The sequence below is a fragment of the Vicugna pacos genome, chromosome 11, assembly GCF_048564905.1.
Source record: "Vicugna pacos chromosome 11, VicPac4, whole genome shotgun sequence".
Classification (NCBI taxonomy): Eukaryota; Metazoa; Chordata; class Mammalia; order Artiodactyla; family Camelidae; genus Vicugna; species Vicugna pacos.
In genome coordinates, this window is record NC_132997.1 from 90,308,916 (window position 1) to 90,453,094 (window position 144,179).

At 39.4% G+C, this 144,179-nt stretch overlaps 1 protein-coding gene across 2 annotated transcripts; it reads right to left on the bottom strand.

The window, feature by feature from the left end:
• Positions 1 to 5,659: 5,659 nt before the first annotated feature.
• Positions 5,660 to 45,792, bottom strand: RAB11FIP2 (RAB11 family interacting protein 2). 2 transcript variants are annotated; one of them, XR_012077619.1, is made up of 6 exons: positions 44,933 to 45,792; positions 39,157 to 39,599; positions 37,987 to 38,455; positions 15,671 to 15,716; positions 13,376 to 13,544; positions 9,831 to 9,952 (listed from the first exon to the last, which is right to left on the bottom strand). XR_012077619.1 is itself a non-coding variant. In XM_006200170.3 (5 exons), the coding sequence occupies exons 1-5, from the start codon at positions 45,283 to 45,285 to the stop codon at positions 9,725 to 9,727; spliced, it is 1,539 nt and encodes a 512-aa protein (XP_006200232.1). In that variant the 5' UTR covers positions 45,286 to 45,792; the 3' UTR covers positions 5,660 to 9,724. The 2 variants fall into 2 exon arrangements, 1 of the variants encoding a protein (XP_006200232.1); XM_006200170.3 differs by lacking the exon at positions 13,376 to 13,544 and having other exon boundaries at positions 5,660 to 9,952.
• Positions 45,793 to 144,179: the final 98,387 nt, after the last annotated feature.

A 144,179-nucleotide genomic window follows, 5' to 3' on the forward strand; every position in this document is an offset into this window, starting at 1 on the left:
ATTGAAAAGTTACTGTTATCAAAGGAACGGGAAGTTTTTTTTTTTTTTAAAGAAACAGCATTGTTTTATACATCAATAGATGTATTTTCTACTAAAGGACCTGACAACACTTTTTGATCAAAGCATGCATCAAAGTGAATAAATTGACTAATTAAATGATGGGCCAATCTCTGGGAATCACCAGGCGGGATAGCCCCAAATTATTTTAGGGTGTCGGTAATAATGCTGAAAAGAGTAAGGATCAGACAAAAGGTTGGAAGAATATGCTAATATCCACAAATAGTGAGTTATATGCCATAGCCACTCATAAATTAAGGTGTGGTACACTGCTGTGGTCTTACTAAAGCTTCTGACAGGAGCTGTGCTTTGGGGATTTGAGGGACCCCCGTGAGTGATGTCACACCTGCTATTGTGAGACCAAATAGTAACAGTCACTAGAACAGGAGAAGATTTAATTCCCAGGACATCTGGTTCAGGCATCAAAACCACAAGAGCTGAAAGCAGTTAGAGAAGGCAGCGTGAAGAGTGAGTTTCAGGATTAAGACCTACTTTACCCTTGGCCAGACGGTCCCATGGCCTGATGGGAATTAAATTTTGTTCCAGGTACACACCATTCTGGCACATTCTTAGAGGAGGCAGCATGACAGGTGTCCAGGCTATAGCTCAAGCAGTGTGACCCTTTAGTAACAAGAAGCCTCCCAGGAGGGAGCGAGGCTCCTTAGGGTCAGCCCCTCCTGGCCAGCAGGTGGGAGGGACTGAGAATCCAGGTGTCTACATGCAGCTGAGCGACGTAGGAAACCCTGTTTTTCAATCTTTCACAACAAGGTCCTTGCTCTGGGAGACCCATCCGTGGTGCCGACCTGCCCCCATCCTCCACCGACTCAGAGGAAGAAATAAACAGCTTTAAACCTCCAACAGGATTAAAGTTCCTCCAAGGCCTAGGGTGTCCCTGCACCCTGAGAGCTCAGGGTTTCCAAGGCTACCAAATTAAACCTGCTGCTCCCCCCAGCTCCTTCCTCCAGGGGTGACCTCAAGACACCCAAGCTGTCCTGGTCACAGCCTCCCTCTCTGGTCCACTTCACAGAACATCTGCTTTCCCTGGTTCCCGGGCGACTGCTGCCCTTAATCACAGTAACTTCTCACGCTTAGAAGCACAACTCTAACTAGTACTAATGCCAATATTTTTATTTCAAATCTATTCACTTAAAGTCAAAATGACATCTTAATGCCACTCAGCTGAACAATTTGCCCAGAGTGAGAAGAGAGCTTCATGTTTTAAGAGATTTCCTGCTAGATTACAGACCACATTTTTTTTTTAATTAAAACACAGGGATTGTCTTCACAAACTCTTTCTGAATATTTCATGTGTTTGGTGCTTTATTTGCTGTACGTTTACCACAGTGTGCACAGTATTCAAGTATTCCTAACAGATGGTCTCCAAGTGCTACATACTATATAGCGTTAAGTGAATAGCTTGGTAAACAAATGAGTCAAGGATTAAAATATGTTACAGTTTATAAATCATGAAAGATGTTCAATAACAGTACATTAGTAAAAAAACTTTACATGTAAACATAAAAGCATTAAATACTGCTATTGGATCAGTCAACTGTTTCAAATCAATTGTTTCTTTAAAGAGGTGCTCATCCTATAGTCTCAGATTATAAAAAATTAAATTAATTTGAGGTTGGCAACCAGTTGACCTGAGAGCCTGGCCTACTACTTGCCGCCTTCACCACCCAGTTCCCCAGGCTTTCTCTGCCATGTCCCCCTCATTCATGCCTCCTCCATTACTAGGAAAGGCAATGAAACTCATAAGCCAGCTTTGTTACTCTTTAGGCTAACTTCAGCAAAATTCGGCCGAAAGTGGTTGAAAGTGCAGGTTCCGGCTGAGGACTCACTCAGCTCGGTTTCCACGTGCTCTCTAGTTCCCTTTCTCCAAGAGGCCACTCTAATGTTGGGCACTGAAGTTTCCACCGAGGGTTTGCGTGATGATTAAAAGAAACAAGACAAAAAGCCCACGTCCAACCAATTTTGCCCGTGTTCGGATGTCTCTGAATCCATCTTATGCTGTTAACGTTCTAGTCATTATTCCACCGAGGAATAAAAACCAATACAATTCTCTCCTATTGGAAGTTCTCTCATACCACCCTGATTTTTCTCTTATTCAGCCTAATGCATCATGGCCTTTTCCTAATCGTCTGATGTAAGATCTAACAAGACTTGTTCCATTTCATTCTAGATTTCCCTAGAAATGAGAACTTGACCCAGTTTTGATTAAGATAATTATCGTAAGCTTTTAATGAACTATTTGACAAAATGATCGTAACTAGCAAAGTTACAAAGTGCCTGTGAAATAAAACCTCTCACTTCAAGTCACAAGTTGGCTTCACTCGTTATATTAAAGTTCATTGCCCGATTTCACACATACGTTAAAAAACTTGATTCTACCGCATTCCATATGTGGTTGCAGTCTCTTGTTTCCTTTCTACACTAATACCGTTTACCTCAGTTTTAAAGGCCTCTGTGAAGCTAAGAAAGATGCCCTGGTTAACCAAGCTTGGCCTAGTCACAGCAGAACAAAAAGACACTCTTCTGGTGGTTTCAGATTAAGGCTCGTGTGCAGTTCTGCTTTCTCAATAGCTGTGTGCAATCTTACTGCACAAACAAAACATCACAGCAACGAGTCAACACTACTGCTTAGGAATCTACTCTGTATAATGTATAGTGTGTATCTCACGAATATTTTATCTGTATCAAAGTTTCATCAGATTTGAAGTTTCTTTAAAATACAAAATATTCATTTCATCAAAAACATATAAAGATAGATTCATAAATCAGGACTGGCAAGGAAAGTTGTATTAAGTCAAAAAAAGGATCCATTTAAACTACATTAAGCTGGGGGGAAGAAGGGGCAGACGTACCTCTAGAGTTTCTGACGCAGTAGGTCCTGAGAGTTTGCATTCTAACAAGCCCCCAGGTGATACCGTCATTGCTGCTCTGGGACGACACTTTGAGAACCAGTGACCTAACCCATCTGCCTTTCCTGATCTGGCTGGAGTCCCATGTAGAATTTTAAATGGCTGGTGTACAAGATCAACCTATACAATCAATGACCGTTATATTTCAATTGAAATATGTATTTTATATCCTAAAAAAAATCACATGAAAATACACTGACTTGGTATCACTGGCAATTGTCATACATGGTATGTGATTTGACCTTAACTCAGCACAATACTACGTGCTAAATTGATCTCTGGGATCCTAATCGCTTTTGCAGTTTTTATCAGAAGGCAAGACCATTATAAACAAGATACTGAAAAACCATAATTACCACAAAGGGTGTGTATCAGATCCTAAGCTAACCTTCCAAAAGGCTCTAACCCTAGAGCAGTGGCCCTCGGACTGTAACTCACATTCCCTGCGCTGCTCCCCCTCTTAAAAGCCTCTGCACCATCAGGCTCAGGGGCAGGCAGACCTAGGAAAGGCGTTCTGTCCACTGTAGTAAGAACAGTTAACGTGAGCTCTGCCCTCTTAACACATTTTAAGGGTGCAGTACAGCAGTGTTAACTATAGGCACCATGTTGCGCGGGTGTCTAGAACTTACTCACCTTGCACGACTGAAACTTTATAGTCGCTGAATAGCTCCTCCCTGCCCCCCTCCCCAGGCCCTCCCAAGTCTTGAGCGGTGCTTCCGTCTTACACGTCACACACCCCTGACACGCCCCCAGGCCAACCCACTTTATGATGAAACACAAGATCATTTGTGGGGGAAGGGAACTCCACTCCGCCTTTTTCTGACGATGATGACGCCTGACGGGACATCAGGAATGGTGACTCACTGAGGAAGACTGCACACTGGCGGCCTGCAGGGTTTTCTGTTAAAAAAAAATGAATCAGTTGCTAACATTTGGAATTATTTCACATAAAAATCTGTATCTCCAGGTTCTCTGGAAAAATCAGGTTTAGAACCCTGGTATTGCGGACATTTCCATCTGAGCAGCATGAGCTGGGGCTGAAAAGCCGTTGTCCCCCTTTGGTGGGGGAAATGGGCCCTCCAGATCACCCCTGTTCTTAGTGATCCCTGCTCTTCCACACCTACTCTGTCTTATCGCCCCCCGCACCCACCTGGCTCTGTAACAAACGTTTGAGGTTGCAATCCCTGCACTAAGGTGTGGCACAAACAAGAGAGTTTGCTGGGAACTGAACATAACCAGTCTCTGTCTCATATGCTTTCCTGTCGTTCGCCAGAGCACAAGAGAATGTGACATTATAATAGTGATGATTTTTACTCTGCTCCAATGTATTTTAAAAAATCATTTGCGAACTTTGCTTCTAATATTAGTTAACAAACTGGACCATATCTCACATTTAACCACAACACACTGCTGGAAACCTCTGAGAGAGACATTTGACTTCGTGCTTCCCAGCATACATTCTGTTTTTTTGAGAACGCCTAACACATGATGAAACCTTCAAAGTTTTAAGAATCAAATTTCAGGGGGAGAACAGATTCAAGCACTTCCAGGTTCATGTAGTTATATAAGAATGTTGCTTGTTAAGTATTGACTCTGTACAACCGTAAAACTGAAAGCACGCCATTTTGCGTTATCATGTAAAATTATTTGGCGAAAAATGGAGAATCCAGGTCACAAGCCCATTACTTTGAAAAGCTGAATGAAAACATTTCTGAGATGGCACTGCCTTGAAAAAAAACCTGTGTGGAAAATGGCCATTTCAATAGAATGGTAACTTTCTACTCCCAAATCACCCCAAATATCTCTGTCTCAGCAGACTAAGGAAAAATAAACGCGTGTGCCGTGGGGAAGCAGAAAGGGGAACGATCTAGAGAAGCACCTTGGGAAGTGAAGGGATATGCGCCTCTAAAACGAGTGCAACGAGAGACGAGGCAGGTGCACCGGTCCGTGGAGAAACCCCCCGCTCCGAGTGTGCACCCTCAAGACCACCACGTGAGGACCACATCTCATAACGGAGAATAACACAGCTGCCTCATGCACTGCCGTATCCACACCCGCACCATCACCCCAGCGCTTGGGTCCCTGGTTCCCTCAGACAGCAGGCAGGACGGGCGGGGCTACACTTGGACCGCGGGTTGAGAGTGCGGGAAGGGGTGATTAGTTGAGAGGTCTCTGCCATGAGCCAGACGATAAAAAATGGTGAGAAGTGCTGCGAGATTGCTAACTCGAGTCTAGAGTTCCGCACAGACTTTCTGTTAGTTGTCTTAAATTTCCCCTGAAAGCCTGTCCATCCCTTACCTTACAGGGTTGTTGTCAACAAAGGAAATAATGCATAAGGAGAAAGCACTCAGCAGAGGCCTCTGCCTCTGTATTACTCCTCAGATGGCATTTTCTACCAAACCGCGAGCTCTGTCCCTGCGCGGGGGTGTCTCACACACAAAGGACATTCTGCACCCAGGTGCTGAGCAGCGTCCGCGCCGAGGTACAAGCCACTCTCCGAGTGACTTTTCAAAACTATTTTCATAATGAAGTGAGCCTGTAGGTCTTACAGAATACTTGCTGCAATGCATCAAAAAAGATGCATTCTAAGTACTGTATTTTTAAAAGACAAGGAGGGCGCATGTACAAATGCATAGTCACGCTGTTTTATCTGAGATAAGAAATTATGACAACCAAAATAAGATTAAACACTTTTAATCAACTACAATAAACCAATAATCATATATTATATAAAATTCTGATTCATGCATCAGATTACATAAATTATACAACTGTCACATTATGTAATGCTTACATACCTTTGAGTTTGTACCTACAAAAAATGTATACAAGTTACTAGCGCATTTTACTTAATAAGTGTTAATACTCTTCAGTTATAAATAATGCTTGTCTCTTTCAAATACCTGCTAAATATATACATTTCTAGATCTGCAGCATTTTTTTTTTTGTACCTCAAAATACCAACCACCTGGAAGCTCGAAGATTGCTAGGCCCAATGTACCGTTTGTTACAGACTTCAATTCCATTGTAAGAGTGGATTTTTTGACATGGAAAGTAAATGAAGTAAAATATCAACTCTAGTTAACTGCTTGATGAGCTTCTACACTTCTTATTAAATACATCAGAGAACACTTCATATTCAGATTAATTAGTTAAGGTGCTACCTATTGCATATTAAATACTTCCAATGACTGCATCTGGATTCTTAAAGTCGTAAGTCTGTGAAAAGGGGGGCTTTCAGTGTGTGCTGACAGACTCTTCCATCTACGATCATGAACCAGCAGCACCGCGATCCTTTCCCTTTAAGCTCACAGAGATGGAGGAATGAACATGCTTCCTATTTCGCTTACACACACACGAGTGACATCAACCACGTCTACTGGACACGTGAGCACGCGGACATCAAAAAGTTTCAGCCTGCTTTACAAACCGAAGGTAGGCTGCTTTTCCTAAAAAGCTACAGAGGAAAACAAAAGCTCTAGTGTAACAGTTACTCGAAATACTAAAGACAACAATTTTTTTTTTTCCGGAGATTCTCCTTGCTAAAGAATAAGCATCCTTATGGGATGGTCGGCAGAGGGACATGGGGCTGGAGGAGGTGGTGAGGAAAGCAAGTCTGTCACTCACGAGCTGAGTTTTACTGAGGTTTCCATTCATGAAACCCTTTTAACTACAAGGCAACAGTTTCACAGCCAGAAAATTACAAATAAATCTTCATTTACTGCTAAAAGCAACAGATGCAGTTATGTATAATCTATGGATAATACTACATTCATGGGAGGATGACAAAACCAGGCTGAATGCAGAATACAGCAGCAGAAAGCAATACTGAAATATTTTCCGTGACCAGCACTGTATGTACAATCCTATGATGTACTCCTGGGAAGTCAGTAAATGAACTTGAAGCACAAGTGAAGGAAAGTATGTTCAATACTTTCGAGCTGAATTTTAGAACTGGGAGGGGAACTGGTTGTAAAACAATACTGCTTTTAAAATATTAGCAGAAGTACTTTAAATTATGTAACAGAAATATGTCAGCTTAAGACAGGTGTGAGATTATTATAAACCTCACAATTTAAAAAAATCCTCTTACTGGTGGAAATATTTTTGAGCATGCCTTTTTTAAGCTTAAGAGGAAAAGTAACACATGTCTATAAGTCTACTGTGTTGTACATTATTTAATGAGTACATATGTTTTATTTCCATTTCTAGCTACTAACAAATACCAATGGAATACGTAAAAGTTATATTTTGGAAAAATAAACTAATGCGATCTTTTTGGCTTTTTCTACAATGAGTGATATTAAAACTACTCTATGTGCCCTTCTGCCAAACACAGGTAGCACTAATATGTTTACTTAGGAACTCATTTTTACTTTTTGTCTTCAGTCCATTATACTGACTGATTATGGAAATATATAGTAAGTTTTACTCTAGGTCGTGAGTGAAAGAAAGTTTATCAAGATGGGAACAGAACATTTCAGGCAGTGATAAATGCAGATTTGGTTTTCAGTACAATTCTTATCTCAAAATTAAATACAAAAATATCAATGCAGTTATAACCAAATCATTCACATATGGATGTCTAATCTTTAACAGTTTTTATACAGGGAAAAAAACTCTCTTTAACAATGAATTTCCTCATAAAAAGAACACTAGCACTCGAACCACATTCTTTCATGAGCTCTATTCACATAAAACATAGCCCCAGTACAACACTGCCAGCCTGGCTCATTCTACCAAGAGTAAATTTGGCCAGAGCATATTAAAGTATCTGTAGATAATCTGTCATAATACTGAAAACACATGGATTTTAGTATTTTAAAAAGCATAAGAGCTTCAATTATACCAAAAAGAGAAAAAAAATGCTAAGAATTTTGTTAACATTTAATAAATGCTAACTAAAAATGGCACCACTTTCAAAAGTAATAATTACCAAGACCTCAAATGAGAAAATAAAATTCTATACCACATTATAAGGTTTATTACAAAAATTTGTAAGTAGAGGAAAAGCTATTTTTCCTTCTCCATTTCCTCATTTTAAACATTATCTAATTTTTTGTATTTGGGGAAAATTTTCAGAATTTCAAAGTGTATGCTCTCATAGGAAAACTAAAGAAACTCAGAAAATACAAGTAATAAGAGATTTTAGCTTATGAATATAAGCTTGGCCAAGTATTATCTGATTTAAAATACTAAACTGAACAAAACTATTATATGTGCTGTCTATTTAACTTTCAATGAAGTCTTAGCGATAAATACTAGACAATAAAGCAGTTTGGTAAAGGATTGGGGAACATGTATCTCCACATACAGGTGAATTTTTCATTTTAAATTCAGAAGACAGATTCAGTATTTCATAGTAAGTATTTTAGACTTTAAAGGCTAGAAAGTAAGCAGTAGATTATTAGTAATATTTTTATATCATTGTTTTACACTTTAAATCATAGATGAATTTTGTACACATATATAAAGGTAATTCATGAGTAGGCAACATTTTGGGGTAGCAGGCTTTAAAAAAAGCCAACATACAGTTTTGTGATAAATCAATTCTCCAAAGGTGGACATGGAGAAGTGTAAAATGTTGTGCTTAGTAAAGATCTGTTCTGAAAACTCATCCCTCCTTCAGTAACTTTTATTTTCGTTCGGAACCCAAATGTAACCATCTGTTCGATTATTTACGTGACCTGAAGCCAAGCCTAATTCTTCATTCCTAGAATTTGCTCATTGTTTTGGGTTATCAGGCATCAGACAATCACCTACTTTCTCCCCCTGAATTATCTTCAGATACAGTTTCCTAGTATCTTCTTTGTTAACATTTTAAAGACATTCAGAATCTCAACAAATTACATTTGCTTATCTTCTGCGTATAGCTCAAACAAAACTCAAATGTTAAGATAAAAATTCAAGAAATTCATGCTATTGCAAAGTTAATGACGTTTCCTAAAATATGTCATTCTTAAAAAAAAAAAAAGGACTCTGGATCATTACTTTTGGAGAAAGAAAAAAATCTGTTGTTGGAATAATATACAGTAGCAGCTTGTCCTGAAACCAAGGTTCACATAGTCAAGAGTGATTTGAAGCAGCTTCTCTGTAATAAGCCATTATAGTAGCAATGATGATTTGTTTTTGCATCGATAGACTACACATATATTTTCAAATTAAGAAATTGGTATCCTAATTTTAGAGGCAACTAGTTGTTTTTAAATGTTCCCAAACACATGTATATATGAGGTATATGCATGTATTTTATATACAGAATACATGAACAGACATTCATGTACATATGTATGTATATAAAATATGAACTTCTTTAAGTAGTGTTTATAATGAGCAGTATTCCTATAGCAAAACGTCTACAAATTGACTTCTGAGAAGCCAACCCCAGTATCAATCCTGCTTTATGAGAAATCTGTTCCTGAGGAATAAGTCATGTACTTCTAAAGAAATTTCTAGGCCTATGGCAGATTAGTGGGCCAGCACCTGTACCGAAGTGAATCCTAAGGAACTGCTTATTCATCGAGAATCTGGCCCATTTTCACTTGAAAGGTTTAAATGACTTAGCTCACTTCAAAGGTCACTCTTGAAAGTCCCTGCTAATACTTCTAAGTAAAACACTTTTTCACAATGAAGGAGAGTGTGTAATGGAACCTGATAGTGGAGTCTCTTTCAGTAACAAGCTTTTCTCCCTCTCCTCCTTCCTTTCTTTGCTCCCCAGTGATAAACGCAGCATCATTGGCTTATTAACTATTGGCGAACTTGCCAGCCTTCCTGGACGGCTCGTACGGCACCCTGAGGATGCTGGGCGTCTCCTCCATGACCCGCACGAGGAGGTTGTCGATGTAGTCCTCCAGCTCCCGGATGTGCGTGTCCCTCCTCCTCAGGAGCTCCTTGTGCTTCACCAGCTCCTGGAGGACCTCCTCGTAGGTCAGACTCCGATAGCCTGCAGCGGCGTCGAAGGGGTTGCTGTCCTAGAACAGGATCAAGACTGTCACTTTAACAGACGGAATATCAGGGACAAATTAGCAATTCTTTTGAACTTCAACTTTTTCAATCCCCCGCAACTTTTTCTCTATCCTTGGCTAGAACTAATGTGACAGTTCACAGAATGGCCAGCCAGTTCTCAGGAAAGGACTTTGATGCATATGCACCAAAGCCCCGATTACAACTCTAAATTCTTCTAAAACCGTGTTTACATCATGCACAATGTCCTAGTATAAGAAATTGACTACATAACTTAAGATTGAATTAAGAGATAACACGATCTATAATAAGTATAACTAAAATAGACAAACCCAAAAGATCTGGAAGAATTAACTTGTATGGAATGTAAGACTCTATTGAGAACCATACATTTGGACATTAGTCCTCACAAAATTGCTTCCATTGGACTGTAGTTTAATGTTATGCCTTTGCCTTTTTACTGAAGACGGTTACAAGAAACAGCAATATCAAATCTGCTTTTCCAATCTGTTATCAAACGTTGAAGATACTCAGAATTAAATTCATGAGCATCCTTATAAGAAGCTCCACGAGAGTAACTATGTTTTAAGTCAGAGGCAAATAGACCTTTTTCTCTCCTGAATAACTAGTCTATTTCCTCCTCCTAGTACTAATACCTAAACATTTTATTTCCTTTTTTGCGTTGGTTGTCAGGAAGCTCAGTGCTCAACTATGGTCATGTTAACATTTAAGATTAGTATATCTACATTCTCTCATTTCACTTGTTTTGTTTAACCTTACTCTATTGGTAAAAAATCCTTTTACATAAAAGAAAGAACATAAACCAAAAAAAAGGCATTGACTTAACTAATTTTTATCAAAAAGTATTCTAATATTAAACGAAAAATATTTCTCAGGAATTTAGTCAAATTTAGTCAGCACTATAACATCATCTATTTAAAGTGTATAATATTTAGATTTTTTCACTATGTAAAATATAATGGCAAAATACAAAGTAGCAATCTTTGTGCTTTTTAAACTCAACAACTTAAAATGGTTTTCATCACTTTCTTTTAAAACATTTCCATTTGGCTTTAAAGGAAATAAACTAAAATACTGAGGAAATTGTTCTTGCTCTTAAGGACCAACAGTATCTTTTCTACTCAGTGGAGGATGAAGAGTAAGGACTGGTGAATGTAGAAAGGCCTTTTTTTTTGTTGCAGAAATTAAATCCATCTTCACACATTTTCAGGATCTACATTAATTTGCTATGTGTCTAGGAGCCTTCATCAGTAAAGCCAAAGTGTAACTTTTCACCTCTGCCTCCCCCAGGCACCATGGCTTTCCTAACCAGAAAAACAAGCTAGAGTACAGGTATCAATTTGATGCTTGCATTACCTACACACACTCCTTTCTCTAGGATAAAGGGGGAAAAATTTCAGGACTGAGGGCGTCTCTAATCCGTAAAGACCCTCAGGTTTTATACAGAAGACACAGCTTGCACTAGGTCTGCAGAGATTTCACCCGGCAGAAACGCGTACTGGGCATCTCAAGCAGTGGGCTCCGTTTGCTCAAAGGAGGAAGCAAAGTTCAAGGCACGGTGGGTCAATAAAGGTGATCAACAGAGGAGGGCTAGAAAATAAGGTTCGGGGCAGGACACAGAGAGGCTGAAATGGTGGTTCCAAATACACCATCAAGGATGTCTAATGCTATTAAATTTTTGCTATGGGAAATAGAAAACCCCTTGAAAGGTTTCTAAACAAGGAGAGGCGATTAAAGCTAAGTTCTAGGAAAACGGCAGCAGTGGGTAAGATCATTTGGAGGGACTGCGATTAGTTACAAAGCCATTTAAATAGTAAAGACAAGAGTTAATAAGAGCCTCTGCTAGAGTAACAGAATACAGAGGATGCTAAAAGGAAGTTTCTGTAAGATGTGTTTACAATGCCTTATTTTAGCATCAGAAACTGGGAACAGATACAACTTTGTGAGCTGTATTACCTTTGTCCCCAGACATTTCAGAACATTGCTCTACAACAACCGAAGGACAATTCTGGTGAGGCGTGTGGCTTTACTTTTTATTCTCTTCTCTTTTGGATCAATCAATCTTTTGTAAAAGTACACACACATGTATTTATTAGTTTATTTAATTGGTCATGAGTAGTCTAGAGATATAAAACTTACAATTTCCTAAACACATTCTTATTAATTATTTTACCAAGCAGATTTCTATAGAAAAGATAAGACATACCATTAAGGTAAGTATATTTTAAACATTAATTCAAAATAAGCTAAAGTTTCTTAATTTAACCTAAAGAATTCTGCACAAAATTTGAGACAAAAACCAGCCTAGGTCTTACTTTTCTTCCCTGATAAGTGAGATGTTCTTCAAGCTCCCTTTCAACTCTAACATTTCCCAGTCTACAAAGTGATTTTTCTGAACTGCATTTTACAAAAGTAATAATGTCCCACTAATGTGATTTTTTTCAATAAGACATTTATTGAAAAATAGGAGTTCTTGCAAGAACTTCAGGGATTAATGAAATTAAACTAAATGGGATTCATTACTGATGGATTGTTTTACTTTTTCCCCTTAATTTAACATAATATTATCAGATTGACTCTCTCTAATCTTAATCAAATTACACATATATGAACTGATTTCTCCAAACTAATTAAGTGATAATACACATTTACTTTGTTACATTTAACACCATACCAGTACTACCAGAGAATGTAGTTAAAACAGCTTTTTTAAAAACATTTCTCTAAGTGAGGATGAAAGACATGTCAAAAAATTCTTATTTTGACATAAGTAGTTTAAATTAATGCCATGATATAATTAAAAAATTTAATCTTTCCAAATAATCAATTACTATCCCAGAATAGTGTTCAACACTTTACAGCCATAATCTACTTTTCCCCTCACAACCATCTAATACTTATGGATAAACAGATTTCTTACAAATTCATTTCTGACCTTTCCAATAAATTTTCCATTTGTCCTTTTGTATGAAAATTTTACTCCAAATTTCTGCATCCAGTTTCTAGGCAAGAAAACATCTTAGAAACACATGTACTAATAAACTATCTTCTGGAGAAAGATACAAAATAATTTAAAAGTTTTGCACTTAGTTCCTGATTTTATCCCATATTTGAAATCATGTAAACTTTCTAATTTTAGGCATAAGACTCTTAAATTGAATAATATACTCAATAAATATATCTATCCTTCTGTTTGTTGATTTAATTCCAAATAAAATAAAGATTAATATTAACTAATACATACAATAGGAAATTAAAATATTTTCTGGTTATAAAAATTACTTCACACAAAGAGGGAAACTCTCAGGAAAATATAAAAATTAATTTTTTTTTCTAAAGATAATTTTCATACTATTCTTGGAAAAACTAAAATTGAGAAATCTCCAAACTGGTAGACTCAAATAACCTACCATGGGACTCCTAAGTACTCAATAGTCTTTCCTCCAGCACTCCATATAGATGGCACGTATGTTTTTAAGATGTCTTCTTCTACTGAAATTCAATGTAAATTTTTCTTCTCTCTTCCCCTTTCATAACCAATCCTTTTCCATTCCTCCCCAACCTCTGTTAAAAATCTTCCTATGCAGATATAAGAAAATAAGAGTTGGGTGAGAGAACAAAATTATTACATGAAGTTTTCTAATCGGAATTTTAAATAACAGCTGGGCAAAAGATTTTGAGAATTACTGGGATCTATTTTTACTTTACTCACAGTCTAGCCTAGGAAATGTATATTTTTTTTTACAATATTTAAATTTCAACAAAAGCAAATTATCAAGACTCAAAATAACTGAAGATTTAAAGAAAGGCTGTCCTGGTAACTAAATATTGGTGGGGCACTAACTGACACCCAAGGCAACGAGAGGGGGGAGAGAGAGAAGATGAAGGCTTGGCATTCTCTGATCATCTCATTATTGTTCTAATGAGGAACTTTGCTCTGGGAATATCATCTCAGCTACTTTCACATCTTTTGTCCTACTCCCTTCATCTCCCTTTCAGTTCTTAATTAGGCCTTAAAGAGCTCACACTGCCCTTTCAACTGGCTACTGCTCCTGTTTAAACACTGCGCTTTCACAGACAGGTGTTGGCACTAGCATACAAGACATACAAACTTAATTACAAAATACTACGTCCAGAAGGGGAAAAAAAAAATAACTTGGTGGATGGCTATTACCGGAGAACTTAATGTAAATTACTTCAAACATCTTATAATCTTCAACATAAAACTTGTTCAAATACTTTTCCTCAATAACGATCAGTGTGAGGACGAGCTTTCTCCTCTTAATTGTATCTTGCAGGAAATTAACGGCACCTAGTAATGCTTTAACTGTCATTTAGAATAGTTAGTATTCCGCAGAAAAATAATCACACATCAAGGATTCTTTTATCACCTTTAAATCCTTTAACTAAAACAATTTTCACATTTTATTTCTTTAAAGAATTCTAAAGATGCTTTTACAGCAATAAATTACAAGATTTGGAAAAGTACATTTACAAGCACATAGAAATTGTAATTAAGGTCATTTAATAAACAATAGCTGTGCATTAAATCGATTTTTTGATGTTGCATTTTGTTTGAGATTAAGTAACCGCCTGATAGAATTCATTTTACTATCTGATCAAAGGCTGACTTCATATATTCTGACGTTTCTCGCCAGACTGCCATAATATAAAGACTTGGGTATTTATGAAACATCAAAACGTACAAATCATTTACATAAAACAACAAAAACACAGTACAAAGTCCTCTGCCTTTATAATGTTTCCTACCATTTTCCAGACAAATAACTACATTCAGAATGGTTTATACAGCACCATGGATTCTTCTAGGCATATCACATCATAGAAAATGATGATATGTTACTGCTTTGAAAAATTCTTATTATACATCTGGATCACACACATTAAGGACAGATGGTTCAAACAGCAACCAACAGTCTCTTGAAATAAAGGCTCTGTTTCTGTTATTCAGTGAGAATTTAGTTTTCCCACCAAGACATGCACGCTTATGTTTGTAAAGTAACTTATTCTCTACGTTTAATATCGTATTTTTAATTGACTGAAGATGCACTGAAACTTTGAACAGAGATACAAAACTGGACTTTAAATAGCAATAAAATGAAGTTGAGAAATCTGGATAATCCTTGCAAAACATGTGAGTTAATTCAGCTGTCCATACCAAGGCTAATATATTTAGTTTTGTTCTGACTTGGAATGTAAGGGTCCTAAAGGTTCTTTCAAATACATGATCCTGGGTAACTGGACCTCTTGCCAGGATGCTTTTCTTATTGTTAAATGTTAACACGCAGTTTCATTCTTCCTTCAGTCTTCGTCACAGCAACAACAACATGCTAGTTTTCTCCACAATCTCTTATTTCATAACCATAATATTGACCTTGACATACAGCTTTCATATTCATTTTAAAACAGCCTGCGAACAACATTTGTATATTTCAAATAGGCTTCGATTATAACTAAGTTTGCTTACACCTCCACAGATCATACAGAAGTCATACCCTATGGTATACTGAAGATAAAATCTGAATTTTGCTTTTCTTCTTTCTCCTCAAATGACCATACTAAGCTATAATCCGTAAGTAGCTGAGGGATTCAAGGAGACAGAGGCCTTTTTAGAAATGGGTGCCAGACGGAAAGACAGCTTGTGGCTTGGTTTTTAGTAATTCTCTAACCCCTTTGCAACTTACCGGGATTTTCCTGAGGTCTTCGTTGCTTGTCGGATTCATATGAAAACTGAAAATTAAGACAAACATAAATGTTAAAAGTGTATCATTGTCTACATGGGAGAAAACATGAAACCGGAACATTTTAACCAACATTGCAATAACAATTTCTAAACTCCTACGTTACCTGACTGAGTGAAATTTAATCTAGGATGTAAAAGAAAAACAGTATTTACTCAACATTCTGAAGCACTTATAATTTTAAACTTTGAAGGAAAACCCTTCAGTTATTATTAGAACTGAAGAACTATGCCTCTAAATATGTAGTTTCTAAACATCTTCAAATATAAGCGATTTTACCCAGTGAGATATTTTATAAAGTTAAATTTTGCAATGTTATTCATTTTATACACAAATACTCACTCACCTTTTGCCTTCTGATATAAAGCTATGGAGAATTAAATAAATTTAGGTTGGAAAGACTATAGAATCAAAGAGCTGAAGCAATCTTTCACAACAATTATTTCTATAGGTATTAGAAAAATTATCCTTTAAATGTTACATCCTGTCAAGGAGAATGAATTCAGAGCTGTGTGAATCATTTCTGTCATTAGAGGATTTCTACGTAGCTGACCTGCAAAATTTAAATACCCAAATGGACCAAAGCAAAATGGATTTCTTCCATGTAGGGAGTAGGAAAACATCACAGCTGAATGCTATAATCATCTTCTTCTTTGAAACATGTCCATTAGGAAGGGGACTGCAACCCAAAAGAAGCTAAACTTCAAAGCCATCTGATGAGTAAATATTTCATCGTTGCTCTTCAAGTTTAATTTTTACCCAGCACTTAAGAGTATTAGCCATTAGAACCTCTACAAAGCGTTACTGTCCTAGGAACCTTTTTATTAAAAAGAGAAACAAATTAAGTGTAAAATATATTTTTTCATTATCTTTCCTTTATGGCCACATAACTGGAATCCTTTGAAGAAATTCACTTTCAAAACTTCTGATTGTGTGCACAAAAAGTCTGGACACTGAAAAATACCTATTATAATGAGTACATATCCCAAGCTGCAAATCGACAGGGCATACACACACGTACAATCCACATCAAGAGAATTTCTCACATATCCAAGGTTTCATTTGTTATGACTAAGATTTGCAGTACCAGTTTCCAGAACCGGCTGCTGACCTCTTCCACCTAGAACTCCCGTGGGTAAATCTAGTGTCTCAGCAGAGCTGAGTGACATGGTAGGAAAGACTGTAACGTTTTAAATACAGTGCACCATCTAACAGACTCACATGGCTGACACGCTTTCTCACTCCGTCTCTCACCATCTTTATGGTGTTCCGTGTGGCCCCAGACTAGAGTCACTTACTAGCAAAGCCTCAAGAGCCTGACAAGAGTGGCTTGAAAGAAAACAAAACAAAATCCAAAAGACATCACCTAGGCCGAGAGTGCCATGAGGGCAGATGATGACACATGCGGTTCCCGTCCGCCCCAACTTCCAGTCCAAGGAGGTCGACATCAGGGCCCGGGGGGGGGGGGGGTCTAGTCTCTCCTTGCCCTGCTATCTCGCAGCATGTGGTTCTCTAAGAGATCAAGAAATACGTTCTGCTGCACCTCTCTCCATCCGACTGTGATATTCTCGAAGACAGAATGATGTACACCCAGCTTGACAGCACACCACAGTGGCTACAAGCAGAGAAGTGGTTGAGGGCCGTGGAACCAAGTGGTGTGAACTCAAATCCTGGTTCTGCCCTCTGCTTGCTGTGTGGCCTTGAGCAAGTTACTTGCCTTTTGAGTGTGTCTGGGTTCCCTTGTCTGTAAAATGGGGATGTTAACAGTTTCTACCATGTAAGACTACTGTGAAGATTAAATAGTTTGAACATGTAAAACCTTTAGCACAGTGACTAGCAGAACATGTTCAGTAAATTATTTTATTTAATGACCATTTACATAGCACTTAGACTTTACTAGATACTGCTCTAATCACTTTACCAAAATTAACTCATTTAATCTTTATAAACTTTACGGTAAATATGATCTTCATTTTCAAAAGAAGGAAAGGAGTGACAGCGAGGTTAGGTAGCTCGTGTGAGTCGTACAGTGGGTATGCGCAGGTGGAGGTGTCTGGCTCCAGAATCTGTTCTAATTGTGACACACGGTCCCTTTTTTGCACACAGATCTACTTAGTGAGCATGCGCTGCACTGCTAAAGCTTGAACACAGAGGACACACGGATTAATCAGATGTAAACAACACCTCATTTTGCATAAGCATACAGCAGAGCTGCTGCACCTGTTGGGGGAGAGCACTCCTGAGTTAAACTTCTGGCCCACCGAGAGGAAAGAAACGTTCCACCACAGCAATTAGCTGAGAAAGGTCTAAGCCAAGGCAAAAATAGGGCTTAAAATTACGTGAAGGCAGGTTTGGCAGGTCAGAGACAGAGGACTCTGAAGACACAAGCTGTCTGGGGCTGCCAGACAGCAGTGCCATGTCAGGACATGAAGGGACTGGAACATCGGCGGCAGGGTGGCAGGCGCCCTGGGAGGGTCGTGATGCACGAGATGAGGCTCTTAGCGCTGATCAATAAACCATTTTTGGACAAATGTAAACTTTCATAAATGTTATTTAAATATTTCATACCTATCTCATCACACCCTTGAAAAATAAACAGTATTCTGCCTATATAAATTTCCTTCAATGCCTCAGGAAGATTACTGAACTAAGAAATAGAAATGCTGGGGTTACATTCATTATAATAAGGGTCTTCAAGGAACAGACATTTAGGACAAAGATTTTAACAAAATCACGAAACTAATAATATGTACTTTCTAATAGCTTTAGCCTACGAACTAAAGTGAAACTCAGTGACAACCTGAAAAGTGTCTGAGAATTCTCCAGAACGAGTAAGGTGAAGAGGTCACACTGTAAGGTGGAGGGGCGTGGAGCGCAGCGCCTGGCTCTCCGTCACTGCACCTGACTGTGATGTGAGTGCCCCTTGCTGCCCCCAGCAGCCACGGTGCGCTCTGAGGCGGCGAGGGCTCATGTGTGGGCCATTGTCTGAAATCTAAAGACAGAGCCCCTCCCTTGTGGTCGGCTTTATAGTCACAAACTGACACGTCAAACACATGACCAACTCAGTCATTCACAGCTGCCTTTTTTGATCTGTCCTTAAGGGGGAAAAAAAGAGTTAACTGAACTGGATTGAATTAGTTCGGGGAAAAATAAAATGTCTCTATTTATCGAAGTGTGGCACCAATTTGTGATAGCTTTCTCTCTGGACTGCTGTCCGCGTGTCCGACAAGATACTGAATAATATAGTCTGACTGCTCAACTGAGTTGTCGACAGGTTAAGGAAAATGGTGTTTTTAATCAGGTATGAAAATAAACTTAGACATGCTCACATTGAAAAAGTCCACACAAATGTAAACTTCAGAATTTTTAATAAAATTAATTTTTGAAATCAGAACTGAGTTTGCGGGCAGCAGAGGATTTTAAAGTAACGTTTAAATACTGATAAAAGATATTTTTAAATTCATGTTTTAAAAAATACCTTAACATTCAGCAGTTTTTAGGTTTTATAAAAGTTAATTTTTTACCCTGTGATTTTCCAAATTTTAAAGAATTTTCCCCAGTAAACTCTAAATTTTAAAATAAACAGTACTCATATATATGTATTTTGAGAAATCATTAGTTTCTCTTCAATAACATCACTTATTAATTTACTCTGAAGTTAGGATAAATACTGAGTGAACTGGTGAAACGTGAAACTGTCCTTCGTTTCTGCTATGCCTAGTCTTCCACAGATAGGCCAGAGAAACAAACCAATCTTTATAAAGTGATAAAATCAACCACTGCCAGAAATCACTAAGGCATTTGGCAGTGATCAGAGTTTTCTCTCTGTCCTTCCTTTTCTCTTTTGGAACAAGAATACCTAAGAAAGAGGAGTCTATTAACAGTGAAAAAATGTTAAGTGTTTGTTCAGACAAAAAAACCACAAAACAAAACAAACAAACAAAAAACAAGCCCACAGAAGAACAATGACCTATTAAAACTGGTTAACTAATTAACTGCCCTATCTGTGTAAGATAATGCAAACTGTGTCAATTCCTGGCTCCAGGATTTTAAATCTTTCAACAAGAAGTCACATAACAAGCTCTTTCGAAGGCATTTTTAAAAACAAGTATTATTACTTTTTTCATAATACCTCTTTCCAAGCCCCCATGTTGCTGGAATTATACAACTTGACCCATTTTGCATTTAGTAAGTGAATTCAAGTTATTTGCAAAATCCAGGAGGTGTCCCACCCGTCTCAGAGGGGGACAAAGAGAGGATGGAGTGGGTAGAGGAGTAACGTTCTCGAACACCATTCCTTCTTGTGTAGGGGAAGTAAGTGTAACTTTACAAACTATCCCAGAACTTCTGACATTCATTATTTTCAAAGGAGAATATCCTACTGATCTTGTTTAGCTGAGAGTGGGCTCTGGAGACCTGGAGCTTCACTTGGGTGACAAATGCAGTGGGGGGGAAGGATATAAAGCGAGAACTGTAACATAATATACAACCTATAATGAGTCTGAAGAGAGGAAAAGAAACATCCGCCATTTCCCGTGAAGCTAGGGCAGAGAATAATGACGGCAGGCCTAACAGCACCAGCTGATACTGGACTTGAACCGTGGTACCAGGCTCCCCGGTGAGCTCTTCACCTGTTAACCCCTGCATCCTTGCATACTCCTCCGAGGTGAGTTACAAGAGAGGATCCGGGCGCAGGGAAGAGAAGCAGCCACTGAGGAGCAGTCAAGATTCAAAGAAAAGCAGCCGAACGCCACCATCGGGGGCTCTCCGGCCATAAATGCACTTCGGTCCTACTGTGAGCTCAGAGTCGGCTGGTTTCAAGGAGGCCAACACAATTTCATGAGGATTCTGCCAATCACAATGACTAAGGGAAGTGCAAGAATTAGACAATCTTAAAGAGACAGAACAAAGGCTGAAAAGCAAGAGATTTTGAAACTTTTTTTCTGTTTGTCCCTCCTGCTTCATTCTGCCCCTCCCTGCCCCCCAGGAGGCTGACCTCCGGAGAGTGCATCACCTGGCCCCTGGCTTCCAGTTTCACTCTGCCACTGGGGCCTTCCCTCCCAGATGCTGCTGGTCCCAGTGCTCTATTGTCCCTTCTTTGGTGTCCTAACCCTAGCCACCCCTCTACACATGATCTCTTCATTAAACTGGCTTCAATTACTCATTTTGAGTGTGACACTTGTTTCCTACTGCAGACTTTAACTGATACAAGAATATACAACAAATGCCATGAACGATTCACTTAATAATTTAAAATAGGAGAGAAAGCAAGCAAGAAGGAGGCAAAAGAAAAACTGCAGTTCTGAAATGGTATAACTGAAGTGACTGGGATTTGCAGCATACCACTGCGTATTTATACACCGCCTAACAATTTATAACCCTTTTGCACAAATGGAATTTCTCAAAACATGTTTCCAAAGGAACAGTAATCAGTAAGGTGGACGATGATCACTCACAGTAAGATCTCACACAATCAAAACCCCACGTGATCAATCACGCCGTCTGATTCTCCGGGTCCCTCAGGCCGAGGGGGCCTGCTGTGTGGACCCCACTATCGTCCCAACTGTCTCCCTTGTCCATTTGTATTTACTCCCCTCTCCCCCAGAGCATGCTTTCAGCCCATTACTGCTCGGATGCTCCACCGCTGCTACTTTGCCAATCTCCAGGCCCTGCTAAATCCCTCCCGAGAAATTCCTGTTGTCTTTGTTACTTTAATGACTCACCTTTTAATCTGAAGCACAGCCCCCACCACCAATGCTCACTGCTGCCTTTAGGTAGGTTACCAGCCAACTATGTCTACTGAAGGCAACAGCCTCGTTCTCTTTAAACTCTCAGTTCCACTTGATACCAATCACTGTGTTGTTTTTTCCAGACTCTCCCTTCTGTGATCTGCGGTAGCCTAAATTTTCTCCTGCATTCCTGATTACTCCTTTTCCTTGTCACCTTCCTCATTTCTCCCTAGATGGGAAACATTGGATTATTTCTTAAAGCTCTGTTTTCAAACCTCTTTTCCTACCCTACTTCGCTGATTCCATATTCTCCCACTACTTCGACTGCCACCACTGTATGGACTGATGACTGCTAAATCTTTTATTTTCAACCACAATCACTTTATCCTTTGTAATATCACCTTTACAAATAAATGTCTGTTTAAAGTCTCAGACTGGACACTTTAGCCGCACCTCAAAGTTCTCCCCAAACAATCATCATCTTGACTTTTCTATCAGTTCTGTCTGATTTTCCTCCTTCTGGTGACAGTCCATCTCCTGGTCACCAAAGGGGAAACCTCAGAGACACCCCTGACTCCAGCCTTTAGCCTGTGTGCCTCTCCAGGAACCTGCCAGGTCCTCCCCATCCGCTTCCGGATGGATCTCTCACTGTCTCCTCCCCACTCACCTGCCCTGCTGCCTTTCTGATCACAAGACCACATGCATGACCAGTTTACAATGTTGTGTCTATTCCTGATGTGCAGCAGAGTGATTCAGTATTATAAACTGACTATACTTCAATTAAAATAATTAATTAATTAATTTTAAAAATTAACATGCACAAATGCACCAAGAGTTCAAGTGTATTCACGGAGATGGAAAATTATTTTGAGTTTTGCACCTATACATGTATATATTTGCATATGTATGTGCAAATGTTTTATCAAAGTCAGCAGTTTTGATATCTTCAGTCATATTATCTGTGTAAACTGGTTACAAAATGATTGTCACAACAGCCTCCTCATGGTCTCTGCCACTCCTTTGTCTAATCCAGCCTATGCACCTGGCTGGGTAAGATATTCTAAAGCTCAAGTCTAACCTCATTATTCATCTGTCAAAAAACTTCTGGCCTCCAACTTCCCCCTGAACAATAACAAAACTTCTCAGCCTGGCTTTCAAAGACTATTGGATTTGACGACATTTATCTTTCCAAACTTATCGTTCACCAGGTATAGCCTATTTCACTGTTCTAAATTGCATACTTTGTTTTTATTAAGAAATAGAAAATTCCACCACCTATTTCAAATTGGATTAAAAGAGAGTTAAAATGAAATGTTCTGTATGACAAAGTGCTATTCCAATGTAAGGTATACGAATCTAGATATGGACCCTACATCTTTCATAAAAATTAACTCAAAACGGACTACAGATCCAAATGTAAAGCACAAAACTGTAAAACTCCTAGAAGACAACACAGGAGAAAATCTAGATGATTTTGGATATGGTAATGACTTTTCAGATACAACACCAAAGGCATGATCTATGAAAGAAGGAATTGATAAGCTGGACTTCATTAAAATTAAAAGTTTCTGCTCTATGAGAAACACTGTTAATAGAATGAAAAGACAAACGACAAACTGAGAGAATATATATGCAAAAGACATATCTGATAAAGGACTGCTATCCAAAATATACAAAGAATTCTTAAAACTCAGCAATAGGAAAACAAACAGCCCCATTTAAAAATGGGTCAACGATCCCAACAGATACCTCATCAAAGATATACAGATGTCAGTAAGCATAAAAGGTTGCTCCACATCATGTATCATCAAGGAAAAGAAAATTAAAACAATGAGATACCACTACACACCTATCAGCATGGCCAAATCCACAACACTGACAACACCAAATGCTGATGAAGATGTGGAGAAACAGAAAATTTAACCAAACAATTCAGCAACTGCATTCCAAAGTATCTACCCCAAAGGAAATGAAAATTATGTCTACACAAAAACCTGCCCACAAATGTTCATAGCTTTATCCATAACTGCACACACTTAGAAGCAGCCAAGATGTTCTTCAGTAGGTAAATGGATAAACTGGTACATCCAGACAATGGAATATTATCCAGTGTTAAATAAGGAATGAGCAACCAAGCCATGAAAAGACACAGAGGAACCTCAAATGAGTATTACAATTATGATGTGTCAACATAAAATCAATTGAAACAAATGTACCACTCTAGTGGGGGAGGCTGATAACGGGAGAGGTCATGCATGTGTGTGGGTAAGGTATACATGGGAAATCTACGTACCTTCTGCTCAATTTTGCTGTGCTCTCAAACTGCTCTAAAAATAAATTTTTTTAAGTTTGCATTTTGGGTACCGATCTTAATCCCTGGATTCCCTACCCATTCCTACTACAAACTGCCCGAAGGAAGGAATATCTCAACCTTTTCAGTCCCAGCATCTGATACAGTGCCAGAGCTTAACAAATGTATGCTGAGTAAATTAATAGCCAGTGCTTAATAAAAGTGTCTAAAAAGTGGGCTACTGGTTGACTGAGTAAATCAATAGTGGGTCAATACAGGTTTTGACAACTAGGTATCAAGTCCCCAGAGAGTAGAGGAAGTCACTCTTCTGAATAACAAAGATTACTTCTATCAAGAGCTCACAATCTATTTACCAATGGAGTACTTTCCAGTTCTTTCAAAGATAGAATTACTCTGATACTTACAAATGCCAATATGAATTGAAATAAGCTTCAAATTGGTGACTTCCAATAAAATCAGTCCAACGAGCCAGTTTGTCCAGTTTACCAACCAGGTCTACCAGTTTAGGTATTTGACCACGATACAGACTAACTGGAAGTTTTCTGGTAAATTCTACAAGCATTTATTCCATAGAAGTTCAATGTTAAAGGAGTTTAAGGAAATATTCTTTAATGATCCTCTTTATAAAAGCCCTAAAAAATGAAGTGTCCAGAGAGATTCAACTAGGAAACCACCTTTAGCACACTTCAATTATGTTTTTTATACATGCAAACAGCGCTTAAGAGCCAAGGTGCACCTCAATATTGCTTTTTTCCTTTTTTGGGGGGGGGGTGTCAGTACCAAATCAAATTAATGATATTATAGATTAAAATACTCCATTATCTCTCCTGGGAGTGGGCATGCACGCTAAATACCTGGATGGCAAAACAGAACCTAATACATAAACGTCTATGGGGATTAACAGTAATTCACTTATTATTATTCTCACAGGATATCTTTCATGAGATCTCACAGGCAAAACAATTAAGAAACTGTGGACAATGACACCAAAGATCATGGACAGCAAATTCAGACCTAGCTGCTTTTCTGTCATGAAGTGGTAATGAATATGTAAGACCTGAGGATTGATAGACAGATATCCATGAAACTGAGGCTTGTTTCATCAAGAATATCATGTTCAATCAAGTTTAACTCATACTATTTTCTCCTGGTGAAAAAAAGACATAATTATTTTAAATATAGTCAATCAAACAATCCACAAATTTCCAAACATAAGCTCTATGAATTCCAAAAGTTCTCCATTTCTTTAAGACTAAGGTTCTCAAACTTTGTTCTCTTTAGTACCCCTGATGCATGAGAATAAATCTGAGAGTAAGTATAAAATTTCTTTGACATTCAAATTTAACTTAAAAATTCAGGTAAATTTTTACATTTTACTACATACATACCATAATCATGTTTCTTTTGATACAAAAAGAAATCTTTTCTCCTTGAATCTTTAGGAAACTTGTCACTCTGGCTGGGGGACCCACAATACCCTGGGCCAAAAGTACCCCAAGCTGGCTCTGCACCTGGGACAAAGCCAAGCTCTGGAAAAGAAGCCATGGTGCCCTCTGGCCACCAGGAAGGCCTCCAATGTTCAAGAACGCCCTGCGATGAAATGGAATCTTACTGTCATCTTTCTTTGATTTCACATTGTCCCCTCCCATTCAGGTCCACATCATACAAGCAACCGCAACAGCACTGTTCTCTGGGTTTTCGTAGAACTGTATTCCAATCATATTGTTCATATGCTGAAAAATCTTTATACTCACTCTAGAATTAGGTGCAAATTCTCCATCCTAGCATGCTAAGCTCCTAATAATAAGGTCTCATCTCCATTACTACCCGAACCTTAAGAGTGTAGGGTAGGTTGGGTCCCTGAGAGCCACTTACAACACTAGTTTTTACCTCATTGCCTTTTCTCATTTCAATTTCCATTCATGAAGCCCTTTCCTCTCTTTTCATAGATCCATCCTTTGAGACTTTACCTTTTCCACGATGCTTCGACTGCCTAACTGTACCCATTCAACCTCCTGTCATTTTTGTCTCCATCAGTATCTACTAACTGTACCTCCAATCAGGACAATTACATATTTTGTATGTAACCTGCTTATGATGTCAAAGACACACTGCCTCATGAATCCTTCTTTCACAATAATAACAGAATTCTTACATGAGAAAGAAAAGTAATGTCCATTACTTGTTATTAAATTCTAAAACAAATATATTTTAGAATGTCACTCTAATACATGCAGTTTAGTAATCTAAAGATAGAAGGTACCAGGAGACATTGTAAGACCCCACCCGTCCCTATAAGTAGATGAGATATTAATCCATAAAATAAATTGATGTCAATCCAAAAATATCTCACATTCAAATTTTAGTTATATGTTTTTTTCTAATTGAGAAATATATTTTTTCAAAACCAGAATGACAGAACATTAAAAATACCGTTAATATTATTTCAGGCATACTGAAGAACGTTGAGTTCAGAGACTACCTGAGTAGAATCTTATACTCTTGGTGAAAAACAAAAACAAAAGAGGGCACTTTCACTGACAAAGCAATGAAAAACCCAACTACTACACCTTGGTTAGAAGGGAGGCATTGCTGCCTGTGTGAATTTCCTAAGGCAAGGACAGACCCTTTTCCCAAAGGGGACTCTGAAATGTTCTGAGTTTTCCAGAAACAGCATTTCTCTTTCTTACAATAGTTTCAAACGATTTAATCTGAACTCAGTCACATGAGTTTGGGAAATATTCATCATGCTTGAAGGTAAAGCCAAAGCTTAGATATGGACGCTGCACAGTCCTTATTAGCATTGTGCAACAATTTCTGAACACAGGATTTTATAGCAATACTGATTATGACATCTTTGCTTTGAAAGTAATAGAAGAAATTTTCTACTTAAAAACAGGGAATACTTACACTTAATTTCAATGTGGTTTATATTCTACTTCATCAAAGATTATTTTTGAACATACATCTTGAAAAAAACTTTTATCAAATTTATTGTTTTCTACCAAATGTATGTCCTTCATCAGTCAGCGGAAACATGAGCTCCTAAGTTCTTTAACAATTTTTTAAGTTGAGAATATATTATTACTTGTTAATAAATTCATGTAACATATTTAAAGCAACTGTTTTATATTCTGTAGATGCTTTGTACTAAGATCACAGCCAGAGTTACCGTTTCCAGGTTGACTATGGGCAAGCCTACCCTTAGCACTTTACGTGCGTTACATTATTTGATCTCTTCCACAACACCAAGGTTGTTTTCCCATTTTACAATGAGGCTCAGAAAGGTTAAGTAAGGTCATGCAGCTATTCAGCAGACTCAAATCCAGACCTGAGTCCTAAGCCTGAATTCTTAACACCTATCCTGTACTCCTTCTAGGATATTCTACCATTACTATATTTATATTTTCAAGTAACAATGAAAAACCCTTGGGTAGAAGGAGTTAATCAAATTTATCTTCTGAATCAAATTATGTTTGGTATGATTTCCATTTTTAATTTATTTAGGGGCATATTTCATTTCTTTGAAAGTGAAAAAATCTACACGAAACAAATATATTGTACACCTCAAGTAAACAAAATACGTGATTAACCTGAATACCCCATTCCCACACCAAGCTCCATAACAAAGAGGTTGTTATACTTAACGCAGAGTCGCTGCAGGGCACTCACTAATTGGCTCCTGGGAGCCCTACGCGAGCCAGGCAGGGAATGACAGGCATACACTACAGCTCCACGACTCCAACCAGGAAAGAAACGGTAAAATTACTACGTAGTCAGGAGAGAGCTAATGATATAATCGTGTATAGTCACTATTTAGAAAACACTCTTTCAAAATGCATCTCACAAATTTCTAAATAAGTTTTCTTGCTATTTACTAGAACAATTGTGTATCTAGTCACTCCCCAACTTAAAAAATCATGTTCAATGGTGAAGAACAAAAGTTCAAAGGTCTCTTCCCTGAAGAAGCAGCACCCCAATTTCTAGCACCAAACTCCGCCTTCAACACGGTTCACTCTGCCTGGGTTATAGGTCACTGCTGGGAAGCTACTAGTAATCAATGAATCCTATCTTCAACCTCCAGCCCCAGTAGAGTTTTACCATACGTGTTTGTTAAAACAATTTTTTTAAATTGGCAATTTGAATTAAGTTTTATTCTAGGCCAGCTGATTGATGTAATTCCATTTAAGTGGTATTAGCACCTTTGTCAGAAAGATTTCTAAGCTTAAATATATAAAATACATAGAACATTTTATTTAATATATATTTAAAATATTAATATAATACCATATTTTCATATTTATATTAATTATATTTATATTATAATTATTTTGTCACATAATAATACCATATTATATTTGATCACCAAATCAAAGAGCAACGATCTATCCTTAAAATGTAAGTTCAAGGAGACAAATGTCAAATGTCCAGATCCCAATATTCTCAGAAACTAGTTAAATGCCTAAAAGGAAGATCGTTTAAAAATCAGATTAACTGTTTTAATTTTGATCACCAGCAGCTATTTAAAACACCCTGGCCACAGGTAACACTACCACCATATATTAAATTTATAGAAAAAGTACCTGTATTTCAAAAGTTAAAGCTTTTTTGTTATGAAAAAAGCGAACCACAGGTGGGATCACAGTGGTCCAAAAGGAAATGTTCAAAAGACAGAAACAGGAGGCCTGGAAAAGTCGTGCACAGAAGTAGGGGCAAAGTATAAAAAACAGAATTTATTCTCTTAGTGAGAGACTAACAAAAGGGCTCCAAAGGGAGTAAGATTTGGTAAAGCCGAAAACCACTGGAGAGAAATACATATAGTAACTACAGTGTTGAAGTGAACACATTTTAAATGCATGAAGTCCATAAGCAGTTACAGAAATACATATTCTTGTATTCAAAAAGCCAAAGTATTTTCCAGCTTTCAAAAACACTTAAGAACCTTTACTGATACTAACTTGCTTGCCTTGAATAACTCAAAACACGTAATTTCTATTTTGTAAAAACAAAACTCTAAAATAAATAAAACAGCACCTCATTAAAAACAAAAGCCCAAAACTCAAACCTCTTCATCGAGACTGAAATGCCAAGTCTGACTCAAAGACCACAGATCTGACATTGCTATAATACAGTTTTTATAATACTGTGATTCATCAAATTTAAGAAGCCGATTGAAGGCGTATCATTGGAATAATCTTTGTTTTTTTCTCCTTTACCAATCCCCCATTATCCCTCCTCTCCACATACACACACAACAGCATGATGGTTAAACCCCTCCTATTCTATTCTAGCCCAGAAACATATCTCAGAGATGTTCCCTTCTTTCCCATCCTCACTGCCAAGTGACCTCCGTCAACTCTCAACATAAGTAACTTCCTAACTCGTTCTCTTGCCCCAAGGCCTCCTCCCTCTTCCCACTCCTGTCCCCAGCAGAATCCCCCATGCTACAGGGTATCTGTCTGAGATACTACTTTGAATACATCACAATCCAACTTAAAAATCTTTCAGTTTTCCAATGCCTATACAATGTCCAGTCCTCGGCACAGAATTCAGACCTAATAATTTACATGCCTGTTTTTATGAGCTCTAAGAGCAGGATTTATATCTTAATAACCTCTGCTTTCCCTGTATACAGCAAATATTGCTATATCCAAAAATATTGATATTCATCTAAAAATAATGAAAATATCATTCGATTATCATATCTGAAATTTGGAAAAAATCTTGATGGACTAGAGCAGCCACGCTGAGGAAGCAATGGGATGAATCAGGAGACCTGCAAAGGATTTCTTCATATTCTTAATCTTCGGAGGATAACATGTTTTTAATAAAGGCTTGCTGACTATGGGAGTTTTCTGAACCAAAACTCAATTCATACCCCCAACATTTCAAATTTACACAGGAAATAATTAGACCAAGTATCTGAAATTGGGACAATCTAGTCTCAGACTTGAAGGTACGACAGGAGCATGACTGGCGGGATCTGTGCACATTATGCAAAAATCAAACTGAGGAAGGAAAGTCCTCTCTTTGGTCTAGAACTAGTTTTAAAGTGGACAAGGAAAGTGGACTGCCAATTTGGAATAGGCAATTTTAGCCAACAGGCCACAGGTGAAAAATAAACAGGACAATAAAAGTATAAAACACATCATTTGTCTTTCCAATGTACTATTCTCAAAATATAAATGTTCATTAATTGCAAATAATGAAGATTATTAATCTACATGTAACAAGCTTCCCTGCTTGTTGACTTTACAAAGAAATAATCTTTTCAAATACTATCTTAAAAGTTAAACCAAAAAATTTACATACGGCTTTACAAAAATTAGTGCACTGGCGTCACTAGAATATAATCTTAATACCTTCCTATCAGAAACCTCAAGAGGACTTACATACTACATCTCGTGTTTGATCATATCATAACAACCTGTTCTCCTTAACTACTGGACTCGCTATGTGTTATCCCGTGTCCAGTGCCTAAGAGCTCGTTAATTACCTAAACTATATCTCCATAGGTCTTGTTAATTACCCGTCTCCTGTCTCAGAGGACCTTGTTAATAACTTGTACAGTCTCTCTAAAGAGGTCCTAACAACACATTAAAATTAAAGATGCTTTTCTTTTAGCACCTGTCAAGTGCTGTAAATTGAGAAATTTTCACATCAGTTTATTAGCCTACAGTAGTTTTTGTGGATTTTTTTGGCTTGTTTTCTTCTCTCACAGATTCTCTCTGTATCTCAATCTCTCAGCTCAAAATAATAATAACTTACCAAAGTTTTGTTTTTGGTTTTTTTTGTTAGAGCTTTTTTTGTTTTCAATTTTGAAGTCTATAAATACCAATCTGCATTAGTAAGTTAGCAAAAGGATGGCATGGTTGGTATCGGCAAATTAACCCATTGAGAGATGTACCAATTAATGAGAGCTATTATAATGAGTATTAGGATGACAAAGGGTAAAAAAGTTTCAAGTAGTATCTGGGGAGTTAAGCATAAAAGTTCTAGTTAGTGTTAAGGGAACTAATCAAATCGCGTATTTCATGCTCCCAGTCAACGTTTCATTGGATACATTCTGTAAATCCCTGGGCAGTAATGGATTAATGGCTCCAAAAATCATCTCAAAAGTTTTTGCTTTCTGCCTCATACCTGAGGCTATGAATTTTCAGCCTATAAAAGATTTATAGGCTGCCATGAATAACAGGCAGATTATCTTTAATATTAGACAAATAGGAACAAAAATAAATATTGCTATTGAAATAAACCTTATGTGTGCTAAGGTTTATTAAGCCAAAGACTGAGCTTTAAACTTATACAGGAAAAAAAAGTCCATACGGAGCATTATAAAAATGAAAGTTTTCCAACTATGAATAGGATCTTCTCTTTTAGGATCATTTGTTTACTATAACTTTTTAAAATCAAGATGTACACCTACAGAGAACAGTCTCGTCTTTTTAATGGACATGTTATACGACTTCATAATAATGCTTACATGCTTAAAAGCCTATGGTGATTTTTGATGTGTGAAAATTAGAAACACATTTAAATATACATTCTAGGTAACTAATTTTCTGTAGCTTCTAAGAAACCTATGATACAATCATCGACAGGAACTGATTAAAGTAAGCAGGGAGGGACGAAGGGAAGGGAGAACTAGGTTAACTTGATCCCCAAAGTAAAAGGCATACTACCATGCAAAATTATGAAATACTAGTGATCAACCTGAGGTGCTGATCTCAGACACTATTTATGTAGTGCTGTAAAAAATATGTTTGGCCTAAATTCAGCAGCTAAGCAGCATACAAGTTCTTTCACAGCAAATACTGCAAAGGGAAATACACACATAACATGCTGTAGTAAAATCAATGACCCTAGGACTATTACTATAAAGCATACCATTAAGTAACCACAGCACAACTGAGATCTGCTACATGGTATTCACAACCACAAGGAGGCAGAAGATAAAGAAGGGAAGGCGTGTTCTTTGTGCAAGTCACTCAATAGAAGGGTGTTCCCAAAACAAAATCCTTGGTAAAAAGATCTCCCATAAGTTCTTGCTCTGATGAGCTGCCCCTGTAACATTAAACAATCATCAAACAGAGTATGCTTGTGTGACTGACTGTTTTTTTAAAATTTCAGGATAAGACGTACACAACATAAGGAATTTACTCCTTATATTAAAGAATTCCCTTAACCAGGAGGAGTTCTTCAGTCCTGAACTAGAGGCTCAGAAGAATACACATCACAGAGTTTCTCTTCAATTTATTACAGGTAGCATACAAACACAAGCATATTTTAAAAATATTGCTGTTCATCACTACTGAACAATCCTGAGAAACCATTCATCCCTCAGATGCTGTAAACATTTAACAGTCAGACATTTCTGCCTGGTCTTCAGTGTCTACTCTAATTTAGGTGTTTCTTAGCTTTTCAGCCAAGTCCATACTCTTCTCCACATCCCTGTTTTAGTCAAGCTGATCTCCTTACTGATCCTTCTACCTTAGTTAGGGCCCTATAAACAAAGCTAATGGGACTGAACTGTCTATTCCATTACCAGTTTACGAGCACAACTCCTGATTCCTATTCGTAAGTAAGTACTTAATGAACTTCTATGAAATAAATGATGTGATTTAGATCGACAATTTTTAAGCCTCAGAATCAGTAGGAAGTTTTTTAAAATCTTGGTTTTCATTTCAGGGCATACTCACTAAAGATTCTAATTCAGTCTGAGGTAGGACCCAACAAACTGCAGTTTAAAAAAAAAAAAAAATCCCCAGCTGCCCCTGATGATCGGCACTGAGGCCACGCGGTGACCCAGGCGCTGCAGGCACCCACAAAAAAAGATGCAGCACAACTGTTCAGAAGTTCATGCAGGTTAGTTGGGCCAAAACCTAGATACAATAAACATCACACAGCAATTATGTTCTGTATCGGCAGAATTCCACAGAAGGGAACACTATGTTATCGACCAAGATAGGATTAAAGAGCTTTTAACATCAAGGGTAGCCAGGCTTAGGACACTCAGAGATGAGTTAAGAGTGCATTCCACAACTGGGCCAAGGAATGGAGTTGGCAAGAGTCACAAGGACCTCAGGGTAGAGAGGTGCGCTGAGGAAATTAGCTCACCTAGAACAGAGAGGTGAGGAATAGTAAAGGAAAAGCTGGATAGTTAAGAGAAGTCCACAGCAACCCCTGAAAATTAGGAAGAAGAGTTTGGATTTCGTGCTGCAAATCAGCGGTTCTGACAGTTTTTTGAATTAGGCTTTCTTAAACAGAAGAAGAGCCACTACGTGCCCTAAATGCTAAATAATATTAACGCTAAGTGCTATTATAAATAAATGCAAAAGTCACAGTAACTTGATATTCTGAGAATTAATCATTCAAGACAAAGTTCAAGGGTTATTCTTGGCTATTAGAAGAACTTCCACATGCATTCGGGGTCCCAGGCTGTTCCTATCTTATGGCTCTGCCCTTCTTAAAGATTTCCGTTTAGCTAGTCCATGGTTCAGCAAACTATCTCTGCAAAAGGTCAAATAACAAATATTTTTGGCTTTGTAGGTCACACAGTCTCTGTCATAACTACTCAACTCTGCCATTATAGCACAAAAGCAGCCATAAACAAATGGTTCCAATAAAACCTTATTTACAAAAACAGGCAGCAAGCCAGAATGGGCCACCAGCCTAGCTTGCCAACCTCTGGTCTAGGGTATGGAAGAAGACAGGCAACAGGGAGGACTGTATAGGAGGTTTTCGTGGACTAGACCTGTAACTGGCATACAGCCATCCCTCGGTATCTGTGGGGCACAGGTCCTGGGACCCCAGGAGATTACTAAAATCTCCATGCTCAAGTCCCTTACGTAAAATGGCGTTGTATTTGCATATAATCTAGATACATCTTTCCCATATACTTTAAATCATCTCTCAAATACTTATAACACCCAATACAATGTAAATGCTATGTAAGTAGCTGCCAGCATGCAACAAATTCCAGTTTTACTGTCTGGAATTTTTGCCCCCCGAAATACTTTCAAATCGAGATTGACTGACTCCACAGATGTGGAACCCAGGGATATGGTGGGCTGACCCTCCATCTCTTCCACTAAGTCTTTGATAAGCCAGAACGTGGTCACATGTCTCTACCTAAGTGAATGGTCTAGCTGTGTCTCTGTTAAAAAAAAAAAAAAAAAGAAATCTGGTTCAGTGAACATACCCACCTATTTCCACTCCACAGTGGGAAACTTGCCCAGCATTAGGGAAGAACTGGTTGTGAACACATTATTGAAAAATGGCATAACAAACATTCAGAAATACTTGTTTTTAGAAAGGTAAATACTGCTGATGCAAAAAAGCATTATTTTATAATCTGTGTGGTTAACCGCACAACAAATTCATTGATACCGATGCTGCTAAGTTACCCGTCAATTATAATCAAAAAGCAAGAGGAGGAGCAATTCTAGAACACAACTCAATACCACTAATAAACTGATAAAACATTTTCCTGAAAATTACAAGTGTTCCAACTACACTTTCATGCACACGTGTAGTAGGGGTTTTACAGCGTGCCAAGTGTTAGTATCCAGACTTCTCAGAACAGGCAGCCAGGGCAATACTGTATACTCACCACACTCAATTCAGTTTTCTCGGGTCCACAGCTAAACCCTGTTTCTTAACTGGCTGCACTGAGCTTGAGACATGACTGAGCGCTGGCCAGTGGGACACATGGGGAAGTCACGGGTACCCCTGCCAGGCCTGGCATATGAAGACGTCCCACGTGTGATCCTCCACTCTCCCTGCCACGTGACCTTGGAGGACGTGTAGTAAAAGGCAGCATCACAAGAAGGAAGGTGCCTGGTTCCTGAGTGATTGTGTGGAGCTGAACGAGTACATGGAAAGAAGCACCCACTTCTCCCATCCCCATCTCAGGAAACGAAACTGTGACAACAAAGAGCAATAAACTTTATTGGGACAAGGCCACAAGATCAGAGGTTGTTTATTGCAGCTGATAACCTATCCTAACTACTACAGAGTTCTTAACAAACTCCAGAAATGTGCTAGTTAGGGTATGAATATTAAATTTTAGTAGTCCCTTAAAACTCACTTAGATTTCTAATCATGCTTAGTTGTATCTAAAAACGCACACATCTGCCTTTGCAAGTCTGTTTTTGGTGTATCAGAAAGACTTCACAGCCCACACTGGGCTGGAAGCAGGAGACCAAGGGACTGAGGGAATGAAAGCTGCATTTTAGGAAGCCCATCTGCTATACTCTGCTCAATTATTCAAAAAATGATTTTCTAACATCTGCCACCTACCAAAGCATCATGCTGGAGATTAAGGGTTGAAAGATGAATGAAGTGCAGACCCGGCCCTCAAGATGTCCATGGTGGAGAGAGGGGGAAAAAAGCGGCTGGTCACATTAGTGAACAATATGATGTCCATAGACATAAGACTTAGGTAGGAAACACTGCGGCACAAGGAGCAACTACCTCTTCATACAAGGGTAAGAAAGGCTTCAAAGAAGTGGGGGCATGGAAGAGGAAAGAGACCAAGAATTAGAAACTATACGAAAAACTGTTTCAGAGAGCCCTGCTCTTTATTGAAATAACCCAACAAAAAGCCTAGCTCATTTCCTCTCTCCGTTTTAAGCCAGTCTGTGGGATCTATTCCAAGAACAGAAGCAAGATGCAATATTTTTTGTGATTACTAGGTGATTTCTTCAGGTGGACCTTACTCACAAAGAAATAAAAACCCTAATTTTTAAGTAAGTGTTCCTTAGTACCTAAAATTGCTTGGCATAAGGAAAGTCTCCAGTTTTCCAATAATGATACACATTATTCACCCAGAGGGTAGCAACATGGTTCCCGTGTACCTGTGATCCCGGGGGAGCCAGTTCATTCTAACAATATCCAGGTCTACAGCTACGTATTTTGCTCTTGACTTTGTTCAGCAAACATCACAAACATCAGTCACAAGAGTCCAAGAGATTCTGTAAATAGATCCATTTAGCACTACGGGAAAAAAAATAATCAACAGCATGTGTCCTAGTGATGTGAGTCTATAGCTTCAAAAGTGCGTTTGGTTTAGATGCTAACGTGAGAAATCTCAAATGTCCCATATAACTGAGGACTGATATACACAAACACACTGCAAGGCCAAACTACCTCGACTGTATCTTCCCTGATTCCACTCCAGATAAAGCTGCTTTCCAAACAATGTGAACTGCACTCTTTTCCTAGTTCTACTTACAGTCAATCCTTCTTTTCTGTACTATTAATTAGAGCTACCCCTTGGCTGTAAATGTTTTACATTTGCCACAAAGATGGTTTGTGACACAAAAAGGAGGAGCAACTTCACAGAAATCCATGAACGTTTTTGTCCTCATAGCTGGCATCACATGAATATGAAGAAGAGAAAATCTTAAAAAAATCTATCGCTTTTTACATACTTACAATCATTTTACACAGGTATCATGAAACAGCTCTGATTTTGATGGAAACAACATTGATATTGAGGTAGTCCAAAACAAAGCCTAAATTTGGCAAAAGGCCACACTCACTTCTAAAACACTGATTTTTAGGTTCATGTAAACTGTCCAAGTATAAGGCAATTAAAAATCTGAGGATACTATTTTCCATATGCTGCCGAAATTTAAAAATACAATTTTTCTCCCATTTCCCATTTTCTTGCTTTTCTTTGACTCTTAAATTATGTAAACTACCCAATCTCTAAATTATCTCCAATAGCTGTTTTCGATAATCTTCTTCAAAAAAGTTGTTATGGGCGGGGGGGAGCAAATACATTTCTATTTACCTCTGTAGTGTAAGACTCAACGCAATATGTGAAGCATATTATGTAAAATGCCAAAATGAAATATTTGAGACCAGCGTATTGAACCCATGGACTCTTCAATAAAATATTAATATCATATAATAAAAACATATTTCTTTGGAGTACAGTCTCTAAAGAAAACCAAACAGTATTTTCGAAAGCCACAGTAAATGCCCATTTATAGATAAAAGAAAACAAAAGAGAGACACACTTTCCCTGGAAAACTTTAAATGCATGTTTTAACATATATGAGATGAGAAGGCAGGCGGGGGAGATCAAAGCCTAAAAAGCTGATTGTCAGTTCTGTGTTCTGTTTACGGAGGGACAAAACAAAGCACTGTTTCTGAATTCAACATGACATATAAAACGCAAGCGCGAGCATCATTATGGGTTCCCTATATGGGGCCTGGCTTTGTACTGTGTACTTAATCATTTATCATCCCCTAATCCTATCAAGTAGGTATTATTTTCTTTTTTCCAAAGATGGAGATGCTGACGTTGAGAGAGGTCACAGAGCTACTGAGCCAGGTTTCCCATTTGGGTCTGAACGCCATACGTTTCCACCTAGGGAAAGAATGTTCATGTTACGTGGCAAGCAGTCTACCACACTCTTCCGTGCTAACTGCGTAAGATCCCAATAAACTCATCTTACACTTTGCTTGAGGTTTCCTTATTGAGCTCTTCCACTATTCACTTCTGCAAAATTCATAATTTTATTTAAATGCATACATTTAAGGCATTAGAACAGTACCATCGTATACCTGAGAACTCAGATGTTTAAAATCTACAGTTTATGGTGATAGATTATTTCTGTGACTGTAAGTCATCATTACAGATACTCTTTCACGTGTTTACAGGACCCATAAGGTTCACTGACTTCTAATAAACATCCACAAATAAAAACTACTTCAAATTGTCATTTAATAAGGATAGTTAACACCTATAAGGAAAACTATTAATACTTAACTTAAGCCAGTATTTCTTAAAGAATAGCCCATAGGCTGCTATTGATTCATAACTAAACTCTGAAAAATAATATCTAGAAACACAACATATCACCTTAATTTCTGGCTTGAATTAACACCCACCGTTCATTCACTCTCATCATGTCTCATCAAAAGCCACGCTGTTCTCTCTGAAAGTTTCGGTGAATTTGTGGCGAACATAAGTAGAAATAAACTACGTAGGGATTAAGAATCTTGTATCCTTCTGAGATAAAAAGTTCAATTCCAAAGATGTATGCAACGTTGCCTGGCTCCAAAATTAATTATAAAAATAAGATAAGAGTTTTTTTTCAAGTAAAGTAAAAGGAATTTAAAATATGCAAGTATTTAAAAGGGACATCTGATACTTTCAAGTATAATTTTTCAAAATAGTATAACTTCCCCCATGTTAAGCTTACCTCGAAGATGGCATTACATTTGAAGCCCTGAATTTTGTTGTAAACGGATTGGTTGACTCGTAATCAAAATAGTCCTGGCGATTTTCACTAAATGCATTAGGTGATTTCAAGTCACAAGGGTTATCAGATCCCCCATTGTTAAGTTTATCAGATCTTCTGCTATCTTTTTTTCCAGTCACTCTTTCAAACAGGCTAACTTTCTCCCTTTTCTCTCTTTTATTTTCTTTTCTTACTTCAATTGATTTTGAAAATAAATTCATGCTGCTGTCCCATGATTCACTGCTTTCTTCAAATGGATTTTTCTTCCTTGGCAGTGTTGCAAATTTTTGTGGTAATGAAGCAGTCACATTTGTAAATGGGTCATTTTGTCTTCCGAAAGACGATTCACCTTCATCCACACTGCTGTCGGGCTGGTTCATTTTAGAAGTATCAAAGCTTAATGTTCTTCTGTGAGGAGATTTGAGACTTCCTGCAAACAATTTTGTAGTCAGTACATAATCAGTGACACATTACATCACACTATTTGACACATTCTGGGTGCATACTGCTGCTTTTAGAATGAAAGCAATTAGCTATTTAAAGATATTAACCTTTAAAATAATCAAGGAAAACAACCTAAAAATGCTAAGGTACAGCAGCATGTAGGCTAATAACAATTAGTATATTGCTAGACAATTAGTAATTAGTAGCTCAGAAAGAAACAATAACATAAACAAATTATAATGTCAAAACTAAAGGTTCGGGTTGGCATCATAGTGCTATAAATTCTCACTTTTTTCCATCATTAGCATTAAATTTACTTTCTTACTTCTGAACATTAAATGTTTTTTTTTCTAGGAGTTTTCTGATGAAATGGAATATTCATTTGTGTGTCAGGCTTTTGAGACAGGAGAAATGGCAGTTAAAAAAAAGCCAGGCCATGAAAAAGGACCAGGGCTAATTTTTATTATCTAATACTACAAATACAGCACTGAATGAAGACAAGCTCTGCCTTTAATAATCTTGCCAATTTTGAGTATAGTAGGTACTCAATAAATACTTGGTGACAAAACCTAGAAACTACTACCAAGAAACAGCAATTTTTATTCTCTAACTGCAGAAGTTAAACTTTAAAAATTAAGAGGGTAGTTCAGACCACGTAAGGGCAACTAGAAAGAACATGTCACTTACCACTTTCCGGAACTGCTCCAAAGGAATCTACCTGGCGTCCGAGAAGATGGGTTTGAGTGATGGTGCCCGACTTCAGCTTCTCAGAAGAGATGTGGGCCCCAGTTAAGTCAGACATAGAATGTGCTGAAGAGAGTCGCTGAGGACCCAAAAGGAAAGGCTTTTTTGGTTTAGCTTTCATCTGCATTTCACTACTTGAAAATTCAGCATTGGCATCAGGCATGTGAGAACTTGGAATGATTGCAGAAGATGTATCAGAAAATGTTCCATCATTTTTTCTACCTTTCATCTTATCTTTTAATTTTGCAAAAGGAGATCTTGTTTTGTCCTTCATTGATAAGTCAAACATACTTGCTGTCATATTGTTCCTCATAAATTGAATATTGACCTTTATCTCACCCCTGCTTTTGGCTCTTTTTCCTTGTTTGGATTCTAATCTAAACCACCTTAAAGAGAAGGAAAAACTGGGTTGTAACATGTAATGAAGAGAGGATTACTGAGCTCTGTTGTATACAAATAGCTTTTTAGGTAAAGTTACTCTACATCAAGACAATCTGAGCACTGGAGGAGAAACTGTCAACCAGGGTGCTTCTGGTTTTACTCATCGCTTCATTTAAAAACCCGGTTAAGTCTCTGCCATGTGGCATATACAGAAGCAATCAGTCTTTTCTGTAAAGGTATTTAGACCACTTTTTCTTTCATGATTTGAAAATCACTCATCGTCAAGAATTCTTACCAATAATGGCTATTATGTTTCCACCTGGGGTAAGTGCTACTAACGGTTGAAGAATGTTTTCTTTTTTATCATTAAAAGACATTGAGGTAGAGATCCTAAAATAATTTATCAATACAAACTATTTTTGAGCACTATAAAATAATTTAAAAATAACATTTTAATAAAATAATAAATATTTACCTTCTATCTTAAAATATTTCTTTCATAAAAGCTATTAAAAGAATTTTGTTAATATGGGAGACTACTACAGTTTGCTAATCATGAAATTAAACTACATATGATGTAATTTAGATTCATATAAAAAAAGTCAAAGCCTTTTCCTGAATAAAATATGCAAAATAAGTAAAATGCCAAAAGTGACAAACAGTAATAAATCTTGTAAAGAGTTTTGAAGCAAACAGAAAGCTTAAACGCTTCCTCCTAGAATCTGTGTTTCATTAACTACTGATACTGACAATACCAAATAAAACTTAACTGCAGCCAAATCTTACGCTTTTAGTCACTTCATGAATTACACTGCCCATTTTTAAACAATGTCTAAGAAGTAAAGTTTATTTTGGTTTTGTTTATAGTACTTTTATCCATGAGAACTTCTCCAGTTGTTGGTGTCACAAGTTGTCTGTCTACAGGGCAAACAGCCAAAAATCTGCAAACTCCAGCCTACAGGAGAATTTCTACCATGTTTTCACATTACTTGACAATGAAGCATAGTATCTCTTCCTGCAGACAGGCTGTTATTTAAATACAGCTCTATAGGTGTTACATTTTCTTAGTTACACAGGGTACTCTGATCTCATTTTACAGGATCTAGCAGAAGCGGCTACATTTACTATACATCAGGTGGAAGACTGGTTCACAGGTCCTTCCAGGCAGAAGAAAACTGGCACATAATATCTACACCAGCTACATCTTAGCAAGTATCGGGCAAGAGAAATATTTTGATTAATTTGGAGCAACTCAATCAAGTAATCAAAACAATCAAATCAATCAAAACAAGCAACTTTAAAAAAATATTTTATAATAGAAAGCATTAACCTGAGACCCTAAATGGAGAAAATCCCTTATCTGAGGCAAATGGTGAAATCTGAAGACTCAGGGACTAAGAAGTAAGAAGTGACAACAACACACTCTGTGGAACAGAGAACCCTGAACAACCACAAAACTGAGCGCTCGAAAAGCCTGGACATGAAGCAAGGTTATATATCCACTTATTAACTCACAGTTTTGGAAAACAGAGCATTTTCAGTTGGGAGGTGGGGCGGGGAATCCTTCTGACAGTTGACATGCGAGAAGTGCTCTGTTAACATCTCAAGTTACACAGAAAATAGGTGAGTCCACTTTGGGAAAAAAAGCACCTCTCAAAATTCCCAAACAAAACAGAATCAAACAAAAAAACTCAAGCATGTAGGATTCCCACATGTATAACAAATTGAAGCAAATCTGAGAAAAAAAATCAATAACTGAAAAAATAGAAGGGAGTGAGGATAATCAAAACGCACAGAATTTTAGAAATATAATCAAATACATCATCTAGCCTAACATCCTTATTTCACAGATGAGGAAACTGAGGCACAGAGAATAAGTAACTTCTCAGTGTCAGACTGAAATCAACAAGGAAAATGGCCAAAGTTGATGAATAACAGCTGCATGGAAACAGTAGTTCTTTTGAATTGAATGAACCACATATGTTAATAAGGTTAAACACATACCTGGTTGTCTATTACACAACATTGTATTTAACCAGGAGGCATGAGAGCCAAAGAGGAAGGCAATACAGGTTTTCTCCTAGCGGAGTGTAAGCTCCTTGAAGGCAGTTTGCCTTGGACTAAATAAATGTTGAGTGAATTTTCATTTCTAGAACTATATTATTAAAACTACCAAGCTAATACTGCATGTGTGTGCACTGCACTGTTTGGTTCTTTGCTATGGAAAGCTAAAGATTAGGTAAGCTCTAAAGGATAAAGCAAGCCTGTGTTTGAATACAAACTGTAAATATAGTATTTTCCATCCTCCCCGCCAAGGTGAGGGAAAAATTGCAAAGAACTTTAACAAATACACTAATTCAAAATACAGGCATGACAAATAACTCTAGCTGCTTTGTTCTGAAAGTGATATAATGGGGAAGTCTTAATGAGACCTTCAAGACTCATTCCAGAGATAGCACTTGTTTTCCCAGGCTTCAAAAAGATAAAATGAAGACATAGCATTTGAGGCTTAGTGGATTAATGCTGATTTTTTTTTTTCACCTCTGGAGTGCTGGATTTAAACTGTATATGGCCTCTGTTCAATTTTTCGTGGGCACAGGCCCATGTTCAAAAACCACCACACATGTGGGAACTATTCCCAAGCAATTGGTGCTGTGTGGTCAGAAATAGGACAAGATTGGCAGTAAGGGTGCCAGAGGCCAGGACGCAGGTGCACGGCCGAGGCGCACACCACAGTCCTAAAATCTGCATGTGTTTGAGTCGTACCTAACTCTAGGGACTCTGATTGTTACTACTTTTCATGAGCATTTTAAAAAAAAATCAACATCACCCACTTCAACTGTTGAAAAAAAAAATCAATCGGTATTACATAACAGCATAAAAGATTTTACCATTCTATTATTAAATACTATATAAATTTCCTTAAATCTTGTGCCAGGACCAACCCAGACACCCATTAAAGTGGGAGATACAGAAGTTCTCTTTCCATGCCCTACTCAAAGTGTTCTGGCTAAGGCCCTTTTCCCCTCGCCCTAAAAGAAAAAAAAAGGGGGGGTGGATTTTTAATTTTTTAAGGTACAGAAGTAGGTAATACCATAGTTTTAGCCATCACACTTCTCTGCCTCTCACCACACAACTGGAAGACAAGCTGTAAATACCTGTCTTCAGTGTCAATAGTAAAAAGCGTCACACCCAGCAGTTTCATGGGACTTCTAAATCAGCTGGTAGCCTTCATCACTCATACTGGTTTTCCAAAAAGCACTTGGGAATATGCTGACAAGGTTCAGCAATGTGTAGAATATTAAATATCTTTTTTGCAATACACCGGTGGCTCAAGTCTGTCTCTTACTGTGCCATATGTATAGCTGTGCTGGAAAAGGAAGCTATTAAATATATTAAAAAACTAGAAATATTACCAATAAAGGTATCTCACCAAATATATGGTCCCCATTTATCCACAAAGAGAGAAAACGTTAGGGATTTAATAACATGTGAAAATCACTCTGAATGCAATAACATCACAAGTCCTGTTGGTAACACTGAAAGGCACTCCCTCTATCCCAAAAAGTTCTAGGATCAATTTTACATAGTAGCCAACAGAGAGTTTCTGTAGGGAAACTATGATGTTAGAGTATTGTTTACAGTCATACTTATCGTTATTGTGATGCTGCCAAAAATAGAGAGCAAAATGAGGAGAAATTTTAAAAGCTTATTTCATCCTCAGAATCTCTGGGTTCACAGTTGGGCCTACTTTCACTTAGAAAATTTGTATTTCAGAGAAGACCTGTAGTACATCATTCATTAACGTCAAAAGCACTGTAAATGTAGTCTGAAATTTGAAGATGTGATATACTTAAAAGTTTACATTCAAAACATTTAAATATTATAAAGTGAGGTCACCCTAAATTGGCAATTTGAAATAAATTATTTGGTGAGTATCTATTTTTCAGTTTAAATTTGATCAAGAACTCTTCAGAAGTATCTTAATGCTACTTTGTAAGGTATCGAAGTGTTACTAAAATCACTGATAATGTATTCAACTTTACACTTTTTTTAAACCTTTTTCTTAAAACATTTTCATCTCATCAGTTTAAATATTTACCATTTTTCCTCTAGCATTCCTAGTATTGCTTATCTCTCTACCCTTTTACCCTACAATATATTAAGCCTTAAAGACTCGATTTTAAAAAACATTTTTTCAATAAAAATAAAACTCCAATCAAGAGAAGCTTGCAGGAAGATATATGTAGAAAGAGATGGTTGCTTTAAAGTATAAGAAAGTAAAATGAACTTCAAGAAAGTTATTATAAAAAGTTTTTTAAAGCATAAATAAATTTCAGTTATAACTGAAACTCCAAAGCTATTTTTGAAATCTGAAGTCTTCTTAAAAATTCAATCTATATTCTTCTCTCATTAATTCCATCTTCTCTCAGACTAGAGGAATTATAAAATTTAAGGAAGGGGTGTCACTATCTCGGAAAACATACTATTTCTCAATTTAAGACATAATATCGTAGTTTTAACTTTCAGTTTTTTAAATTATAATATATCTATCCTAAGCTTGGAAGTCGTATTAAAAAGGCCACGTTGTCACTGAAGACGTCATTAAATCATTTCACGACAAGAATTTAATCACTGTCTCCAATCTGACAGCATTTAATATGGTCTAAACACACTGGCTTTGCAGAACTAACTTTGAAGTAATTGTGTTCAAGGTTGAGGATGTTTGCACATACTTTTAAAACTTTTTTTTAACAGCTTTAGACTCCATCAAGATGTAGTGACCCCGAAAAATGGCTGAGCTAAAATAAAAGCCAACTGTGCTTAAAACGCTGAAATAAAATACTGAGTTTTAAATTTGGTAACTTATCACTTGACAGCTTCGGAGTTCAACTGAAAAAAATATATATACATAAGACGTTAGGCTGGCAGATTTAATTTTCTGATGTTCTAGTTCCTGCAAAATTGTAATGTTTAAAGATCTTAAAATTTTACATATATGTTGTTTTAGTTGGTCAACACTGTGATCCAGTCCTCTTGTAAGTAGTGAAACAATGTGAATATACTTGAAATCCTGAGCAAAACATTCAATTATTGAAGATGTTTACCCCAAACAAATGAGAGAGTAATGGATCATTAAATACTCCATTTAAAAAATGTTTCTTCACAAGTGCTATTTTTATGTCAGATTCATGCAAATATGGTGCTTAAAAGTGGGTTTCAAAATTCAGTCCAAAAAACCAATGCCCCAGGTAGACAAATCATTTCCAAGAACAGAAAATCCATAAATAAGATATAGTTAAGCTCCCCCAAATTCAAAATAAATTACATAACTTACTCTGTTTTCCTTCTTTGTTTGTCCTCAAAGATGTCATTGAGATTGATGGCCACCTGCCCTAAAAACTTATCCAGACCCACCAGGGACCTGTGCATAACTATGAGGAAAAGAATGTATTTCTCTGGATTCCCCTGCATTAGCAATCCAGGTAGCTCAAAAGAGGCCTCTTCCTTCCAGACTGGCTCAAGGGTTTTCTCAGCCACAGAGGTGGAGTACTTCTCCTTGCCCAGCTGAATTATAGTGTACGTGTCATTGGTGCCACTTTTGCCTTTTGGCTTAAGATCTTTGGCTTGGAGCACTGTGACCTGCACGTGGGTTGGAAACCACTTTTGGGCTTGCTCGGAAAGCATCATTTCTGTCCTTTTTCTTTGCACCGAGTTCAACAGCGCAGGCAGTGCCCCTCCCGGAGGCAGAGCCTAATTCCTTAATCACTGCATCCTAAGGGCACTTAACGGAGACAGGCAAACTCACAGCTGCCCGACTTCCCTAGGGCTGATGTCCAAACGCCTCACTGGGGCAGCCCAGGGGCACGGGTGCTCTGGGCGGGGGTCCCCTTTCCTCCGGAGATGTACAGGGGCCCACCATCACCTGGCCGCGCAGTCCAGGCCTCCGCACGGACACCCGCGCCTTGCGTCCGCACCTTCACGTCCCGCCGGTCCCCGGGACGGGCCCTCGGCGGCGGCAGTGGCGGCGGCGGGCGGCTCCCGGGCCTGCGGGCAGGTGAGGCCAGGCCGCCAAGGCCCGGCGGCGGGCGGTGGAGGTGGGAGGGCGCCCCCCGCCCCGCGGACTAGAGCTCGCCCACCCCGATTCGCAGCCCCCGGCCTCCCGCCCGCCTCCTCGAGACCGGGCCGCCCCCGCCCCCTCCGTGCCTCCCGCCCTCCCCGCGATGGTCCGCAGGCCCGGTCGGGCTCCTCCTCTCGACCCCGGTAATACGAACCGCCGGCGGCTCGCGCGGCCTCGCTCCCTTTCGCAAATCTCTCCCTCCTCCTCCTCCTCCTCCCCTCGGCTCCTCCTCTCGGGCGGGGGTGGGGGCGGGCGCGGGTCGCCGGGGGATGGAGTGGAACCGGGTGCGGGGACGCGGCCGCCCTGGAGTGGAAGGACCGTGGGGCAGGCTGCGGGCTGCAGGGCGGCAGGCGCCGGGCTCGGCCTCGCCGGGCCGGCGGTTCCTAGCACCCGGCGGGCGGCGTCGGCGGCGGCACTTCCGGGTTGGCCTTCTCCATGTTGATCTCGGGAACGCGACGGGGCGGGGCCGGGCGGGGCCCCGGGGTCAGGGGTCAGCGCCTCCCCGGTTGCCGTGGTGACCGGGAGCGTAAGGCTCGGGCGCGGGGACTGCCTGCTCCGCGCGATTGCTGGGTTTCTCCCGCCGTTTCACGCCCGCTCCGGGCCTGGCACGGCGCTGGGGCCGTGGGCACCTGCACGGGCCGGCAGTGGGGCTCGGGGAACAGCGGGAGACAGCACTGAGATGCAACAGTCAAGGAGCGGGGCCTGCCTGGTCTAGAGAGAAACCCAGTTTCAGTCTTTGGAAGCTGTGTTTGCCGTACCCTGGATGCCCAGTGCCTGGCACGGAGCGGGCGGTCCATGAGTGGTGCTGAAATAAAGCAGCCCCCTTCAGTGGCCGAAAACCCACTTTCCCCCGACCCCTTATCCACTCTTCTCTTTTTGACAAGAGAGAAGGTTGTTAATTGACTGGAAGGACATCCCCCACTCAGATGACAGGACAGAGGGAAGCACATAATATATACCAAAGCTAACACAGGGATTAATGAAGATCACGGGAGGCACTGGGCTGGAATCAGAAAACCTAGTTCTGATCCCACGTCTGCCACCGTCAAGTCTGTGTGACCTTACTCAAGTCATTTCGCCTTTCTGAGCCTCCGTTTCTTTATGGGTAAAACAGGTCTCCATCATGTCTTGAGACCCCATCGCGACTCCATGGGCTCACTGTCTAAAGGACCCTCCTGGGCCCTCAGTCTGGTAGTCTAACTTCAGAAACCAAATTTAACTAGATTTCTTCATTGATTGCGGCTTGGAGGAGGTCCTGGGAATTGAACCCGAGACCTCTGGGGTTTTGAACTTGCGCTCTACCTGTTGACTGTTCCTTTCCCCGGAAAGCAAACTTAGAAATAATTCTGGTCATAGTCAACTAAGTCAACTAAGAAAAGCAAACAGCCTCCTTCACCAAGGAGGACCTACAATTTCCTTTCCTGCCTTGAGGGCAAGGCCTGATGGACACCAGCGCTGTTGGAATGAAAGGGGCAGCGTTAAGAGAAAAAAATGGGGATATGTTAATACTGCATTTTTTCCGAAACCAGCCTGATCTGGTGGGTAATGGCTGATGAGTCAGGAGCCTTGCTTGATGTCGTGACTGCCAGAAATTCCGTACAAAGCTCCTGATGGGCACTTAGCTTCCTGAGGCAATTAGATTCTGGGAGCTTGGATTTCCTTGTCCATAAATTGTTGATAAAATTGCTGTTCTAGAGTTGGGAGGGATATTATGAGACAATACATGTACATTTCCTAGCATGGTATGGAACATCATTCTAAGTCTCCATTTGTCCCCCTATTTCTCTATTACAGTAGACATTTATATACTACTTTTATTGTATCTCTTTCTGTTCGTGTCTCCTCTTCCCAAGAAAAGCCTAAGCTCTTTGGACTGCCTTGTGTATCATGGCCCATCCTTTCATGGTGCTTAGCATGCAGTAGGCAATTATTGAATGGCTTAATGCCTTTCTCCCTTCACAAGACTACAAAACAATATGACAGATGTGCATACACTTCTCCAACTTAAAATGACTATGAAAGTGTTAGGTATTGTGTTTATTATTTTCAGGCAAGGTTTAAAACCTTTCCATTTGAGGAGAACATTATGTTCTCCATGTTTTCTCAGTTTGCCCATGGATACCAGCTGCAGCACTTAAAACTTAAGAAACAAGGGTCTTTTCATTAAATACTTTTTGAATGGAGATACAAGAGGGCCCAATATATTTGTGTCAGAAGAGCAACCACAGAGTTGAAAAACCTTAGGGGAAGAGGGGATAACATTATATATTATTTAAATCTTGTGGAAAGAAATACTCCCCTGACTCTAAAGGACACCACCACAAAGCTCAAAGACCTCTCAGGTTCCAGCACATTCTTTCAGAGACCCGCTGACACTTGCTAGTGTCTGTCGATTTCTTTTCATTTATTGGAAACTCCAGTATTTCAGTGCTGCTTATACACACACGCAGTGGCTGTGTGAGTTCTGCAAGAAGTAGGAGCTCTAAAAAGAGACATTGGATTAATTTACCAACAAGATATTTAGGGAACCAAACTACAAATGAGTCTTATAATCTTGAACTAGACGCCATCTGGAATGAAGAGACCTGGTTTTAGGTAATTCTGATGAAAGGTTACTATAAAATGTAAAAAAACGAGGCAGAATTTTCCATCTCTGAGAGACCGTGTAAGAAAGGGCTGTGTTTGGGAAACAGAACAAAATCATCCCACTGCGAATATAGCATCTGGATCCCAAAGTGGGCAGTTGTCAACTTTACAGAAAAATATTCGTAGGGATTTTTAAAGAGTGCACTGGAATAGTCAATGGTAGAATTTCAACTAGGATCTCCAGAGAGAAATAAATTGACACCTAAAACTTACAAAGGCAAAATAAACATCATGAAAATAAACCTAAGTTTAAAATTTTTACAAATTCCATTTTTAAAAGTCTGTGTGTCTCTACTAAAAGTTGTAATTAAATAAGCAATAGGCAACTAATTATGAGAGTGAATGTGTTTCTAAAGAGCTTAAGTTGTTTGGTAAGCTTTATTAATGATTATAAACTTGTTTACAAGTATCGTTTCACTCATCTCTGAAATATAGCCATCTCTAGGGTGGAAGTTGGCAGGCGTAGTTCACAGCAACACAGTAACGGATTCCAACACAATTCAGGGAATACTCTAAAGGCAAGAGTTGGACAACTGGAATTACTAACATCTCTTCCTGGTGCACCTACATTTCTTCCAAAAACCTGGCTAGAGCCAAAAGTGTTTAGTTTTACTATCTGGCAAGATCAGAAGTTATGACTTAATATTCTAAGCCAAAATAAGAATATAGTATATTTTTCTCCAGGAGAAACAAATGAACAAACAAATCAAAATAAACTAAATAGAATCTTGAATCACATTGTAAAAGTGATTTCCTATATGAAAGTTTTGTTTTACTTTTTTGATTATGTGTATTTAAAGTAAAAATATGTCAGTTGGATCAAATATATGGTTGACTCATACTGAAATATAATAGTAATTATATAAGATCTGGGATCAAAGTGGTTCTGCAAAAATGTTTATTGTCTTAAAGTTTTAAAGATTTTTTTTTTACTAATTTTAAGATATAAAAAGACAATGATTTAAACAAGGGAAAAGGGTTGCATTCATAAGGACAACGCAGCAGAATTGAAGTCACTTTTTAAAATTATCCTGTGACTAATGATATGTCCAGAAATGTTTGGTGTAATTCCACAATCAAGGGCTTGGGAAAATAATATATCTTAAAGGAGGAAAATGCTAGAATTTCTAAGTGTTAACAGTACTGCTGCAATGAAAATGAACGATTTGACAAGAAAGTAAAAATAATCAATATTTATTCTCCAGTAGTAGAGGATTTCACAGATGAACGTATTTACTAATTTAATAAAATTCCATAAGGAGACTTATTCCAAGCATCATGAAAGATTTTTTTCCCCACTTTGGGCATCAGCATCTCCAAAACTGAGACTTGCAAATCTATTGTAGGCCAGTTATAGTACTCTTAGTGTTTAAATAGCCCATATATGCATCACATTACGTAGCAGATATTATTTTCCAGATGGAGGTTCAGAGGCACAAGGCAACAAGCAACTTTCTCAATGTACCATTACTATCTTCAGACTTCAGGTATACACATGCACACTGCAAATATATATACAACTCAAATGTCTATAAAATTTATACACATATACATATGGCAAAACTAAGAGTTCTGTTGGAGATACATGCATAGATTAATCTCCACATCATCAGTCAAAACGTAAGCTTGGCATATTGATTTGAAATTATAATCACAATAAACTAGTATCAGGAGTTTCTGGTGATTGCCCTTTTTTCCATCACTGATTGATTTGTCTCTGGGAGTAGGCAGAGTATGGACAAGGTTTGTGATGCAGGAGAAACAGTGTGGTGTGTCGTTGAAAGAGCTCGAGGCAGCAGCCTGGGTCTTAATCCCAGGTCTGCCTATTACTAGCTGCATATCTTTAGGGAAGTAATTTGCCTTCTTTGGACCTCTGTTTATTCATTTGTAAAGTAAGAGTCTATAAAAAGAACCACTAAAGCATTCTGTATCATTTAATAATTCTAAGTAGAACATCCATGACACAAAGAAGCAAATTGTATTATAATTATCTAATTGAATTTGGTCAATATACTAAAGCAGACACCGTTTTATGTAATTTATTAATGAAGGATCTTCTAATTCAGGAGAAAAAGATCTTCAAAATGACAGCTCTCGCTCTCTCCCAAATGAAAATGATCATCACAGAAAGGAAGTAAATATAACTTTTATTAATAGACCCTGCATTGAGGAAATTGACACTAGCAGTTCAAGATTTGGAAGAAATTACATGTAAGTGTAAGTGGTTTTGAAAAATCTTAAACTTTTCACTTGTAGTAATAAATGTAGCTTCTATTCATATTATTTGTAGCTTTTTCAAACAATGAAGACATGCTGAGAAGGGTAAGAATTTGTAGACCAGAATACATACATATTTGTACATCAAAATGTTTTGCATGGATTTTTAAAAATTTCTCTTCATGGCATCATACTGCTACGTTGTGCAATTTTTGTTCCCTTAACAAATTCAACACATGTTAATGCATAGAATGTGGATTTATTTACTTTAACTATTACACGGTATTGGGTCAAATGAGTAGGCCCAGTGTGAGCTTTTCTCCTTCCAAAAGATGTTTACATAGTTTCCATTTTTTCCCTTGCATAAACTATGCTACAGTGATATCTATCTGTGTCTCCTGTGCATATGTGTTGAGTTGTTTGTTTGTTTGTTTTTGGTAATCAGGCCTCCTTTTGACAACTGACAATGAAATTTTTAGGAGTTTGTGAATGATAGTGTGGAAAACCCATAGGCCTGAGCATCAGAAGACCTGAGTTCTAATTCTGGCTTTTCAGTTGAGGAGTTGTAGACTTGAGAATTCATAATCCTTCTGTGCCTCTGAGGCCCCTTCCACCTCCAGAATTCTCAAAGTTGATAGATAGATAGAAAGAAAGATAGGTAGATAAAATATTGTATATAATGTGTTATATGTTACATGTTTAATAAACATACAACATAATAATATATTATAAAATTTACATATTCTATGTGCTATGTAATATCTAGCAGCACACATATGTGCCTATATAATACATATAATTTATAGTATATATTAAATTAATAAATATTATATAGCATATATTATAACATCATAATTTTATATGTTAATACATGACTTGTTTCTATGAAAAAATATATTTTTTATAAAATAAAATAAATTTATAGATATGTAAAATTACTGAAAAGCAGAGATTATTGTTATTGGAAAGAGATTTTGTAAATACATAGATATTTGTCTTCAAATTATGATTGTCTCATCATCAGAGTTTTACTGAAATCTTCCAAAATATTGCTGCTTTTATGGATTTATGTGGAGGTTAACAGGGACTGGATAATTTTGGTTAATACTGAAAAACATGTTTATTAGAGTTACGTAAAGTTATCGTCCTTCTCCTTTGTAAACATCTGTTAATGTTTTTTCATGACCAGTTAAAGTCCAAAATGGAGGATTTTTTAAAACAAACAGTAACGGATTAGAATTGTAATATTTCTGGAACTAATATATATGATCATTTGGAGAGCATTAAACTGGTGAGCAGCTGGCAAAAAACATTTGGCGGGATGTTTCTCTCCCCCTACATAAGATCTAGTGCTCTCTCGCTTTCTACTTATTTAATCTGTGCAAAACAAAGTAAAAGGCTTCAAAAGTATTTGTTTTATTTTGTGTGCTTGATATAAAGTCCGGGGAAAAGCACTGCATTTTGAGGGATAGACCCAACTCTTCTTGTTCCAAGGTCACATTTTAAACCATTTCTGCTATGCAGTTTTCAATCAGCCTGAACTATGTAGCCCATCTGAATGTCTGATAATAAAAACAGTTTTGGCTCACAACTGGGCGCTTATCTTTCACTCGGTCAGGATTAGGTCACATTGAGAGCACTTACAAGTTATGATATAAGGGAGGACTGTTATGAAACTGTATTATAATCATTTTCTAGTTGTTGAAATGATCATCGATGACCTACGTAGCCAAAATTAAGCATTGGACTTACTTTGGCAGTGTAGACCGAAAAGCGACACTTGCTTCCAGAAAGTTAAGTATAATAGAAGGAGCGTTGAACTGAGAGAGGCCATCTGGCTCAGCCAACTAATGTCATGCATGACTTTGAGCAACTTAAATTCTTCTGTAGCAAAATAGCAACTTGTAAATTTCTGCTGTCTCCAAACTTGGATCTCAGATGATCTAGGACGGCTTCCCAATAGACTCTCATCGATGAGCATTACCGTGGTTGTTTATCAGGCTTATACAGGAGGGTTAAGGTATTTAGATGGTGTAATGTGTGCCTGTAACTGTGCTCTTGTAACCTGAGGTCTTAAGAAAAGTTAAGGAAGTTCTAAAAAAAAAAAAAAAAAAAAACCTCCTGTCCAAACTACAAAGTGCATTGCATGAATTTCTGAGCTGAATCATCTTTGTAATTTTGGGGGTTTTTGTTTTCCTTTTCTATAGACACTTGGACATCGGGAAAAAAAGGAGCAATCTAGCTTTGTAAAAACAAAGTCTGGTGCATCAGACACCTCAGAGAACAAGAGCTTGCAACATTTTCTAAGATGAGATTTCTCCAAAGTTCCTGGGATACAGACATTCACTCAGACAGAGATGTTCACTCAACTTCTGTTGCATGTCCATCCCAGGAAAGGTTTTGTCCCTTGGGCACTACCAGTGTGACCTTTGGAAAATTATTTAAACTCTCCAAATTTAGATTTGCTCATCTGCAAAATGGGTCATTGGGAGGAAACATGAGGGCTCAGGTAAAGGGCAGGGAGGGCTCAAAAAATGGCACAATTGCTGATGGTGCAATTTCACCTCTCTTGCAACTGCTTTCCTCGTATCTGAAAGCAAAGGCTCACAGCACGGTTGTTCTGGAATTATCTTCACCAAGTAGTTAAGTATCTGGGGCTATGGTCGGCGTCTCTCTAGTTCAGCATGAGATGAGAGCCAGCAAGTGGAGAACCCGAGTTACTTTAGTTTCAAGCCAAACCTGATGTTATTAGGCATTTTTTCCCAAATAAAATAAAAATAAAATAACTCCTTAATAATATCTCAGACCTTCATTTAATATTTAATATTGACTTTCAAAAGGATCATTTTTACAATTTTATAAGAATTAAGCATTCTTGAGTTGCAGAAAAATAATGAAGACTTCCTAACTATGTACCTTCTATCTCTATAAGTAGCTGAATTAGAAACTTAATAGATCATATACCAGATAATATTTTAATATACTAGATTTTTGCGAATTGTGTTGAATTTAAAAACAAAACATCCCTTGGTACACCTAGTAACATAAACCTTTGGTGACTAATCAGTGTTCTTGAATCCCCATGTACCACTCTAATTTTAAGCATGTTATCTCTATTTTAATAATAATAATAGCTAATATTTGCTGATTGCTCACCTCACGCTAAATTCTTTAACATCACATTCTCATTTAATTTGAAAGAGAGAAAGCTACAGCCAACACACACATCACCATTTTTTCCCTATCCCATCACAAAGAATGAACGGAAGTTGTGCAGTGGATTCTCCTCTTAGGCATTGCTCACATCAGGATGAGGCAGGAAACTTGGAAACCAAGTCCTTCCTATCCTTTGAACAACTCTTGTACCTCAATTGGCTTCAAGCATTATCGTAGCATCCTTGACACAATCCCTGAGCCTAACATTGCTTTAGTGAAAGCGCAGAGACAAGCCAAAGACGATTGATCTGTTTTGTTCACGGCATACTCCCTGAAGCAGTTGCCTGTACTGCGGGTGTCTGGCATCCATAAACTGCAGAGGGGTTGAAATGTATTAGTGAACACTATCCACTGAAAAAAGTTACTTTTGACATCCCATAGGTTCTTCTGCTTTCATAACCAAATATTGGGAAGTGGTTAGGTTTTCATTCAGAAGACCAAGGCTCACGTACCACCGCAATCTACTGATTATGTTTATTAGACATTTGCTGGAGAGTAAAACACCGTAGTGCATGTAAAAGCATTCTGTAAATTTTAAAGAATTTTACAAATGTGAAATCTGATCATAGTCTTTAGGCTTGTATTTATTAAGTGTATACGTATTAGCATTCACACTTTCTCTTTTAGCACCAGTAGTTGCACGGAATGATAAGAGGTGGACAGATTTAAAAGCAAAAAGATTCTAGTTTACCATCATTCAACTCAATCCACTTTACAAGGTAATGAATAAATAAGCTTGATAGTTATGTAGATAAATATATGTGACTCAGCAAATATACTGATAAAATATACTGTATTTAGACAGACTAAATTTAAATTTATTATGGAATGAAAAAGCCAGTGCCTTCCTGGAAAAACACACCTTAACAAGCTCATGTGGTTGTAAGGTTGATAATATGCTGATAATAACTTATGTGCTTCTCATTCCTAATAATACGCGGTCCCCTTGTGACTTTCCTCCCAGTTTCAGGCAGCAGCTCGGAGAGCCAGACGTACTGCACCAGGGTCCACTTCTAGCTTTGCCATCTCAGAGTAAACAGGAGGGGAAGAATTAGCAAAAGCCCAAGTTTATGCAGTAAATAAAGACTTCTGGGAGAATGCAATTGATGAAAAAATTAGCCTGGACAAAGATTTCACTGATCAGGGAGAAGGGAGAAAAAAAGAGGACTGGTAGAGAAAGTTAACTTGTTGGATATTTTTGAATGTCTCCATGGCACTTCTCTTCCTGCCCATGATGAGCATGGGAATTGGGCGTAATGTTGTGGAGCCTCGAGACCAAAAGCAGTTATCACTTGTATCTTGTTTCCCGGGAGGGTCCTTGCAACTGAGCAAAGTTGTAGAGCTCCCCAATCCCTTGCAGCATGCTGACTTGGAGCAGCAACTGTAGCGGTGGAACATCAGGCCAGGGGAACTCCGGGCAGAGAAAATCCGAGGTTAACCCCCTGAGCCTCCTGCCATCCGAGAGGCACCAGAAAACCTCTGAGAATTTCATCTCTCCCAGAGAGGTGTGAAAGTGACTAAGAAACCGCTGGTAGACCTAAATGATCTTCTAAGTCATAGCTGGGAAGGTTTGGAGCCCACGGAGCAAGGACCACGGACAGACCATGAGAACGCCCACATGTATTTCTGTACATGAGGAGATGCCGGTGGGAACAGATGCTGACAGCCTTGGACTCACCCGGGCTTCTCCCCTGGGGCCTCAAATTCAGTTCAGCCCTTAGAAAGTCAGCTCTGTCCCAGGGAGAAGGACAGGGAGGCAGAAATTATTCCCTAACTTGAATTTAAAACCTGAAGTGATTCAGTTTATCCAGCTATGATGTTTTCTTGATGAATGTTGACAGGAGTAGAAAGGGGAGAATCAGAATAGAGATTAAGTTGAACAGTAAAGAGATATTTACATTTCTTACATATCACCTGAGTATGGAGCCTGAAATACCCACTACAAGGGATAATACACTGTAAGCAAAGTGGAGTGATTGCCAGAGCCCATGGAGAGGATTTGAGGGGCCCCTCCATGGTGTTATGATATCGTGTTGGATTCCCCTTTTCTATCAGCTTATAAGGGTACTTTAGGACTAAATGTTAAAATGTATTAACATATATAACACCACAAATGTATTAACCTGACATGATGTCTGTAGTGAACCTGGTCCTAAAAATCACCTGCGGTGGATTGGACAACTGACCCCTCAACAGCAAACAGGGGAAAGACGTAGGGCCTTGGCTGATTCCAATGGCAGTTGAAACTGATATTGTGATGTGGCTTCTTGCAAAGTTAATGGGAATTTTGCCTGCATTAATGGAAATTCATGAGGGTACCCCAATACTCTCCTTCAGTCTCCTGTCCTGTTGCAGTGGATCACCTGTCTGTGCTCCCATCTGAGGACGGTTCCTCTGCACAGGTAATGGCCCTCATCCCTTGTCTTCTCAAAGTTTTGCACCTTCCATTATCCCTTCTGCCTTTTGCAACCTTAGCTGTTTTCTTCTCCACTTCTCATCTATATACATATTCTCTAATACTTCTCATATTAAAACAGCAACTCATTTGACCGTACACCCCCTCCAGCTATCACCCTACTTTTCTATTTATTTTTGGAGAAAGATTTTCTCTTGGAACATGCTCAATTCAGATTTTTGTCTTTGCCACTCTACACCTACATGTTGCCAGGGTCAGTTTTCAGTCCTCATCTTATTTGGCTGATTAGCAACAATTGATACAGTTAATCACTTAGAGCTTTCACTCATTAGGTAAAGTTGATGTTCAAGTTGAGAAAGCAGAGGCATCTTAGAAGAACACCAAGGTTTATTTAGAGTCATGGCCCACCCTGTTGTAGTCTTTGGTATATTATAATTTAATGTCATCGTGACATATGATACTTAATTATGAAAACATAAACCAAGAGCTAGTTTACTGTACTCAGTGCATTTTCTCAATTGTTTAAAATATGTTTTATATCCACCCATTGCTCACACCACAAAAGTTATTAAATAATTTATACTAGTTGCTTCTAAACGGTATGATCACTAAAGAGAACTCTTATTTGGTAGCTTAACAAGGGACTTGGAGCTTGGACCTTAGGCAGAAATAACTGTATCCTGGGACCCTTCTCTGGTTTGGTGATGTATATAAGAACCTACCATGCTACATATGTAATATGTAATATATAACATATATGCATTTATTATATATTTAGTATTATATAACATTATTATAAATATTACATTATACTATGCTGTATTATAAATATAAAATATATAATAGCATAGTATTATGTAACAATTATTATATTATTTATGCACTATAATAAATACATATAATTTTACACATATGCATATAATTTGTAGGTTTTTAGGCTGCAGGAACCTGAGACTCATACCAGGTAATTTACTTAGGATGGTTTTATTACATTGATATATGTGGAGGAAAATCAGAGATACGGATATTTAAGCCAAGGACCCAATTCTGGGCTAGGTGTCCTAGAGACCAGAGCTGAAGTTTGGGAGGTATGGGATTCTCAGCCGCAGGGGTTCCCGGACCTCACGGGTGACCCACCAATGACGCACCTCTCTGCTCAGGCTCTCCCTGCTTCTGTGTCACTATCCCCTCATTCTCTCTCTGGACTCTGTGCCTGGTCTCTGCCTCACAGCTCTTACTTCCTCATGTTCTGCTTCTTCATCTTAAGGCTCCCTCTTCTTGCCCAGGCTTAACTTCATGGCTGAAAAAGTCTCCCAAGTCCAATTCGACTTTTCTCGAGGCAACTCTGACTCCATCCCTGGGTCTGTGGCTGGATAGAGGGAGAGAGCTGGGGCCCCCACAGTCTGTATAGGATTCTCCATTTCTTAGGGATGTGGGCGGGGCCAATTCTCTTGGACTAGGCTGCTGATAGGCAGATACGATGATGGACATAGAAAATATTAAAATACAGACATTGAAGACTTCCGGTGAGGTTCAAATGTGAGGGTCAAGCTTCATTCGGGAACAAAAATGCTTTCTACTTCTCCGCGTAAATGAAACAAAGTGTTTAGAATCGTGAAGTGTAATAAGCTCCTGTAATGTAGATGTTGAAGGATTGAAGCACATACTACTCCAAGTATTTGTTTCTATATTCTATTAGTGTTTGGAGATTTTTTTCCCTTTCAGTTGTTGAACTAATGATGACTGCAAATTATAATTGCTAATATTCTCTAGAGTAGAAGGCTTTCAAATCACCTCCCAGCGTTAATACCTATTAAAAAAAAAAAACTGAGTTGCATTTGGAATTTCCTGGATTCTTCTGTTTGTCATGCAAATATTCAGTTCTGCTCTTTTTATGATAATATGAAATAAAGTAGTTTCTCATAGTAACATTGTAAATCATTTGCTTTCTATTACGTACAGCTGGTTTTGTTACTGTAATGATTTTCTATGAGTGCATATTTCAGAACACAGAAGATGCAATGTGATATTTCTTTAGTCAGAATTTATATGCAATTATTGTTTGCCTAGAAATAATGAGAATTTGGAAATATAGTAATTTATTGTAATACATTTCTTTTTAATATGTATCTACAATGAGGGAGAAAAAAAATCTAAATTTCTAAAAAATGACATGCCATCTCCTTTTGTTGTATACACTAGAGTTTTCATCTCCCTGAAAATTCAGAATCAAAATCAAAAACAGCTGAGGTAGTTACTCGGGTGCCTTCCTTCAGCTTATTCAAAAGAATATAGGATGAACGGTAAGAATTAAGTAAACCACAAATTATTTTGGAGTGTCTGGTTTGCATTATAAATAAATTTTTCACTGCTGGTTGTTTTTTCAAAAATATTGCCTATATTTTTGATATTCATTCCTGTGATCTAATGTAAACTATGTCCTACCAGTTTAATGTATTGTTTGTTCATGATTACATTTTTTATTACATGCATATGCTATAAATATTTCTCACTCTGCTCTCTTGGAGCTCCTCCAAATAGCAATCATCTTTAAGACATGTCACGGAAAGCGTTATTAAGAGAACTCTCCCCCTTTCATGTTGGCACATACTCATTTCACACCTTGAATGGAGTCTAACCACATCAACCATGAAGTATCTATTTTTAAGACATGGGGTTCAAGATTATTTATTAAAAGGCAGCAACAACAAAAAGTCAAAAACAGAGTGACATTCTGCATCAAAATGTTCCTCCTTATTGGGTCTGGACAAGAATTAAAATACTTGATGGTAAATTTGCATTTGTTTGTCATTTGATAAAGTTAAAGTAGGTTAGTTTTTGGTTTTCAAGTGTAATGTCTATGAACCTTTCTTTTCTTACTTTCGTAAAAATGGTAAATGTATTTACCAATGGTACCAAATCTATATGGTGCATTATCAGAAAAAAATGTATACAATATTCTTGTATTTCATTCTTGATTACAGAGGTCGTATCACCAACACAACACATCACGTAGAATAGGGAAGAAAGACGATTTCTAGCTGTTGTCTATGGGCCGCATATTTAAAAGTGTGTTTAATTCTCACTGCAGCGTTCTGTTTTAGTCTAATTTTCTCAGTAGTTCCGTGGCTCCATATGAAGGAGCACAAAGTTTATAAAAGAGGGGGCAGAACAGGGCAACTCTTTACCAAGAATGGTTTTGGGAGGCAGGTATGATGGCCCTCTTTGAGAGGGCCATCAGTGATGAAGGGGCCAGCATGACGCCAAGTAGCCCAGAGAAAGCCATGAGCACCGTCTACCTGGGGCTGCCATATTGGGAGCCATGGGGACATGTGGAGCCAGCCAGAGCAGCAAAATGAGAGAAACTTCTCCACACAACTAACAAGTGACCATTCACCTTCCTCCCCCCAGAGATGTGAGTTCTAAAGGAAAGAAGCTCATCTCAAACCACTCATCCCCTCTGCCTCTTACCTACCCCCATCTAAAAGGAGGGCCAACCTGCTTCCCCCTCTCAGTTCCCTTAAGCCACGCATCTCGGGTGAGGTAAGGCCGGATGAGTGTTCTGAAGAAGATGCAAATTGAACTTTGTAAGCCAGACCAGATAGGTTTGTTTTAATTCCAGCATGGCCAGAATATTATGAAACTTGCTGAAGATATTCTTAAGGGATGTGTTGACAATTAACGTCTTAAAAAGCCGCCAGAAAACCTCCTGGTAAAGTAGGGAGAAATTTATTAGATCTACTGCGATAAGAAAGAACACCCCCTTGACAAAGTCTCAGTGGTGCCTTGAAGTGGGGAAGTTGGGAAAGGGTGTTAGGGTCTGGGCTGGTGACAGGACAGGAATTGCAAGGCAGGAGGAGGGTTCACTGGGGTAGACCGGACAGTTCGTGATAATAATAGTAAGTTTAATGCTAATAGGTTTAGCTAAGTGCAAGTCAAAGCTCCGGTCTTGAAATGAATCTTATTGAGCAAGTAGCTAGTCTTGATCAGTAAGCTATTTAGTTTACTCTTATCTTCCAGAATCGGTTTATCATGTTATCCTCCTAAACAACTGTTTTCTGGACCAAACTGCCAAGTGATTTTGCTTGATCTCAGTACTGTTTAATGGAGGGACAAGAAATTGTTCCCGAGGTCAGTACTACTCATCACAGGGATAAGAAATTACAAGCCTTCAAATGAGAAATGTAGGCTTTTCTGAAACAATAGTAAAAGCAGTGATTGGACAAAAATAAAACCGTTTCATGTTTATACCCCACTTCAGTGAGACTTTGACATAAATAAATTATACTACATTATTATTCTCATTTGCAGTTGGAAACTAAACTTGTCAAAGACCCCAAAACTAATAAATGGAAGAGTCAGGATTCAAACCCAGGTCTGATTAAGGACCGCCTGGCTGAGATATTTGCCACTCCACTGATTACCTGGATTGGTACTGTCTGATCTTAAAAATCTATGTTTTTACTGTGCTGCCTCCAGTGAAGGTAATGCTAAGCCATTTTTCTTAGCAGGGCTTCAATACAATTTATTTTTTATTATAAAAATTCATTTTTTAATTTTTATTTTTTACTTAGTGCTTCATATAAGAGTATGTCCTTGGCAAGGCATATGTTGGTACTTAACTACATGCTGTCTTGCAAAGTCCATTACATCTGTCTTTTCTCTTCAATAACATTGAAAAAAGCTTGGAACTGCTTCTCACACTCTGATACCTTCCAGCACTTAGAGGGTGCCAAGCACAGTGTAGGAATGCAGTACCACTCACTGCATCGAAAGGAAATGTTTGCCACTCCTCAGGGAATAATGTCTGCACTCCAGAGTTTTAGCTACTATTTAAGACACAGTTACTCTGCCAAATATTTGTTGTGAAGAATAAGCAAATATTTCCCAAAATGTTCAGGCAAGCACGTTACCCCTGCAAACAGATTTTTCACTGGAAAGCTTTTCTCTTACATGCAGAATCTTAAAAAAAAAAAAAAAAAAAAGAAGAAGAAGAAAAAGAAGAAAAGTCATGGTGTCTCATCTGCATCAGAAATAAAACTATGGAAACATTTATAAAACAAAGACCAACGGGCATTTCAGCTCTGAAACACAGCGTGGATTTTGTTCTCCTTAAGTTAATCCAAGATGATTGAACCCCTGCCCTCTGAAACTAAGATAGCAACTCATGAGTTGGTGGAGATGGTTCCCTGAATACGCCAAACGAAACAAACCAAACAAACAAAAAACCCATCTCCTACAAGGGAGTGGACTGAGGTTGGAAAAAGGTGTGTGTTGGGGGGAAGAGGGTACTTGTTTTCCCCAGCACATCCTTCAGAAGCTGTGGCCTTTCCCTATTTCTTCCCTGTCCCTCCTCATCTCCACAGACCACCTGCAGACCTTCTGAATGACCTTCTTTCACTCTTTAGGGTTGCCCCAAACACTCTCATGTCACCTGATTTTTTTTTTTAACCTGGATTAAAATGTTGGCAATAGGGACCTTATATAATGTTATTTCCAGAAGGCCCCACATTCATCGAGAAACAACCTGAGCTACAACCTTTTTCCTGAGAAGTACTTGCTTTCCATAAGATTCTGAATTGTTAAAAGATGAAGGAAACAAACAAGAGGTGGCCAGTGGCCACTGAGTGCTCTTAGTGGCTTATTTTGAAATTCAGTGAAACAGATTTTGATGTCGGCATTTTGATGGTGATCATGTTGCAGAAAAACGTGTTACAGCTTGATGTTTCATCTCGGTGTTTCAGCTCGGTTGTGACAGCAACCTGGATCTGGGTGAGAGACCAAGCAGCACTTGGAGAGTTGGAGAACTCAGGTTTATTATGCCAGCGGGCCCAGAGGAGTTAACACTCCAAGCTCTGGACCTCGTTTGTAGATTTACACAGGCTTTCATAGGCTGCCAGTTTACACTTTGCAACGTCATATGCAAATAAGGTATAACAAAAGTTGACTAATTAGGAACAAGTTTTGTAGAAATGGACCAATCAGGAGGGAGAGAAAGGACCAATCAGGAGTGAGCTCAGGGAACCAATAGAATTTTAGGGGCAAATTCCACTTTCCTAGAAGTAAGCCATATCAGGGGCAAAAAGTGAAATAGAGCCTCTGGGCCAGGGAACCAGATGGTGCTAGCAGAAGAGTAATGGCCCTGCCTGGGGGTCCTGCTGGTCTCTTTTATGGGGCCTCCCACCTCAATCACACACTGCTTTATCTGTGAGGAGGCAGCAAGTTGGTTCTTAGCTATGAATAATGGGTGGTGTATCTGCCCAATCAAGAACTTAAAAACAAATGGGGCACGTGCATTTCAGACTCTAAGAAACCATTTATTCTTTCCAATGAAAATCAACTAGCAGAGCAGGATGGAAAACCGAGTAATTATTTTAGATCCAAATGCTTTGGTTTCAAATTACCTAGAAATTAACGTTATATTTTTGTGGTGGTGTCGACACAGAAGCAATTTGTTGAATTATTTAGCCAACAGCTTTAATTATCCATTTTTTTCAAGTGAAGAGGCTCAATGACAAACATCCAGGGAATTCGGAAAAAACTTCAGTCTTACGTGAGGGTAATTTGCAGCAGAAATGGGCTCTTTTTATCTGACAGATGAAGCACGCTCCCCTGCTTTGGAGAGAAGACACATTAACCCTCTCGCTACCTCTTACCTCTTCTCTTCGGTTACTTTTCTCCACCTACCTCTCTTCCAGTACAAACTCATTGTTTTACTGTTCTGAGTTCAGAATGCTTTGAGTTGTGTAGACAAAACATTTCACTGTTTGATAAAGAAAGTTCCATTTTTATACAAGGTCACGTTCAAGTTACTGCCTACAATGTTAGTGCAGTTTCTTATGTATTTACCTCCTTTGGAGCGTCTCTTTTCAAACTATTACCCCTTCCCCCCCTTTTTTTTTTTACCCTTGTAACCAAAAAATAGGCTAAAAATGACTCATTCTGGGTGGGCTTTGAGTAAAGACCTTTTATCACAAGACCCTCCATCAGACCACATGAGTGTCATAGCTGCTTTTCAGGTAAGATGGCTGAGATGGTCCACATACAGAAACTATGCAGAGAAATATTTCTCTCAACATTTGATGGCTTGGAGGGACTGAATACCTCAGTTCTGAAGAAGGTCACCTATTCGTCAGCTTTTAGCTCTGTTTGGTTTTTGGGGAGTTGGTACTAGGTCTCCAGCCTGATAATAGGCATTGCCCTTGTTATGTTTCCAGACCTTCCGGTACCTGGTCCCTGGGTTTTGCCTTCTCGGTATCCACCTTCTCCTTTTGCCTCCTTGTCTTGACCTTGGTTTATTAACCTCATTAACGCGGGGTCCGCAGACATCTACGGGAGGCCAGCCGTACCCTTCAGGCACAAGGCTGCCCTCTCCTGATGCAGCCGCTGGGAGCCAGCCTGGGCCCAGCTAACCGAGAACAGACACTTTCCCTCGGTTAGCATCTTCCCTCAGGGAGCCAGAGCTGGGTTCAGGTAGGTTAAAGCATTACATTTGTAAATTTGTAAAGGATCAAGTTGTGAGAAGAAGGGCAATCTTGTTCTTTGAGACTTTATTAGCCAGTAAATGCAATACGATACATTTATAGGAGCGAAGACCCAGATTTTCTGAACTTCACTGAGCCAGAAAGATGTGTTTTATTTCATAGACTTTTATGGAATAACTGCAATATAGGTACGTTTTTTATAAGGCACTGCATTGACTGGAGGTGATCATAAAGTAAAAATGGGCATTGACAACCTGCAGGTCTAGGTATAATTTATACACGTATTTACCTGATCACGTGCAACGACCCCAAACCATATGTTTTTAACTTGGGGTTTAATTTTTAAGCTCTTAAATTGCTTTTTTGATGTAAAAGAAGCTGGATTAACTTTTTTTTTTAATGTTGCTTTCAAGCTGGTATCATAATATGCACTGACCATGGCAACAAACATTCGTATCAGCAAAAAGTGACACGAGGTCATATTCAAAAGTCCCTCACTGTGACCAAATAAATCAGAACACTTTACAGCTTGTTACCATTTTGCTAAGAAAACAGAGCTACCGAACCTTTCATACTTGGAAGCTGCCCATAGGCAAGAAAGATTTTGTGGATGACGCCAAAATTCTAAAGTTGCGTGTTGACATAGTTCTTCCTTTAATATCATAGTTTTTGTTATGTGTTCTTGTTATTTTTCCATTCTATTCCTGTTATTTCCTGGCTTCTGAAAACATTCTCTGGGGGAAAAGGTATAAGTTGTAAGACCAGCATGAAGGGCAGTACAAACTGTTTAGGGAAGGCAGAGAGTATAAATAGCAGGGATGGAAAATTGTTAGATAGGTAGTAGATAGATGATGTTAGATTATAGGTAGGGAGATAGATAGGTAGGTAGGTAGGTAGGTAGATAGATAGATAGTTACTCTTAATTTCAAATCTCTTGTTTATATTTATCATATGCTGGGAAATTAGCTGACTCAGCAAGAAGTTTGCAAGGAAGGACAGAAATAAATTGAGGTGATTGGCTTACAAATATTATTTTTTAATTATTGAAGTGTTTTCCCATTTAGAATGGGAAAAATGTGGTAGCACTTTACTTATTTCTATTATTGTTCATTCTTAGTGCCCATTACACAAACAAATCAAGTTACGTAAAACAAAGCATGAGTGCCTCTGATCACCCTCTGATTCTCATGTCCCACTCAAAGGTGGAGGTGGCCAAGAGCTGGACGTACGTTCTCTTAGGCCCTTCTATGTGTTTCACACTCTATACATATCTTGCTTATATAATAAGATCTATATCTAACTCTCTCTATATATATTCTTTAGTTTTTTTTAACTCCATATGTTATGGAACTCTTTTTAGGCAAACACACAAGGCAACTGCTTTCTTTTTATTGGCCTCATAGAATTTCATAGCATAAATCTATCATAATTCCATTCTCTATCCTAGTACATTTTAGTTATTCCCAGTGTTTTACTGGTACAAAATTCTACAATGAATATCCCTGGGAATTGCTTTTTAAAAAGTGGGAGTATTTCTTTAGGATAGTTTCCCAGAAATGAAACTGCTGGGCCAAATAGTAAGCCTTTTTAAAATTTTATGGGTTTTGCTCTACTGTCTTCCAAAAAGCTTATCTTTTCACTAAATGTGTGCCTGTTTTCTCACTTCCTTAAAAGCCCTTGAAATTACAAATCTTTTTGTTTTATCTTTCCAATTATGTGAGTGAACATTTATATTTTATTATTGTTCTGACAATTTATTTACTTAATTATGAGGGTAACTGAGCATTTATCTATTTCCTATATATTTTCTTTGTGAATTGCCTATTCATATTTTGCCCATTTTCCCGGGTTTTTGTTTTGTTTTGTTTTTCCCAATGATTTGTTGCGTCTTATGTATTTTGGATATCATCTTCTCTCTGTTAAGTTTGTTTCAAACTTAACAGTCTGATGCTTTTTTTTTTTTAAGCTTTGTTTATTTTGGAATCCTTTTGGAGCATGGAGAACTATGCTTAAACATTTCAAGTAATAGTTAGCTAGCATATATATTCAGTTCCACATTAGTTATTAACTGAATAGCTTTTTAAAGCCTAAACTTGAATTTTATTTGTTATATTCTGATCGAGTTTACCAAAAGTGCCTTTTAAAGGTTTTTTTTCACTTGATTTTAACTGTTTCCTCCCTCGCTATTAAAAACACCGTTCCATATGATCACTTTCACCTTTTAAATTATGTCTAAAAAGATATCAGAATATGAAAAGTTTCCTTTAGTCCCTGTGGCAGACCCCTAATGAACCCTGCCTTCTGATGTTCACATCCTTCTATAATCCCCTCCCTTTGAGTGTGGGGAGGACCTGTGACTTGCTTCTAACCATTAGACCATGCCAAGGGTGATGGGGTGTTTCTCCCATTACATCACATTGTATGACTCTGTCTTTCTAGCTCTCCCTCTCATGCTGCTCTTAAAGAATTAAGCTGCCGTGTTGGGAACTGCAGATGGAGACGTTCACGTGGCAGCTAACATGGACAGCCTCCAGGAACTAACGGCTTCAGGTATACAGCCCCAGGAAGTGAATTCTGCCAGCCACCTGAATGAACGTGGAAACAGATTCCTCCTCGGTTGAGTCTCCAGATGAGACTACAGCCTGGCCAATACTTTGATGACTGTAGCCTCCTTATACTCTTAACCCTTATACTCATAACTACGCTATGCCAGACTCTTGAACCACAGAAACTAAAATAATAAACATGGATTGTTTTAAGCTGCTATGTTTGTTACACAGCAATCAGTAACTAAAATAGCACCCACATTTGAAATACACCTAGATATCTTTAGGGAGGAAATGTAGTAAGGCCTGGAGAACTGAATGATCAGTTCTTTAGCACTATACATAATCATACTAGAAAGATATGCCATAAAGCATAATGCTTTATAAGATAGGACATGGTTATGTTTTTCTAGCCCTTATAATGTAGTTTCAAGACTGTATTACAGTGCTAAGGTACAAGAACAAGCCTTAGAAACTGGGGAAAACTGATAGACTAAGTTTTAAAATTCCTGGCATTATGTTGGATAAAATACCCACCATGATTAATGATAAGTTGAACTAGTGGTATTCCACCTACGCAGACATTAAAACAAGTACAGCCACCACATTGGAGCTTTCAGACTCACAGCTATTTATACGTTTCGTGGACAAAGCTAAAGCTGTACATGACAATAAGAAGTGAGAAAACAAAACCTGCTTAATGGAGGAATTTCTGATTCTTCCATCACCAGCCTTTCTCTGCTCCCCACCAACCCCTAGTTCTCCCAGTGGTAACATCCCTGATTCGTCGTTCCTTTCACATTTTCCTTCTCTTTCTTGCTTTGTCCCCCCCCACTTTTGCTCAACATCTATGTAAATCCATATCTTGAGATACTGATTTTTTTTTAATTTACTGGCTTTAAGGTTTCAGCTTAAAAAATCTAGTATCAAATAATTCTGTGGTCAGACTCAATATTTTTTTCAGATTTAGCATGTACAAAAAATGTGATTGCTAAACTGCTAAGGTACAGAGAGAAATGACTTCATTTCCTTTGTGCTATGAGAATTCCCCTGAGACACGAGTTCTGGTTCATGTCTGAGCCCCTTTAAACTTGCTCAAATGTGGTGCATGTTGATTTCAAGTTGAACAGTCTTTGCCTTTCTCCAGCCACCTTCACTCTTGTCAGTCTTAATATGAGGGTTTCTTTCTGTCCAAAAGGTCTAGCCAACGAATTGCGTGCCACTTGACATCTCGGTTTTTTCAGCTTTGCCTATGTTCGTAGGTGTCAGTATAAAATTTCTAGCTTATTTTCCAAACTTTGCACAGCACTTTTCACTGTCCACCTGGCACTATTATTATTTTTGCACCTGCCTTATCTTTAGTTTTTGGGGAGCAGAATCCCATAATTCCTGGAACTATGCTTTGCAAATAATAGACTGTAAATAAAGGACTAAGTGAATGATCACCTATTCAACTTTAAAGATGCTTTAAAGACATTTAATCCAGTAGTTCTTGGATGTCACAGATTGGGGAAATTAAAAGGAAAAAATGGGGAAGTGACTTAGAATTGACATTTAAAATTTTGCCAAGAAGTTTAAACAAACAATTATCCTCTATCATCATTTTGTGAAACACAGTATAAAACAAAATAGGGTTTATAAGTAAAGTTCAACACACACAAATAGAATTTGAAGGATGTGGTGTCGAAATAGGAGTTTGGTCCTTCCCCAGAGTGGGTACATCAACTTTATTTTATTTGTATTTTATTGAAGTATAGTTGATTTATAATATATTCTTGTTCAGATTCTTTTCTGTTATAGGTTACTACAAGATATTGAATATAGTCCCCTGTGCTATACAGTAGGTCCTTGTTGTTGATCTATTTTATGTATGTGTGTATCTGTTAATCCCAAACTCCTACTTTATCCCCCACTCCCTTTCCCTTTTGGTAACCATAAGTTTGTTTTCTATGTCTGTGAGTCTGCTTCTGCTCTGCAAATAAGTTCATTTGTATCATTTTTTTTCAAGATTCTACATATAAGTGCTATCATGTTATTTGTCTTTCTGTGTCTTACTTCACTTAATTTGATAATATCTAGGTCCATCTATGTTGCTGCAAATGGCATTATTTCATTTTATAATGGCTGAGTAATATTTCATAATATAGATATAAAACACCTTCTTAATCCATTCATCTGTCAATGGACACTTAGTTTGCTTCCATGTCTTGGCTGTTATAAATACTGCTCCCATGAACGCTGGGGTGGAAGCGTCTTTTCTAATAGAGTTTTCATTTTTTCTGGATATATGCCTAGGAGTAGGACTTCTGGATAATATGGTAACTCTATTTTTAGTTTTTTGAGGACCCTCCATACCATTTTCCATAATGGCTGCATGAATTTATATTCCCAACAACGGCGGAGGAGGGTTCCCTTTCTCCACACCCTCTCCAGCATTGATTATTGGTAGACTTTTTGATGATAACCATTCTGACTGGTGTGAGGCGATACATCATTGTAGTTTTGATTTGCATTTCTCTGATGATTAGCGATGTTGAGCATCTTTTCATGTGCCCTGTTGGCCATCTGTATGTCTTCTTTGGAGAAAAGTCTATTTGGAGTTTCTGCTCATTTTTTGGCGGGTTGTTTGTTTGTTTGGTACTGAGTTATATGAGGGACACATTGACAGCAAAAGGACTTGTGTGCTTTGTTCTCCTTGCTTTCCTCACTTAGCAGACAGCCAGACTCCTCCTATTGCACTAGCCCCTTCCGTGTATTTTAGAAATCACTCAGCTAGTTCAACCCTCTGCTCAGTAAAAGCATCCTCTTTAAACCACTTTGGATGAAATCTGTTTGTTACATATCAGCCTTTAGACAGTTTCCTGACTCTTGCATGTGATTGGTGTTAGGTGGATAAAGGGATTACAGGAGCCGCCCCCCCCCCATTCCGTCTACCTTTGTGACACTTAGAGAAAGGCAGATGTGTAAAAGAAAGCAAGACTTTTTATTCTCGTGACTATTTGGAAAAGAGTGCCAATGTCTAAGTATTAAGTAGGATGGTTACAATCACATTGCACACTTTTAGAAACGAAATTAAAGATAATGTTTATAAAGTACAAAGCCTATCATGTAGCAGATCTTCAAGCAATAGTAGGTATTGTTACCATTACTTCATTTCTATTACCTTCTTCAATCCACTTGAAAATATTGGGAAGTATCCATTATTAGCCTCATTTTCATAGAGGTGGAAAGAAGGTAAGGAAAAAAATAAAACACTTCCCATTAGATCACAGGGCGAGGTGAGATTCCATTTCAGTCTTGTGATTCTAGTTTTAAGTCCTTTTCCCTGTGACCCAGCAGTCTCCCAGACTGAGAGCTCTTACCTTTTTGTTTTCCATATTAGTATAGTTATAATTTCCTTGTTAATCTCCCCCATCTTTCAATCTCAGATAATGTATATTCTTTTCTAAGCTATTAGTTAGTAGCCTCTTAAGGAAATGAAAAAACACAGGCAAAGTCTAGCTTGATTTCTATCCAAGACTTCCCTTTCACTCTGGACCTACAAGCAAGAAGGGTTTACTGACCCATGTCTCAGGCTCATAATCCATCTCGCATCACCTCCCCCCTTTCCTATCCCTTTCCCCAGCTTTTGTATTCAATAAACCTTTACTGAGCACTATTACATCCCTGTAGACTTACATGCTGGGAGTGAAAGGATGCAAGATGAGGTCCTTGCCTTCCATGATTTCACTTTAGTAACTAGACAGGCACCTACACGTTTTACTATTATGCAAGGAAAGGGATCCAGTGACATGGAAGCACTCATAAAGAGATGGATTCTGACAGGACAACTGTTACACTTGTGAAAGGACACATGGAGTGGCGTTTGAGCTGGTCCTTGAAAACAACGGAAGACTAAAGAGAAATGTTGTTAAAGTAGCAGAAACAAAGAGTGAGTGTAATAGGGAAGAACAAATCTGACTCCATAGGAGATCTGTTCTTTAGCTGTAACTCTGTGCTCTGTTTCCTGTGCTGAGTCATGCTGGTTCTGCACCTTCTGTAAAAAAATGTTGCCTAGAGCCTGAAATATACAGGGTAGCCCATTCTCAAGGCGCTGACCTTTAGAGGTATAACACTTTTCAACTCATGTAGAGATAAACAGTTGCAGAACAGAGAATAACATTTGCCTTGTTGGAGGTACCTAAGGAACATCACGACCTGACCTAGGTGGATAGCTGCAAGAACAAAGGATTCTGACACCAGGAAGTGTGCCATAATCAACCACACTCCCTCCGTTTTTCAGTGTAAAAGGAGCCTGAATTCTGACTTGGGTAAGATGGTTCTCTAGGGCATCGGCTCCCCATATTCTCAGTCTGCTGGCTGTCTGAATAGAGTTGTTATTCCTTGCCCCAACACATCATCTCCTGATTTATTGGCTTGTTGTGCAGTGAGCAGAATGAATTTGGATTCGGTAACGAGAAGACACTGAGAGTCACAGGCAAGCCCCGCAGGCATGGCCAGCAGTCCAATATACCAGGGCGGAGTGTTCCTGGAGGCAGTGAGCCTGGAGAGACAGTAGGACCACATCACAAAGGACCTCTGCCTTGCTTAGAAGTTGAGCTAAGCAATTGGAGCCTGGCAAAGGATTTTAAGCAGAGATGTGATAGAATCACATTTCCCCCCTAAAACTAAAGACCATTCTGGTGTTAGTGTGGAGAATGGATTAAAAGGGTGAGAGATTGGAAAGTGGAAGATCACTTTAGAGGCCAACTTTGACAATAGCCTCTTCCCTCTAGGAAATAAACTCATCTACCTCCTGGTGAGGTTCAAATTAGGAAGAAAAGGGTGAGTTCTTTTTTTCTTATGACAAACTAAGGATGAAAGCGGCGATGCCTCACCACAACGGGTGCTTTAATTGAAATTTCTTACGGAAAGGACAGTTCTAAACACTGCAAGTAGCTTAAATTTGATTTTTATAGGCAGACAACTTCTTCTGGGACCTCTTATATTCAAACATCTTTGTGGGGCACTTGAGGGGAAAATGGGCAACAAATACTATGAGAGAATCTGGTGGAATTAGTCTTTTTTTTTTCCCCCTGTATTACATAGCACTTCACTAATGTGCTGAAAGAATGATTATTTTTAAGCAGCAGGGAAAAAAATGGAAGTAATTCTTTAGTTTCAGCTAGAAAGCCTGACAGTTGCTTTTCTTGATGGCATTGAATTTTCTTGTTTTTGTCTGATCTGCCTCTCTGGTTAAGTCACATAAAAAGCTCTTACCTCAAATACCTAACACTAATGGCTTAATTTGACAATTTGTAGATGGTATTCTTATATTACCCTTTAGGACCTTAATAATTAGTTTTTTCTTTAGTGCAGTATTAAAGCATTAAAGGTCATAAATTCCACAGTCACCTGTATCCATTTATTGCTAATTTATTATGGAACATATCATAAAACTTTCCTTGACATATAGGCCTCTTCATAACTATAAATCTTTTTTCAAGTGTTTAGATAACTTACGCTTAAGTTCAAGAAGAGACCTCTAGGAGCAAATATTTAAAACATCTATTTATTTCACATTAACGGTGCAGGGTGGGTAACCACGTGAAGTCATTGTGAAATATTCATTTCCATTCAGTATATTTATCACTTCAAACCCTTATAAAGATAAATTTGTTTTCAAGAGTGAAAAATGTTCAATGTCAAGTAGCTGTTTTACTAAGTGCTTTGAAATGTCCAGCTGAATAAAGCTATCTTTCTAGTTAGTATATAACACACACACAAAATGTTTCCATTGAGATTAAATTTGTCACCAGTAACCTCAGTTAAGCTTAAAAACTTTTCCAACTTGAAGATTGCCTCTTCAGATGGGAAATGCATCATGTTATCTGACAGAGAGTTTCTTTCTGTTTCAACTATGGAGATGATATGCAGTTAAAAAAACAAAACAAAACAAAAACACACAAAAAACTTAGTTACTGAATGCATTTACTTCACTTCTTAAACCTCTATGTGGATGCAAATTTATGACACTCACATTCAGAAAGGGAGAGGAGAAAATCAACTTTCTGGAAAACCAATTTGTCAAATGAGCAATTTGCTGAAAATCAAATAGTTTCCATTAACTTTGTCTAATACTATCCGTAACCATGATGCATGAGATGGTTACAATACTTCAGGGACTTTTTTCTTTCTTTCAAAGCTTTCATTTGGCTTCAGTTTTTCTGCAGCTGCAGTGGTTAGCCAAGCCAGAATAGCATAGGTTTTACCATTGTCTGACTTTAGGAAATAAAAATATCTTGTGTATTTCAAATTACAAATGTAATTATATTAACTGTCTTATAATTTATGAACGACAGGATGGGTTTTTAACATTTTCGATCCCACCTTATCTATTTCTCTTAATTCACTGTTTAGTTAATCTGTCAATATAAACATTTTATGTGTGTTTTAAGCTTTTTGAGAAGTGTGCAATGTCTCAAATCTTAAATACACATGAAATTTGACATATAACTGAACTGCACTGACAAGTCCACTGCAAATAGCTAGGACAAAAAATACAACTAAACTAAAACTGAACGAAAAGCCAAAACTTTGATAAACTCCTGAACACTTGAGCCGCATGATTTGCTGAAATCTTGCTTCCTAATAGGAATCATGGGGTTATGGCCTCTGGACAGCATGTCTATATGCAGAAGTGAAGTGAGTCATAGCAGCACTATATGTGATATGATAGAAAGAGTAAACCAGTAGCAAATCTCTAAAAGATGCTAAAAGCTGAAAAAAGTAAGACAAAAACAAACATAAAAATACAGGGGCCACCGCATGGTAAATTAAAATTTGGTTTCTCTTTGATAAACGTAACAGCTCAAAGTTGCTGTGTGACGTGAAATTAGTGAAATAATCTAAAAAAATTACGGTGTCAGTGCAAATAGAAAAAAGACATCAAAAACATTTTTTTTTAATGAGTATTGTATTAGTCTGTTGGGATTGCCATAATAGAATATGCAGACTGGGTGGTTTAAATAAGAGAAATTTGTTTTCTCATAGTTCTGGAGGCTGGAAATCTAAAATCAAGGTTCTGGCAGGACCAGTTTCTTGTGAGACCTTTCTTTCCGGCTTGCAGGCAGTCACCTTCTCACTGTGCCCTCATACGGCCTTTCTTCAGTGTGTGAACATTCCTGGTCTCTTCCTCTTCTTACAAGGACACTAGTCCTGTTAGAGTAAGGCTCCTTCCTTATAACTTATTTTACCTTAATTACCTCCTTGGAGGTCCCATCTCTAAATACAGTCAAATTGGGGGTTTGGGCGTCACCCTAGGAGTGTGTTGGGGATACCACTCAGCTCATAACAGTATGAACTGCAAAATTTCTGTATAAATTAAAAGTCATACGTTTCACAGTCATCAATATTCATTTATGGCTTTACCATGAGTTACTGAAAATTTTGGTCCCTTTTCCAAATATTAAATATATTTATTAGACAAAATCACCCTATGATCTCTGGCTTTTGACAAATTTAACATTCCTGTTAAAACTGTAGGAATTATCCCTTCCATTACTGCTTTGTGTAATATATTTTATGATAGGCAAGATACCCAATTTTGAATAATTTTGGTGGTAAATTTTATAAATTTGGCAAATTGGTGACTCAGATAATTATTACCATTTGTCAGTTATCCTTTGGCCACAGATGAGCAGGTTAGGAATAGCTACAGTCTCACCAGTATCACAGCTGGCAGTAGAAGGGTCTTGTGAGTGGTGGTGGCTAGCTAGATGAGGTCTCTAGAATTCTTTGGATATCATTTCAAATATCCCTGAGTTGTATGGTCCTAAGAATAGGGAAGAATTGCAAGATTCTATCAGGTTAGATAGAAAAATGCATCCATGTAGCTGAGGCTCTCATCGGATCCAGAGATCTTTAGTATTTTGGAACATGCGTATAAATCGTAAGAACCAAGAAATGAAAAATGCAGTCAAGAACTCAACTTGGGCAGGAGTTTCAGATTTCTGTGAATAGACAAAGAACAGCAATATGAGCTGAGATCAACCATCTTCACATTAAAAAATATATTTGTTTCACAGCCTTACTGGTCTATAGTTTCCTTATGATCAATTCATTAATTCATTCATACAATTCTGTGGTTTTTAGTATATTTGCAGATATATGCAACCATCACCACAGTCAATTTTAGAATATTTTTGTCATCTAAGAAAGAAACGTTGAACCTTTAGCTCTGAGCTCCTAGCTCCCCATAATTCTTCCCCCAGCCCTAAGCAAACACTAATCTTCTTTCTGTCTCTTTCTATTTTTTCCTGTTCTGGACTTTCATATGAACGGAATCATATGATATCTGGTTCTTTGTGACTAACTTCTTTCACTTGGCATGATGTTTTCAAGGTTCATCAATGTTATAACATATATCAGTCCTGCATTTTTCTCCTGGCCTCAAGATACGTTTTATCTTTGATTTTCTACAGTTAGAATATGATATACCTAGGTGTAGTATTTTTGGCATTTATCCTGCTTGGTATTGTCTAAGCTTCCTGCAACTGTGATTCGAAATCTGCTATTAATTTGGGGAAATTTGTAGTCATTATTGCTTCCAAATTTCTTCTGTTCCTTTCTCTCTTCTCTTTCTGGTATTACCATTATGTATATATTACATCTTTTGTAGTTTTCTCACAGTCCTTGAATATTCTGTTCCATCTTTTTCATCTTTTCTTTTTGCTCTTTGCTTTTTAGTTTTGGAAGTTTCTATCAACATATCCTCACATGATAACTCTGCGTTTACTCATTTGAGGGACTGCCAGGTTGTTTTCCAAAGTGACCGCACCATTTTACCTTCCCATCAGCAGTGCGTGAGGGTTCTTATTGCTACACATCCTCTTCGACACTTGTTGTTATCAAACTTATTGATTCTTAACATAACTAAAAGCAAACTTTAATCATGGTGAAATATACACAACATAAAATTTACTGTGGCAATCATTTTTAAAGGTACAGTTCAGTAATCTTAAGTACATTAGCATTGTTAAGCAGCCAGTCTCCAGAACTCCTTTTGTCTTGTAAAACGAAAACTCTATACCCATTAAATATCAACTCCCCATTCCCCTATACTCTAAGTTCCTAGAAACCCCCATTCATACTTTTAGTCTATGAATTTGACTACTCCAGGTACCTTGTATAAGTAGAATCATACAGTATTTGTCTTGTTTGTAACTGGCCTAGGGTAATGCCCTCAAGGTTTATCTATATTGAGGCATGTATCAAAATTTCCTTCCTTTTAAAGGCCGAGTAATATTCCATTGTATGAACATACCACATTGTATTTATCCATTCATCCATCAGTGGGTCACATACTTTGCTTCTACCTTTTGCTTATTGTGAATAATATTGCCGTGATTGGAGGTGTTCGAATATCTCTTGGAGACTCTACTTTCAGTGCTTTTGTGTATATACCCAGAAGTGACTCTATTTTAAAATTTTTGAGGGGCTGCAATATTGTTTTCTATACTGGCTGTACCATTTCACATTCCTACCAACAGTGTACAGGTGTTCTAGTTTCTTCCTCATCCTTGTCAGCACTTGTTATTTTCTGTTTGTTTGTTTGTTTGTTTTTGATAGTAGCCATCTTAATGGATGTGGTGTATATCTCATTGTGGTTTTTATTTGCATTTCCCTAATAATTAGTGATGTTGAGTTCACCTTTATGATTTGAAACACAGGATATTTCAACCATAAAATGAAATTCAATGAAACTCATCAGAACCTTTAACAAAAGTCCAGTCCTGACTCAGCCCAAAATCTCTGTTCACAAGTGACAAATTACTTGGGATGACAACAAGTTTCCTTTGATGGGTAAGAGTCTTTTAACTCTGGGAAGACTTAAAGTTAAGTACAGAAAGGATTGCAGTGATTAAAATTGAAGCATTAATATTTGGGGGTTAAGAAGGGAGCCATTCATATTTGTTATTTTATATATTTGGTCTATTTGGAATGACAAGCTTATAACTTCAATTGAAAATTGTTATTGTGATTTTTACTTTGGGTGACCAATTTGTCCTGATTTACTCAAGATGGTCTTTGCTTTAAAATTAAGTCTTGTGTCCTGGACACCCCTCAGTTTAGAGTAATTGGTCATTTTATTTGGACTTGAGTTTCTAAGATGAAATCTTACTAAACTCATTTACAATATTGGATCATTTAAGAGAATGTTAGTGTCACTATGTCTTTAATGTACCAAATATATAAAAACTATGTAAGTATATATTGAGATTTCTGTTCAGATATTTGAAGTACTTAAAATAAAACACAATATATTAAATTTGTAAACAAAGTTCAAAATATTTAAAGGTGTTTAACTAATGAAACCAAACACTTAACATTTCCTAAACTTACACACAGACTAAAGAGATTTGTGAGCTAACCTTGAAGTCTGTTGGTACAGAAGAGACTAATTCATGATCAAAAAGATAAAAATCTCATTTCATTCTGTGTTGCCACGACTCAACCTTAAGTATAAGGTTTTCCTTACGTAAATTAAATACCAATGGTTTAAACCAAAAATTAATTGTGAAATAGTCTTTTGGATATACTAGGCTAAAGGACACTAAAAATTGACATCAACTGTAACCCAAGGTATTTGAAAATATCTCCATTTAGGGAGTTTCAAAATGAGTCAGATTATCCTGGTAAGATGGGGCTCATTAACAGATGTCAAGTAAATCAATAGAACACATCAATTACCATAAGTATATACACATTTGGAATGAAAACATATCCTTTTTAAGATTGAGATCAATCCAAATTGCTTTTTTATTGTTGTTTTGAGGAGACAGCTTACTTTAACAATTAAGAAACCAACATTTACTAACATTTTCAGCTAAAAAAGTGGATTCGATCCTCACTTTTGCTTAATGGAGTGCTGCCTCTGTGATGTAGTCAAAAATCAAAAAGGCTTGAAGCCCATTTCAGTAATTTGTGAACATCACTACAGCTTATTTTAAAATTGCATATATTTTGATCAGGCTGAAAATGAAATATCCTCTTAAAACTCACAATTTTTTTTTTTGCCTAATTTCTCTGACAAAAATTATCTCCAGAAAGGTGGTTCATCCTGCAAGCTTTCCCAAAGTGGTTATTTCAGCAGGAAGTCAAAGAAAACCTGAAGTCTAAAGAACCACTGAGGTGTAGTCAGCAGTATTTATAAGCACTTGGGTTCATGCAAGCTCTTTTCAGGCTGTAACAGGCTTCAAACCAAGTCTCCGGCCTGTTATCCTATTTGGGGGAAAGCTACTATTGAAGACTTGCTGGAGATGTCACGACCACATGACCAGTGACAGCTGCTTCCCAGCTACATCTCTTTGTTAAATACCTCTCTCTGGAGTATGTTCCATCCCAAGTGATTCATGGCTATTTGCCTTTTCAGGTTGAAAAGCAAAAGAAAGACAGCATTATGTCTTCCTTGGCAAGCTGTGACGCCACGCAGTTCTCCTGTTGCAAAGTTAGAGCAGCCTTCCAAACGTCAGAGCCTACAACAGACTGCCAGTCTATTTCCCCGGAGGAGACTAGCTGACAACCTGGGAGACGAAAGTCTCATTTTATCTTATGTTGTCAAAGCTCAACCTCAAGTATTAAATACTTCTAGGAAAAAAATCATAACATTTTAAAAGGTGACATTTTATTATAAAGGATGTGCTATTACATTAAAGACAATGGCAGCCTTCTGATGAGTTCTTAGACAGTTTCAAAGTATCATGACTAAAGGGGAAAAGCTAGGTTAATAATATGAAGACATTTTTATCAACATGCATCTGAAATGTCTTTGAAAACCCTGCTATATAGCTTATTATAAAGGACAGATTTTCCAAAAGGTTAATATTTATTCTTACAAAGAATGATTTCTTAAATAAGTTTTAAAACATTAATAATTGCCAGTGGTTTCAAACAGACCTCCCTTTTATCAAGGAACTGGAATCTTTGGTTCACTAGATCTCCTTGATCTTGGTCTGTATGAATTGTTTAGTTTTATTTGGTGCCACAGTGACTCCACCAAACTTATCAGAAGCCTCAGTTTGATACAGAGAAAGAGACATTCAGAACATGTCAATATCATACTGCTAATGTTTTCCACGTTTGTGATTCCAAGGTCAAAGTCAAACCTCTTATTGTATTAATAATAGCAAAGCAAAAATAGGCTTTGTAGTTGTGAATTCATGGTCTTAAAGAATAATTTCCCTATGTTTTTATTAATTCAAGCCATCCATTGAGCCATTCAAGGATTCCATGATGAATTCCACTGATACATCTCATGTTGTACCTTTAACTTTGGAAGATGATGAGAATGGATGTGCATGCGATTCTTCACGGTCATCAACATAAGCGATTTCTTCTGTTCGACAGTTATGTCAGCTTCTAACATTAAATGTGATATTTGGGAAAACAAACCTTAGACCTTAGTAGCGAAATAATGAGAAACCAGTTTCCTCTACTCAGTATGCAAAGGAGTGCAATTGGCAGCATAGTTCACACGCTGTGCATTACAATTCGGATTTGTAGATCCGCAGTAATCAGAGTTTTAATTCAAAATGCTTCAAGGAAAACATAGACACCCTCAGAGCCTTTTGAATCATGTCCCATTCAGCAGCGAGCAGCGGTGACATTAAACCAAAGCTGTCCGTGTGTTACAAGAGGCCTTTGCTTGGCCAGAGCTCTGGTTTAGAACAAAGCTCGCATGGATGTCCATCTCAGGTGACTGGCAGTGAAGATGCAGTGATGTGGCAGCTTCTTTGTCTACCTGTGGACCTCTCTCTTCCATCTTTCCCACCTGCCACCCTTCCCCATCTTAAATGTGATCTCAGTGGATGGGAATAGGAATTCGAAACACAGCTGAAGCTGCTCAGAGGTCCTGCTCCATGTGGCAGACATGGACTGTGTGCCTCTCAAGGGACAGGCTCATTTTCGGTATTCTCCTTAAAGAACGCATCCTTACCTAGTCAAATCTACTTCCTCTCCTTAAGGTTATTTGCAGGAGCATGCAAATAAGCAGTGTTCTTCATTAGACTTTGCACAGGAGCCTACTTAGATCCTGCTGGTGGCGGAGAGAAGGGCTCTGGCAGCTGGAATGTCTCATGGGTACATGGAAAAGCCCAGGTGGCAATTACTTTGAAGAACTAAATATTTCTCAGCGTTCTTTCATCATGGACTTCTTGGTTTCATCTGCCATGTTGCTTTGCCAGCGATGAACTTTTTGAACGGTTTTATTTGGTGTGTATCTCACAAATAGCAATAAAGAGGCTGCATTTCGTTTTTGAGAAATGACACAGAATAGCTCGTCTCCTTCCCTTGTTTGATAGGTGAGTTACATGGCCTGGGGAGAATGAGGATTTAAATTCAATCCATGTTAATCTTCTTGTGAAATTAGGAGAACACTTATGATATAACTTGTTTTCCTATTACAATGTTTTGACGCGTAAGGAACCAAAGAAATAGTCTGCTTCGGTGTTTGCCATGTTACGTTCTAGACATCGATCGGTAGGTTGTGGTCACATAAGTATGGAAACACTGGGTTAAAGAAAGCTAAAGACATTTCTTTGCCAGTCTCAGAGGAAGTAGGTCAAAGCAAACAGGGGTCTGAACCCTAGCGCTCCTGCTGCTTTGACTCCTGACTCCACCACTAACAAAATGTCAAATCACTTAATCTCTCTATGTCTGTTTCCTCATCTGCAAAATGGAGCTAGAAATAGAGTCTATCGCTCAGGGCAGTTGTGAGAATCACTTGAGTTGACATCTATAAAGCCCTTGGAACAGAGCCGGACATAAATAAGCACCTTGCACGTATGAGCTGTTATTACTCTTATTATTAAGTTTCCAAAGAGGAGACAAAATTGTCAGTCTTCCCCAACCTCATTCATTCATTCATTCATTCATTTTCTTCTACCCAATATAAACAGCCTTGAGTGAAAGAGCGTTTGAGAGTTAACTGATCAAGTTGCGAAAAAGCTAAGAGTTGCTTCCTCATTTATTTATTAAAAATCGCTCCTTACCTCTGCTCCCTAGCTTTCCCAGGATTTGCTATTACACTTTCTGCTGATTTTAAAGATAAGATCAACTCTCCACCGTAAAAAAAGAATGAAATAATGCCATTTATAGCGGCATGCATGGACCTAGAGATGATCATACTAAGTGAAGTAAGTCAGAAAGAGAAAGGCAAATATCATATGCTATCACTTATATGTGAAATCTAAAGAAATGACACAAATCAACTTATTTATAAAACATAAAGTGACTCACAAACATAGAAAACAAACCTACGGTTACCAAAGAAGAAAGGATAAAAGGAGGGATATATTAGGAGTTTGGCATTAGCAGACACAAACTCCTATATATAAAATAGATAAACCCCAAATGTAGAGCATAGGAAACTATATTCAATATCTTATAATAACCTCTAATGAAAAAGAACCTGGAAAAGAATACATATGTACATATATAACTGAATTGCTATGCTGTACACCAGAAACAAACACATTGTGAATCAAATATACTTCAATAAAAATAAATAAATAAAGGTAAGATCTGAACACAATTTGAAGGATATTCTATAGAAAGACTAAAAAGCTTACATTGTTTATCAGCTAATCCCTGAAGGTTTCAGGTAGAGAATGAGAGAGAGGGATTGAGAGGAAGAATGTGGACATTTTGAGAACATAAAATTGAAAATATACTCATTCCCTTTATTCGTTCATTTATCTGCCAAATTTTGATTGAGTGTCTACTGTGTGCCGGGGACTGTTCTAGGCACTGGGCACACACCAGCAAGTAAGACAGACAAACGTCCAGGCTCCCATGGAACTTGGATTCTGGGGTTCACCGATCTGTAAACATCCAGAAACCGGTAACAGCCACAGTCAAGTCACTTGCCTTTCTCCAGGCTTCTGAATACATAAAGAAAAGAAGAAATGGCAAAATCAGCTTCACTAAACTTTGATGCATTTTAGTGATTATATTTAACAAATTAGTACTTATAACACAAGATAAATAGAGTGACAGTATGTTTAATCTCTTTTAGAAATATCCTCCAAAGTGAAAATCCAGGCCCCCAGCTTGGACCATAAGGGACTTCTGCAAGCCCCACCCCCACACCACATCCCACTCCTAGTCTGCGCGGAGCCCCAGCCTTAAGAGAAATCAGTCAACTCATCTGCCCCTTTTCAGCCAAAATAATGACATTTCTTCTTTCCTTTTGAGCCTTTTGTTCAGGGTAAACTGCTTAGACTTACAGTTTGTATTTTATGTAGACTAAATTTTTTAGTATAAGGAGCATATAGAATAGCGTACTAACATTAAAGCCTTTAATCAGAAAGAATCACAGCTGCATTTTTTTTTTCGTTTTTACTTTAAAGGTACGCAGCCACATGTATCTCGTCTCAGACTGGAATCAGGCCCTGAAATAAGACATATGAGATGGTTACAGTTTAACTCATTAATTTTTTTGTTTACAGAAAGCAATTTTAGTAAGTGAGAACACTGAATAGTTTTTTATTACGGATTTTAAAATGACACTTAAATGGGTGGGTCACTGGACTTTGAGATCGTTTTAAGGCAGAAAATCATGACAATACAAATATTTAGTGTAAGGTCCACAGTTTACCAATGAATTAATAAGCACATCATTTTTCTGATTTTAAAATTTGTTGGCTTCTTTAGTAATCTGATCCACACTAACATATAATATTTGGTATCTTTGAAAATGTAGGATCTCAGAATTATAAACTTTTTAGTGCTAAAAATGGCTTGGAGACCCTTTCTTTGGACCCACTCCTTTTATAAATGAAGGAACTGAGGACGAGCAGGGATGGAGTCAGTTTTCTTTTGCCTGAATCAGGATTTTTTTATGAGCAGATTATTTTATTTAGGGTTTATTTAAAACAGGATCCTTGTAGTCTACTAAAACCTCCTCTATTATACATCCAATCATCAAAGTGTCAGTGAACTCGCTAAACAGAAAATAAATGTTAAGTTGAGAAGTGTTTTTTAAAACACTTTACGACGGCTTGTTTTTGACCTGTCGTTTAGGTCTAATCTTCATCTTAAAAACAAATCAAATCAAAACAAAACATCCCTTGTTTTACTGTGCAGCCATTTTCCAGATGAATTAAGAAAACTGAAGGGAATAAACGATACTCATTTTTAACTTTGCTGTATTAGTATGTGAGAAGTGCCATACTTCAAGGCCAGCTCTGTTCTCTGCAGACTCAAACGAAGTGAAATGGAGAATGAAAGACAGCTTTAATTTTTTGTTGTTGTTGTTAACAAGATGTACTTTCTGTCACTGGCTAACAAAAAGTTTGCCTTATTTGATTATTTCAGTGACTATATTAAAAAAGAGTCATAACTGTAATTTAAAAATATAGTTTCGTGTCATCAATATTTTGATGACCACATGTTATGAGCACACAACATCATGGAAGACTGGGAAGTCGAGGAGAATTGGGGGATCCCTCTCTCAACAGTGAAGCAAGGTTTTGTAAAACCAACTGTTTACTCTCCTTTGGGGATGTGAAGATGTCATGCCTGCTTTTGGGGGGAAAACAGATTATGTGTAACCTCCGTGAGATAAGGGATAGAAGGAGAGGAAAACACAATTGTTGGAAGGAATGCTGGAAAAAGTCACGGCAGAGGGAACAGAAAAAGAGAAAGGAGGCATCCAGCAAAAAAGAGGTCAGTGTCAACATGAGGTTCCCCACACATGGGCTCGTGTGCCCCTTCCTCGCTGAAGCCTCTTGCCTTTCTTTCTTTTTAAAACCTTTCTTCTTTTGGATACTGCAAAACAATGTTTCCCAAAGCGAGATGCTTTCAGGTCACAAAACTTTTTTTCTGGAGTATTTATATGCTTAATATGTAGTGTTTCAGAAAATATATATTACATGTAAATACAATATATAAATATTGTATTATTATTAAATACTTATGTATTATAATAATATGATATATAATATGTAACAATATAATATATAAAGTATATTTATATATTTAAATATACAAATAGATTTACATATAATATATAATATAATATATAAAACAAAAATGTATTTATATTATATATAATAATGTAATATATAAAATATAAAATTATATGTAAGCAGCACATCTGTGTACAGTAGGGAAAGAAATACTGCCTTAACAAAATATATTCAAATTTTCTTTAAAAAAAGAGAGTCAAATTTGCTAACAAGGATTAAATAACTAACAGGATCCTTGAATATCTTAAAATTTTGAAGGTCATGTATGAATCAGTTTAGGAAACATGCGCCTCTAAAGAGCTTCTGTTTATGGGTTCACTGTCAGCCTCTTAGAGCTGAACTGTGTAGGGGAGCGATTCTGGAGCGTGTGTATTCTTAGCAGAACTGACTTATTCAAAGTGCAGGAGTTCCCTTGTCAGCTCTACCACCCGAACATTCTGACAGATCTCTGTTCCCTTCCCCTGTCCCTCTGGGATTGGTGTGGAGGTAGAGCGATGAATGACTGGATCCTGTTCCGCACAGGTCCACAGAAGGCAGAAACTACCAACCACAACAACGCACGCCACTCACACACATACACACACACCCCCACACACATGCATGCACAAGTGCACACGTTCCTATCTTGTATATTTCAGGTCATTCAATATGAAGTAAGAAAAGAGATCTTCAGGCAAAACTGTCCTCTTGGAAGTACATTTTTGGTTAGCTGATTAATTCTGTAGTTTTACATTTTTTTGAACAACTGAGTCCAAGGTGTAGTTCATCATATATTTTGGTCTAGTAACACTTTAAGAAAGTAGCAGCCTTTTAAGAAGTATCTTTGCAGTGAAGCAGGTTCATCTTTCAGAGGAACAAAGTCCTCCTGAGCATTTTTGAGTGTTGCATTTAAGCCCAAGATTAATCCAAAAGGGGCTTGACAGATGTGATCGTCATAGTGTACTGGGACCGAATTCCTCCGAGTACAGAGGACTGAATGTTAAAATAAAATTGGAAAGTTCTTTCTTTCCACACTGTACCCTTCTCCAAATCTCCAAAGCATTTGTTTTGTAAAATCCTAAGTGGAAACACATTTGGGTGCCATAATTTCAAACAAACCATCTCTTTTTGAACTCTGCAGCCTTGATGCATTAACACAATAGCATATCAAGTTCACAAAATTTCAGATAAACCACGTTCAAGCTATAAAAACGACTGAAAAAAAAAAGGCTTTATTTTTCCCACATCTCACTTCCTTTCCCACACTACTTTAAGAAAACCCAGCTTTGGTATCTCTTTAATAAGAGGAGTTGATAACATATACTGTTGTGTGCCAGCTGAATCTATTCCCAATTTAGTGTGACAGGCCAAAGCAAGGTCATTTGGACCACATATACCAGCTCACGAGGCAAACAGTAGGCAATAGTGAGTAACTGAACACTCCAAGAAATAAATGATGGTTAAAAATTGGGGTGCACTAATTTTCATTTAATCGATCTCTTTTGGACAACTCTCTTCTGAAATGGAAAGAAAATAAATAAATAAAAATGTAAAAATATCACTGTTCTGAGCCCTGCATTTTGCCTAAATTAATACGCTTAAAGTAGTTAAACATTTCCACATTGCTCTTTAAAGTCAACTTACAATATTTTAGTTCAATAAAATTTACTGAAAATTCAAGAGGGTGATGATGATGATGATAATTTGGATAAACAGGACGGTCTTTGTGTTGTTTAATTTCTTTGTTGCGAATGTCATGAGAGTAAAATAACCTGAATAATTGACCTCAATAAATAAAATAATCTGAAAATAGCTCAGAATAATTGCCAAGAGGAGTAGGAACCCAGGATAATTTCTCTTCAGTCAGGTACCAATATGTTTTATTATTGTACAAATGCTTTATAAATATATTATGGAAGCTTAAAATTTAAGAAAACATGGACATTCTTTGGGGCAAAAAGGTGCAAATCTCTAAGAGGCAGAGAAGAAAAAATGATTTATTCTGTTTTTCTAGTATTGCTAGCTTCCAGGTGTTCACCTTTTGATCCAGCTACAGGCAATGATTTTCTGAAGTGGTTTCTGATGGTGTCTGCCATCATTTATAATTCTCTTGAACAATCTTGTAATGTGCTAAACTACACCAAATTAAGTGAGTTAGTGGCCAAACAAGAATCCAATAGGCCATGGGTATCAGGAGTGTGTTGCTACTTGCTGCCTCTTGTATTCAATGCTCAGAGGGAAGAAATGAAGTTGTTCGAGTCTCTGAGACCTCAAGTGGTGGATTTAGTGGAGAGCTGTAGCAGATCTGGGACACCTATGAATGGATTCAATAGTCTTAATTGTGTGGAAGTTTTACAAGTTGCCAGATTTTGTCCTTTTTAGTCATTTGTTTACTCATTCATCCATTAGTCAATCACGCCATATCGATTGAAGTACCATGCTCCGTAATGTATGGCAAAATGTGTTACGTAGGAATAAAGATGAGAGAGATCCTGATCGTCAGCTCAAGGAGTTCACAGGCAGCAAGAGAGACAGCATATCGAAATGAATTGACTCAAAGATAGAATAATGTGCTGACATTTAAAGGGATGTGATGCATGAATTCAGAAGAAGGAAAGATTTCTTCCAGCTGGGGTAATCAAGAAAATATTTACTCACTTATATGTCCATTGATTTCACACATACACTTAGTTAGGGACTATTGTGAGCAAGATACAGGTAAGTAAATGGTTAAAATTCCTTTGTCTGATCATTCAACAAATATGTATTTAGGGTCTACTGCATGCTGAGCATGGTTCCAGACTCTCGGGGTTGTTTGGTGAATAGGCAAAGCCTGTTTCCTCATAGAGCTTACATTCTAGTAGGGGAGACCCTCAAAACAAAGTGTATAATAGTGTAAGTTTAGATAATTCATGCTGTGAAGAAAGTAAATCAGCCTAGCAGAGTTGATGTCAAAAAGACGTGGATGGTCATTTTAGATAAGTTGTCCCGGGAAGGCTCTGGAGGGGAGATGTTTAAATGATGAGAGAAATAACCCAGGGAGGAATGTTGGAGAAAAGCCTTCTGAGCAGAGGAAGTGGCAAGTGCAAGGCCCTGTGAGAGGGAAGAACTTGATGATTTTGAGGAGCAGATAGGTAACCGTGAGGGGAGCAGCGCAGGATGAAGCTGGGTGGCAGTTCTGGGCCCCTGAGCCCATTTTGTATTAGTGTAAAGACTTGAGAAGCCACTGGAAGTTTTCCATCAGGGATAAGATGGGGTCTGAGTTGAGGAGTGCCCCACAGTGGTTCAAGAATAGAAGCCCGGAAACTATTTAGGAGGTGAAGGCAACAGTCTAGAGGAAAGATGATGCCAGTTTGAACTTGTGCAGTGACAGTTGATTTGATGAGAAGTGATTAGTGTTTGGGTAATTTTTTAAAATAGGGAGGATAAAACTCATGGATGTGAAGTGAGAGAGAGAGAGAGAGAGAGAGAGGAACCAAGGGCCATGCCCAAGGGTTTAGACCTGACAAACTGAGTGAATTTTAACACACTTGACTGATACAAGAAAGACTGGGGAGAAAAAGGTTTGGGAGAGGAAATCAAGAATTCCGTTTGGGCATTGTGTTACTTTCCTGAGGCTGCAAATTACCATAAACTTGGTAGCTTAAAACAACAGAAATTTATTCTTTTGGAGTTCTAGAGGCCAAAAACTGGCAATTAAGGTGTCATAAGGGCTGGGCTCCCTCAGGAAACTGTAGGAGACAATCTGTTCCTTGTCTCTTCCAGCTTCTAGAGGCTTCAGACATTCCTAGGTTCGTGGCTGCATCTATTCAGTCTCTGCCTCCCTGTTTGCCTGCCCTTGTCCTCTGCATATATGTCTTCTCTTCTTCTATCTCATAGAAGAACATTTGTCATTGGATTTAGGGCCCATTCAGATAATCCCAGAATGATTACATCTCAAGACCCTTAGTTGAATTACATCTTCAAAGGGCCTTTTTTCCAAGTAAGATCATGTTTACAGATTCTGAGGGTTAAGATATGAACATATCTTTTGGGGGGGCCACCATTCAACCCACTATAGGCATATTAAGTCAAAGATACAGAGAGTCAAGATATTAGACAACTAAATGGAAATGTCAAATAGTGATTGGTAGAGCATTTAGAGCTCAGGCCAGAGTTTAGGTCTGGAGATAGACATTTTGGAGTGATCAGTGTGTAAATTTATTTTAAACCACGAAGCTCATGAAGCTAGATGATGTCACCTGGGGACGGTGAACGTACAGAAGAAGGCTGAGGACTCCAACATTCAAAGGTCTAGTAGAGGAGCTAAGGAGGTTGAGAAGGAGATGCCATGGAGGTAGGAAGAAAACTGAGACAGTGTATTGTCTTGGAAGCCAAGTAAGCAAAGTGCTTCAAGGTGGAAGTTACAGCTAGAAGTGTCAGATATTGCTGAGACGTTCTCATAGTCTCAGGAATATGAGAAGAGCAGATTCATCACTGGGTTTGGTAAGATGGTGACTTTTACAGGTGAGGATGAAAGGCTTAGTGGCATGGAGTATAGGTAGAATATGAGATGTAGAAGGGGAAAGTGTTGGCCAACATGTTCTCAATCAAGAAAGTATAGCATTTTATGAGAGAAGATGAAGGAGCAACCAAGACTTGAGTGGGGGAGTCAAGGAAAGATTTCAGGGGAAGTGACATCTAAAATGACACCTGAAGACTGAGTATGAGTTAGCTAGTTGGAAAAGAAATAAATAAAAGGAAGAGCATTTTCTAGGCATAGAGAACATAAGAATACACCAATGGGTTTTAAGTAGGGCAGTGATATAAACAAATTTGCATTTCAGAAACATCGCTTTGGCAGATGAATAGTGACTGAATCGGACTGAAGCCAGGAAGAGCAGGGAGTGTTGCTCCCATCCAGGCAATACCTGGTGGTAGCCTGTACTAGGGAAAGAGATGGTAGACACAACCAGTGCTGGAGGGCCACTGCCAATCAAAATGGACATTGGTTGGAAGAACCACGGTAGCTGTGCTGGCACATACCAGCTGATTACCATCTGCTGTGCACCCGGCAGGGACTAGATGGCTCCCAGAGCAAGCTGGACGTTAGGGTTGACAGGATTTGTTCATTGATTGGATGAAAGAAATGAAAGACAGAAAGAACCAAATATGATACTAGTGGTTAGATGGTGACATTATCTAACGAGGTTAGTAACTCAGTAGGAAGAGTAGGTTTGGTGAGTGGAGTGGGCAAAGTTTTGACTTCAGTTTGATTTCAGTTGAATTCAAGGAGCATTTAAGACACAACTGCAGATGTCCACTAGGCTGTGGAGAAGACTGGGCTGGTGAGATGGATTGGAGAACTATAAGCATACAGAAATGGTAATGGAAGCCAAGAGAGTGGATGAGGCCATTGGAGGGAACCCCTAGAGTCAGGAGTGAAGAAGACCAGAAACAGAAACATCATGCAGTGTGGGCAGAGGAGGAAGAGACTTCAAAGAAGTGTATATGTTGGGGTGGGGGTTGGGGAAGTGGGGAGGGACAGAGGGTTAGGGCAAAGGTCAGGAAAATGCAATGTCAGAGAAGCAAACAGAAGAAAGTATGTTGGGAAGGAGGAGACGGTCAAAGGTGGTGACTTTAACAGGCATGGTTCCAGTGGAGTGGTGGGGATGAAAGCTTAGTGGCATGGAGTATAGGTAGAATATGAGATGAAGAAGGGGTCAAAGGAATCATGTGCTGCAGAAGGTTCAGAAAGAGAAGGAGGAAAACGTTCTTAGGGTCGAGCAACAAGGGGGTCATTGATTAGCTTGGCGAGACCGTGTTCAGTGTAGTGGTGGGGGAAACCAGATCGCAAGAGGTGACAAGTGGGCAGTGAGAACACAGAGAGAGTGATGGTAGGCCTTTCAAGGTAAGTCAGGAAAGGAAAAGGAGGTTGTATCTAGAAGGGAACATGGAGCTGCTGAAGACTATCTGGAAGGAAAAGTGAATAATGAAGAGGCTGAGGACCCTGAGAAGCTGGGAGAGAACAGGACAACCCTCAGGCAGGAAGGGACTGCTGCCTCCCTGCAACTAAAGGGAAGAAGCCAAGGCTGATGGCTAAGGTGGATTTGAAAGTTACATGGCAGAAATTGAAGGAGTTACTATCTTGTGAACTATATTTTCGTAGGCACATCAAAGAAGGGCTGAGTCTAGGTGGAGGAATCAGCCTTTGCCCATCACTCCATCAGAATGGCTCTTGTCAATGTCATCATGACCGCCAATGTTGCTGAAGGTCAATTCTCATCTTACTTATTAGCAGCATTTGCCATAGTTGATCATTTCCTGCTCCCTGAAACACTGTCTTTTCTAGATGTATCAGATAGATTTTGTGCATTACTTTAAATGTTATGAGCCCCACTTCTCACTCGATAAGCCATTGCTCTGAGGAACAGTTTCATGAAGGCTTCCACCAGCTTTGCACATGTGCAAGCTCACCACGTCTGGCCTCTCTTGCTTTCTGCCCTGGGGCTTCTCTGACACCATGGAATGGGACATCTTATAGGAACCAGGTGGAACTAACTCGTGCATGATCCAGAAGTTAAAATTTCTTGGAGCAGTCTTTGATTAATCAGGGATGGAAGCCAATGGGCAAATGCTTTTTCCACTCTCCCCTGAGCACACAGTTGGGAGAGACATCTCAGAAGGCTTTTGTGGAGGTCCTCCCAGATTGAACCATGCTCCCTCTTCTTGTGTTTTACTATATTCGCCCCTTACTCCCACTTCATGGGGTTCACATTCCAACATAAACCACCAACAATAGGCCCTTGTTTCAGTCTCTTCTTTAAAGGAGTCCAGACTATGAGTCTTGATGTGAGGCAGAGCTGTAAACAGGCCTAAAGGCACAGCCTAAAGAGATTCCTTTTGCGCTGTCCTTTCACAGATCCTGGCTCTAATTTTCAGCAATCTTTTCCATACCCGTTGAAGATGTAGAGCCTCTTACGGTGCCGGGTGTCCTCTGGGATTTCACTGCACGCCTTCAGCTGATGGCTGGCCATCTGAGCTTGCTGTTTCCCCTGCCTTCCCCAGATTCCTAAAAGCAATAACAAAGGCTAGTCCTCTTCACAATCTGTATAATTATTATTGTGCCCAAAACATTCACGTGCCACAGATGCTTTTTGCCTGTGACTGCACGCCAGGGTTTAGCACCACCCCACTTGGCACTGCCAGTGGGATTCTTACTGTCGTCTGGCTGGTGAGTGATCCAGCTTCAAGATCCTACCCCGAGGATTCGCTTCCTGGGGTCACTGTTGATAACTCTTCGCCTGGACTCCTCAAAAGACACACCTAAAACCAAGGTCTGTATCTAGGTAGTTTAATTTGAAATGTGATCTTCAGACATCAGGAGTAAGGGACAAGGACACTTAAACAGGAGAGGAGGGAAAAACCACTCTGGATGACTCAATCCTGCAGGACCTTCATAAAAGCTTTATGAAATGCATCTTTAAACTGGTCACTCAGGGAGACTATTTAACCATTTGAGGCTGGAGGGATGATGGGAGACATTTCGTAGAACTGGGCTCCTTGGGAACCACAGGAATCTAGACTGGCAGAAGCCAGATGACATCACGCGGTCATCAGAGAGAAGACAGGTATGATTACTAACATAGGCTGAGATACTGAAGTAGAATTAGGATGACTTGACCTTACAGGAGCCTATGGTAATATGTGAAAAGCCCACTGCCTTGTTACCCAGCTAGTATAAAAATAATAATTCTATCAAACTGAAAGAGTTTGTGTTTCAGGTGTACAGCAAAATGATTCAGTTACATATGTTTTTTAGATTACATTCCATTACAAGTTATTATAAGCTATTGAATGTAATTCCCTGTGGTGTATGGTAGAACCTTGTTGCTTACCTATTTTGTGTATTTTATGCATAGTATTTTGTATATGTTATATATTTTATATATTTTATGTATAGTAGTTTCATATGTATAGATTCATTTGTATTATGAAAGCAATAATTTTATAATGTGAAATGGTAAGCAGAAAGCTGATGTCAGCCACTGCTTTGGAAAGTCTTGGTCCCTCACCCAATTTCCAGATCTAAGTCAGTTCATAGATGGAGTCCTTTGATTGAAAGGAAGCCAGGTCCTCTAGAGCACTGGTTCTCAACTGGGGACTCCAAAGGATGTTTCACGGCATCTGAGGGCATTTTTGGTTGTCATTACTCAGGGAGGGAGGGAGGGAGGCATTACTAGATCACTGTGTCAAGGGGTAGGTTGTCTCCATTATCCCCCCATGCATTTCAGCTGCCAGGCAAAATATGATGGACCATGGTAAATACAGCAGACATGGTGGCTAGTGTTGGTGTTCCCCTCAGGTCCCCTCAGTTCTCTTTTGCTTTTGCTTCTGAAATCTAGCATCTGAACTTCTTCTTTGGAGGATGCTCCTTGGGTTATAGATGAGAGCTGGACACGACTGGGAATTTATTTCTCTTCACAATTCTAACATTGGTGCAACTGATCTGTAGCTTGGGCTAAATGGCCAAGCACAATCTGGAGGTGTGCAAGGATGCTCTGTGGCATCTCTGGATAGTCCTTTGGAGGGCTGCATTGTAGCTCTCTAAGCTCCTGGAGCAGGGGCCGCCTCTGTGACAGAGAACCATTTGTCATTTGTAAATTAGCTCCTGATGGTGCTACTTGGCCTTAGTAAGACTGAGCACTTGACTGTGGGACTGTAAGTGACTGTGCAGCTAGCACTGTCCATCATAATCAGGATCCTCTGTGTCAGGTTGGGTGGGCAGAGTGGCAATCCACTGTGTGAGGTAATGATACATTTGGGATCAGGCAAGGTGCATTTGGGATCGTGTCCAGAGGGCACAAGTAAGTACATACACAGCTCAGATACCCACGGCATTCACCCTTGTTGCAGCAACAGGTTTCCTTCAATTCATACCTATGACATCATGGGATGAAGGTAGAAATGTATAACCTACTTATAGGAAAAAATTTAGGCTTAATTCACAGATGAGTTGGCATGATATGTCACTGTTAACCTAAAAAAGACTACTGCTTCAATCAAGGGTGGCCCTAAAGTCAGCGGAGAAGGGAAAGTCCGCTAGTGGTCACAGCTGTGAGTCGTGTGCTTGGTCGCTCAATTTGAATGGAGGCAAAATTGGCCAGAGGGATGGATATACACAAACTTCTGGGCAGAAGCAAATGGTTCCACTATTTGGTTAGGAGTCTAGGATGAGTAAGATTAGAATATTGCCAGACAAAAAGTCTGGAAGGGGTATGTGGATAGAACTTTGGAAATGAGGACAAATTGTCTGTGTGTCTCACAGTGATGGCCACCAGAGAGAATTCACTGCAGTGGACAGAGCCCGTGCCTGGGCTGACAAAACGCTGGACCTGTGCCTGCCAGACTGCTCCTTTCCTTGGCCACCTAGTGCTGGTGTAAGGACTGAGCAGCACGGGGATGCGGCAGGGGACACAGTGGCCGAGATGGATCCTAAACCTGGGACAAGTCGATGGACTTCCTCTGCCCGGGCCTCATCTAGCTACTTCCACTTCAACTTGATATTATCCATCTTTTCCACCAACACTGAGGCTCCATGGGTAGATATTTCTGTCTGTTTTGTTTGTCAACACCTAAAACTATGCCTTGCACATAATATGGTTTGAATAAATAATTGTTGAATGAATGAATGAATGAATATGATTTGTCTATGCAGCCATGAATATCAAGAGGGCAGCCTGGGTGGAAGAAACAACGTGAGCAAGGGCCGGAGGGCAGGAACTTTCAGGCTTTGTTTAAGGAATGATGATTAGCTGTTTCACTTAGAATGATCGCACTTGCAGAACTAATTTTTATACAGAACTCTGAGCAAACTTTATTACATAACAGCTTATAATCTGAATGTTTTCCAAGAAAAGAAGATAGAATAAAGCCTGTGGATATTCTGTCTTGGTACACGTATCAAAACTATGGTGCCAACTGCAAACAGCAAAGATGGCAAGGCTTCCAAAATAACCCTGACCACGTTCTGATAGAAAATATGATGTTCTTAGATAACGAAATGCAAAAAGTCTCCTACGATTAAGGGAAACATATCCTCTGCCAGTACCACCCAAATTGTCCATTAGCACTTCTCCCAACAGCGAGTTATTCATTTCTCCATGTTGCCTCTGCTAGCCAGGAATGCCTTCAGATACTGATGATTGAACTTTAATAAGAATAATTTTTAAATTGTTTTAAAAATTAAAAATAGAAGAGAAAAATCCAAGTTTCTATAACTTAACTATTTTCCAGAAGCCGCTGATAGGTGGTAGATATGATAAGCCACAGCCAGTTCTTTCGTGACACGATCTTCAAATGTTCTACTGTTTTGGAACAAATCCATCTTATATTTTTACTCTGGGACTATTTCCTTATCCTCAGAATTGTTCAGAAGTACAAAGTCAGCCTGCATGCCTTGAAAAGCTACACTTTTTCTGTCAAAAAGTTAACACATTGGCTCAAGATCCATCATCTGGTAAGAGGCAGTCTCTATGCACTGCTAGGTTTGGGTGGTGTTCCTTGAGTCTGAGAGCTCATTGGTCATCTTGGAGGAGGACATGATTGCTGAGCTACCATGGTGATGCCTCTGATGGAGGCTGTGCTTCCAAACTGCCTCCCTCCTGTCTGGTCCCCTCTCCCCACCCAACACTTCAATTTAACTTGGTAAATCAGTGAATCCCCAGGACTCTGAGGAAGACTGACCACATCTCCCCTTCCATTCATCTTCTTGCAAAGCAGGAAGTACAAATGAATGTTAACTAGAAATTTTTAATCCCAGGGTTAACTCTTGATGTGACTCTGGCACCTTCCAATAGAAAAATCTAAGTGAGGGTTTAGCAGCCTAATTGAGTCATCGAGGTTATAGAAGAAGAGGAAAGACCAATGATGATGGGTAAACTTTTCAACGTTTCTCCAGTAAGAAACAGCACATCCCGTGATTTTTAGGGCATTGAATAGAAATTATTGCAGCAGTAACAGACCTGGGTATATCACTCAAGAGCTGATATACATTGACATCAAGGAAAATTCATGTCGCTTTAATGGTATGGTTCTCTTTACTTTAAGGCCCTAAAGAACAAAGGGTCTTCCATTTGCAGTGAGGAATTGAGTCAGTGTTTCGTTCAGTATGGAATAAGAATTTCTGTCTGCAGCAAGAGCAATTCTGTGTGTTTTCATTTGGTTATTTAAACTACTTTGGAAATCAAAAGTAGTTTCTCAAGGCAAACTGTCCACTGTTGTTGCAAAGGGCCATCTGGGGAAATCTCACTTAGCTCCTGCTTCTTCCTGCCAGAGCTTTCCGAACAGATAACTCCAGGAAGATCTCAATCATTGATGTCCATCTAAATTTATTTATGAGTTTGGTTTGAACAAGAGACAGATACCTAATTTTTTTTTGCCATTCTATTTCAGTATCTCACAGACTAGATGCATTTCTCTGAAACAGTGAATACCCGTGTAGTTTTGTTTATTGTTCAATTGGACAAACTGAAAAATGTTATTGGTTACTTGCCTTCTCATTGTTAGTTGGGTTCATTGTTAGTCATGGAGAAAAGTCTTCATTTGAAATGTTTGTAAAGAAGGAAATGAGATATATATATATATATATATATATACACACACATACACACACATATGTGTGTCATATATCATCAATCATATATCATACAAATATATATATAATTAAGATTCTTATTTGCATATATATATGTATAATTTCACGTCCATTTTAAAGTTTTAACATCAGAGGTGACTTTAGGGATTATTCAGCCCAACCCATTTATTTTGCAAATGAGGAAACTGAATCCAACTGAAAATAAATTATTTTCCCAATGCTATAGAAGTAATTGGGCATAAAGTAGACTTCGGCCACTTAACTCTGCTCCAGTAATGTTTTTCCCCTTGCTATATCATCTCCAGTCTATGGGCAGTGGAAATGGGAATCATGACCTCAGATGACTTAATTCTTTGATTAGCCTTTCATATTAAGAACTTATTGTATCAATAAGGATACAGACATTTGTTCCCATAATTGCCTCTCTCTGCTCATCCATGCTTTTGGATGTATCTAAGTAAATGTCTTCTACATCCATCAAATTTTCGTTCTCATTTCTTAGGTAATAGTGATAATGATATGCAAGGTTTAGAATTTAAGAAACATGAAATCTGGAAAGATGCATAAGAGCCTTTTGTAAGAAGAGAATAATGATTTTTGATATCTTATAATAACAGTTAACACGGCTCAGTTATCAAACATGATGACACGCTAGCATAATTTCTACTTAACCATATCATCCAAGCATTTAATTTTCTTTGCAGACATTAGGCACACTTACATCCATTTTGGCCATATCAAAAGCACATCAATAATTCTGACTGTAACCATGCTCAGTTTCCCTTTGTCAGACAGAGAGTTGACAAGTGTTTAAAGACTGGGGAATAATAGGGGAAGGAAAGGGGGATTGGCCGTTCTCAGGGCTGAGAGGTAAGCTAAATGGGGAAACAAAGAATATTAGGATAACTGCCAAAGAGCTAGAGGAGGGTACCTGGGCACAGAGACACTGTTGTCCTTGGGCAATCATCAGGTTGAATTTACTTACCAAAGCAGAAGAGAAGGGCCGTTTTAATTCAAGGAATATTCTGCTATTAAGAAACTTCACTTCAAGTCACAGAACGTATAGTGATTAAGAGTTTAAAGATCGTGGTAGCTGTGTTCTCTGATGGTGTCAGTTTTGTTCATACTAGGCTATCTTTGTGATTGCTGGGAACATTCCAGAAAATGTAGCATTGAAGAATTTCAGCAAGTCTTATCTGCATTCTCATGAAAAAGCAGATTATGGTTATTTTTTTAGGCTTGTATGTTACATCCTTCTAAAAATAAACCAGAGGATTTCCTGCTACGCAAAACATATATATTAAAAAGGGAGGAAAATCCTGTCTCCCGCTAACATTTTTCCACTCATATGTCTTGTATTTTTTTTCTAAGCGTACATTCCTTTATTTATATACTTGCTAATTCCAAAAAAGGCAGTTGACCATAAAATGGTGCTCTCCTTTAGAAATAATTAAAGCTGTATTTTACGAAAAACAGAACTTGTATATTCAAACAAAAATATGTAACAAACAAAAAAGACTGGTAGGGGAATTAGGTTTGAGAACTAGCCTTGGAGATAGTTATATCAGAAAGTCTATAATATATTTCAGCCTAAGACCTCTTTTCTAATTATGTGGACGAAGAGGCACTCCACAGAGCATTAATTTTTTCTGAAAGACATTTTTTTCACCCTATGTTTTTATGTCCCTTTCCACTTTTTCCCCACAGGTCAAAGATGCTGACTCATTCATAGTGTGGGTTCTAGAAATCTTCATTTTTAAACAAGCATCTGTAACATTTCTGAAGCAGGCTGATGCCAGAGAGGCGCTATCTAAAGGAAATTGTCCCCTAACTCATTTTCTCAAAAAAAAAAAAAAAAGAATAAAAATAAAACTTCACAATGCCACCGACTTTTGAAGTATTTTTCTTCTAAAAGGAGAAAGGCCTATATTCAAGGACAAAAAAAGGTGTTTACACACCAAGTTTAGGCAGGGACAAAATAACTTGCTGAAAATCAACACTTCAGACCTTTTGTCTACCTAGAGCCAAAATTCATTTGTTTTCATGATGTCTCCAGTGATTTGACTTTTTCCTACAACATTTACTGAATTGACAATGTAGAAGTAGACACAGACTCAGTTCTTTGTATGTAAGGTGTGAAGACTCCCTACTGGACTGGACACCGTTAGATTAAATAATATGGTTCCCTGGTGAGCCAGAGTGTACATCCTGTCTGGGAAGGCTGCTTGAATTGGTCCTTCGAGATCCTGATGTGTCATTTACACCTACAAAGAGCATTACTTATCTGAACATCAAATTCAGAATTGCTTTTAATGTTTTCAGTATTTGCTATTTTGTAACGTCTTTCCAGAGTATGCTTTAAAATCCTCCAGAAGGCTGTAAAGTGATGGAATGTGTCTGCTCCCAGCCAGCGCCTTGCTCTTAGGTTCTTGGCGCACCTCCTAATTGCAGCCTCAGGACCCAGACCCAAAGCAGAACTGGTGCATGTCAGCGGGAGGGGAAATGTCTTCAGACTGGACGTTCCTGTACATTTCCCTGCAATCCCTGGACTCAGTCATGGCCCTTCTTGGCCTCCCTTTGGGACGCGGTAACCTATTCCTAGTCATTACCCTTCCCACTTAGAAATCCAGAGACCATGAGCCCTGAAATTTGCTTTCAGGCATCCTTGTCTGTAACCTTGGCTACTGCAACTTGTCCCTAGAGAGGCCAGTTAGAAGGGAATAATAACACAAATGACAACAGCAACTATGATGTTGGTGACAAGCAGCAGCAACAATGGTAGAAGCAGCAAAAACTCCCAGCAGGCTCACTGCGGGTCAGATATGAAGCACTTACCTGTATTAACTCATTTAATTCTCACAACGGCCAGATGAGGCAGGTGGGGACCTTTGTCCCCATTTCACAGATGATGAAACTGAAGCCCAGGCAGATTAAGGACTTTGCCTGAAATTACACAAGCAGTGAGAAGCAGAGCTAGGGTTTGAACCCAGAGGATGTTGCTCTGGAGTCCGTGCTGCTGGAATCTAATACGGAATTAACTAACAATAAGTAGACCTTATATTTGTGTAGCTGTAAACATTAATTCCTATGATCTTCACAAGAGCTATGAAATACCTGTGATGATTCCATCATTAAAATGATATAACACCATAAATATTATTTTATGCAATCCTGTGGTGAGTAACCCTATAAATATTTAATTACTTATATTGATGTTCTTCCTACATCTGAGGAAATTTTTATTTCCAGCTTTGAGATGTTAGTACAAAGATTTTTCAGTTTGTCTTCTTGATTTTGCTAGATTATCACTTCAAAATTATTTTTTAAAAGCCCTCTAAGTTGACCCAGTAGACAGAGTACGCCTGTTGACTCAGGAAAACTGAATGTGTTCAGGTCCTTCAGAGAAATTTGGGACAGATGTGTTTTTCTTCTTCTTCTTCAACGAATCCAAAAGATGAAAAATGTAGTTTATTTCTTGTGAAATGCATTTTCCTGTTCATCTCAGTATGTGGGGCTGTCAAAGTCTATAAGTTTGGCAGTGTTCTAACATGGCCATTCTGTTCTCTTTTAGAAATTTATTAAATCTATATTTTTTATGAAAAACAGAATGTGGTAGAAGATTTTTTTTCATCTTTTGACATTTATTTGTTGGTGAGTGTTTTTAAGTCACGCTAGATTTCAAGGCAGAATGACAAAACAGCCAAGACGTAAAGAAGCGTTTCCAGAGCAGATCTGGAAAGGGAGGCATGGGGAGTGATGGTCCCTGGCACTTCTGTACCACATTTTATCTGAGAATCAACAACAATTTTAGCGCCGAGAACTAACTCCTTGAGGTTTATGTAGGTTTTTCAGAGGGGAAAAACAGACGGATTACCTTTTTCAAGGTTTCTTAAATAACAATGCCACTTGGTTGCAATATGTAAGCTCCATGAGATTTTTTTTAGAAGATTTGATGTGGTCTAACTGGAAGGCAGGTGGGCAGACTGGATGGAATCTCCGGTTTCCTCTCGGACCTAGCAGCCTAAGAGTTTTTTCCCAGGTCATTTTCTGGAACTCATGAGGCTCCGTTGGTCTGCCAACAACACGACCACTGAAACCACGAGGGTTCCTCACCCGCGTTCCAATCTCCTTTGATTTATCCAGCCCCTTCATGCTCTAGTTTTAATATCCTAACTTCGGCTGATTCACTAGATATTTTAAAGAGCTTCAGAGTTGACATTCATTGTATCCTAGTGCATCAAAGAAGTCATTGTATCATCTCCAAATTATTATACGTGTTGATGGGGTGTAACAACCTCTGAGAGGGTTTGTGGAAGTTTTAGTTTCTTTCCCCTGTGATTGTTGATGGCAATTTTTTTTTCATTTGCGAAGAAGCTCTCTGTTTTAGAAGGAGTGGCTAATTGTGTAATGTCCATTGTTGGCTCATTTTAACTTCTTTCTTGGTTAAATATCCACATTTAAATATCATGATTTCACAATCATAATTATTCATATAAAATGTGTTAACCAAATCATAGGTGAGATGTCATGTGTTTGGCCCATCACCACGTGAAATCCGGCATTGGTTACAGTTCCCATTGGTTACAGGGAACTGTAACTTGTAGCCCATCTCAGACCTGCCCGGCTGGCAGAGCACAACCATGGAAAGAAAGGAGAGAAAGAATTCTCCATTGTCGTTCATGAACATCCATATGATGGGGGATAAAAAGAGTACGATAAGCACTTTTCTATGCTCCCTACACTTTAATAGGCTGCATTTTCTCGTGCTCCATTATTGTCCTGTTGGGTGCAGGAGGAAATAACTCTGCTACAGCTAACTCACAAAAGAGTGGCCAAGAACTACAGTTCCATAGAATGTGCTTGCACACATTTTTCCAGAACCCATAACTTGAATGAAAAGCTCTTTTTTTCCTTTACTCCACTGTGATGAGAACAGTTTGTTTGACTCATACCAAACCAAATCAAGCATTTCTGTGGGCACAAAGAGGAATGTGGAGCAAAGAAAAATTTTTCTTCCAAAAAAAGAATATGTGCATGGAAAACAAAATTGCTTCAAATTTCACAACATCCTCACCATTAAACACTGGAGGCAGAGTCGGGTCAGTCCAATTTCCTTCGCAGATATTTGACTTTAAAAATCACATAATTCAACTTTTAAAAATGGATTTGCGTGAAATGGTATATATAAAAAAAAAATCCATGGTATGTAACTCATGAGGAGCTTCAGCTTATGTTTACCCTCTGCCTCTTCATCTTTAAGAGATGCAAATTGTCTTCGGGTAATAGTGGAAATGTCCTGTCCTAGTTTCTCCAAATCAGTCCCTGAAGACATTCATTTTTAAGTGACACTGAAATAAATGCATTTCTTCAAAAGGCTGGCTGCTCTTATCTAGGAAATTAAAAGTCATTGGGAGAATTTTTTTTATAAAGCAAAAACAGGTAAGTACATAGTTCTTGGCTTCTCAGAACAACCCTATTTGTACATTTTAGAATCTCAAATGACTGATCCTGTTAACTATGTGACAAATTTTAAGAGAGAAAGCAAAACTTTTTCTAAGGATCCGAGTATCATACTCTTTTGATTGTTCCAAGATCTCAGATTTGTGACTGTACTTATTCAAAGAATATCATGTATTTTGCTTTTCTCTTCAAGAATGTAACATTTACAAATGTATTTTAGATGCGGTTTGATTTGAAGCCACAATAATTCTTTGCATGCATTTGAAAACTATAGATTCTGGCATTAAAGTCAGGAGAGATTTTATGCTCTCGTACCCTCAAAACAAAGAAAACATCATCTGCCCACTTTCTCACAAGGATGCTGTGAAAATAGTAAACACTGAAAAGCAGACAGTAAAATTGTGAAAAATCAGATAACCAAGATGTAGATCAAAGCCTTGATAGTTGTCTGGGGCCCCTTGTCCTGCTCAACCTTGCGACAACCCTTGTGATGTAAGGAGGGCAGTTGTCACCATTATTATTCCTGTTTTCCAGATAAGGAAACGGACACTTAACAAGGATCAATGACTAGTCCATCATCACAGAGTTGGTAAGTGTGAGACCCAAGATGCAAGCTCAGTGCTTTTCATTCTAACCTCTATGCTCTTCCAATAAGCTGCCATTAAATTCCTTTATAAATTGTAAAGAGTTTTACAGATGTGAGGTGTTACATGATCACACCCCTTAAACCTTATTTCTGACATTTTCAGACCAAAGCCAAGAAAAGTAGTGGAAACCTTGGAAAGCTGAACCACTGGACTTTTCATAGAACAATTCAGGAGAGAGACCAAGATGAAACAGTAGGAATATAATAGATATTTGGAGCAGAAAACTCAGCCATAGGACAAAAACTGGTCACTGGTTGAGAACAGAAGTGTTGAGTGAGCAGTCAGAGGAACAAGGTCGTGAGAAGGGAAAGTGGACGAAGAAGTGAGGAGCTGGGGAGAAGGAAAAGGAGGGCACAGAGGAGGCCATGCTGGGAAACAGGCTGCTGCTAAACTCTGACAGAGGGTTTCATCACTGAGTTCCTTCAACACGACAGTTAGAATCCTTAAAGTGATGGAATTCTGGTGGCTGTATCTGAAACCGGGTGTGCTGTGGGCACCTGAACCTGTTTCTTCCAGGCTTCCCACTGGTCTGCACACTCCTTGTCCCTCAACTGCCAACCCTGGCACCTCTCTATCTAAGGGCCTTTTCTGATGAGCAGCACCCACTCTGCTAAGCACTGTTAGGCAGGAAGTGCCTGAGAATTAAAAACCTCCCTTCAGTGCATTGACGTTGGCAGTTGGTGTATAAATACCCCAACTCTCTCACCCCTTAGAAGTGTACCTCTGAGCCCACACTCCACATTGGCCCCTGGAGAAACCTATGCAGATTAAGGTTCAGTTATTCACTGTGGTAACTTGCTTGATAATGCTCCTTTGGGGGTTTAATTAGCTCCCTGTCTCTTTCCCCACTCTGTGCCCATGATTCCTTCACTTCCCAAATAAACTACTTGAGTTTGAATCCTTGTTTCAGAGTTGGCTTCCAGAGGAACCAAAATAAGATCCATCTTGCTGACAGGGGTCATTGCCACCTTAGGGAATAGCAACAGCATGAGGAGCTGGACCAGGGGTCAAGGAAGCCAAGGAAAGAATCAGGAAGATCAAGAGAGTTTAGACCCATGAAATCTCACCATAGCTAAGAAATTCATCAGAAACAGTAGATAAGCATGCTCATTGGCAGCAGACTATGTCCAGAAGACATTTGTAACAGACAGCAAAGAGGACCCATATCCAGGCAGTCAGGGGCCACAGGCCAGGCAAGATAAGGGGGTGGAGGAGACATCAGGCCACTAACAAGAAGGCACTGAAGCTCGGGGGTGCAGGAGCAGGGTACCCAGGGACTGTTTGTACTTTTCTTTTTTCGTGTGGGTTTTGTTTATTTGTTTATTTTGTTTGTTTATTGAAGCATAGTTGGTTTACAATGTTGTGTTAATTTTTGGTGTATAGCATAGTGATTCAGTTATACATATATATATATATTCTTTTTTATATTTTTTTCATTATAAGCTATTACAGGATATTGAATAGAATTCCCTGTGCTATACAGTAGGATCTTGTTTAGCTATTTCATGTATAGTAGTTTGTCCTTTTCTTAATAGAGTTTTCTCAGGAACAGGTGGCTGGGGGTCTGCGGGGAATGTTGCTGGCCACAGTGGCTGATGCCAGGAGTATTGGGGCAGAGAGAAACACAGTGCTTATCACAGTGAAACATGATCTTGAACAGAATTTAGCCCACCTTCTCATTCTGCAGGTGAGGAGCCAGAGGTGAGAGAGGACAGGTGTCTTACGCCAGAACAATCGCAAAACACTTGGTCAAAGAGCCAGAATGAGAATCTGCTAGTCCTTTTCCACCACCCCATGCTGTGCTGACAAGCGATCAAGTCAGAATTTTGATTCTCTGTTGTTTTTAAAAGAGTACCTACTCCTCTAGAAATGAAAAACCTAGAATTAAGTCTCCATTGCCTCCTGAGTGCTGACGCCCCACAGAAGGGCAGACTGTGTGGTCTAAAGTCTATCTATTTTAGGAAGTGTGTATAATAACCTCTGTCACCTGATGGGATTTCTGCTGTGAGTTTTAATTATTGTTCATTAAGGGTACAGATGCGGTCTGTTAAGCGAAATGCTCTAAATGAATTTCATAATAGTTTTGCCATGTTATAAAGAACTGACAAACTCTCAGGAGCCCAACTATTTGGGTCAATGTTGATGCTGTATTAATATTACCATTATTAACAACACTATATTACATATGATATCACATGTTACATATAACATGTAATATGTACTGTCATATATTATATATAACTTATACAATAATATATGTAAAACAATATATAATAATATGTAACAGTATATTATATAGTATAATATTAATATACAGTATTAATAAATTATAATTATTATAAATATTAAATATAAATGCTGTATTCTATTGTCTGGTCTCTCTTTAAATTCAAGTGAAAAATATTTACTGATGATTAAGACAGTATCTCCCTGATGAGTTCCAAGATTGATTTCAAACATGAAAGCTGTAAGAACTATCTCCTCGGAGAACTCCAGAGGTAAGGATACAATAATCTCATTGGTTTCCTTCCTTCTCATGAACAGCATCAAATATTTAGGGAAACCTTGTAGCTCTGAGACACTTTACTCTGGTAAGCTCAGGGTTCCTCTTGTATACTCTCTTTAAATATTTCACAAAGCCCAACTCAAGAGAAACGATGGTTTTAACAGAGCTAGTTTAGAGTGTGTACACACACACACACCCACAAACACACACACAGCCTGATGCAATTCTTTGGAAATTTAGCATACCCTTTAATAATATTACATGAGTTTCCCTCTCTAGAAGACTACTTAGTCATTAATAGAATAAGCAACCACACGTGGGATTCCTGGAAACAGAAGACATTAAACATTGGAGATAGAAAGGATGGTGGAAATCACTTAATTCAATGAGTAAGGGGATTCAGGCAAGAAGGAAAGGACTTGCTCAAGGCCACCCAGCTCATCAGTGCGAAGCCAGGTGTTCTGAATCCTAGTTCAGGTCCCAGTCCCCCAAGACCAACAGGATGGCTCCCCTGTCCCGAAGAGGAAGAGCACGCACCAGCTCCTTCATGGCCGCCCTTCCCTGGTCCACGTCACCTCTACTAGACTAAATGAAACAAAATGTCACTTACATGAAAGTCGTGTGGGGAAAAGCCTGTGTTTTGAGAAGAGGTGTAAGTTCCTCCACTCTTGTTGATACCACTCCACGGAGAGAGTCGGGATTGAAAGAAACCTCTCCCTGTGGAGTGCTGACGCGTTCGTGAAGCTGTCCTGATGAAACGCAAATGAAAGCATTTTGCAGACTGTCCTTGGCCCTTATCAGGAGCCCCGTGGAGTAGGATTTGAATGCCAAGCTGCATCTTTTCAACCAAGGGAGAGGGGGTGCTGACTCCGTGCCCAGGAAGCAGCTCACCAATTTCATCTCCTTGTTCTCAGGGTTTCCTGGGTGGAGACAGGAAGATCAAAAAGCACTGTGGGCTGGCCAGGGCTGGCCAGCGAAACACTGTGATGGAAGAACGTCTTTCTCTTTCCATGAGGAGTGTCCAAATCAGAGAGGACACTCCTTGGTGACAGAGGAGGCAGCGCCCTAAAGGGCATGATTTCACGGCCCTCAAAAGACCCCTCCTATGCTCCCATATCCACCAGGCTCTAGGCTGGGATCTAAGAGGAAGCATTCACATCTTTTTCACGTGAGTTTTAGATCCCTATTCAGCACAAGCACCCCTGGTAAGAATAACCTTTTATCAGCCAAGACGAAATGAAGCCTTGGAGCATGAATTTTGATGGGAAAGGGAAAAGAGAGCCTGTACTGGAGGAGCCCGCATGCTTCTGGCAGGTAAGGGAAGGAAGTACCATTCAAGGAGGGGAGATGATGGGGGAGATGCAGTGCTGAGGTTGGCTAGTGAACGCTATACTTTAGGAGTCTTCATACGATGCCACGACCTGGTCTCGGTGTTGCCTAAGCTTAGTTTATGTAATCCTTCATCTTATGAGGTAGATACTGTTATAGTCATCCACACTGGAGACATAGAGGCAGAGAGATTAGACAACTTCCCCAAAGTTACATAGCTGATAAATAGCAGATTTCAAACGCAGGCGGTCTGGCACCAGAGTCCGGGTCCTGAACCACTACCCTGACCATTCAACTATGTTACAATTTTGATTCATCTTGCTTTTATCACCACTGAAATCTCTCTAATAAGACTCTTCCCTGCCCCCAATTTGCTTGACCTGATGAGTTTGGCACTTAAAGTCTAAAAGCTACACCGTCTTGACGACCCCTGCGGTGGACTATTTGCCCTAGAGAGAGCTCCTTTGGAACCTTTTTAAGGAAAGCACTGAGGTTTTTGGCAGCTCCTTTGTAAAAGAATTTCTCAGCAAAGAGTTGATAAGGAGCTGCAAGCTAGGCAGGGCTCTGGGCAGAAATGGAGGTTACCTATTTATAATAGATACCAGGGAAGGCTGGACCATTTCTCCTGAGATGTGCTCAGTCCCAGAATCATAAGAAGCTTTTTGTCTCTGGGGATGAATAAGCACCTCCCTGGTTCTGAGGCTGAAGAAGGGAAATGAGGTAATGGCCTTTAGGTTTGAAGCGCATTAATAATGCAGTCTCTAGGATGGCTGGTGTCACCACCCTGGCTTCCTTTTCCACATGCAAATAGAAGACTGGGCTTTCTGGGCCATCGAAGGTAGCACTTTTCACAAATATCAAACATAAATCATGCAAGAGGCAATGTTTAAAAATGGGAAAGACAAAATCCCAAGCGAATTTGCTGCTTACTTCCCTAAATTCCTCTACCCTCTTGCATCTCGACGCACGTGAGGACTTTGAAGAGGTCTGTCATTCTGATACCTCATTAAAATTCTTTTAGATACTTGTGTTTTTGTCATTGTTTTAAAGAGGGTCACATAAGAGAACAATGGATTTCAAGTTAAATTACCTACTTAAGTTACCTACTTTAATAAAAAGATGAAAACCAAAATGTTCATAATTTTAGGAAGGGAAGTTACCACTCCATCTTGTGTAGAATTGACTTCTCTAGCTCTGTGGGAGCCCCACCAAGGTAGAGAAAAGTCTAGTACAATACAGACCAGAATTAATTGTCACACGAATCATGTATTTGTATAGCAATGATACTGATTAAATTTTTTTGAACCTGGTCTCGCACACAAAACTCTTTTCACATCTAGATATAATGTATAAAATGGAGAGACCTTTTAATTTCTCTAACGATCTCAAGTTTGAAGTTAGTGATAACCTTCCTCACCCCAGTCATAGTGCAGACATCCAGTTAGTTAAGAAAATTAGAAGCATGAGTGTGCCTTCAAGTTTGTCAGTTCATTCATTGAGATACCGCTGAGAGCTGTGATGGCCAGGCCAGGTCAAGATTACATGGTGAACCATTTAAACTCAACATGTTATACATGTGTTTATGCAATTAATTGGTTATTCAGTATTTAAAATAAGAAGGCCAAAGATATATAAATTATGCCACACCTGCTAAATTACCTTGGGTAACAGAGGCTCTCCTGAATGAAATATTATGCCCAACAAAATCATGTTCCATTAGTCCAAACGTAGCAAGAAAATATACAATATTAGTGAGGCAAAACAGTGTGTCAAGATTAGATCTACCTAAAGGAACAGAGTAAAATCTTTAGTCCTCTTACCTCCAATGTGATTGAGAAGCAGGACCTACCCAAAGCCTGAAATGATGAGATGATAACAAAAATGTGGTCATGTCAGGAAATCGATCAGATGCGTCCCTTTGCCAAGTAAATAAAAACACAAAAAGGACCACTAGCACCCAACAGCATGGGAAGAGGGGGAAGAGAAGATTGCAGAGTTTTTATTTTGTTTTGTTTTGTTTTGTTTTGTTTTTTTGGACTCTGCAGTGTCAAGGGAAAACAAACTGTGGGTTGTCAGAGCAAAATCGGATGCACTGGAGCCCCGAGCCTGGCAGCTTGGCGGCCCATGGCTGTTGAGTGTGGGCCCCACCGTGGGTTACACTAGACCTTTGAAGAGCAGCCTCATGGTGGGTCATGCAGCGGTCAGCTGCACATCTCAGCTGCTCCAAGTGGCCCACCCCGGCCACTCTGGGAAGGAGAGAATGATTTCTTTAAGGAATTGGGCTATTTATAAAATAAATATAAAGTCTCATATCTATTATGCACAAATGATAGTGGAGGAGCGCTCCAAAGGCTGTCTATTTGCTGATCATCAGCCTCCTGTGCGTATAAATTGCCCCGTACTGAGAAGAAACACAATACAGTTCACCAGAGACTTGGCTGCAAGGTATAGCCGCTTGTCTGTGGGCAAGTAATGACTTGCGTTTTCAGCTGCTTCTTGGTAAGAGCTTTAGTAATTGGAATCAGTTATTCAAAACATCGCTAAATGTGATTTAAATGGCAAGGATTTAATAACAGAGAAAGAAGCCATTAAAGGGGTTCAAGCAGGGGAGAAGGGAATTCCGTTTTTTAGAGCAGAGGGAGAAAAATAAAGCAATTACTTGATGTAAAGGCCAGAAACAGGACTCCTGCTGTCAAGGAGAAATCAAATCTGTCAGCAATTAGTGGGATCTTAGGAGGTAAAGATCTCTCCAGTGCTGAGCAGTGAATAAGGGGTTAGCAATTATATGAACTGATAAAAGTGTTCTGGTTTCCAAACAGCAGGTTAACAAGCCTCGCTTTTTTCATAACTTGATGCAGATGTGATGAGTCACACTTTATGATATTTTTCAGTGGTCCGCCTGGAAAGTTCCTGAGGAAGCACATTCTGTGGCCTCTTTCCATCTCAGACTGTGTCCGTGTTACCTAGCTCAGGACGATGTGTGGGAGAGCCTTTTGAGAACCAGGGTCTTCTTTAATTAAAAAAACGGGGTCATCATTTCCATGAATGTGCAATTTTTAAAAATCAAAAAGGAAATCCATGTCCCGGTGTCCCCTTTTCCCACGGGCCTGGTAGTCACTGGCATTTTCAGCACAGAAAGAACACTGCATGGTACAAAGTAGAAAAACTTCCCATCAAATAAACCAGTTAACTTTACTACGATATGCTTCTTATTCTTTGGAGTGTTAGGGGTTAAAAAAAAATCTATTACATATATTTTCATACGTACGTGGCCCACAAATGACTCCTCTCTGAGCTCTTTAAAAGTCACTTTGTATTGATGTATGTGGGTTGTGAAACTCAGTATGACACGTGAAGTCCTATCAGAAGGAAAAATCAACTGTTCTGTCACGAAAACAGTGACAGCCTTTCAATTCAAGGAGCTACTCTGTGCTGGGAGAACCCTCAGATGTCAGTAAAAGATGAGTATTTGAAGGAAGGTCAGTTGAAAAGACTCCCCTAGAATCCTCTTAGAGTAGCTGTGGTGGTGACTTACTTATGTGTCTACTGACGTGTTCAGTTTTAAAGCCATAAGCCGTTCTACCCAGGCAACAACATGACAACACGAAATCCATCATCGGCCTACGCTACTGATTTGTCCATTGACAAGAGACAAAGGAAAACAAGAATTTTCTTTTCTTCTCTTTTTTCCCTATGAAATGCAGTCCTAATATCTTTGAACACTGAGGACCCTCCTGCTTCCACTTTGAACACTGCATCAGCAAATCATTAAATAATTTTTAAACAGCCAATCAATGTATCTCAAGGGATTTTCCATTTTGAGCAAAACTCCTCTGCCCAGAAATATCTTACCCCTCCTTCCTGGTGAATTGCTGTCGTGGGCTTGCAGGGCTCCTGTTGCTGAGATCACGAAGTGCCCTTAAAAGCCAACCATCACGAAACATCTGGGAAACCCAAAGTGATTCGGAAAGGTAGGATTGCCGGAGTGTAGCTTTAAGAGTGGCTTTTAATCTGGCTTTAAATTCAACATAGGTTTTGTTATTTTTCTCTTGCAACATTGCTTTCCGTTTTATATGATTATTATTATATATTCTATATAATATTGTATATTAATATATGCTATTGTGCAGTTTGCTGGTGTATTCTATTTGTCTCAGGCAAATTCACAAACAGCATCCAACAGACGTGTTGGGGAGGGTTGAGAGAAGGGCACGGTGTGACATTGGGAGCGAGGGGACACCAGCCAGAGCTGCTACGGATCTATGCAGAGAACTAGAGCTGTGCTCTTTACATTGTGCAGTGTATCAATATCATACAGGCTTACAGAGAGCCCGTACCCCAAATATGCTGGGATTCATTAAGAAACTACTTCCTAAGCACCCACATGTGCTGAGTGTATCCATTTGTGTTTCTGTTTCAATGGCTAAGAAGCTACAAAGATTTTTTTTTAAAAGACAAATAAGAAACATGCCCAGTACTGACTTGTTAATTCACAGACATATACGTACAGAAAACATTTTTAAATTTAGAGGACTGCATAGTTTGGACTTCCTTAATTTATTCCTGATTTTTTTAATTATTGAGTTTTTTTTAATAATTACATGTAACACTGTATTAGTTTATGGTGTACAACATAATGACTTGGTATCCGTGTATATTGTGAGATGATCACCTCAGTAAGTCTGGTTAATGTCCATCACCACACATAGTTACAATTTTTTTTCTTGTAATGAGAACTTTTAAGATCTACTCTTCCTGTGTTTTTCTTTACCATCTCCCTTCATCTCACGTCGAGAATCACTTAACTCCAAAACACACTCAAAGCAACGGAGTTAAGAAAGTGGTAAAGATGAAAAAAAAAAACCAGATTAAAAACAAACTCCAACCAAGGAAAATGTTCCTGTGGCAGAGTTTGCTTCTTACAACTGGAGTTTTTCTACGATGATTGTACTGAAATGCTTATCAGTCCAACATGTCCTTCCTTTGGGGCCAGGTTGCTTGGGTGCCGGGCTCTGCATTCCCTGGAAAGTAGAAAATGATCATACAAACTTGCCTAAGGAAAAAAAATGGAGTCAACGACCTCTGTATGACAGAGGAAACAAATATGGTGCTCTTTACCGGGTGTAGGACTATCCCGTAACACCCTGTAGGTTTGCTTAGCTAAGATTTAGTACGAACTCTGGTTTCTCATTCAAAACATCCACGAAGGGCCAGAAGCCATCCAGCTCTAGCTTGTCCCAGAAGAAAGGAGCTGTGAGACACAAACATTTTTTTAAGGAACATCAAACATGACATCACTGTGAAAGCAAAGGTGCTTAAGTGATGAGGGGCTCGATATTGTACAGAGCGGTGTGTAGAAAGCCCACGTAAATATTCTACACAATTGACCAAGTTCAGAGTTGTGAAAACAACTAATAGAGTCAAGAAAGAATCTTCGTTAGTCAGAAAAAATTATATCCCGAGGAAGGGTCAAAATCCAGCTCCTGTCCTTTGAAAGCTGCCTGGGAGCTGAGCAGTGGCCTAAATTGCTTCACTGGACTCTGGCCTGAGGATGCAGCTTCCAGAACAGGAGGCAGGACGTGCAGTGGCCACGGAGTGGTGTCGATGGAGCTGTGCAGTCAGGAGCCTCGGACGGGATGGAGGGCCCTCTCCCTCCAGGATCAGACGTCAGAGCTCTCTCCATGGCATGCTGTGTTGTGGCTGTCATGAAACTCCGGACAGCCCTGATGAGAGACTATGAATGTTGTCACCCTTCACTTTCACTGAACTGGGTGCCATTTGCAGAAATGGTCCTATCTTCACGAATCTGCCACTGGTGAGTGTCAAGCAGGACCCGAGACTGTTGCCAAATTATAAACGAGTGTGTCCCTGGGATGCAGTGTATGAATTCTGATATGTCTGTCCTACAATTCTTAGGAAGTGAATCCTAGCAGCTCCTAGCAGCCAATCCTTCCTTGGCAGTAGGAAGGAAAACTTGGTGAACTGTAGTTTTTTTTGAGTATTGGAGTAGGGAGGTGTTCGGGCTTCGGTATAAAATGACTCACTCATCACTTCCACTGGGTTAGTGGAGGAGTGGTCCTCTCCGCCCTCCACTCTCCCTTCATAGCCTGCGTCGGGCACGTAGCAATTAGGACATTCCTTCTGTTAAAGGATCCAGTTGAACTCTGTCTTTTAATTTTGTGATTTTGATCTACATGGATTACTGATTAATCAGCCTTCCAAACAGGCACTCACCCCGCTGCTCCAGGGCAAATCATAAAGAATGCTGGTGTCGTCAGGCTGGATGCCACCGGTCCTGTTCTTCCGGTTGGGACTGTGGGCAGAGCAGCTCATTGCCAAATGAACTACTTCTTACCTTCTCAGTAGCTGTGTTGCACCAAGGACTTTGCTTCTTTGCTGTAATCTCAAATGTCACCGGTGAGGGTGGACCAGTAGCCTCCTCTGGTCTATTGAAGGTGACTGCACTTTCTGTGAGGGAAGTTAGTCTTCACGCTGTCAGAGTCTCAATGACAGCTGAGAGATGAATATTTAAAAGTCATCCAGATCATTTTAAGAAAAACAGGCTATCTTCGGCATAGGACTCTGCTTTATAGTATTATTCACTGATATTATTTTTTAAAAAGTCTTTCTGTAGAACACATCGTAACCACAGTGTTGGATGGCCAAATGTAATTTTGCTGTTTTTTCTTATTTTCACCTAGAACAGATGTTGCTGTGTATATGTGGAAATGGCAAAAACTGTGGGATTAAACAAAGAGAGAATTAAATGGCATTGGTTTCAACTACTCTTTAAACAAGAAACTCAGATTCTTAGCTTGTCTTCTTTTCCTTCAGGTGGAATTCCTCTCAGTGTAGTCCTTACTGTGTGAATAGTGACATGTTCATGCATAGCCTGGCGACCTTCTGATATCTAAGAAATGACTCCCAGAAAAACGAAACATCAAAGCTACTTTTTTCCCCCTGTAATCAATGGTGGAGCCACTGAAAAATAAATGAGAACACTTTGATGCAAAACATTATTCATTAGATACTATCTTAAAATCTTGTTGATACACTATCCAGTGGCAGTCAAGTTCCCACATCCCCCCAGCACACACGCGGTTTCCCCACCATGAACTTTTTGCATGAGCATGATACATGTGTCGTAACTAAGGAGCTCATATGGACGCTTTACTTTTAACTGAGGTCCATGGTCCACAGCAGGGTTCATTCTTGGTGAGGTGTTGTGCATTCTGTGGGTTTGGACAAGTGTATAATCACATAATATCATGCAGATTCATTTCACTGCCCTAAAAAAAATTTAATACTAAAGACTCCCTATAGAGGCTAAATCTGCTCACTGTCTCTAATGAGTTCCGTGATCCAGGAAGAGGCAGGACATTTGAAAAATGGGCTCTCAGGGTTCCATATATCGTGCTGCAATTTTGACCCATCACTGGGGTTTTCTTCTAGAATGGGGATATTCTACAATTCCACAGAACCTCATGTCCAGCAAATGTCGCTGTTTTAGTTCTCTCCACCTTCCCTCCCTCCCTCTGATAGAATCCTGCATCACACAAAGCTGAGGACTTACAAGCACATGTGGCCCTGAACCAAGTTTATGATAAAGGAGGCAACAAAACAAACCCCTACAAAACAAAACTCAGATGCTGGAAGTTGGGCACGGTTCATTAACAGCCTCGAAGAAGTGTGTTCAGAAATAGGTTGTCTTGTATTTGAGGAAATAAAAATGGGAATGCTTCTTACCCTTCATTCACTAGTTTCTGGAATGTTTCTGTTTAGTCAGCAGGTTTTTCGATGGGCATTTTCAAAAGAGGGGAAATGCAAATTAGAGGCATCGGTCATGACACAGAAAACAAAGGAACTGTCAGAGAAGAATCTAATGGAACACCGGTGGCACTGTGGACTGGTCATGAATGGAGCCTCACTGTGATGTCACCTGTGCGAGTGGGTCACCAGTCCTTGTAATTGTTGAAATTTTCCTAAGGAGAAAATTCTAAACTGCTTTAAATGGGAGCAAAGGCAATTCTGCCTTATCTGAACTTCATCCTTTGGGTTGTGATAAGTGCGAAATACAAGAGCAACTGTAATTTGGGAAATGTGTTCAGTACAGAGTCTGGATGGTTAGCAGGGGGTGGGGGCCACACTATTGGTGTTTCTGTTCTCCCACACAGGCAGAAAAATTCAAAATTAATTATACGCTTGCATCCTTAAGATAATGTAATGTTTTTTATCATGAAGATTCATCATTGACTTACAAGTCGCCCAAAATTAACTTTTTTTTCCCTTTCCTCCATTTGTGGTAAGAAGTCTCTGCTGGTCTGTCTATCTTCTTGCCTTATTTCAAATGCTTTTGATCCTGGGTATCTGCTGGTGAAGGAGCTAAATGAAGTTAGGGATGTGGTTTGTGGCCACGAAATGGAGCAAGACCAGTCGTTCCTTTTTATAATTCAGCCTATGGTTGTTATTGTCTTTGATTTATTAGCACCATGTTCCAACCAGTTGACCCAATGACACCATAACTGCGTGTAGAGACTTTCAGAGTCATTTAGAGACTTTGTGTTCCATGTTACACTTGCTGCAGTGTAGCGATCAGTAAAACAGAAATTAGGAGACCCAAGTTCTAGCATGGATCTCCTGATTCTGTAACCATCCCCTTCACACCGAGCAATCGGTTCTCCACACTACAGTTACCTCTTGCAGAACCAAGACAATAATACCTGCCATATCTACTTTACAGGTCTGTCATGTTGAACAATCACTGTGACAATAGGCATTATTAACATAAATAAATCATGAGATGGTGTTTTTCACATCACTAGCAAATTAGTCAACATAATGACAATCTCATGTCTAGTAAGAGACATTTTACTTAACAAAGTCCTGTAATACAGTGTTCCCCTTCCTATGTGATATTTTGTGTGTGCGTGTGATATTAATGTCAAGTACCCAGTTGGTTTTGCATTCAGAGAGCTTCCCCAAAGTGACATGAACTTAATGGCCACCCGTCCGATTTTTTTTCCCCTAGGCTATACTAAATTTTAACAACTGTTACATACAAAGTGTTCTGGGGGTCGGCCGCCCCTGCACGTTTGGCTCGTCTCCATCCGTGAACACCATGCTGAAGTGGTGGCCTTTGTGTCTCTCTCATTGTCATTCTCGGGTGCCAGAGCCACTTGAATACTCAAGCAAGGGACGCAACGGCCCCGGCATCAAGTCAGTTTCAGCTCTTGAGATCTGAAAGGCAGCCACTTGGAGTTCATTACACATTTCTACTCAACACCCCTGCCTTAACGTTGTATTGCACAAGAATTCTAAATTCATTTTGGCTGCATTACAAGGCCTGTTTTCTGCCTGAATGCCCAGGTCTCTCTTTCTTTCTATTGTCTCTGGTTGGTGTCCAGGAATAAAGGATACTTACCATTTAAAAAGGCAGAATTGTTTGCAATGAAAATACTTGCCTCCAACTGGCACTCTCTGAGATCTTTAAAGACGCAAATGAAGACAGTCACTTCCTCTGGAATTGTATTTATTTTTATGTATCTTTTCTGGAAAAAAAAAAAGGTTATCTCTTTTGTGTCTCTTGCTCGTCATAATTTGTTTTCCATCCATGAGAACTTTACGAGAAAGAGAGAATTTCTTTTTTTTTTTAATTGAAATATACTAGATCTACAATGTTAGCTTCAAGGGTACAACAGAGCAGTTCATTTATACATATACATACATATACATGTATTTTCAGAATCTTTTTCATTATAGCTTATTAAAAGAAATGGACTATAGTTCTTTGAGCGATACAGTAGGTCTATATTGTTTATTTTATATATAGTGGTGTATACCTGTTAATCCCAAACTCCTAATTTATCCCTCCTCCCCTAAAAAGAGAATTTCCTAATGCAAAGGACTCTTTATTGAATAGGAGGTTCAATGTTCATGTATATACGTGGCCAAAATCTCTTTTATGTATGAAAACAGAACTTTTTTCTCAAGCTTCTTGTGACCTACTAGGTCTTCACACTAGAATGTAAGTTAAACGATGCTAAAACATAAGCGTTTTAAAATATATCTTGGCATTTTTTTAATTGATAAAGGTAATGGACTAGGAATTAATTCTCTTCTATTCCATTTATTGGGCACAGTAAGGTTTAATAAACCTTGAATGCCTTTGCACTTCTGTGTTAAGTGCAGCATTTTCTAGCGAGGATTCTTTGTAGCCGTGCGAGATTTGGAGACGCACGTCTGTCAGCCTCAGAAAAAAGAAAAGCCATTTAACCGCTTCTTTGGAGAGGCTGAGCTGCAGCGGCGGGTTTACGGAGGTGAGAGGGAACAAGAGCAGTCTGCATTTTTGAGTGCGCGTGCATGTGTGCGCGTGTGTGCATGTCGTTTTCCACAGGGAGAATCTAATCTCTTGGCTTAGATCCACCTTAGTATTAGCCTCCTTGCTTTCTCTCCCTCCTTCACTCTAAATCATTATTAAGTTTATTACTTCTTTTTTCTTTGGCTGGAGAAGATTAATGGCTTTCCCTGGGCAGAGGGACCTCTGCAGAGCCCAGTGGCTCTGTAAATAGCACCTCCGGCTAATTCTCCAGTGCCCGGTATCTCCCCAACACATCTTGGTCTTTAAACAATTTGTTCAGAAGAGGAAAGCTAAGGGTCACTGTGCACTTTGGTGTTGCTCAAAATGTGTTTTATGGATAGTGGTTTTTCTCCAGGAAGTTTGGCCTGGAGGGTCCTTTAGAGAAACTGGACGTCCTGGCACCTCCCTGGAGAGGCACGCCTCACTGACCAAGCTCGTAAGGCTATCACAGGACCTGTTGGACCCGTGGGGGTGGCGCCATGCTAATAGCCTTTCCTTCCACCTTCTCCTTTTCTCTCATTCCTTCTTTCTCAGTAGGTTTCAGGCTCAGCTGAACTCTTCCAATAGCCCGAGGAAGATGTGACTTTGTGGAGTTATAAAACACACAAAGGGGAAATCCTGGGAAAATTGCAGTGCTAAGGTTCAGTAAACTCGTAGTTTCAGAAAATGGGATGACCCTTGAGCACGCTGGTTACAGGAAGGACCAGAGGTCATTGTTTTCAAACCATCTTCATCTTTAGAGGTGGTAGTAGGAACAAGAGAACACCTGATCTCTAGGGCACAGAGCAGATGTTCCATCAATCTTTGTCGAATGAATGGATGGACATAAGGTGTTCTATTTCTTGTTATCAAAGACCTGCTCATTGGACAAGCTGAAGTCAGTGCAGTCGCAAGCGAAGTTGTGTGTCTTAAAAAGGCTGTGACAACCGTTAAGGGAAAGGAAAGGGGGAATAGGCTCCCCTTCCCTGCTGTTCAGTTATTACTTCTCATCAGCTTCTCCCGGGAAGGCCAGATCACCAGTGAAAAAAGGCTGTGTTGAGCATCTGGCATTTTGCTGGATCCCTTGAGGAAGCCACCTAGCTATATACTTGGTAGGTTAATCGCAGAGTTCTCTTAGAAGTATCTTCCATCCCTGTTCAGTGTTCACATGTGACCTTGAGAGCAGTGGATTTGTTCTCATTTGCATGTCCAGCGAGATAAAGGAAAGACCCAAGGATGCTTCTCAGACCTTGAACTCAGGACACTAGGAAGCCTTAACTCATTGTATGCTGACTTACTACATGGATTCAAATGGGAAGTTTCCATTCTCTTAGAATAGGACTCCCAGAATGTTACTTACCTTTGTCATATGTGCCATCAAACCTGCTCTCTGCCTGTTTATTTTATCAGTAACATCACACAATTCCACAATAGCTTCTGACAACTGAGAACTACCTCAGAGATAATTTAGAAAAATCATTACCTTTTGCGGAGGAAAAACTGAGGCCTGGGGAGATGATGTACCTTTGGCCAAGGTCATTCAGCTTTTTTTTTTTAAGGATCCTCTAGTACCCTTCATTATATATACTCAGGTAAGAAACAACTACTCTGAAGTGGGGCAGAGGTAGACAGAGAAGAACTTGAAAGCCATCATATATTAACATCCTCCTCAGCTTCCACCCCTCCTCTGGGTGGTCTCTGAGGCAAATCCAAGAAACCCAGCAGATCAGGAAATCGGTCTCCAACATCACTACTTGTGCACAAGGAAAACCACCTCACATCTATCTGCAAAGAGGAAGCATTTCAACCAAATGTGTTTTCAAAGGCTTGGCTTCATCCGCCTTTCAAATCTCCAATCAAGGACTCACAGAACAGTACTAACTACAGATAGCACAAAGCTGGGCACATCTTGGCCAGGCTTTAATAAATTTTGCTGAATGAATAAATGAATGAAAGGTAACAATTCAATCACGTTAACTTCATTACCTTTCATGGTCAATCACTCTGTTGCCAAAGTGTAACTTAGAGATACACCTTTACTAACATACTTTCCTTGTTGTATTTGGTTCCATTTTGACCTGTTTCTCCTTCTGGAGTGTGAAGTCCTGGAGAGCAGAACTCTGAACTCACAATACCCAGGACACCCTGGGCACTGCATTAAGCTTCAATAAGATCATAGTGTTAAATGAAGACTGATTAGAAGCGCCTTGTATCTTTAGCGCTAAGGTAGGGTTTCTCAACCTCTGCATTATTCAAATTTGAGGTTGGAGGATTCTTTGCTGTGGGAGACTGTCCTGTGCCTCGTGGATGTTCATAGCAGCATCCTTAGCATCCAGATGCCAGTAGCACCCCCTCCAAGTTGTGACACCTAAAAATGTCTCTTGACATTGCCATATGTCCCCTGATGGACAAATTGACCCCTCATGGAAAACCACCAAGCTAAGGGAAGTCTTGTTTTCTTTCCTCTGAGCTTCTGTTGTGGCTGGACTCAGTCTGGGATGAGGCTACTTGAAAAAGTAAACTGTTTTGATAAGTAAAAGTAGTCAAACATATTTTTTCAAATCTAGGAATTTAGTAATAAATACTGTCAGGTATTAACTTACTTTACCTTCATATGTTTTATTTTGAGAAAATTTTAGTGGAGAACACAATGTTTGCTAGTTTGGGAAGATCGTGTTCTTTTTCATCAAGGAACATAATGCCATTATTTTCTTGAGCCATTGGTCTGAAGCTGGCCAAATGCCACAGTTCCAGGACAGAGAACAAAAATGCAGCTTTATATACTCTGTCATCATCAAGAATTTGGACTGGAAAAATCAGCTGTTTTTTCCATGTTCTATCCCCTTGAATTGTTCAGTGGAGTGTCCTTACAGTTTTATTTTATTTATTTTTTTTGCTTAGGAGTTATTTATTTATTTGTTTGTTTGAAGTACAATCAGTTACAATGTGTCAATTTCTGGTGTACAGCACAATGTCCCAGTCGTGCATATACATACATATATTCGTTTTCATACTCTTTTTCATTAAAGATTACTATAAGATATTGAATATAGTTCCCTGTGCTATACAGAGGAAACTTATTTTTATATATAGTGGCTAGCATTTGCAAATCTCAGACTCCCCAAATTATCCCTTCCCACCTCCTTTCACTGGTAACTATAAGATTGTTTACTATGTCTGCAAGTCTGCTTCTGTTTTATAGATGAGTTCATGGTGTCCTTTTTTTCCTTTTTTTTTTTAAGAGTTCATATATGAGTGATATTATATGGTATTTTTCTTTCTCTTTCTGGCTTACTTCACTTAGAATGATGATCTCTAGGTCCATCCATGTTGCTGTAAATGGCATTACTTCATTCTTTTTATGGCTGAGTAGTATTCCATTCATGACAATTTTAAACAGATATCCAACCCAATTCCCAAGAGTCCCAGGCTATGAGATGTTATGACTCCTGACTACCCCTTCCTAGATATCACATGATACCTTCTTGGTCAAAACATCTTCTTTTGCTTGAGAGAAACAAAATGTCATTGAGTATTCTCACTAATGGAACTAGGCCTCTCCACATTAAACATAATTGAGAGTTGAAAGAAATATCTAAGAAAATTGTCCCATCTTTTCTCCCAGAACCACATAAGCAAGATGCAGTAATACAAAACACAGTTCTGTAGAATTGGCATCCTCAAATTCTCATCCTTCTCATCCTCAGTCTTAAAGCACCTTCTTCCTATTGACCTTCCAATATCTAGATCTTAACAACTTGTAGCCTGGATGTCCCCCACTCTAACCAGCTTCTGAGAGCATTTGTAAAATTAATATCCAAATGGAATAACTCAACACCCTCCTAATACTTCATGCTCTTGGAAGTCAAGCATTCCTATCCCAGTATTTCCAGAGGTCCATTCATTCACGCATTCGTTCATCCAAAATATATTTATCACACGTACTAGGTAAATACACTCTACTAAATTTCCAATCCAGATTCCTGCTCCCGTCGAAATCCCATCTTGCCTCCTGTTGCTGTCCTCTCCCCATTTCCTTTATCCCCTGGGTGGTCATGATCTCCTCTCCTTTACAAACTTATGGCTGCTGTGGGACGCAGACATTCACAGAAGGTTGATAATATTAGGGAAGATGACATCTCATGCACAACAAGAAACTACTTAAAATTCCATGGTAGTCATTGCTTTTTCTTAAAAGACCCTTTGCCAGTCCTGTCACCATCTTCCTCCTCAGAATCTGCTTAATGGGCCGCCATGTTGCCAGGGTCTGCTCCCGCTCTTCCCAGATCCAAGATAATCTCCATCCCCCTGAAACTTCTTCGCATCTACTGCCAAGGAGCATTGCCTGGTTGTGGTGGTGGCTGTTTACAACTTTATTATCTATTGTAATTTGGGCCTTTTGTATCAACCATCTCCTTTCAAACTTTTAATCATCCAAGAAAGCCTACTAAGGTATTTTCTTACGCAAAAGATTCTACATCCTTAGCAAGGCAAAAACATTAACAGATTTTTGCAATTGATTTTCCCCTTTCATTTGCTCCCATTCGTATTCTAAGGCAGGGTATTTGGCCAGTACATCAACCTTTGTAATAGAATGAAGGCAGTCAGCCATTTATTTAACCCTTATGCAGAGCAAAGGCCCTGGGGTAATTTATTAAAAAAATTCCCGTTGTATTATTACCCAAGTGCATTCATTTCTCCCTTAGCTTTGCCCCCAAATACAATAAGCTATTAATTCTTATTAGTACCAATTATGAAAAGGGAATGGGTGGAGATGTCCCTCAGGTCTACTGGGTTTTTCCTCTGGAATAATAACTTCAGCATGCATTTTCACAAAAGCTTAGTTTTAAGGAATGGGTCAAAATGAGAGTTGCTGATTTATCTTTCTACTTTCGTCCAAGGACCATGGGAAAGTATGGATTGGCTCACACTTGGGAACGTAGGTTTCATTAGAAAAAAAAAAAAAAAAAGCTCAAGCTATTATATTGAACTTTTGGGCTGTCCTCCATCAAATTCAAACTATGAAAAGGAAAGAACTTTTTTTTTTTCCTTTCAAGAAATTTCTGAACTGCCTGCCAGGGTTTAGAGTGAACCACAATACAGGCTGATTCCTTTTGGGGTGTAGAAGGGAAGGCTGTCAGAGGTAGAGAGCTGTGTCGGGACGTTTTAGACCTAACATTTAGATGAGAGCGCCTTCCAGCCAGAGAGCTCCGAGGAAAGGCGGTAGGTGCATAGGGAAGTGTGTGAGGATATTCATGCTTCTGTAAATGTCTGAAACGAATATATGAATGCAACAAATTAACAAGGAAACAAATCCTTCTAGTGGGCAGCAACTTACCTTGACTGATACAAATAAAATAGAACACAAATGATAAAGACAGATGCTTTTTAAATTTAGACAGAAATGTTGATCTGATGCTTCTTTTAACAAAGTCAGCTCTGCTACTGATTCTTTTCATCAATGGTGTAGCATTTATTGAGCACTTACTATGTACCAGAAACTCCCTAAGCCGAATCCTCAGCACGACTCTTTCCTTCACAGACTCCTGCGAAGCAGTCTTCCTCATCTCCGTTTTACTGATGAGGAAATTGAGGCTTAGCAAAGAAAGTGACGTGTCTCAGTCTGATCAGTGAGGGGTGGAACCAGGATTCAACCCCAGCTGTCTGACTTCAAAGCTGTGCTCTCTGCTACTTCATATGCCTTCTTTTGAAATGCCTTACTTCCAATTTTGTTCTCTTTTGATTTTCATACCTTATTTTGAAAATCACACTGTATTTTTCACTATGTTGAGTTAGACAGTGGTTTTTAGCCTACGCTGTTGATCTGATCTTCTGACTATGTTTATTAAACCTAGTGATTTTTGTCTTATTCCACTGCAGGCAAAAACAGAAACGATGACTTCTATGTAAGTCATGTGCTCCACGACGTCGTTAAAGTTGTTCTATCCTTAAATGTCTAGGTACATTTAGAACTCTCACTTATTTGGTCAAATAGCTCTTTGCCCTTAATATAATTTGAAAATTGGCACTTGTAAATCCCAGCATAATTCTTTGCACATGCTAAGTGTTCAGTGAAGTCTTGTTGACATAAGTAAGTATATTGCATGTTTTTGGAGAATAAAATATGGCCCAAGAGCACTTAAGATCTGTGAAGTTTGAAAATAATTTTAGTTCCAAGAACAGCCAGCCAAATTTTTATGATTTTTGTAAAAAAAAAAAAAAGTGTGTTAAATGAATGTCCAAGTATTTCCCTATGTGTTTCTTGTCTTTTTCAGATCTGGCCTTACATTTTTCTTGCTGTTTGCAGATAGACACATGTAATTTGTTTAGAAATTAATTAGCTTCCCCTCCCCATGTATCAATAGCGGGGTGATAATTATAGTATTGCTGCCCGAGGGTCTGCCACTTGCCAGTCCTTGTGCTTGGTGCTTTATGGATCTTTATGTTTGAGTTTCACATCAATCCACTGTGATGAGTATTTTCTCCATCTGCAGCCGATGTTAATCCCCTTCCTGGAAGTTCACCATGGAAGTCGAAGCATTGCAATTCAGGCTACGTGGGTTCCTTTCCAAAGCCCCTCCGTGCTCTTTATTGTGAAAAACAATAAGCCCTGTTCTTTGTGCACATTTACTCTATGGAATCTGCTCACATCGCTCTTTAGTACCACAGAGTGAGCTATTTAGCCATTTGCATTATATTCCTCACCCATCACAGAGGGGTATAATAAATGAAATGGCTTCAGCCTTGTTTTGTCTTAAGTGGCTTCCCTAACATAAGGTCACCCTGTCACCCACACAAACTCAATACAGGGATTAATTTACTTTTAACTAAACGAGGACATATATAATATTTCTACTGGGGTTATTGCATGATATGGGACTCCGCTTGTCCAGGCTGGATTCTTGGAGGCCTCCCTCTGGTTCTGTCTCTACCACTGGGTGACCTCTGACAAGTCACTTAACCTCTCTGGGCTCAGGCTTCATCACCTACTTTCTCAGTGGCTTGCCAGCTGTAGTGTACAATGACCTTTTCAATGACGTTGACATCTTCCATAAGTGCAAAGACAAAGTAAGTTTCACTTAGGGTCATGGGCTGGATGATGGCCCCCCAAAAGCTCTATCTACATCCTCATCCTGGAACCTGTGAATGTTACCTTATACAGCCAAAGAGTGAATATTATCTTGCATGACAAAAAAGCGAAGTTAAGGATCTTGAGGGGAAGATGTGTCCTGGATTATCTGGGTGGGCCTAAAATACAACCAAATGCATCCTTATTAGAGACAGGCAGAGGGAGTTTTGAGACAGAAGAGGAGGAGATCATGACCATGGAGGCAGAGACTGAGTGATGAGGCCACAAGCCAAGGAGCACATGGTATCACCAGAAGCTAGAAGAGCCAAGGAACAGAGACTTCAGAGGGAGTGCAACCAGCCAATGCCTTGATTTCAGACTTCTGGTTTCCAGCACTGTAACTGAATGCATTTCTCTTATCTTAAGGCACCCGGAAACTAATATACATGGTTATGCCACAAAACACTTCTGCTGGATTATCCTGTTATTGTTGTAGGGGAACACTTACGGAGGAGCAAGCACAAGACTTGAGGGCTGATTAAACATTTTCGAAGCATCGTGCTATACACCAGAAATTGACATACTGTAAACTGACAATACTTCAATAAAAATATATATACAAATAAAAAAATTTTAAATAAATAAAGTAAAATTAAAAAATTTTAAAATAGCATTCTCAACAAAATACCCATCCCAGTGCAGCACTCAGAGACTATGATGTGAAATGTATTTAAGCCCCACTCTTAGCAGAGGTCTGGGACCCTCACCTGGGTTGGCTAGGCTGAGACTGGGCTTACGTGTTGGGGGAAACTAGTCCTCGACTGGAAAGTCGAGAGCAAAGAACACTGAAAACTGTGTCCCCAGCACCCTTGTAAGGACTGAAAAGTCCTGCCTTGATGGCCAAATCCAGATCAGAATTGAAAGCCCATTATGATGTGAAAGTTGCACAAGTCGGGTCCACGAGGTGGGAGGATTAGGGCTTGGGCTCTGGGGTGTCAGGAGAGATTCCCAAGGCCTCGGCCCATTATCATGAGGATGGAGGGCTTCTGGTGAAAGGTAGAGGTTGTTTGTGGCTAAGAAGGGTGCAGACTTTTACAGAGGCGATCTTAAAAGTCTTATAATCCAATGCCTTAAGTGTTAACTTGAATTTCCTCCCATCAGAGCCATGTTATGACCCAACCTCTAAAACCCCTGACATCATTCACTCATTCACTCACCCATTTGATGCTGAAGTGCCTTCCACACAGCAGGCCACAATCATGGATCAGACCAGGAGTTGACAGTCTTTTGTAACGAGATGTAGTTAAGAGGAGGTGAGCATTACGGTGGAGGAGGGTGCAACGTGCTGGGGCAGCAAGGCTGGAGTAATGGCCTCTGCCTGGAGGACTCAGAGCTGACATCTTAAGAGGTGATATTTGAGCTGAGTCTTAGCAGTGAGTGGCGTGTGCCCCAGAGGAAAGTCATTTCCTCTTTGAAAAATCCTCCTTTACGTGAACCAAAATGTGTGCTTTGTTAATTTCTATCTCAACTCTGAATGGTCATTATAACCCAAGCCAATGACTCTTGAGGACTTTGATCTCAATGGGTGGGAAGACACCAGGACTGTATGAGGTTTGTTTTCAGTAAGCCTCTGCCCCGTGGAGGGCCCTTTGCAAGGGAAGCACAGAATAGTCTCATTTCTTGGACAATGAATTCTTGAATAAGAAATTTTAGGGATTGCCAGAGTAAACTATTTAGATAGCTAATATTCCAGCAAGAATCAGTTTTTTAGGCAAATGGCCCACCTTCCTGGTGCAGCCTTCTGGGGAGAGCTCTCCCATCTGCAGTAGGAAGGTGGAAAGATAATGCAAACAGGGAGATGTATGAAGAGGGAAAATTCACTGGCTGGAGACGGAGAGCTGGGAGACAGCAGAGAGCCCGCTCCCGTATAATCTGTCATCACTTCCTGTTGATTCTAGCCTTGTCTGGGCTCCATCCTCTGCTCCCTATCCCCTCTGCCTTAACCCCCCTCCCCTGAATGACACCACTAACTCCTGCCTGGTCCCCACACCTCCATTCACACCTTCCTCCAGCCGTTCTCCAGTCCATACCCCGTGATGCTCAAAAATGCAAATTGGATCATGTGATCCCAGCCTGAAGCTCTTCAATGCCTTCCCATTACCGGAAGTTCAAGTCCAACCCTTTTCATGTGGTTTCTAAGGCCTGTAGCCAGACTTAGCAACCTATTCATTCACTTTTGAATAGCTCTCCTCATCTTTGCTCTCTACAAGGCCACCCACTGACTTTTCTGAGTTCCTTGGAAACACTAGGCTCCACCTCATGCCTGGGCCTTTGCACAGACTTCTCCCCTAGCTTGAAACATCCTCATCCTTCTGCCAGTGCCCCTGCCTCCAAACATCTCTCCGTCTCTCTGTCTCTGTCTCTTTCTCTCTCTCTCTCGCATGCACACAGTCATTTCTTTAGCCTGCCCCACTCTTGCATCTCCTCCACATTTTGGTTGAAACGGCCCATCCCACAGGAAGCCAGTTCCCCCTCATTTCCTTGGCTCCTGACCGCATAAGGTTCCCCAGTGCCCTTGCATCACCTTTCCAAACACTCTTCACTCTGTAGTGTAATTCCTTGGTTAATGCCTGAGTTCTCAGCTAAGCTGGGAATGCTTCCAAAGCAGAGGCTACCCGTCTCTTGTTTAGTATTGTGTCTCTAGTACCGAGAACAGTATCTGACCCAGAGTAGGCCCTCAGGAAGTATCTACTGAATGAACAAGTGATTCAAATTAGTGACACGAATCTATGAATTATTTGGGAGAAAAAAACAACTTAGGGAAACTCGGAGGATGATTAGATGATTATAGGTTTTCATAAGGGAAACAGAAAAGGAGATGGGCTTCTTCTTGAAGACATTGGCTCTGGGAAAACAAGCAGGCTGTTGGAAGACAGAGACATGCCTGTTCAGGGCGCTGTAGCGAAATGCTTGGTGAACCAGGAAGGGCCGCCCCACCAAGAGGAGCTGTCATTAGAATTACTTGTGCAGAGTAGGTTTCTTGCTGTCCTCCCCTTATATGGTGACAAAGAGTAGTCTCTAAGGTGGATAATTGAATGACAAAGCTGAGGTTGAAAAGGCAGCCTTTCACCCAAATTTAGATTCAAAACCATCAAAGGTTCCTTATTTTCTAAATCACTCACATTTGCCTTCAGGGTCTGCTGGGATCTGGGACCCCTCTTCTTCTCCAGCTTTTCTTTCCCTTTGTACTGCTTTCCCTCCAACACCCTCTGCTTCAGCGACTCAGACATCAACAGATGAAAATCCACCAGGCACCTCTTTTGTTTGAGACCCTGTGTTAACAGCTTTAGGAAAGACAAAGAACCACTCAACACCGAGACCATGGGCCCTGGAACCTGACGGTCTGCACTCAGATCCCTGCTTTGTGTTTTCTTAATTATATGATCCAGGCAGTTTACCTAAGCTGTTTGGATCTATTTTATGTGTGTTTCCTCATAGAATTGCTGTGAAGATTAGATGAGATCTCACATGTAAAGTGCTCAGTTGGGTCCCTGTGTCACAGTAGGAGCTCATTAGGTGTTATTGTCACCACCACCACCATCATCACTCTTATATACTATTCCTCCCCTTAGTTGAAGATTCAAGCATGTAAAAAATTGCAAATAGCACAAGAGAGTGTGAACTAAGCACGAATGTCACGTTATTTCCCCTCCCCACAGTTTCATTTTCCTCTCCTCCTCCTTTCTCCTAGCTTTCCTTCAAAGCCAAGGACACGTGGCTTGATCAATTTCCTTCATTTCCAGAAGACTTCTCAGACCTTTGTGTGCTTAGTACTCTTACGCTCTCCCCTCCAAACTCTTGGTCTGAGTCATTTGCTTGAGTATTAATCATATATGGCCTTTTATAGATCCCCTAAGCTTTGTCTTCCCAATGTTCACTCCTTGATGGTAAAAGCTGAGTCTTGGTTTGGTTTGTGTCCTCCATGGGTCAAAATATTTCTGGAGCGCCTGTTCTGTGTGAGAGGTGATACTGAGGGCTGTGGGCACACCAAGTGCCAGAGCAGGGCTTAACTGAAAGATGCTCAGTGAGCATCTGGTAACAGAATGATCTAGCATTGTTTTGTAAGAGGGTATCCCCACTTCTGCAAGAAATTGAGTTATTCAAACAATAAAACTGTATGTAGCTTACAGCAAGTAGTCAATTAGTTTACTTAAATTAATTTTTGGCAGCAGCTAATTGGAGCTTCAAGTCTTTTGTCTTTAAACAGCTAATCCAAAACAACAAAATAAAATGATTAAGTATTTCTTAAACAATATTCTTCACAGACTTAAAATACAGAATTTAATTAAATTTGAGTTGTTAATCTTTTAATAGAAATTAATCTCAAGTTCATTCGGAAAAGAAGGGCCATGCATACCTCAGGATTCTGACACCGAACATTCAACACTCAGACCATCCTTGTGGTACGTGCCCTTAGGTACCTCTGATTGAGATTTGGGATTCATCCCTCTAAATTAGACATGATTTCACTTTTCAGATATTTCAACGTTTCAGACATAAATAAAATCAAATCTCTTCTTCAAGGATGCTGAGTAGGTCTACAATTTATAAATGACACTATAAACATGGAGGCAACCCAAGTGTCCATCAAAGGATGAATGGATAAGCCAAATTGGGGGGGGGGTGTATATACATATATATATATAAGTATAAATATATGTGTATATATATATATATATATAAAATGAAATATTATTCAACATTAAAAAGGAAGGAAATTCTAAGACTTGGTTCAACATGGATGAACCTTGAGGACATTATGCTAAGTGAAATAAGCCAGTCACAAAGAGACAAATACTATGTGATTTCACTCATATGAAATACTCAGAGTGATCAAAATTATAGAGACCAAAAGTAGAATGATGGTTTCCAGGGTCTGGGAGAAGAGAGAGGGTTATTGTTTAATGGGTATAGAGTTTCAGTTTTACAAGATGACAGGAACTTGGAGATGGATGCTGTGAATGTGTGAACCTGGAAGCTGGTGTTTTCCTTTGTTAATGTCTGTCTCTGTTATGCATTGGTTAGTTTTATTTTATCAGCTTTAAAACAATATGCTTGGAGTAGTGAGGTTTTCTCTATGTCAGCTGAGATACCTTAAAACCATTTTTTATTATAAAATTGGTATAGATTATAGAAAGAAAAGATAATTCTCATGATTGCCAACTGTTCAGGGATACGAGTGTTCACATATACTATTTGATAGGAATATAAGTTGCAGTTCAATTTGATAATTCATACCAAAAGCCTTAGAAAAATATGCATACCCTTCAAACAAGGCAATTCTATCCAGGTAATTTATCTTAAATAAATAATTAAGGATGTGGGCTAAGATGTGGCTAACATCATTGCAATATTGGAGGTGATAAATTGCAGTAATGGGAAATATTTTTAAGTGAGCCATGTGTAAGGTTTTGGACAATTGAAGGATTTATGATACAATATCTTTCCAACCAAAACATACCCTTCTGTCTCATGGTTATTCAACAATCTCATTTGGGACGATTTTAATATATGTTTTGCCTATTAATGCAAGGAGAACCCTGGTATTTCCATATTGCTGGTTAAGTCCTCTCAATGTATAATTATCAAGAAGTTAAAAAACATATTTTTCATAAAAATATATAATAGATAGTGAGCCTGTGTCAAGCATTTATATAAATCATTAATGAGGGACCCACAGGAGGACAAAGCTGGTTCAAAGAGGGTAGGAAAAAAAAGAATGCTGAAAGAAGATTACTAAGTCAGATGCGAAGCTGTTTAATGTCGTACAGGTCAATACAGCCATGACCTTTAGGTTTCTCTTTTCCACTGGACAGAAATCATTTGTCTCTCGACCACACAAAAATCATTTGCAACTTATAAAAGTCTACAAGTTAACGTACTTGACTGATTCTGGGCCATAATCAATAATAGAAACTAAATCAGACAAAGTTACGTTTCCCCCAAGAGTCAGATATTGTTAGACAGTGTTCCAGTTAGACATTGAGAGGCACGCAGTCATTTTTAAAACTAATTTCCAAGGTTTAGAAGTTTTTGTTTTTTTCTTTAACAGCCTCAATTATTTCAGCTGATGATAAAACCACCTCTCTGGTTCCTTACATATGGAAGCTGGGGATCATCTTTGATCTTTCCCGTTCCAGCACCTAACAGTTCTCTAAGTTACCCACTCAACTATCTTCTCCAAGATCAGAATATCCTCCCATGTCCTCTTCTGCAATCTTAATTCAGGCCATTTTTTGTTGTTGTTGTTGAAGTATGATCAGTTACAATGTGTTGATTTCTGGTGGACAGTATAATGTCCCTGTCATGCATAAATACACATATTCATTTTCACATTCTTTTTCATTAAAGGTTATTATAAGATATTAACTATGGTTCCCTGTGCTATACAGAAGAAATTTGTTTTCATCTATTTTTTATATAGTCGTTAACATTTACAAGTCTCAAACTCCCAAATTTATCATATCAGTGAAGTTAGAATACTCCCTCACACTATACACAAAAATAAACTCAAAATGGCTTAAAGACTTAAATATAAGACAAGATACTATAAACCTCCTAGAAGAAAACAGAGGCAAAACATTTTCTGACATAAATCTTAGCAATGTTCTTCGTGGGCAGTCTACCCAGGCAATAGAAATAAAAGCAAAAATAAACAAATGGGACCTAATTAAACCTATAAGCTTTTGCACAGCAAAGGAAACCATAAGCAAAACAAAACAACAACCTACAGAATAGGAGAAAATACATGCAAAAGATGAGACTGACAAGAGCTCAATTTCCAGAATATATAAACAGCTCATACAACTTAATAACCAAAACACAGGCCATTTTTTTAAAATTTTACTTAGACCCCTGCAATATCCTCCTAACTGGTCCCTGTCTCCAATGTATTTCTCTTCTGACTCATCTCCAGCACTGCTGGCCAGAGAGTGAGCACCCTGAAGTACAGATACAGTCATGTAATTTTTATGCTTAACAACCTCCAATTCTCATCCTCCCTCCTTATCTAAAATAAACTTCAGACTCCTTCATATGCTATTCATGTCTTTTCTTCTTTTGAGCCAAAGTTTCTTTCAAACTTCATCCTTCACTATAACTCTCCGACATGTAGTTCCAAGCACCAACCTCAAGAGTCTCCTTGTGATTCTTTGTGTTTCGTTTGGTAAGTTGTCTCGCCTCCCTCACCTCAGTTCTTTGTGCCCTTTACAGCCTTTCTTTTCAGAATGTGCGTCCCCTACTGAGCACCCTTCAAACCCTGGCTCATATAACTTCTCCTCCTTAACTCCCTCTTCCACACTTGAATTAATCTCTTCTCAAGTCGTACTCCCATTTCTCTTTGTGCCCTTATCAAGGCACTTACTATATGTTGCCATTATTAGATGAATTATATATCTCTTTGTCTCCGTTAGTAAATTATAAGCTCTTTGATGACTTGACTGGGTCCTATTTACACTCCGCCATGGTACCAAGAATAGTGCCTGGTACCCGGTGGGTGCTCGTGTGTGTTGATCACATGTTACTGCCTTCTAGCGCAGGGCTTGAATCTTAAGAAGTAATAAAGCAAACACTCAAAGAGAGACAAAGAAAGGAAAGATAACTGAAAATCTGGACTGGTCTCCTATTTTCCTGTTGTTGAGGAAGGAAACAGTTTTATGGACATAAGGAACGATTTCTCTTGGGAAGTCAGCCCTGCAGCTCAGGGAATGATGTGGTGTGATAGGACAGAATTGTCAATTTGTATTTTTTAAATGATTTATCCATTCAACATATTGAGCCTTTTTAGATTTCTCAAACTCAAAAGATGGTCAAACTAAAATGATGCTGAGTAAAAAAAAAAAAAAAAAAGAAAAATCTAAATATTGTACAGAAGGTATTTTAACCAGTCAAATGAAAAACAGATGTCTTAAATTAAAACACATAAATTATTTGAGCTTAAAAATTTCATATATCTTTGTGATGAAAATCTATCACTCAAGACTTAATAAGATAGATTTTTGAAAGCTTACATATTTGTACGTTTAGTTAATTGATGACATTCAATAAAATGTCTCTTTAAAAAGCTGCTTAAAGTTATAGACAACAATGATTATGTTGTTATTATATTATCTCCACTTCAGTATTACTCTTAAGACTTGTTTCACTTTAGGAAATTTAGGAGATACAGAACAGCGCACAGAAGAAAATATCAATCTTGTTTATTTCCAGTACCTAGAATTAATCATTATTAATATATTTGCTCCTTGCTTGTTAAGAAAAATTACTACTTCGTGTAAAAGCGATGTATGCTTCTTATAAAGAAGTCACACCATTTTGAAAAGTACAAGGATAAAATTTTTTTAATTTTCTCCTCCAAATGTCAACTACTTCACAAATTCATGTTATCCTAAGCAAGGGCCAATCAACTCTTCTGGGTATATACTTCGTAAGTTTTTAGGCTGTCCTATAGAGTGTTAGTATGACTCTTTGGAAAAATCTCCATTTCTGCTGTAAACTTAATAGTTACTTTGAAGTAGAGTTTCAAAACTTTGGCCAGTTTTATTTTAAAGGAATGGTGTCTTTTTTCATAAGTGCAAAATGAGTAAACAAATTGTGTGATGAGAACCGAGATGGGTCTTGAAGAATGCCACCAGTCTAAAACTTCAACGCTAACTATTCTAACTTGGGGAGATCAGTATTGGGCAGTTATATCTGATTCAGAAGTCCTTGAGAGGATCTGAGGCTTTTACCGATGTGTTTGCTGCTCCAAAGCATATTTTCTTAAGAGTGTGAATTTACATGAAGCATTTACAGCAACCTGACTTTTTCTTTCCTGAGGATCTATTGCTCTGCTTGGAATGGCCCAACCAATAGGTCGTTTCTTTGAAAGATAACCTTTCTCATGCTCTTCTTTTCTGAATGGAAAGATTCCTAAGAAGGTATCTGAAGACATTTTATATCTGGACGAAAATATTTGATAACCAAGGCATTTTCTCTTAGGCGTCACCTAGGAAAAGAGAACGCAGTGATGGTGTGAAAACATTTCATGTCTCCTCTTCCCTGAGTGGGAAAGTAAATGACAGCATCTTTTCCTGGCTGACTCCAGGCCCCAGGCTTTTTGATTAATTACACTTTGTTTTCATTAAAAATGTACTGTATACTCTGATCCTAAATGTTTTCCCCTCGAAGATGGGGAGCAGGGCAAGGCTCCAGTAAAGACATTTATCCAGCCTGATGAAAGGATGCTCAAGAAGGAATACTTGGTGGGAAAATGCATTCGGCTGAAGTTGCACGTGTAGCCGGATGTACTGGTCTAGGGGGAACTAGAGCTGGGGTTCCATTTGGTGACGTAATCCACAGAAATTGGTATGACAGACACGTGTTGTACAAGACTGCAGTGGGCACAGAAAACCACGCTCAGTAGTTGTCTATGAGAAATTCCAGGGGAAATGACTTCTTTCCTGCCATAATGAAAAGTCCTTCCCATCTCATTGAATGACTCATTTTTATAGTTCTCAAAAACGAGTTGATCTGTCTTCCGTCTTCTCTGTACAATAGGTCTATCTTCTATATACACTCGTGCTGTCTTCTGTACAAAAAAAAAGCTTATTAAATTCACCCAAATCTTTGCAATATAATTTTTTAAAATTAATCTAGGCAAACAGGAAAAGTTATTATGTAGAAATTATGTAGAATTGATAGTTGACTTATTTGTAGGTAGATGCCCTAGACATTGATTTTTTTTTCTTTAACCCTTTTAGCAATTACTTTAGAGCAGTATTCTTTTGATTTGGGTAGCTTTTCAGATGTCATTGCCCTCATACAAAACTTTCAATATTGATTGATGACAGCGATTTGTCAGCTTTGAATTTCCAAGAGCTTAGAAATAGCTCAAGGATCTTGAAGATAAATATGAGCGCACCCCTTTTCTCCTCCTCACTCGGGGGATGCCCGGAGCCACGAGGGCACCTTGTTTACTTTCCCTACAGCCCCCACCTTTCACAATTCCATTGAACCTGCCGTGACCTCCTTTGACCAAGCCTCTTCATCCACAAGGCAGCCAGAGAGCATCTTGTGGCCAGATGTGCCCCCACACCCAGCGTTCCTGGGCTCAAATTCATAAATCCCCTGCTACCCGCACTGACTGCTTTCTCGCCGCTAACAAATGCCTCTTTGGACCGCTGCTCCCTGACCCAATTCCAAGGCGGGGAGGCGATTGGCCATTTTCTGCAATGACACAAGATCGATGAGGTGTCATCATCCCCCAACCCCAGAAGATGACAGTTAGGCGTCATGCCCAAATCCCCCTTCTCCTTTCCTAGCAAGCACCAGGCTGATGAAGTTACCCTATATCACCACTGGGTCTAAGAATTTATCTGATGGCAGCAACATGGGGTGTATTTTTGTGTCCTGTCCGCAGAGGCTGAAACACCATCATGGCGTCCCTCCCCTTATTCATCTACTGGGTCCATACTTTCCTGTTTGGCTTCTCTTATCTTTTGATGCATGAAAAAATGCTTAGTGATGAAAAATAGTTTAATATAGTGCATTAGCTCCAGGGAAGCCAGTTTTAGTTATTAATATTTCATATCCATCTTACTAGAGAGAAACCATTTAAATACTTTAGAGCACAGGTTCTGCTTCCTCATTCTTTTCCCTTCACTTCTGGCGCCATAAATGAGTTGACATGCATGCAGCACTTAATGAAGGATTTCCATCTTGATTTTCTCACTTAATCCTCTCTACGGCCCTGGGAAGTATATTACTGGTTTATTTTTACAGATAAAAATTTTGAAAAATTTTTATTGAGGAAAGCAAGGCTCGGAGGGGTGGAAGTGACTTGTAGGACATTACAAAACCCACAAATGATGCGGCTGCTTCTCTAAACCCAGACCTCCCGCTGCCTAACCCTATGAACTGTCCTCTATCGTTACCAAGGCTTTGGAGGGCATCTGGTTCAGTCCTTTTTTTTGCTTTGATGAGCGAACTGGGCTCCCAAGACTGCCTGATAATTATCTATGGCAATAGATAATAAAGCTGGGAGAAGCCGGGTCCTTCTTGCTCTCCGCCCACACCTCCTCCCGCTCCCCTCTGCCCCGTCACCGCCCTTCCTCCCTTCACTGTTCCGTGTACCTGCACAGCACGCCTGGCTGCCTGTGCCTCCGGCATGGGTCGTCGAGAAAGCCATGATGCAAAGCCCGGGATCCTACGTACCCATAACTTGGTGGTGGCAAATCGTCGCGGGAACCTCCCCAATTTCCCCCATTTACCTCTGTGCCGTTTACAGACTCCTCTCTTTCTGACTCTCAGATTCTCCCGGAGGATAAATTAGCAAGTTCTTAAGCAATGAGTTACTAAGACGCAAAGGATGTGGACCCTGGTCAGTGGACAAACAAGACACTGCTCTGGACAGTCATTTTCTTTTCCTTCACTTTTTCTCATGGACCTTAATCTCTATTTGTCTTCTCTACAGTCCTGAAAAAATAAGGCTGAACTGTGAAGTTACTATTATCTCTGCAGCAGGATGTGATTCTTGTTCGTCCCTCGGATCACTGTGGCAACAAAAAGGCTTCTAAGAGTCCAGATGCCAGAAGATCTCTCTTCCCACTCTTAATATTTCTTTGCCATAATTCATGGGAAACCTGGTGCCCAACACTGATAAAGAATAACCATAGTCCCTCTCATTTCTATAGTTCTTTATACAGTTTATAAACTCTTTGTGGGCCAATTTTTTTTAACAATCCCATTTATAAATAATAAAACTGAGTTTTAGAAACCATAGGGAATTTGCCAAAGGTGAAACAGCCTGCAAGTGACAGAGCCATTGACTGTAAAGTCCCCCAGTCCCCACTACTGCCGTGTAAGGAGACAGCGATGCCACGAGCACTAGTCCTGCACACCACCCGGAGAAACCTCACAGACCGTCATCCAAGCCCCCAGTGCTTGCTGATCTCGTAGGTTCCATGAGCGGCATCAGAAGACGTCTAAAGAAGTTATTAGACACAGTCTCTTAAGGAACTTTAAATTTTGGCAGAAGGGGATGCTTGTCTTGAGTTACTCAGGATCATAGCCACGGCTGACTCCAAAAAGCACCACCCACCTGATGTTTGGGGGGAAATGAGAGCTCTTCTCTAATGTAGCGTGGATGACATGTTCACGGTGATTTTTTCATTCAAATGAATAGGATCATAGTCTTACAACTGAAAAAAAAAAAAAAAAGAACCCTCTCTCAGTCTTCTGTGACGCTGAACCTGGAACTGGTTTTGGCTATCTCCCACCCCCACGCATTTGCCCCCCAGCATTCCTGGCTGTGGCTTTTCTACCCTTTTCGGGGACAGAGCCAGGAAGGCAGAAGCTTCCCTTCTCACGAAGCTGTTTGTTGGATTTTCCCAGGAGTCTGTGTTGCTGTAAAGTTTCACACCAATAAAGCAGCTCCCCTCCTGCCTCATCAGCCTTCATTCTCAGCCTGATGAGGAAACCAGGGCCAGACAGGGAGGGTCCTGCCCACGTCATGCGCCCCAACAGGGCTGACAGAGCCAGGAGCAGTGCCACCGTGGGGCCTTCCTGACTCCTGTTCCCCTGGACAGGGGCACAGGCCCGGATACCGTTGCTGGCCCCCACCTGCCTTGTTCTCCTCCCTGTCCGGACTGGATCTGGGCAGGACAAGACCACCTGGGTGGTGCCTGGGTATCCCTGAGGGACCACTGCGATAAACCATGCCTTCCCAGCATTTGTCACACTTTACGTCATGGCTTCGTTGTCTGTGAGTTCTGTGAGGACAAGGACCATGTCTGCTTGGCCTCGCAGTGTATCCCCAGGACCCAGCCCTGTTTTTGGCACATTCTGAATAAATGAAAATGAACTTCAATTCTTGTCACCCTCAGGACCTCTGTCTCATAGCCCCATACACTGAATTTGCCCAGTTTCCCGTTAACAGTCACAAAAATCTGCCCCCAAGTGACGGGCTTCTAGCCTTTGAAATCAAGCGTTCCTGTGACCAATTTGACCATCCAGACACAAGAGGCGAAAGAGTCATATCCGTGTTTAAACTTTCCTCTTCTTGTTCTTCGGAGATCACTGTCAAATTTTTCAGCTAGAAAAAATCGGGAGGAGAATATTAAATGCAAATGGGCTTTGGCAGGTTGAATGATTGTCAGGCAGCTCTAAGAACAAACTTCTGTGTCCACTCTGGAGGAGGGAGGGAGGCAAGGTTTCAGCTCTAAGTGGGAGATTTATTTTTTTAGGTCAGGTGTTTTTTGAAGTTTGCAGATGGCAATTTCATTTGCATTTAATGTCCTTCAGATTATTTCCTTTCTGTTGTGCTAAACACCTCTCTCAGTTGGGTCTAATTTGATGAGGTCATGCTGTGACCCTTGACCCTTTGGATCTTAAATGAAACCATCTGACCAGAAGGGAGAGTGAGCATTCTTCGTCTTGTTCGCGGACATTTGATATTTGCAGATGTGCGGTCAAGCTCCCTAACTACCCACTTGCCAGCTTACCTCTTGATTAGAAGTGGAACTAGTGAATTTCCCGAGAGTCCAACCATTTGAAGAATAAATGGGTCCAATTAATCCTTTGTCACATTCTTGTCAAAATAAAAGCACTATGCCAAAGAAAGAAAAACAGCAGCCTGTTCCTGCAGAGGGTAATTTGGGATATTAGCAAACAATTAATCTTGGAAAACACCTAAACATTGCAGTCTACAAAATATTTGCAGAGTCCTCTGCCAGTGAATTGAGATTTACTGGGTAAAACTAGACAAAGACTCTCTCCTATGTTACAGAAAACGCTACCCACTCCATCAAATCCTTCTTGGTACAGGTTGGGGGAAAGAGACCCATTCTAACTCCTGACTTAAAACTCAAAACAAAAATTGAGAAAGCAGGTGCTTAAGTAGAGGGTGAGATTTTCCCAGAAGAGTCACATTTTTATGCTTGGTCAGGCACTTGAATTGCAACCTTGTAAACATTTTTGCAAGAATGCTTATCTTTTTCCTCCTGAAATTTTATCCATGCATTGTCTTTTTGGAGACACAAGATTTCACTTGACTCTTTGTTCATACATTTCATTGACTCTTTGTGACATGATTTAACCTGTAAAGTATCATTCGGGGAAAAGATATTGACACCCCATCTTTCTATCCGGAAAAATAACCTCTTTCTGCGGGAATGATTTAAATATTGCCTGGGCCATGTCATCCCTTTTTACTTCTGATGAAACTTAAAGTTGGGATTAAACCATGTCTCAGGGAAATATTATTATGAAAAATGGTTTGAAGTCAGTTTTGCTTGTATGATGTGTCCAATATAAGCGATTTGATCAAAGCTCATTGAAACTTTCCGGAGATTTGGATGCGGGAAGTTACTTGGCAGGGCTCGGACCTAAGGACTAGGACAGGTGATTGATTCACTCAGGTGACAGAATCCTGGCTGTAGGGAGGGGGGATGACACCAAGCAGATATACCATATTACCTTCTTGTGGCCTGCTTGGCGCTTTTAAATATTTTGAATTACTTATCAACATTAACCATTCAAAAGTTGGATTTCTGGCTTCTCTTAAAAAATCCAAAGATCTGTCAACACGAGGCCTGACTTCTCCCTAGGGAAGAAACTGGCTGGAAGACAGGAGTGGTTGCCCCATTTCGGGGGAGCACGTGGCCTCCAGGCCCACAGGGGCCCCACCATTTCCTAGAGCTCACACCCTCCTCCACCTTAGCTCATTGACTGAACCTGACAATTCCTGCGGCTTCTGAGTTTGTGACCCCCTGATGTGGCAGAATAAATGCAGCTTCGGTGTCTGGTGGGCCTGTTTTAAATCTTTGCTCTGCCCTGGGTTATGCATTGGACAAGAATCGTTTTACTTTTTCTGAAAGTTCTAAATGAAAGCATGTTAATTTCAGAATGACTGAGGGTAAAGAAAAGTATAAAACATATAAAAGGAATCATCTAGTTTAATAACTATAATATGTAGGTATATTACCCCATTGTTTTATGATTTCTTAATATGCTTGAGATAATACTGGAGCTATCCTTTTGTACCTTGTTTTTCACTTAATGTCAGGACGCCAGCATTTCCCCACGCTCTGATAAACATCATATTCATCAGTTTTATAATATTACATTGTGTGAAATGTACTTAGCCATTGGTCCATTGCTGGCCACTTATATGATTTTTTTTTTGCTTTTATAGATAACACTTGATAAACATCTTTGTGTGTCAACCTTTATTGGCAGTTTGGATTATTTCTTTAGCATAGCTTTCAAGAGAATGCAAATAAAGTGCCAAAGGGTATGACTATGAATTTAAAACTCATGAATCATATCACCAAACTACTCCCCAGAAGGGTTGGACCAAATTACATTCCTACTAGTAAATAATACATATGTGCTCATTTCACTCCAACCGTGGAAGTTTGAATGCTCGTATTCAAAAACTATAAGGAAAAAAACTGATATATTCAAAGTGGTATCTCATTGGTATTTTGTCTACATCTCTTTAATTATTAATAGATTTGATTATCGTTTCATGTTCATTAACTATTTTTATTTCTTCTAACATAGTTTATAAAATAAGTTACGTAATCTTTCTTAGACTCATTTTCCTTGTCTGTAAAATGGGTGTGATAATCCTGCCCCTGCCTAGAGGGCTAGTTTTGGAAATTGACTAAGATTGTTGGTATAAAGTTCTACACACATAATAATGAGGGTCACTATTCTTCATTTCCTTGGGATTAAACATTAGGATGACCTACACTTTTTTATTTTTCTCTATTTGATGAAACGGCATTGAATTGCAGCCCCCTGGAAACTCTGTTTAATCGTAACAGACATTTATCAGATCACACTCTGTGAGGCACCGTCCATCTTCTTATTTTTTATATTCACGACAAGCTTGAGATGAGTATTACTATGCTTGGTCTTTGAGTGAAGAAACTGAGGTGTAGTGAGGTTTAGCCACTTGCCTGGAGTGGAAAAGCCAAGACTCAAGCCTGAGCCATCTCCCCGCAGAGCTCCCCCACTGGCCACCAGGCCACACTGACCAGTGCGGGGGCCTGCCTGGTGCTCAGGCTCATGAGTGAGGCCACCCAGATTCCTGCCTGCTCTGCTCTAATGCTGTGATCTGATGAGGACCACACCCCAGTTCTAGGCCACCACAATCTCCTCGGTAACATGACAGGATTTGAGTAGACGATCCTAAAGTCCTATCCACAGGTACACAGGTAACTTTACAGACAGGTGTGTGTCCGTATCTACCTGTACAGACTCACACCCAAAGAAACACCAAGGAGTCAAGTGCACAGACGTGCACCTTGAGGAGAGCCAACCCTAGTAAACAGTATTTTGTATTGCTTTTCTCTTAATCTTTTAAAAAAATAATACATCAATACATATACGTAGATGTCCAATAACTTAGTGTTACACGTATTATCGACTGCAACACTATTGTGTGCCAGGCACTGCTCTGTAGTATTATTCGAGCCATTGATTTAATCCTCACCACGATGCTGTGAAGTAGCCCTTGCTGTGCCTATTTCCCAGAAGAGAAAGTTGCGGTGCAGCGGTGCTAAGTGTCAGCTCTAAGCACATGCTCTCACCCACTCTCCTCTGCCACCTCTCATGAGTGGAAATGTTATTTTAAATAAGTTCAGATAAATTAAAAGTAATCACTATGTCTTGAGAGAATATATGTTTTATTACATTCTTTTTACCCTAATAACATTAACAGAAGCCTAATTAAAATAAAGGATAAGGTCATGAGCACTGAACTGTCCCTTTCCATCATGACTTAAAATGTCTATTTCCTATCAATCTCTGTTCATATAAAACTGTAATCTGAGTACACCGTGTAATCACAGCATGGATCTGATATTGTATTTTGCTTTACTTGGTTAATATTCTATCCTAAGCATTTCTATGCTGCTAAATCGTCATCACAACCATATTTTTAAATTGTGGAATAACATTTTATCAGGTAACTAATTTGTAACTTACCTTTATTATTATATATTCACACGATTGCCAATTTTCTTTAAGTTACATTGCAATAAACACATTTTTTCTGTAGCATTTTGTTAGGATTTTTAAAGTTAATTTACCCCAAAATACTTATCTCTGGTTGATTTGTTTGTTTGTTTCAAAATTAATTCTATAATTTCTAGAGCTTTCATCATACTTTAATTATGATCAGTGATTGCACTGGAGGGTGACAGAAACCAACCAAATAAAAGAAACGTGTACCATCCTGCACCTAAAATCTGTGACAATAACACAAGAAACATTTCTGGAAATGGATAATTGGCAACTGTTTACGTTCAAAGCAGCATCTTCTAAACTTAAATTTTGTTTTGAAAAACAGAAGTTCCTCAAAAGCCAGTTTGCTCTGCAATCTGAGGGCCCTGTGCCATTTGGAGTTGCGCTGATAGATCCGGGATGGCGGCGGGACACCAGATGCAGATGTGTCTCTAGAAATGTAAGACCTAATGAATGCCATCAAGAAGACATTCATATTTAGCCTAAAGAAATGCCAACGACGGTTAACCAGGACAAGGGACTTTCCGTCTTAATCTTGGGAAGGTTCTGGGCAAATCGGGATGACATGGTCACCCTAGCAGGGATTTGACATTTTCAGTAAACCCTCCAAGGACAGAAGCTGGGCCAAGAGGATAACAGTTCCCAAGAGGCAGATTTCTCCAATGTAGCCTGAAGTGGCACATTGTGCTGTCACGGAATGGACCAGGTTGCCTGCCTCTGAATATATTCAAGAGAAGGCAGGGTGACCACGTGCAGAGCATGCTAAAGAGCAGTGGTTCTCAAACTGGGCTCCCGTTAGAGTCATCTGGGAGGCGTTTAGAACTCCCCACACTCAGGAACATCCTATAACAATTAAGCCAGAATCACTGGAGGTGGGTTCAGATTTCAATCGTTTTAAAAGCTTCTCCTGTGATTCAAATGTAAGATTAAGACTGAGAATTTCTGCTGTGGCTGACGTTTCTTAAACTCTAATGTGTGTACGAATCACCTGGGGATCTGACTGAATGCAGACTCTCCATCAGTAGGTCTGGGGCCCCGCCGGTCTATAAAGCTCCCCAATGATGATGATGATGCTACTGGTTTAGGGACCAGTTTGAGTAGCGAGTGTGTAGGAGAGACTCAGGCATTAAGAGAGTGGAGGAGAGTACCGTGTGGTTGGGGGGATGGGGAACTGGATAAGCCTACTCAACTCTAAAGGGTTTTAAGGTACTGTTAACCACAAAATAAGTCCTGTTCAAAGATATTTTGAAAGGTAACTTTTTCTTTGAAGATGAAAAATAAAAGCTAAAACCCATCCCATTTATATCACAACATATGTGATATGTTTTGGATCACAGCTAAGAACTGTTACAGGAATAAATCAAATAATTCAAAACCTAGTCTCTTTAGTTAATATAAATTATTCTGCACCACTTTTTTAACAAATGAGAGGAGTTGTTACCATAGTATTGTTCTCATGGCTTACACATAGCACAAAACTCTCATTTCTATTTGGCTTCCCAAACTTTTTGGCTGAGAGGGGATGCTGGTCCTCAAGACAGAGTCCGGATACTGGTGTAGCCCTCTGACAGATGAGCGTCCTTGGATTCTGTCCATACTTGGGAGATCTGACCGACCGAGCCAAGAGGAAGACTCAGGTTCCCAGGCTGTAGTCAGCACTCTTTTCTTGAACATAAGGGTCCATCAAGAGAGAACCAGTAGACAGGACTGGATCTTCCAGTAAGTGCCATGCAGCAAATGAAAGCTTCCTTAGGGGAATCCTAAACTCACTCTGGACCTTCAAAGACAGTGCGGCTTGGTGATTAAAAGCAGGACGTGGAAGCCACAGCCTGGGGTTGACACCTGCTTCCATCACTTCTAAGTTGTGTAACTGTGAACCCATTACTTCTATTTTCTAAGCAATGGCTGTCTCTTTCGCAGGCCTCCGGAAGTCGGGGTGAGTTCTCTTTCCCTTCATGTTGCCTTAAGGAGCTCAGTTGGCCAGGCAGAGGATACCTGCACACCACACACTCACACCCGAACCATTCACTTGAACGCTCCTTTAGTGAGTTTATTCCTACTGTGCCTCTCTTTGGATGAAATGCTTTTCCAAAGTATTGAATTTGTCAGGACTTTGAGGAGGCAAAAATATGGATAATTTTTCATCTTTTTTTTCTCATGAATCCATGGCTGGTTCTCAGATCCACTGGCCATTTGGCCCAAGGGAAAGAATGTTGGGGGTGAGGGTGAGGGGGCACAAGAGACCATGGGGAGAATCTCTGGAAATGAGGGTTCTCTGCTCTGAAGGGGGAAGGATGGTGCCCCGTCCACTGGTCCATCTAGTTGGTGTTTCAGATCTGCCCCAGTCATCGCTTTTGTGGAAGACAGACCCAGGATCACTCACTTTCTAAGGACCTTTACTTGCCAACATCTCAGTGACCCCATAAGGCGAATCAGACCCCTTCCTCTGTCAACTCACGTGCCTCCCTGTTCCTCAGTCCTCAATGAAAGTGAGGCGACAAATCCCAGCATCCGACACCCATGTGCTGAAATCAGAGACAAAGAACATGCAGTCTTCTAAGACTGGAGCAAATTTAACTCAGAAATCTTGCCTGTACGGCGGTTAGATATTTTGAGCAGGGAGAAAGGAGATCTTGTGTGTTGAGCTGTAACTGTTTGCCAAATGCTGATTCAGACCGCCTCATTTAATCTTTCCAGCAACCTTCTGAAGTAGGGATCTTCTGTACATTCTCCATGAAGAAGGCAGGGCTCAGACAAGCTGGGTAATTCTCCAAGACGCGCCACCGACGGTAGACCCTGGATTCAAAGTTGTGTTTCAAGCTCTGTTTTCCTGTAACTGATTCTACTTTTTTTTTTACATTTTGATAAATGCATATGTACTGAGATTTTATCTTTCTAAAAAAACACACAGAGACAGAAAGGAACATGGTGCTCTGGTCCACAGAAACACCCTCTCGTGGGATTTTGATGTGTTTTCCAAGTATTCTTAGCGAGCGTGTCTTCCTTTGTGCAGGCACCAAACATAGATAGACATATTAAGGGTCCTTTCTGGGATCTTCAGTTCCTCTGAGAAAATGGTATAAACAATGGATTCTCTCCCCGGAGAAATGCGCGTGCACACACACACACACACACACACATGAAAATTTGTGTAGACGTCCCCAACTCACAGGTGCCCTGAAGAGTGTGGTTAAGAAGTTCAGAGATGAGTTTGTCTTGCTGCCCCAACTTGCCATGTTCGTAACTTTCCTAGAGGCCAGTTTCAAAGGAGACAAACGTGTATCCATCGGGCACATATTTATTGACCCTGGGCCTGGGCGGGCATTGAGAAGAGAGAGAAGCCATATGACTGTCACCCTCAAGGAGCTCACAGGCTAGTGAGGAGATAATAGGTAAGCAGACCCGACAAGGCATCAGCTTAGTAGACATGAACGGTGGTTTAGAGGGACGGGTTGGGGAGAACGACGGGAGAGCCAGTCCCGCAAAGAACTCGAGATTTGGTGAAATGGTGAACGTAGTGGACATCTGTCATTATTTTTGTGTGCCCCGTATTTGAACCCCCTCCTAGGCTTGGCAAATTCTGCTCCTCAAAATAGACACACTTCGTATGAGACTCAGCCCCCTTCCTTCTATTGAAGCTCAAAGTGCTAGGTTCTTAATTGCCAGCGTCCCTTGCATTTAGGGCACAGCATGTAACTTAATGTGCGCCGATCACATGATGGGGAGCCCTCAGTCTCAAATCAGAAGCTGGAGCAGCAAAGAGGCAGGTTCTACCAGGGGGCTAGGACCTGGCGGCGGTGGCAGCAGCAGTTACGTCTCATCTCCTAAGGTGGCCATTGCAGTGGTTCAAGGGACAGCATCAAATGTCCAGCAGTGGTGGTGGAGGGTACTATGGGACAAACTTTGGCATCTGTGCCCCGTGACTGCCACAGCGCCATCCACCAGCCTGGTTCTGCAGCATCACCTGAGCCTTATGCCTGGCTGCCTGCTCCCAGTCATGTTCTCAGACTGTCACCAGAAATACTATAATTCGCGCAATACCCTCTGCAACTTAAACTATTCAGTGTTACTTTCTGGGCCTTGCTTGGACCTAAAAACCCGGCTGATGCAGGGATTTTTCTGTGACCAGTAAAGAGCAGAGTGGTGACGTTGATAAATCTACTTGAAAGCCCATGGGGTTACCTAGATACTCCATAGAAATAATAATGCTTCTAATAGCTGACACCCAACATATATCAACAAGAAAAGAACTGAAGTTTACTTAGAATGTTGCTTGTTCTTTTTTGTATAAAGTTCTTTTGCTCAGCCCTCTTTTTCCTGAACATTCAGTTTCTAGGTTTTTATATTTGTAAATTATCTGCTGTGATCTTTCCAGTCTTGTTTTAAACTTGACTAGAGTCCGGCTGACACACATTTAGGGAGTGTTTCATGTGATCCACATGATTAGGACAGTGAGGATTTTACGTACGGAGGTAAAAGATCCAGTCGCTGCTCTGAGGACCCTTCAGATCTGGTTGTGAAGATAAGACATATACACGTGTCAAGATAAAAACTCAGTTCTCTGAATACCAGTTCTGTGAGCAACACAACAAAGACTATGAATGATACTACACAACCAGAGGGATGGAATTTGTAGATTCTAAACATTCTAAAATATCCTCCTGCTAGAATCCAGCTCAAAACTGAACAGCTAAACTTACGATGGACATATTTTGACAATGTGCTTTGACAATTTAGTTACAGGTCATTGTCAGCCCAATGCCTTTCACAAATAAGCAGTCACATGGCAAGATTTTTGTCTCTCCCCTCACTCATAGTTGCAGTTCAATAAACTTGTTATCGATGACATCCACAAAGGGGCAGGGCAGACAGGTCAGAGGGAGAATGGCTCGGGGT

Excerpts from the sequence above, each read along its gene's own strand:
- RAB11FIP2 (XM_006200170.3), bottom strand. The coding sequence starts at position 45,285 with ATGATGCTTTCCGAGCAAGCCCAAAAGTGGTTTCCAACCCACGTGCAG. Across the intron at positions 39,600-44,932 it reads AAACAAAGAAGGAAAACAGA|GTGGTTTAGATTAGAATCCA; the intron begins GTAAGTTATGTA and ends CTTCTCTTTAAG. Across the intron at positions 9,953-15,670 it reads AAGACCTCAGGAAAATCCCG|GACAGCAACCCCTTCGACGC; the intron begins GTAAGTTGCAAA and ends ATCCTGTTCTAG.